The 101411-nt window shown below is 35.3% G+C and overlaps 4 protein-coding genes across 5 annotated transcripts; 2 read left to right on the top strand and 2 right to left on the bottom strand.

Moving 5' to 3' along the window:
- Positions 1–453: 453 nt before the first annotated feature.
- Positions 454–2804, top strand: LOC149903739 (integrator complex subunit 15). Its single transcript, XM_090107985.1, has 6 exons — positions 454–638; positions 734–1032; positions 1161–1415; positions 1514–1655; positions 1844–2124; positions 2340–2804. Exons 1-6 carry the CDS (start codon positions 560–562, stop codon positions 2490–2492), a joined length of 1209 nt encoding a protein of 402 aa, XP_089964111.1. The 5' UTR covers positions 454–559; the 3' UTR covers positions 2493–2804.
- Positions 2805–2813: 9 nt separating this feature from the next.
- LOC149903738 (ribosomal RNA-processing protein 7 homolog A) lies at positions 2814–3906 on the bottom strand. The gene is made up of 2 exons (XM_090107986.1): positions 3736–3906; positions 2814–3586 (listed from the first exon to the last, which is right to left on the bottom strand). Exons 1-2 carry the CDS (start codon positions 3764–3766, stop codon positions 2835–2837), a joined length of 783 nt encoding a protein of 260 aa, XP_089964112.1. The 5' UTR covers positions 3767–3906; the 3' UTR covers positions 2814–2834.
- A 1059-nt stretch (positions 3907–4965) lies between these two features.
- On the top strand, positions 4966–99850 carry nonC (serine/threonine-protein kinase Smg1). The gene is made up of 14 exons (XM_090108007.1): positions 4966–11805; positions 80972–81180; positions 83626–84952; positions 91952–92185; positions 92452–92800; positions 93069–93277; positions 94066–94193; positions 95744–95963; positions 96427–96525; positions 96921–97109; positions 97626–97789; positions 98105–98193; positions 98782–98936; positions 99629–99850. Exons 1-14 carry the CDS (start codon positions 5071–5073, stop codon positions 99704–99706), a joined length of 10185 nt encoding a protein of 3394 aa, XP_089964133.1. The 5' UTR covers positions 4966–5070; the 3' UTR covers positions 99707–99850.
- On the bottom strand, positions 12970–28563 carry mAChR-C (muscarinic Acetylcholine Receptor, C-type). Of its 2 annotated transcripts, none has more exons than XM_090108006.1 (5): positions 28385–28563; positions 15951–16482; positions 15446–15605; positions 14508–14678; positions 12970–13762 (listed from the first exon to the last, which is right to left on the bottom strand). In XM_090108006.1, the coding sequence occupies exons 2-5, from the start codon at positions 16319–16321 to the stop codon at positions 13256–13258; spliced, it is 1209 nt and encodes a 402-aa protein (XP_089964132.1). In that variant the 5' UTR covers positions 16322–16482; positions 28385–28563; the 3' UTR covers positions 12970–13255. The 2 variants fall into 2 exon arrangements, with proteins under 2 accessions (XP_089964132.1, XP_089964131.1); XM_090108005.1 differs by having other exon boundaries at positions 15951–16468.
- Positions 99851–101411: the final 1561 nt, after the last annotated feature.

Genomic DNA, 101411 nt, shown 5'->3' with positions numbered 1-101411 from the left:
TTAATGAAAAAATCACAATCCAAATTACTTAAAATAACCGTAAATATTTTTCAACAAATTATTATGTATACCACTTTATTTACACATTATTGAGGTTATTGCTAACTTTATGAATATTTTTTTTTTTCAACACTGAACCTATCGCATCCTGCTGGTGCGTTTCACGTTCCAATTAAGCATCAGCATAATTCGGCATTGTGCGGCACTGAGTCACATTATGCTCTATAATTGGAAAACGGGGACAATATTATGCCGATAGGCGTATCAACTTTAACCAAGAAGCTTTAACTTTAACCGTAGAGCGAGAATCGAATCTCTCTCTACGACTTTAACTAGCGTATGAAGATTTCATAATTTAATTTAGTTTACTCTGTGAAATAGTTTTTGACATTGTCACCCTCAGAGGAATAAACCTAGGTTTATTCCTCTGAGTTGTCACCTAAATTACTTGCTCTGTGATTGTCACAAGCAATCCGAGATATAGTTTTAAGTCTGGGATTTGTATTTTTTTATTTATAGCCATTTTCTGTATAAACTCCCTGTTTTATTATTTTCCATCATGTCCTTATCGGATCTAAAGCATACACTAAGAAAATATGAGTTTCCGGCTAGTGCTAAAGAAGCGCTGTTTAAAATAGGTACAGTGTTGGATCAAAACAATTCTGTAACCATGAAACAATATGATGTTTATCTTCCATTTTCTCTATATAATTCCATAAAATTATAATTTCAGAACAACTATTAATAGGTAGATCGGCTCCTACCAGTAAACAATTAGACATTGCCATGGATATAACGTCAGAATTTATATTTTGCGAGACCGATCGTCGTGGAACACGTCGAGGAAGCGGTCTTAACCCTTTACAAGAGCTTCAGTTGATTGATATTATAAGTGACTATCTTGCGGCTTGTACAAGCGAAACTACTAAAAACACAATATTTTTATCACTGTTTGGAAGTATGGAAAGTCAGAGAAAATTGAAAATTCTTAGTATTCTAGCGAGTATGGCTGTGTCAGCATCTTGTACACCGGTAAAATTAATTTCATGTGTAATGCAAAGTTATTTTCTTGCAGTAAAACTTTCATTTGTCAATTTGAACATTTCATCTCCTTCACTTATGTAGACGATGACGAAAAGATAATAGGTGTATTATTTCAGGTGCTATTAGCTGTTGGTGTCTGGCTGCAGCAGATGGGATGTTCATCTTCACATTCCCTTCAGCTAGTTGAAAATGTTATACAGGATCATTTCTTTTTAAACACATCTAATCAGAGTTCATTGAAATCACTAGCGACCACAGCCCCACAGTTTGTGTGCAGTTTTATCACAGCAGTAACAGAGTTATACATTCATGATGTTCAGGGAAATAAGAAAATGCCTCCAAAAAACTTATTGGAAGTTATTACATCTTGGGTAGATCTTATTTGTTTATTAATTTTTTGATTACATTAGTACAATATAAATGGGTATGTTTTCAGTTTTCAACTCATTTAAACTGTTTTAAATTACAGGTTTACACAAATCCAACACTATGCATGTCAGCTCAATTGAATCCCCCGGCTTTGCCTGTTGGTGCCATACCCATGGCAGCGGTGACACCCCTGGCTGGCTTGATACACTGGTGTGCACTAGCACCACTTTATGTTGATGAATGTTAGTATAGAAATCTATCAATAAAAATTAAAAAAATGAGATGCTCTGTGACAAAATAGTGACAATCATTGCATTAAAATTAAATAAACTACATCTATATTATCTTACATAACTTATTTAATGAATTAATAATCTTCCAATCTATATCCTTTATATTATAAATAATAATTTATATCCTTTCCTTACAGCTATAGATGTTGAAGAAGAACCGCCTCTAAAAAAAATTAAAGTCGAGGGTGAAAAACATGCAATAGTAAAATCACTTCCCACAAAGTCTATGAAGATATCGGAGTTATATATAAAGCTGCATTTAGCTGTGTTGCACAGTTTGAGGGCTGGTCGACGGACCCATGGTCCCCCCACTGCTGTGAATGGACAGCATTTAGCTGCCTTGACACCTCTTGTTCAGGCTTATGCACATCAACTCTTGAAGAGAGGGGTTAAATTACAAACTGATAGTAAACTACAGGTAAATATAAAGTTTGAGTCGTAATTTTGAAGCTATTAACATTGTGACAAGATTGCAGTTCATATTTTTGCCTTGTACCTTCTAAAAAAATTATATTTAAAAACATGATTTATTCATAATTTGATGGCAATGAAAGCATTATTGAATTTAAATTAAGTAGTAAATTTTCAGAACCCTTTTTTCAAGATTTTTAAAGAAACAATATATTCTTTCAGGATTGTCTTGACAGAATAGGACAGGCAGTTCAAGTGGCACTTGCGAATGGTTGTGTTTACGGTAACATTAGCAATCTTCTAGCTGCATTGGACACATTACCAGAGAACAGATTGCTAAGGATTATAATAAAGAAACACCAACAGAGTATATGAAAGACTGTGTGTAATGTGAATTATGGACATTGAAAAGTACACTGTGCTTCAAAAGTATTATTGTATAGACTTGATGTTATGAACAGAAGCAGGATTTAAAGACTGCCGTCTTTGCAAACATATTCATCTGTTAATATTATCTTACAATGTCAACCAACTTTGCAACAAAGAACATTTACTAAATCACCTTCTCAATTGGGTGTTTTATAATGCCTAGTCACTTATAAACAAGTCCTTACTCCTCCAATGTTATCGATACACTTCATGTGTAAATTTGTAAAAATTGTTTAGTTATTACATTCATAGAAACAATAAAATGTGTATACTGTAAATACTAGTTTATTAAAAAGGTTTAAATCTCCTGCTTTGTTTTATTTGCGCTATTTTCCTTTTATCCTCTTCAAACTTCTGCCTCAGAGACACAATGTGCTTCATTTTAGATTCTCTTATTTGGAAAGTGTAGAAGTTCTTTAATTCCTTTTTCTTTTTACTCTTTTCTTCTTTAGCCATTATTTTGTTTTCTACTTTTTCTGTACGAGCAAAACTTTGAACTTTTCCCCTCTTGGTTACAGTAACCCAACCGTCTTCATCTTCTTGTTCTAATTTCTTCTCCTCATCCAACTCTTTTTTAACTTTTTCATCATATTTCTGCATGAACTTTTCAATACTTTCTTTCAAATCTTTTGGTTTAACAACATTTTCATTGTACTCATTAAACCACTTATTAATTCCAAAGTTTATATGACCATCAGAGTTGAGGGGTTTCAATTCTGTTAACTTTAAAGCTTTATCTAACTCTGCTACTTTATTAAATACTAAATAACATAATCTAAAAGAAGGTTTACATTTTTCTTGTATAAAACTATCTGTTTTAGTTTCCGTTGCATTTGGTTTTAAACAAAACTGCACTGATTCTACAACACCTGCTTCACTAAATGCATTAATGAGTCCTTTTTCATCAGCATACGGAGGAACGTTAACAATAAACAAAGTGCGTCCGGAGGGCTTGTCCGCCGTGTGGTCCCTTACAGAATGTTCTTTGAAAAATATTGTATGAGGATGCTTAGAACTTTCTTCATATTTCAGTTTTAACGCTGAAAACAAAAAAAAAGTATTAAAAACGAAGTGTTCTAAAACTTTCCTGAATATATATAATAATTTCCTGAAACAAATTATATTATATATATATAATATAATTTGTTTCTTTGGTTTTGCGTAAAAAAATATTTTAAATTTTAGTTACCTTTGAAATCATTTCGTTTTATCGCCTTCATTGTTTTTAGAAATAAATCCTAAAGATTTAAATGTTTGTGCATTGCTTGTTGGCCTTTTAAGGATCTCAATTAATAAAACCAGACCAAATCGAAGCAAAAACAACAACCACACAGCTGACACACGTGATAAGTGAGGTTATGCTACACGTCAATTTTATAACAATAAACAGTAATTGAAGTTGCAAATATAGTTCAGAAAATTATGCATTAATACAACATTAATATAAAAGATAAATTATTTTTAGTTAAATTTCTTTCATCAATTGGAAATTTTATTCTTTTTTTTTGTAGTTGAATCAAAGGAAATTTAAAATAGGTTCTCATTAAAAATAATACCTAGATACACACGAAATACACATTGAGTATTCAGAAAGCCAACTGAAATACTGAAATCTTCGTAAAATTATAATAATTTTAACCCACAGTTTTAACCGTTATAGATCATAGAAATCTAAATAACAAGACACATAGAAGCTCACATAGAAGTGCTGTAATGTCATAATTCGTATGAAAACCGCTGTCGCCAAAATCAACACATTCAAACCGAAAGCTAAACAGTACACACAAGTAAACTATGCCTTTTATTGGACAGCTTGATTTTAGTGAAAACTAACTTATCTATTAAATTAAGCTTTTGAATATGTATCCTAACGCACGAATTTACGGTTTATTTTAGAATAACATCCCTAAGTATATGAGACTTTTTGCTCCAATACGAACAAACGTGATAATAAGAATGGTCGACTGTGTCATTCATTGTTATTTCGATTACTATGGTGACACTCGTAATACTTGTAAATATTCTATAATTTTAAGGAAAAACGGCATTATTTCTAAAAAAAAATATTTTCCGATGAAATATTATTCCTTTATAAGTATAATTACAACTTGTGGAAGAATATCCGCAATGGGAATTGCTGAAACACACCATGTATACACTCATACGTCTCCAGAGCAACTGAACAGTGACGAATGCACTGGTGATGTGCAAATCACCTGAGTGGCGACAAGGTCACGCACGCTTACGACTTCTAGTGTCTTGTTATTTAGATTTCTATGTTATAGATACATTAAACCAAATTAGTCGTTCAAAAACAAACACTTCTTATTTATACTATGATATAATACCTTTTTTAATCTGTTCTGTTTCCATATTGTGATTGTCTGTGGCTGTCTGTTGGCGATTGAAGTAGGTATGAACTTCGACGAAAACGTTTGAGTGTCTGCTAAAGTTTTTATCTCAATTTCTTTAAATTTTACGGCCATGTGTGGTAATATTAGCGAAGTTTCAAGAAATTCTAGTGATGATATCCACCACTGCAAGTAGTAGAGTGAGAAACCCTAAGGTTACGGAGAATTCCGATGCTCCAGATCGAGAAGAAATCGGACAAGAAAACACAACGGATGATAAGGTCAGAGGTTATGTTGGTTTATACGATGCCTCCTCATCCTTTGGTGGTCCGAGAGACATTCGCTTACGGTCTCGGGGTCGCGTATCGGAGTATCGCCACTCCAGGGGAATCGGAAGAGGAGGACCTAGGGGCCGTGGAGGTTTCCCGCCACGGGGTGACCGTGATGAAAATCCCTTTAAATATAACGAACCGTTAGTCAGTATGAACAATGACACTTGGTGTCAGGGAAATAATAATAAATTTTATGAAAGATCTGACCTAGTAGTCAATTTACCAGAAGATCCTCGCATATCTAAACTGTTACGCCGTTTGTGTGCTGAAGTCGATGTTGAGAAGTCACTGGTTATATGCAGTAAGTTGCAAGATGCTGTCATGCTGCCAGAAAATTCTCGGTACATCAGGCGATCTTATGATATCCTTGTGGAGTCTTTGTTAGATGTTTTATATGATGCGCCAGGGCCAGAAACAAAAGAAAGTGCTGCTGTAGTTCTTGGGAGAATTGGATATGTAATGGGCCCAGATTTTCGCAAACATTTAGACTGGATTGCATCTACATATACAGTTCACAACACTTCTATCAAACATTTGTTAACTTTGTCATTTTCTGAAACATTCCAATTAGATTTCCAAACTCCCAATTTGTCGGATTTTGCTGAGCTGGCCCTAGAAAGAATGCAAACAATAATTGAAGGCACAGATTCTTCTGATGTCTTTATGGCAGCAATAAATTGCATGATAGTAATGTCTAATTCGTACCCAGAGCACTTTGCCAATCACTTTGTTGATACTGTGGACATACTGGTAGGTTGGCATGTTGATAATGCTCAACCAAAGAAGATCAAAGAGTTTGCTTTACAAGCTTTATTTAAACTGAGCCGCCACTGGCAAGCAGATGTTGGATTTTCTGTGAATTTGCTCAACCAGTTCATAGAAGATATGATGGCATATTCAGGTTTGGATGATAAGGGAGAGAAAGAGGGTGAAACAAATTCACATGAGGATTGTATGCAAAAAATTGCATCATTTCTTAATGTATTCAATACTGTGGTAAAAAGTTTGGGTTCTTTGTTAAGTCCAACTGTGTCACAAACGGTGTCGTGGGTGTTCTTATCTGATGCCTTAACAAAAATACTCCAAGTACTGACAGAAGTGTTACAGGAAGATGCCGAAACTGAATTGATACTAGCTGGGAATGAATGTATTTCATTACTTTTGGGTTTTCTGCAAACAAAAGCATCATCATGCTCTGCTGCATTGTTTTCCCTTATAACTAAAGAGGTGGCAAACTATATAAAATCAGGTGAGAGTATTTGTCTTAGTATTGTAGATTTGATATCAACGACAATAAAGGAAATATCATCAAATTTGCCAATTGATTTCATAGCCCAGACTATTGGACCGGATTCACTGTTGAGACCTTTACGATATTCAGAAAGTGCACAAATTCTACAGAGTGTAATGATGATTTACAGCAACTTACTTAATTTAAAAAACATACCACTTCTTCAAGAAGCCTATAAGTTTGTTTTATCAGATGTTCATAATTCATTGAGCACAATAATACCAGAAATACAGATTATAAATGTTGAATACTCTGAGGAAATGAGCAAAGATGACGCAGAAAGAAATATTGTATTTTACCTGCAGTGTTTATCAGATTTAGCAAATGCAAGTAACTCAATAATTGGTATGTGGGCACTGCAACCAAGTATTTTGGAATTGTTGGCTATCAAAATGTGTCCGCATAATGAAATATTGACTAAAGAGAGACCAGCTCTGCAGTACTCTATTCTGTACCTGTTATATTCACATTGTAAGAAGAATAATCATTTTATTGCGTCAAGTGATCTGGTCACCAATTCGCAACAGAGAACTAATGACTTATTTGGTCTGTCAAATTTGAGTCTCGGTGATGTGTCTGGAACAAGTCCTACTTGTGGTCATTTAGCAGTTATCTTGCAAACTCTGAGCATTGTTTTAGATGAACATGTAAACAAAGAAACTTTACTGTTAGTATTGAATTGGATATCAGACATATTTTGTCAGCTGGACAAATATTTACCGATTGTGAGTTTATCAAAAGGATTTCTAGTTTTAACAACCAATATGCTTGCTCTTGCATATAATTTTGATAGTGACATTGTTCATAAAGTTATTAAAAATTGTCACTACCTATTAAAAAATAAGAGCTTGACCTGTAATGTGATGCTGCTGAAGACAATGACCTTAATATGTCTGCTACATATTGATAATAAAAATAGGATGGTATCTGAATTGTGTAAGGATGTACTGTTTCAACTTCCATGGGATATAGTTCAACAGGAATTGGATAAACAGACTGTCAAGATATTTGCATGCAGAAAAGTAAATTTGACAATGATTAATTGCAACACAAAACTAAATTCCCTGAAAGAGTTTCTTGTGAAAGGATCCTTTTCACCATTACCCAACCATCACTTCAAATTAATTATCAACTGCCTAATGGGAGTTACCAATGAAGATAAAGCATTCATATATGATATTTTTAATATGTCATGGCCTTTACAATGCCTAGAAGGGGATGAGCAAAATCTCCTCTTTTTCCGTTTATGTGCCACAAACTTTTCCTCTATTTGTATAAGTTGGGCTTTATCTGAACTTGCTCAAACATGTATTTCCCTCAAGTTACGAACTGCATTAGGAAAGCCACAGGAAACATTTACTAAGATTGAGGGTGCTTTAAAAGGGATAGCACGAGACATATCATTGCCAGATAACAAGTACATTGCAACCAATGAGAAATCGCTATTGGAAATAATTCTTGCCGAACAAACAAGAGCTCGTTGGGTCATAGAATTTATGATGTTTTTGGAAAAGTATACTTACAATGCTGCAGAAGGAACAGCTTCAGTACTTCCAGCTGTAGCAAAAGCTGTAAAAACATTTTTCCACACAAATTGGCCAACATGCCGTGAATGGCAAAACAGAGTGAGACCAGCTGCTTTAGCAGTTAGCTTGTATTCTGGACATTTTGGGGCCACAGTTTACCATGCGTCATTGATATTGGAAAATGGAGCAAACTCTAAAAGTAATATGGACATTGCAGCAATTGTTATAAGTATAGCAAAGGCATTGATAAAAATGCAAGAGCCTGAAGTTTTATATGGGCTTTATGTGTGGATTAAAAAGAAATTTGACTTAAAGTTACCGTGGCTTAAAGGTGCTGCTGAACAAGCAAATTCAAAATATGAATTAGCTGTTGAACAATACAGAAAAATAACTGACGCTAAGGCTACACAAGAAGAACAACCTACAACTTCAATTTCAAATGATTCAAGGCTACACAAATTTATAACAGAAAATATATCTGAAAGTTACCGAAACTTACAGAGCTGGGAGGAAATGATAGAATGGATAGAATCTGAAAATGAAAATTATGAGGCATTGAATTATGAAAAGTACAATGTACTGAGAATGTTTGAAGATAATATTGAGTTATCTAATCTCGGTGACTGGGGTGATTTTGACATGGATACTAAAGAAATACCAAAACAAGCGTGTTCATATCAAGGGTTAATTAATAAAATTGAGTCAGTGTTGACAACTACAGCTGTTAACATATTTTATAATGACTATGATGAGAAATATGATATGCTTTTGAAAGATTGTGCAAAAGTACTAAATGCTAGTGCAGAAGAGTTTGCTCGAAACAATTCTGTAGGATTCATGAAAGAAATAGCAGTGCTTCAATTGGCAAATAATGGATTACAAAATTTGAAGAATGGAAAAATCATTACCAATCCATTTAAACCCTCTGTTATCAAAGAACACAAATATGGAACTGAAATGAACAACCTTAATCGTATTTTGTGGTGGAATCAATATTTTATGAAATTAAATATGAGTGAAGAGAACGTATTTTACAATGAATGCTTACGACTAGACGTCATCAAGAGCGCTAGAAAGAACGTAAATTTGCAAATGGCGAAACGAGAATTGTTAAAGCACTTCAAAAATAATCCATCATTCCAGCTCTGTTTAAATATTAACAGCTTAGATGATCTTAGTGATATACTAATGCTATCTACAAATACTTATGATTTAGATATTTGGACGTTAAATAATGCTACCGCATTAACAGAGCTATGCAAAGTCACATACGCTAAGGAAGAGACAAAAATACATGCTATAAATTTGTGCGCCAGCATATCCCTTGGATTTTCACAAAGATTGGCAATGGGTGATCATAGTTATGAGTTGCGAGAGAAGGGGACAAGAATGTTATTGACATTATCGAAATGGGTGCAGAATGAAAATGAAAACGTTTTAGACACAGACTCTCCATTAACAAAATTAGTGTCAGCTCTGCCAGAAATTGGTTTAGTTGACAACAACATATCGGAAAACGTTATACCAATATCAGACTCGGCAGTTGGTAAGCTTTTGCAGTTTGGAGTAAACCAATGTCCTGGTTTAGCAAAAGCTTGGGCAAGTTTTGCAGCGTGGTGCTTTAGATGGGGACGTAAAATGGTGGAATTTAGTTCGAAAACTGGCGAACAGTTGACGGATAATGATAAATTGCAAATAGAAAGTGTTATGATTGGTTGTTCACCGCAAGATTTTGAGGCTGTTTGTGAAATATTGTCGAAAACTAAAGCCACATGCGACGAGGAGGACATAGATTGGAACGAAATCAATACATCCGAAATGATAGAGAATCAGTTGCGCACTGTACCATCCTTAAACAATGCTTTCCCAGAACATCTAGCGCTACTTTTAGATATCTGGCGTCAAGCTCAAAAGAGAGTATTTTCATACTTTGAATTATCTGCTGACGCTTATTTCAAATTTTTACAATTGATCTGTGCATCAGATTTTATCAATCACAGTGGTGAAAATGCAGTTGTTAATGCTACACTTCGTTTACTTCGATTAATAGTGAAACATGCAATGGAGTTACAAACAGTACTCGAGTCAGGTTTAGCAAATACACCTACTCAGCCCTGGAAAGTCATTATACCTCAATTGTTCTCTAGGCTCAATCATCCAGAAACCTATGTGCGCAAATGTGTTTCCGACTTGTTGTGTCGACTGGCAGAAGATACTCCTCATCTCATTACTTTCCCTGCTGTAGTTGGCGCTGTTGAAAATGAACAAAATAGTTTGACTGAATTGCACGTACCAAGATCTTACTTATCAAATGATGATGCTGAAAGCGATGACGATTTAGAATTGGAAGATAATGCAAGTGATAAAGTTAGTAATAACGAATTAAATTCCTGTTTCTTAGACATGGTTGAAACCCTAGCTAAGCAAGCTCCGAAAACAATACTACAAGTAAAATTATTGGTCAAAGAATTACAACGCATTAATTTACTTTGGGATGAATTATGTTTGGGGACATTAGTCCAGCATCACTCTGAGTTCAATAAACGACTTTCTCAATTAGAAAACGAAATCGCGAAAGTGAAAAATAATCAAAACTTGTCTGGAGAAGAAAAAGAAAAACTTATAAAAGAAAAACATCGCATAATATTCGAACCTATTGTGTTTGTGCTAGAACAGCTTCATCAAATTACTTCTGTGAAACCTGAGACACCACATGAAGTGTCATTCCAAAGCAAATTTCAAGCTATTATAGTCGATGTCATCGATAAAATGAAGAATCCTGTAAATCCTGATAAGCCACAAGAGTCATGGGCGCCATTGAAACAGTTTCAAATAAGATTACAACAAAAAGTGAATAAAAGGACATCATACATTTTGAAAATGTCGGATATAAGTCCTGTATTGGCAGAATTAAGAAACACCGTTATAACAATGCCCGGATTACATACAAATCAAAGAACTGTACGAATTACTATCAAATCAATCGAAAACAACGTTGCTATTTTACCGACAAAAACTAGGCCAAAGAAATTAATCTTCTACGGGTCTGATGGAAAGGCTTACACCTACTTATTCAAAGGTCTGGAAGATCTTCACTTAGACGAAAGGATTATGCAGTTGTTGTCTATAACGAATACAATGTTGGCTCGAGATTCTGAAAACAACGATAACCAAACATACAGAGCTCGACACTATTCCGTCATCCCGTTGGGTCCTCGGTCAGGATTGATCAGTTGGGTCGACAATGTAACTCCCTTATTCGCATTATATAAACGTTGGCAGAACAGAGAAGCCGCTATTCTATCAGCTAAAACAAATAAGACCGTTAATGTGTTAAGACCGTCTGAGCTCTTCTACAAAAAGCTGAATCCGCTTTTAAAAGAGGCGGGCGTAGCGACTGAGAATAGAAAGGAATGGCCGGTGTCAATATTGAAGCGGGTTTTGGAGGAGCTATCGACGGAGACGCCACGCGATCTCTTGTCGAGGGAATTGTGGTGCAGCAGCGTGACTCCAGAGCAGTGGTGGCAAATGACGCGTCGCTACAGTTACTCGGTGGCCGTAATGAGTACGATCGGTTATATAATCGGTTTGGGTGATAGACATTTGGATAACGTGCTCGTGGACTTGACGACGGGCGAGGTGGTGCACATCGACTATAACGTGTGCTTCGAGAAGGGCAAGACGCTGCGGGTGCCAGAGAAGGTGCCGTTCCGCATGACGCCCAACTTGGTGGCGGCGCTCGGCGTCACGGGGGTTGAGGTGAGTTTTCTTTATGCATTTATTTCAATTTACGAACGAGTAAATAGTATCTACGAACTTCAGAATATAGAACCTAAGTAAGTTCGTAGCTTATGGCTTTTAGGGCTGTAAAGCAAAGATTTTGAAAAACCATATGAATACTAAAGTATGGTATTAAACCAACTTTTAAACATACTAACTCCTGGAGTTAGAATCATAAGCATTGAGCCAGCCATTTTTGACTTACAAGTGGTCTAATTTACACGACTTTCTTTTATATAAATATATTTAATCTTGAAAGCAGATTTTTTCTACATAAATATAACATTGCCATAATATGAACTGTACAATTAATATTAATATTCCAAGTCACGTGTAAGTTATTTCGTTAATTGTATTGACATACTTTTTGTAGAAAAACTATTATCTTTAAACCTTGGCATAACATATGTTTTTACCGGTAATCAAATGTGTGGTATTACATGAATTGTTGTTTCATGTAATACTGTGGTTTTGTTTTAATATATAACTGCATTTGCATATAATATGTAATTACAAAAAAAAATCTTTCAAATGCAGCTTATAATATATTCTCTATACATACGAATAAAATTAACCCATTGAGCCCCGAACGGCCCGATCGGTCCACGACACAATAGATTTTCTATTGTGTCTGTGATTCCGGGGCCTGAGTTATCAATTAACTGGGTACGTGCATCTTTATATTTTTATTATTACGTTAATTTTAGTACCAGCGCCATCTTTAGAATTCATGTGAAATCTCTCAGTACGTAACTCGCGGCAATTTTTAGTTTCTCAGTTTTCGATGTATTCAACTAGATGGCATTAACGGTACGAATAGTGTTTAGTATGCAGAGGCAAATAACTGAAATACATTATTCAAGACGGTACTTGCATTGCAAATTGTCTTTATTGATTTTATTGTAAATGTGCCTTTAACACTCCTTTTTCAAACGTTTCCTTTGTTCAAGAGAAGTGGAGAAAAGTACGTTCGTAACGGCCAAATAATTTTCAGTGATATCAGTATTCAGTATATTTGGAAACAAGCATTTTACTTAGGTTTTATTTCTCTTAAAATCTAAAATAAAACAAATCAATATTTTTAACGTTTTACGTTCTTTCACTTACGAGTCTAAGGGTTTTCTTAGTTAATTAAAACTATGAAATGAAAGACCGATATCATAAGTTACATAATATTATAATTACACATCAAATTTTATTTAAACCTATTTTAAACATTTCAAAGATAAACAGAGTTCATCCGTATATTTGATCCATCGGCAGGAAACATATTAGAATTTGAATAAAATTTCAACAATAAAGCCTTAGAATCTTGAGCTTAGATTTGAACAAGTCGGTACCGAAAGCAATAGGGTACCTAAAACTATTTTAAAACTAGAAGCGTTTCACATTTCCCACAGAATGTCTATTGTTCATGCTTAAATTAACACTACACTACATCTGGGGTTCGAGTAGGCCTGTGGATAGGGGTGGGTCCGTCCGGAGCGTAAGACGGATTCGTATCTCCGCGCTCACTGTCAATGTATCCGGCATTTTCTATAATTCTACACCGCGATGTGTCCGGCTCATGCTCGACGTAGACCAGACGCGCTGGCCTTCCGCCGAAGCTCGATATGCCAGCCGGTGGCGTAGACCTTGTGATAGAGCCTTCGCGAAGAGCGACAGATCCCCTTTTCCTTTCTGGGGCCGGTGACCCCCTGTACTCGGATGTGTCTGGTCTTTTGCACCGCAGTAGCTTAGCGAATGCCGCTCTGAAGCCAGCGTTTTTCCACGCGTATATGAGAGGGTTGATGCCAGAATTGGACATCGCTAGGGATGAAGTCAGCCTGTAGGCGATGGGGTTCTGGAGGCGGACGATCGGTAGCGTTTGCGCACACGCCACCACCACGAATGGCATCCAACATATTGAGAAAGAACCCAGGACTAGAAGTACCACCTGAAACAGATTAAAATAATAGTTTAATATATGTATTAACGCAACGGATTATGTTTTAAGTTTTGAACTTAATAAAGCTTCGAAAGCTTTACAAAGCATTTGACATGTGCGAGTTATTTTTATACTTTTTCTTTAATATTCTTATACAGGGTTACTTGTAAAACACCGGCAACCTCGCAGGACAAGATAGCTAACATCATAAGTAACAACATTTGTTCTACGACTTTTGATAATTTGTTAGATTTTATTTTCATACAAAAATAAATATTCATTTAATTTTCCGTCTGAATATTATAAACTCTACGCCTCCCAAAAATTACGTAAACAAAAAGCGAACGAGAGGGGGAAGGGGGCGTCGCGTCGTCCATCCGATAATTAATAGAACATAGACTTACAAATGTAAGGAGAGTACAATAAAAGTTTAAAAAATCATTTAAAAATAATTTATTGCGTTATGCCAAAAGTCGTAGAACAAATGTTGTTACTTATGATGTTAGCTATCTTGTCCTGCGAGGTTGCTGGTGTTTTACAAGTAACCCTGTATATAGCGCTTTGGGGAGGCCTTTGCCCAGCATTGGGACACAACAGGCTAATACAATATAATATAACAATTTATTGTGTCAAACAAAAAAGGATTAAATCAATCGTGCTAATAAAATCTTAGAATTTCCATTTTAAATATTGCAAAATAATCAGCAGTGTTTTAAAACGGCTTTATTTTATAATGATATAAAACACGAGGTACCTGAATACTTTTCCAATCGTTAGCGCCCGCGGGGCAGCAGGTGTTGGCCCGCATGCGGCGCGCGTGGCACGTCGCCTCGCGCCATATCCGCCAGTACAGGATGAACATCACCATCCAGATGAGCGAGAACATCGGCGCTAGGATGCTCGTTGTGTACGTTTTTGGGACCACCTGCGAATTGGAATACTCAAACTCAAACATTTATTTATTCAATTATACTTCATTGAGATTTGAGAAGCACTTTCGAATCGTCATTACATATTTTTAAAATTTACCACCGATTCGGAAAGCAGTATCTATGGAGAAGAAGAATATAGGGTGTTAATTACCTTACCATATTAGGGTTCATGTTATCAATTAATTGACTTGTGAAGTTGTGAGGCTTGTGAAAATAAATCTAGCAATTACGGTATACAGAGTCGGGTAAACTTTACATTATCTACGAAGTTATTACATACTGTTCATATAACTTATTAAGATTTTAATTATCACGTGAGACTTTAATTTGTTAAAAAATGAAAAGTTCTTCATTTATAACATAATGAAACATAGTTCTCGAACACAGCAGTTGTTTGGAGCTATGCTTAACTCAATAAACAATTATCTGTTCATTATAGAAAACTCGTGGGTAATATATATCAGATATGCTATCGGTGTTTATCGCTGAAATATTCATTATCATGTTTACTGAATGATGGGACGATGGGTTTTGGATAACCCTAGGGTTCTTACTTCTTAGGAATATTTTTTTGGCATAGAATCCATTACGATATACATAATGTATAGGATTGCACGATCCCTTCGGGCGTAGGTCATAAGGTACGATCATAAATATAATATTAAGAACGACGAGCATTGCTCACTTTTACTTTTTTACTTTGTATTTATTCTATCGTAAAGTTACCTTAAATTTTGGTCCAAAATGACATTATACATACCACATTCATCTCGCACGACACGCCGTCCTGCCAGTCGTTCCAGAAGATGGGTATGCAGCTAATGCACACGGCTACCGACCAGGTGGCGCTCATCAGCAGCCGCGTGATCAGCTTCGTCATGTACCGGCTGTAGTGCAGCGGGTGGACTATTGCTATGTACCTGCAGTTTAATGAAATGGGGAATATGGTGTTAGGAAATTTTCTAAAGTTATAGCCAATATTTTAAATGATATTTCACGGATGTGAGCTTTGACAATAATCAATATTTATTTATATTCATTAATGAAATACTAATTAATAAAAGGTAGCAACGGTTTAAAAAAGTTGATACTTGATTGTATTGTATTGATGAAATGACGCTGTGGATTATTTTGCAAAAACGTTTAAGACTCATTCATTTCTAAATCTGAGACTAGATAATGCATGTAAAGTTCGTGACTCGAGATTGCAATAGATTTTTGTAAGTTTCCATGAGAGCAAAATCGTGATCGCACGCCATCCTCACCTGTCTACAGCGATCGCAATGATGTTGTAAATGGACGCGAGGCACGCGAGTATTATCAGAATGAATCTCATGAGGCACGACCACTTGATCTTGCCGAAGTCGTCGTTGAGGTAGAAGACGAGGTGGTAGGGCAGCGTGAGGCCCACCATCAGGTCGGAGATGGCCAGGTTGAGCACGAACTGGTTGGAGACGAGCGACGAGAGGCGGCGGCTCATGGTGACGGCGAGGATGGTGAGCGTGTTGCCGCTGATGATGAGCAGCATGAGCGCGCCGTCGACGATGCTCCACGCCCAGTAGTTGTACAGGTCGGGAGCCGTCGCCTCGGTGCCGTTCCACCCGCCATCGCTCTCGTTGCCCAGTACAAAGTCCATACCATCGCTGGTCGCTTGCGCCAGCGATAGCTCCGACAGATTCGACGTCGTGTCGAACTTTTACACGCACATATTTAACGTCACACACATTTTTGCACTACACTAACACGGTTCGAACATCGCGCCTATTTTGAACACCACCGGTATCTGAAACAAAGTGACTGTTGATTAGTGTTACAGCAAATAGTTTCGTTTGTAAACAATCCATTAAATAAGAATTGACCATTTATTATTTAAGGCTGCCTGGACTGAATGAGAATTGAGTTTGCTGAATAAATTTAAATATCTTTGAAGCGAAAAAGCAGCAGTAGAGTGGTACTAATAAAATCACAGTCCATATTAATGTCGAAACATTAAATATTACTCCTCAACAGGCTTTACGGCTGCATTATTAATAGGATTTTTGCTAGCAATTTGTTCGTTAGCGGCGCTCTGGTCCACTGAAATATTTATGACCAACGAGGAACGACCTTTGACTTTATCGATTCTACTGCATATTTAAGCAACCGTAAGATGTTATACATGTATTGTTATTTCTTGGAAATCTCATGTTTGTTTCAGAAACTTGTGTGATTTCATGAATAGAATGAGACGATTTGAAATTCATAAAGTTAATCTTGTATGAGTCGGATTACACGTTTCAGTTACATTTTTCAGCGTAAGAATAAGTTTTTTTTTTACGAAAAGTCATTGCTATGATATGAATGTAAAGTGAAAGCTATATTTAAGAATCAGTACAAACCGAGAAAGTATGATTAAACGTTAAAATATAGTTTCACAAATATTTGCAAATAATGTTTGTAAATGCTTTCTAGATAAAAACTACTTCCATATTATGTAAACGATCTTGGAAGTGGACGTAACATAAGTCGGTTTAATTAATTAATGTAAAAACATTTTATATTTATAACACACTAAAAATATAGCGTATAAAATTACAATTTCAAAAAACCTAAAAAAATTACTCTCATAAAATATGTGCTTCCAAGTAATTAGCTTATGAAATACCTCGTTAAATGTGTATGATATTCATGTGTAATTTATATAAAGATGTGTGTTTTCGCCGCGTGTTCACGTATTCACGCAGCGTGGAGTTTTCGTGGTCACATTTATATTTAATGTGCCCATTACATAACTTTCCCGGCCTTGCTAGTTACAATATCGATTGACTGTAAATGGGAAGATGTTTAATTATAATATATAAGTCTATATACGAGTGTAACAAATAAATCTTTTACTAGGATACGTTTAATGCACATTATATCCAAAATACATGTTTATGTAGTCTTATTCACCTCGGCAAATTTCTATCGGGAAATTCTATTCATATTTAAATTTAAAAATAGTTATTTTTAATTTATATTCTTATTGAGAAGTTGAGTTTAAAGTTAGATTATGATTTGATTTCGTTCTTTAATATGATATTTACATTTAAAGTACACATTTGACGAATTTCACAAATGTTTTACAAATCCGATTTATCTGATTGCAACTGGCTGTATGTTCGCACATAATTTATTTTCACGTAAGCCACAATAATTATCCGACAAGCTGATGTGTGGGATCATTATTGAGTTCAAACAGAATTTTGATGTTACATATATTGAATTCATAATACATAGGAATTACTAAACACAATATTATGCTTAAATTAATCCCTAAATACACTTGGTTAGGTCTTTTAATAGTACTGAAATAGATTAATGAAATAAGTTTCTCAGTGAACATCTTTAGAAGTTATTGTCTGACACAAAACACCTAGAGGCAAAAATAATTCTGAACTTAAATTGGGCTCTACGTATTTTGTAAAGTAATTTAAATATTTATGAATAATAATTTTGGTTAAAAAATTCAGATAGGAAGTGATTACATGAAGAGAAAAAGATTGTCCTTTACTTACTACGAGGAATTAAACCTTGCTTGTAAAACATCATTTTTCTCAGTTTTTTACACTTATATTCTTGAATTAAATTTCTTTTAAACTATTCATAATCTAATAACCCCACTTAGGATATTTTATCCAACTTAATTTAAATAGTTATTTTCAATATTGGTACATAAGTTTAATTATAGTGTATCTATGTTCATATAATCTCTCTAATGTGCTAAACGTAGTTGATTGTTTAACTGTTAAATAATGTATGAGCTTGATTATCCATTACCGTAAATTATCGTTTTCGGAAATATCAGTAATCCACACTCAGCATTGATCGAAGTGGGATTAATGTTGTGTTGTTATGCTATCAATCCTAACTGGCTAGTTAATAATGCATTGTCATCTAGTCTGATTATTTTACTGTATTATTTTTATTAGTTATACCTACAGAAACTTGTTGTGACGTTATGATATAAGTGAGGAAAAGCTAATCAGTTCGTACTTATCAAACGATCTTTTAAATAGTATATGACCGTTTTTAATAGTAACCGAAACTTTCGTATGTGAGTGACATATCTAATATATATAAATCTCGTGTCACAATGTTTGTCCTCAATGGACTCCTAAACCACTGTTAAGTGGTTCGAATTTTATTATAATCGGTTACGATTATAATAAAATTCGCACACCATGTGCAGTTCGATCCAACTTGAGAGATAGAATAGTTTAAACATGTAGGTACCTACCACGGGCGAAGCCGGGGCGGACCGCTAGTTATGTTATAAATTAATGAAATATTTTTACTTAGATTATAATAATAGCTCCTTAAAAATGAAATATTTTTACTTAGATTAAAATAATAGCTGTGACGTGGCAATTATTTCAATGGGCGTTATTATATTAACGCAATTAAATTCTATAATAATCTATCGTTACCGCACGAACACACTACACAACTATTTCAATATATCTTCACACTGTTATTTTCTGTTTGTACAAGCTGTACTGGTCAACGCACCCTACAAACATCCACATAAAGTTTTCCCTCGCCCTTTTGGACACTTAAAGTCTCCCCCAGTACAAGTACATGAAAACAAAATTATTGGGTCTGACGTCGGGCCTAAGCCAGTGAGATATGAACAGCGGGTTTACTGTATTGTGACGTAAGCATCCACTAAGTAGGGGATCAATCCACAGAATTGTGGGTGATGAAGATTTTTATATGCTCGTAAACATTGCTAGTGTTGATAGACTAGATACATTTTACTATGGATCAAATATTAGGCATTGTAATACATAAATTTAACAGAAATCTATTCCTAATGTGTATCATGACGAATTTTATATACTACGGTACTTGTAAAGTTTATTAATTAGTTGATATGCTTAGACTTGAAACATCTTACTTATAGTTCAATTATTTACAACTATAGTGGGCACTGTTATACAGAAATCTATTCCTAAACTCCCTTATTCAGAATGTAAATAAAGCCCGATGCGAGGTGAAACGGAATAATCCGGTAAATGCAGCCCTCACGGCTGTTTACCCTGGTAAACGTTATCATTGCAAGTCAATCGAGACCCAATATTCTGCGCACGGCGGCGATTGCTCAAGCTGCCTCTAATGCCCTTTGTGTCCACTCACTGATATCGGTTAAGGTTCTATTGTTACTGATCGAATAAACGTTTGCGAGATGTTAAATATGCTGCTGCCACCAATGCTGCCACCAATTTAAACATGCTGAATAGGAATTCAGCATGTTTAAATTGGTGCTATGTAGAGGTATTTATTAATTATATTGGTTGTATGCAAGTGTTAAATCTTAAAGTACGATCAATACCTGTACATATGATGAATGCTGCGTGTCGCGAAAGATTAATTTTAATTGTATCTAGACAGATTTAACATTCAGATTGGAATAAAAATCGTCAGTACATACCTACTGACTATTTCAAACTAAAGGTAAAGCTTCTTTGAATGAATGTTTCGGTGTGATGTGTAGATAGTATTCGTTATTTTAAAAGTATTAGGACTGAATTAAAGATTCCACGATCGTAGCTATGAACGAAATTCCCACGCACTCGTTTCAATTTGCGAGGATGTAAGTAACTAAACCTGCACTTAATGGAATATTGAAGATAATGTGAAATATTACACGTCGTAGTAAGCGACGCACCTAACTCATTGATATGCAGCCCGACTAACCAATCGCGCGAGTAATCCGACATCTGCCAGCCCAGAGCATTGGAAAATGGAGACATGGAGACACAGTTAATAAACAACGATATTACAGCTTAGGATTTCTGAGGAAATATACAAAGAACTTGAAACATTAATTTAGAACACAATATGGCAGACATGGCATAAAACATTAAGAATGATCATATGCAATGATTGATATTTAGTATAATTACCAATTTCAATATAATACAGATAATAATCAAATGGATGATACATTAGATATATGGATGTCGTAATTTATAAAATTGCTACGGTTTTCGGGTTGATTTGGAGCGATTATTACATCGGATCGATGGAAGCGAAGGACACGTTTCGCTTATAGACGTTTTATATCTGGTCTTACTTGCATGCTCATTGAAATTGTGGGAAGGTGCCATGTGTGAAGAAATATGCACTTTGAAAAGTTATCGTTGAACGCTGTAGGAATAACTTTAATTTCATACATGCAGTTGAAAACGACACAAGGTTTTTCAAAGATTATAGTTTGTTGTGTTAAAAGATGGGACTCTAAATGACATTATAAATGAAATGCCTGCGCTATGGCATTAAAAAGGTTCAGGAAAGTCAAAGTCCTCATTAGCGACTTTCATAAAGCGTCGCTATTCGACCTTAAAACTCTGCAAACATTTCTGTTTTAATATTGAAAATAATTAAGATTCGTATAGAACGGCGATCGTTATAATTGATGTGGTATTTTTAATTGAACGTTTGTAGAAATGTTGCGGCAAATTAGTTTCGTACGATTGGGATTATTAAAGGGGCAAGGAGACAACGCGGCGTGTGTAACCCCTAATGTATGAGATCACTTGATGTCGTAAAGTATTCCATTAGGAATGGTAAACGTTGCAGAAATAAATAAACGTTTTATGAAGCACGCGCGGGACTAAGTGACATCCGGAATTTAGGTTAACATTAAAGTTAACGTAAATATGTGATTCACTAGTGCCTTCCGGGGTTTCAAGGCAATGCTGGTTGCTAGGGGAAACCGTTTGGTATAGAATTGGTTCGTGCAAAAAAAACGCAGGAAATCGTACCTATTTATAGAAATTGCTAATGAATTTAAATATTTAGTACGGTTGAAGCTATTGAAACCGTGCTTTAAAATTGAAGTATCAAACAATTTTCCGTACCGTGCACGAATTAAAAATGCAAACCGACGAATTGATTTTGATATTTCATGTTTCGGATTCGGGTGCTTTTGCAACTCTAATAATATTGGAATAGTCAATGAGTTTGAAATAATAAAGGCCTCTCCCGTAAACTGGCTCTTGAGTACGGCATTACGGATTCATCCAGTGAGGCAATGTTGCCCACTCATTTATTAAGAAGATTTTGGGTATTCAGCAGACGTTTGGGCCTGTGAATTGGAGCGCGGCTAAGTGCTCCCAAATTTTGTATTGTATAATCTAATTGTCGGGAATGTAGTTGAACATTGGAATTGGGATTTAATAAGATTAATTAGGTGTTTACTGATTTCACTTCATGAATGCTTGGATTGAATACGTGATGAGATTTCAGTGTCAATATGCTTCGATAGATACTTAGTGTATTATTTTAACGCACACACATAAAGTGAAGAAATACATAGTTGCTTTGTAGCTACTTTCTTGTGTGAAATAATTTCATTACTTTGTGAAATAATATGCTCTAATTGTTTTAAGTCCACGCGTTTGAAGTAGGTAATAAAAGTAATTACTGCGGAACATAATAAAGGTATACAATGAAATAGGTGTAACAAAGTATTGCCTAATATGAATTTGAAATCGTATAGAATAATCGCTGGAGTAGGTGTTATCGATGAAAATTGTTTTTTGTTTCCCTGTAGGAATTGCAAATTACATTTTAATGGCTAAAGTAGCCGATTTTATTTGATGCGAAACGTAGAATTTAATTTAGTATTACAATTTCAAATGAGATATGTTAAATATTTCTATAAAATTAAAACCGAACAGCGTTCGGCAACATCTTACGAGTTTTGAGCTATATTTAGGAAATTGAATGATACATTTTTTGTGGGATCAGTAAACGTGAGTCAGCTGAGTGAGCCCATTAATACGTCCATTTATGGCTGTTTAATGGTTATCTAAAATGGTGGCACGACTCACGAGGAAGTCGTGTGGACAATTAGACAATATCACGCTATTAAGACAAGTTCGCTATTTTATGATTTAAGACATCGTTTCCGGAATGTCCTATGACTGTGTTTTAGGATTGTATTTGGATTTTTGATACAGTTACACGTCAATGAACGGTGAAAAGCTTGTCTCTCTTGTTTTTGGGAGTTGGAGTGGGTAGTTTGTGTGTTGTTATAGTGCGTTGTGTTCTTATATGAATGTGGATCTTAAATATAAATAGTCGTACATATTTTTCTCCTCAAATGGGACATTTATCGTAGATAGAGTGGAAAGCAAACTTGATATATTGTTGTGATTATTTATCAAACTATCAGACTTCTTACAAAGTTTATCTTTCCCTCTCAAGTTTAGTAAGCAGTGAGTCTAGTTTATATCTTTAAATATATATTAAGTATTTGTATGTACAAATGATTATTTAACACTACCTAACAGAGATTTAATCATCAAATCGTTAGTTGAATGTAAATAAATAAATAATAAAAATAAATAAATATTATAGGATATTATTACACAAATCAACCTAGTCCCACAGTAAGCTCAATTAAGGCTTGTGTTGTGGGTACTATGCGACAATAAATATAATATTTAATAAATACATATATAGATAATAACACCCAGACCCAAGAACAAATAATTGAGTTCATCACACAAATATTTGCCCTGACCGGGGATCGCACCCGGGACCGTCGGCTCAGTAGGCAGTTACTTTACCACTGCGCCAACCTCGTCGTCATATAATGTAATCCAATTACCCAGCGCGCACGAGCAACTTTGTCTCCGCAACTATTTTGTTTTTTTTTTTTTTTTTTGTGTGGTGTCTCTCAATGTTAGCCAGAAGGGCTTCTACATTTTAACGGCTCTCCCATCAATTTTTATGGGGAGTTGCGTCGCTACGTGCGCGCACTTTCATACTAGCCCATGGGTGGAGAGACAAAATAGTTGCGGAGACAAAATAGTTGCGGAGACAAAGTTGCTCGTGCGCGCTAGCTCATGCATTTCCGAATGCAAAATGAAAATAAAAATAAATTGCCAATATCAATTCGCGATACATTCACTCAAATTGAAATCTGAGGTTGTCATTATTATTGAATTAGCATTGGCTTTCTGTCGACGCGTCTCCGCGGTGATGATTTTGCTCCTTTTCACAAAGATTTCAATATAATATGTGTGATATTATGATGTCGGTAGTTTTTGGTTTAATATACATCAAGTATGCAGAATGTTTTCCAGAAATGTAAATTTGTAATTAACTATGTAAGGGTTTAATAAAGCAAATGAATAGTTGGACTGACCTGATTATTATAAAATGTATTGTACGAAATTTTCTGCACATTAACGAAAATGTGAATAACAATGCGAGCTTTATATCATTTTCCAAGCACATAACACATATGTTTCACAACCATGTGTGATTTATCTACTATAGTGGTAAATACCCGAACCGCTAAATTAAGATAGGTATATATTTGTTCTTCGTGCCGTTTGCAGAGCCTATTCAAATAATGTTTATGAAGTGTTGTGTAAGACGCGATTATCGGCTTTCTAGCTTGTGTCATAGTTGTTAGTGGGAAGTATATATGTGCGTAACATACGGACAAGTTATATGTTGTCTGTAATCATTATGAACAAGCTTAAGGTCAATGATTGAAAATTGTACCTCTAACGCGGAATTGCGAGAAACAGACAATGCGTGAATTTATATAAAAAGCTACCTGTGCCTCGCGGTTTTACTCGCATTGCTCCGCTCTAGCTATAGCCTTCCTCGATAAATGGGCTATCTAACACCGAAATAATTTTTCAACTGGGATCAGTAGTTCCTGAGATTAGCGCGTTCAAACAAACAAACTCTTCAGCTTTATAATATCAGTATAGATAAAAGTATAAAATGTGTTATAATTAATGTTCTGTAACAAAGGTAAGATTTTCCCTGCCGCTCCGTTTCATTAAGTTGAACCTATAAAATTAAATTATCTATTGTACTTCATTACGTATACTGTGGAATAAACGTGTCGATAAGGATCATTTTGTATAATGAGATGGGAGTTGCGTCGCGTTGTATTGCCAATACCTACAAGGTATTAGTTTTTCTTCATTATACACACAGTTTTTTTAAATAACATGTAGCGCCAGTCTATCAGAAATCGTTAAAAAAATATAAGGCGGGTAATAAACTCAATTAATTTCCCTATTAATTTAAGAGCACTGATTATCATTATTATTAGTACTAATACACTTTTTCAGCTTAAGAAATTGTACCTATAGTTCATCACTTTTATTACTTTAAACCTTTAAACATTTTGTCATTTGAAACTTTGCCATTTGAGAGGTTTTTCAATAAAATATTTTCATCGGAACACTTTCTGAAACTTTTTCTTTTAATAGACTTGGCTTATTGGTAACTCGGTTAAACGAGTTTTTGATTTATTCGGAAATCCTTTCTCAAACCCAAACTAAGTTACAGTTATACAACGTTATACATTCATTGATTGATTACATTTGCACATACCTAAAACTCTTCATTGAACTTCGAATCTAATACAAAGATTCAGACGATAACATAATCTTCTTTATATATAAAAATGAATCGCAAAATGTGTTGGTAAGCGCATAACTCGAGAACGGGTTGACCGATTTCGATAATTCTTTTTTTATTATATTCCTTCAAGTACCAGGATGGTTCTTATGTAGAGAAAACATAAATATGTACCACGGGCGAAGCCGGGGCGGACCGCTAGTCTAAAATAAAACATGAATCATGACTTATAAAGATTCCCCACATAATATAAAAACGTCTTCTTTTCAATTCATCGATTAACCTTTATCTCGTATATTTGGATTAATACATCTAATAATAAAGTCAATAAGGAAATTCCAAAATAAAGCCAATCATAAGCCACGAGTAGTTGAGATGAGTTATCCGGGGGCAGACACCGTGAAATGAGTTGCTCCAACCGATGGCTATTGTCCATTTTGTTACATATTTTATACAATATATTATATAGTCACTGGGTAGGTAGGTTCATAGAGATTAGGTAAGGTTTAAGAGTAACTAGATATAGGTATTATTGTTTTGATCTGATGCTAGACGGAATATCGTTAGGGACTAGGGTCAAGGATGTGAGCTTTTATTTTTATTACCTAAATATTCGTAAAAATGATTACTTTCGACCTCATATTAATGAATAAAAGTAATTTAAAACTCATTTGATAAACTTCTTTCAGTCGATAAATAGAGACAATAAAAAGCTCATTAGCTAATTAAATTATTCCTTTACTCCTATCAAAAATAATAAAAAAAAAACATAAAACCATTCCCTTATTTCATCGTTCTATTTCACACAATTCAACGTAGCATATGGCAATCTATTTTCATTCATACTACCGTGTAAACATAACTGAAGATAATATAATATCAAACCGAGATCAATCATTAGAATCCGGTATAATCTTCCGGTATTCCTGTAATACAGTGTTGTGTTGATGCCAAACTTGCGGAATGAAGCTGTACGAGAAAGTCAATTTGGGGAATATTCCTGGCAGGTTGGCGCAACGTTGATGAATTCTGGACTCTTGGAGGTAAAACTAGAACTTGTGTTATAAATGGTGTGGAAATATAGTCTTCGCGTATTGAGATAGATTTGTTTATCAGGGAATTAACCCTATAAGTAAGATAAGTAAGAACAAAGGGTATTATTGGTATTTATACCTTTATATTTTCTGTCCAAATAATACTTAATTCAACTCATCAATTTTATTTGACAATTTGTCTCTGTAAAATTTTTCATGAAGAAAGATGCATATGAAAGGAAAATTGCGTTATATTATCAAGTATTTATATTATGTTTAATGCAGTAACATTGTATCGTGATATAAACAGGATTCAAAATCAAAACGATTCGTCTCGATTTCTGCGTGTCTAAAAATATATCATATGCGTACGAAACTTCTATCTGCGGATATATTTATATTTATGTAGGGAACGTGCAACTGCTAGTGCATTCTATTATATATTTTTGGATAAATCTGAACAAAGGTATTAAAAAACAGTGAATCACATTTAATGTTCTGTGACAGAAATCGCGATGTCAGTGTAAAAAAATGTATCTAATAATAATTATGTAGATTAAGTGATATTTGTTTTGAGTAGTTTAGTTTTCAACAATCCACTTACTGCTCCTACCTTTCACTGTTTCGATAGTTATTCAATAGAATCTGGCTCGTATAAAAGTTATGAATCGCATCCAATATCTTTTCGATGGCCGACGCCGATGGCTTTCCAAACTATCGCTTGCAGATATTGGCCATTCGCTACACAATACACCAGTAACATTAGTTACAAGTGGGAGTTATTTAGAAGCAGTATAAATTGGCCGTAATGGAGCTTATCGACTGTAAATGCCTTTGGATTGTCCTTGGGTGTGTTGACCTTGCGACCGGTCCCAATAATGGGGAACGACGATTTATTGCGGGCCTAAAAGATTTACTATTGCTCATTTGCGTCACTGTATTGAATTGGCGATTTCTTCTTGTTTTCATACGAGCAGCTCGTTTGTCTTTGATATTACGAATGCGACTGAAATTATGCGGTGAAAAAGATTTGTGTCCTGTACAAAGTGAGTAAAAATTGTGTAGTTGAGCGCGCATTGTTTGTGAAACCGTTTGACTGCAGTCTCCCCAAGGAAAAATTACCCGGAATGCTTTCATTACCAGTTGAATGAATTCGGGCGGAATGAGGTGTCTTCGATTCCGAGTCTTTTTGTCCCAATCGAAATAGGTCATATTATTCAAAAAGATCTTCTAATTTATTGAAACAAGTACTTTTTCGTGAATACTATTTTTTTAAAGTTGAACAAAACAGATGAAGGTTTTCAGTCTAGCATGGCCCGTTATCGAGCAGCCTTTGCATTATATTTAGTTACAAAGGCCGATCGACCCGATGTTATCGCCTTCTAAATGTAGCGTATGCCTATTTTGGAAACTGAAATGCTGAGCTGTACGAATTACGAATCTATCGAGCTTCGTGCGGTGGAAACGTATAAAATATTCGGTTGGCACGTAATGCATGCGCAGTACATCATATGCATGCGGCCACATGGCATACAATCACGTGCGGCATCCTCAAGGTCGGGCCAACCTAGTTACAGCCTACTCGCATATTAACTATGTTTCACTGTACGTAATTGACGGAATTCCAATTTTTGTAAGTGGAAATTGTGTATTTAAAAATTATTTCAGAAGCTTTTCCAAGCTACTTTGAATGTTTCAGTCGCAATACTCGCGCTATTCATAAAAGAAAAGCAACAATTAAATTTTGCATATTTATGCGCTGTATGTATGATGTCCGTCGAGTGGTAAACATTGCCTCTGTTTCAGTGAGTGGAATTGAATACTCAAATAAAATTGATTCGAAATCGGATGGTTACATAAATGGGGGCGGGGTTTAGCTGGATGCTTACGTAAGGAGGTCTGAGGGAGCTTCACTATAAATTGCAAAAGACTTTTAATTCTTTCTCCCTGTGGTTCAACGTACGCGAAACGCTTGCTTATTACAGAGTTATAAGGTAGCGCGTTTAACTTGCGATAAAGTGTAAAATCTGTAAAATTTAAGTTATAAAAAGTTTTTGCATGATGTGAAATGTGTTCAAAAGTAGTGATCGTGTGTGTACACTGTCCTATAGTTTTCAGTAATAAATTTCCGCGTCCGACACAGTAATCGCACCGGACACGATTCGACAGCACTGCAAATACTTGTCAAACGGATATCAGTCGTCGCTCGGAATCCGCAGAACCCGTCTATTGTCAATATTTACCTCAACGGTGTTTCCATTAGTACAAACGAGCGAGAGTACTTTCCGCGACAATCACTACGCATCACAGAATACATAAACCACTTTTGTTTTGTCAACACTGCGGGCGATCACTGAAACTTGGATTTTTATTTCGATACGATAATAATTTCGGGTGGAGTGACGTGCGGTCGCGTCGGCGCTCGGCATCGGACTGCTTCATGTTCTTCGGGATTGGAGTTTCGCGGCCTTTGTGGCCACCGGCGTGCGTTAACAAAGGTCGACGTTTTTCGCGATGGTAATGAAGGGGAAAGTTTGTTTTTAATCCGCGGTGTTGCTGTTTCATTAGCTGTTACGTTTGTCTCTGTAACCCCGCGCTTGTCACCGTACGCCGGTACGGCGAGCGCATAAGCTGTGAAAATATTCATGTTGCACTGTCGCGGTTGTGATGATGGATAAAAATTTGAGTATGTATGTGCTTCGCACGGAAGAGCACATGAAGCTTATTAGTTCTGAATTATATGTATGTTGCAGTGTGTAAATTAAATCTAAAGGCCTACTATATAGGAATATAACTCCTTAATGGTTTCTTTAATATTTGCTTTTAATTATTTCGCGTTCGTTTCGAAACGATGTTTGCTTAACGGTTAATTTACAAAGGAAATTCATAATGGAAACCGTTTTCTTTGAAAGAAAAGCGGAAGTGAAAAGCCTCACATTAACACATTGTTTTCAAAAAATACATTTCTGTAGGGGTTCTTCTTGTTTTGAACGACAATACTTCTACTATTGGATTCAATTTAATTAATCTTTTAATATTTAATATAAATAAGTTAAAAAGTTTATCTAGTTAATTTGTAGATTTTCTTAATGTACCAAGTATCCATATTGACTCAAACATTTTCCCAAATAGTTTGAAATGTTTGGTTGCGGTTGTTTTCGGTAGACAGGCTTGGGATAGGCAAACTTTATCTGGGCTTAACAGTTACGAAGCTATCGTATTTTGTTGAATAGTACGATGATGTAAGGTATCTACATAAAATTTATTAGATAGATAGAATGTTCTAAATTTTCTATCCGTATCGTAACCTTGCGTGGATTCCAACTCGTAAAGTCGATGCAGTAGGGGAGACCGAGGGGTTTTGAAACAAAGGTGAGTTGAAACAGTCCCGATTTCTCGGAACCTAAAACTGTTAGCGATCTGGTAACGTCTTTTTTAACCAACTCCCTCCACCAGCTATCGCGTCAGTTCACGCCGGTGGCGTCATTTGTGCAGTTGTGTAGTTCTGAATGACATGTGCCGAAAATCGCAAAAAGTAAGTATTTCATGATTTTTTACGATGCTCGTACTTTAATATTGGTTTTGTTTTTTGGGTTGAGCTATATATGTTTTAAAAACTTATTATCTATAGATTCTTGAAATATACTTGGTAAATTTGATTTCTGTGTATTTACTGCTTGATCGTGATTTGAATAAAAATTGGGAGGTTTTTTCTCACCGAGGTGATTTGAAACAGACTGTTTCAACTCTCCTTGTTTTCAATTTAATATCTGATTATAACAAAAAAGTACGAAGATAATAGGATTTTATTGTTGATTTAATCTGTTTATTTGTTTAAGCGTGCCTACTGGAGGAACTAAAGCAAAAAAAAGATCAAAACCAGGCTGTAAAACAAAAAAGGTTAAGGTTGTCAAGAAACGAAGATAGTGATGAAGAAGAAGAGTAACCCTGCTGCATTTGCTGTATGGAATCATATTCAAATAATAGATCCAAATAAAAGTGGGTTCAATGTCTGAAATGCCAATTGTGGGTTCATAAAGCTTGTGCTGGTAGAGAACTTTGTCTTTGACATTTTTTAGATTATTGTTCCTTAAATAGTTTATAGTAGGTACTGATTGTAATACTTTAAAAATGACTGATTATTAACTATTTTATGTCAAAGATTTAGTTTTATAAAAATGTAAAACAATTTGTTGATTCGACTGATTATAATTGATGTTACGCATGTTATTTTTTTTTAATTTAGGTGTTTATTATTTGTATTAGACTTACTTGACTGATATGTCATTAAAATATTACTTATAAAGGTCCTTGATTACTTGAAAATATAAGTTTTAATTAATACCTTTGAATTAAATCATCATGTTTATTTTGCAGCTCCTATTACTCCCCAGAATCATAATGTTTCAACTCTCCTCGACCTCTGTTTCATCTTACCTCGGTATGAGGGGAATTGAAACAAGGTGACTTGTTACGATTAAGTCAATTTTTCACCACCATTTATAACGCTAACCGTTTATTTATGCTAACCCTTCGCAAGTGTATAGAATACCCTATCGATTGATACCAGTACCATAAGATTTCTGATAATAGCATGAGTTATATCAAACAAAACGTGAAAATTGTTTCAACTCCCCTCGGTCTCCCCTATCTCTGAATAGATCTTCTCATTCGTTATGAATACATATTGTGGTATATTATAGGTTTTAGCTTTTAGGTCATATGGCGGAATGTTTAGCGACACGGCCGCGGAAATCCGCCGTCTCCTTATAACAGTTAAGTTTCTCGCATTGTCGTTTTGCTTTGAGCACACAGAGTAATGAGAGTTTAAAATTACTTTCCGTTTTGAGCGGCTTAATGAGATTTTTCAAGCGGCGCTCGAAAAGCGGACCTATTTAATAACGGCCCTGGATGGGCTTAAGTTTTGTGCTCGTAAAAATATTTATATAAAATAAACATTCATTTTATTAGTTTGCATTCGTAATTTTTTTTTAATTATAAAATGACTGCGATTAATTGCATAAATGTAAAGCTGTAGAGCTTTATGAGCTTTCAGCTCGTCTGGTTTATTTTTGTATTTGATTTTTATTTTCATTACGTTTAAGAAATGTTCGTATTATTGAAGTTTCTTTACGGCTTGAGTAGACGGTTGGCTTCGATGAAATATTATCACTGAATAACAATACTGTAAGCAATATATTATAACAATATAAGGTTATGTACCGGATATAAATATCATATTATATAATCATCATATTATACTATCTCGCGATGTCACTTATATTTTGTTAAACATGTTGCATTTAATTCAGTCAAGCTTCCACTAATAGATATACGATTGGCTTATCAGCATGATTCACCAATTATTCTCAATCATTTGAACCACATTGACTCCTAAACACCTACATTTTTAGTGCCATATAACACTATACATTTCAGAACGGTTGTTATTAATCTCGCAAGTTCACGGTTTTCTGCAGCGCACGTGCAAGGCGCTTTGGAATAAATGTTACGTGTTAAATTTAAAGTTTGTGCAATTTGATAAATTTGCGTTAAATAAGGGGATTAGCTGTAGGTAATAGTGTATAGAGGAATGTTATGAAACCGTATATTTACTCAAATATAGGTATTTACTAAGTTTATAGGCTTATAATAGATATATTTAATTCTGTCTATAACCAAAGATCTTTAATTTGAAATTTCAATCTACACAGCGTTATTAAATTGTATTTTTTTCTTAAGTTCATTTTTTAAGTTTACAAAGATTATAATACATCTTAATTTATTTTATTATTTTAATCGCATTATCAGCAGGTAAAATATTTAACTACTGTACTTACCCATAAAGTGTTACCACAAACTTTGGTTTAGTAATATTATGTAGAATTTCCCTTGAGAGCGTAGCAGTTGCAATTAACACAATCAGCCGGTGCGAATCATGCCAAAGTTTTTTGCCACCGATAAAACACAGAAAGCAGTTGATACTTGGGGTACTTCAGCACTTGCAAGTAACAACTTTAACTGAATCTTGATAGCCTTAAGTATTTGTGGCACATCATTTGTTATAGGTGCTTGTTGTGATCAAGGAATTAGGCTTCGTGAAGGAAGAATAATTAATTTGTAAAGTATATAGTAAGAGAACCATAAAATGAAAGGGAAGAATGAATATATGAAGCATTTACAAATATTCGCTATGAATGTGTTTAAAGAAGTATACATATTGAATTTTCAAAGTTCAGTAAAAATAATAATCGAAAGAAAATAATTGCGTAGATATGAATATGTTCGCTCTTCCACACTTCTTAATTTATTTATTTTACCAAAATCTATAATATAAAAATGAATCGCAAAATGTGTTGGTAAGCGCATAACTCGAGAACGGGTGGACCGATTTCGATAATTCTTTTTTTATTATATTCCTTGAAGTACCAGGATGGTTCTTATGTAGAGAAAACATAAATATGTACCACGGGCGAAGCCGGGGCGGACCGCTAGTTGGTAATATTTTTATATAGATATGATAAACAGCCTTAAAGCCACGGGTTGATCTTAGTTTTATATTTCTGCAAAGCAAGAATACTTTCATAAAAACTGCGCCAATCCATTACTCAGGTCCCCTAATTGCTACTAATATAAAACAAACAGAAGAAATTAAATGTGTAATGGAATTCTTAAGAGATAATTTCAAATTAATTTTTGCGTTCTCTTAAGCAAGAGGCTCTGCGTATTTGAACGAGCGTTTTGTGTTTATAAACTTCTGTGCATTAATTAAAGTGGACTAATTAAGGTAATTAATGAATCTTGTTTAAATGCGAAGTTAAATAATTAGCGCTTGTAATGTGGCTCTTCATAAGCTAATATACTGCCTACTGGATGCAGATGCATGGAGTATGCAGCTATAGTGCCTCAATTGTTTGTAGGCGTGACGTCATCAACATTGAATTCAATAATCAATTCCATCTTAATTAACCGCGTAGATAGTAGTTATAGTTGCTTAGATTTAATGACTGTAGGGTTATAGGTTCAAATCTTAGTGGTAAAATTGTTTTTACTCGGTAGATAGATTTTTAGTGCTTTTAAAATACTGTTGTTTTATTTTATAAATAATTTGTTACGAAAACTCAGGCCGATTTCGCAAGAGATAAATATGAGCATCCTTAGCAGTCGTAACTCATCTCAGATCGTATCACCCCTTATCTGTTTCGCTGAGCGAAGGCGGCGAAGTGGTTCAAAAAATCTATCTTCATTCCGGCCAAAACACTTTAAGTGAAAGTTCAAAAGTGAATCTTGGCAACCCTACCTAGTGTTATAGCAGTGGAAGCTGAACGCTGCTGAGCGTAAATAGGGTTGCCAAAACGCCCCAAATAGAACAAGTGAAAATACAACTAAAATAACTTGCATGTGAAAGTGTGATAGTGACATTGATCGTCTGGCGCCCCGCCAGGCCCCCATGTTGCCGGAACGCCGGTATTTATGTGTCCCAACAAATTGCGAAACTTTTCGACCTTGGATCGGGAATTAACTCGCTACTAATACTAATATATATGTTTGTTTGCGGATCGGGGGATGTAGGCATCGGTGAGCAGATTCTGTGGGACGGTCGCGAATCGCGATAGATTCGTGTTTTATAGCTTCTTAGTATGGCTGGATTTCAAAAATATTCGTTGGAATAATCTACCTATAATTTGTATTCACAATTCTGTGAATATTTTTGTATATTTTATAAAAGTTTTTCATCAATTATTTTGTTTATATGTGTAGCAACTAGCAACTAGCAATGTTTATTTATTGGAAGTAAAAATTCGATGAATATAGAAAATATTGTAACAACTACAATACCGTTATAAAAGTATTTTTAGTAAGTACTAAAAGAAAAAAACCGAGCCCAAAGTCTTACCATAGGTACCTGTAGCAAATATGCGATCCGCAAGTGGCATAGCGAAAATATTTTCCAAATCTTATGGCCGTGTAAAATATTTTGATTATGTGTGGAGTACGAAAGGGTCGCTCAGGTCAGATGACGTCACCGTACAATGGGTGCAATCATAAGGGTCGACGGTCGGAGTACGTTTTACCGACTATCAACTGTAGTTGTAAAAGTTCTTTATATAAACGTTTGTTCGTAAAAACTAATTGTAGATATATAAGTCAGGTGCTTCAAGTTATTTAAATGATCTAATTCATCGGTGTGATTTAATTTTCAGATAAATTTTTGATGTAGGAATTTGCTTACATTTTTAAGAGATTTGTTTTTGTCGAGAGGAATTTATTATTTTAAACTTCTTAAATTTATTTGTTTTTATCGATTTTGTGCTAAAAGTTATTCGGATTAACTTGACTTTTTGACTCTTTCGCTGAACGACCGACAAATGGCCAATTTAGTTTCTAGCAAGGGTCATTGACATGACTCCGCACATTTTTATAGTCTATTGAGCGTATCGAAAGACTTTCCTGTAGTGGATTGACGACCATCTGTTGTGTGTTGCTATTGATTTTATGTAGGTATCGTATGTTATTCTAAGAAATCGTGGTATAACCCTATCTCTTCTTAATCTTAATATATACAGTGAAATAAACTTCTTATTTATTGAGCAATTTGAAAAAATATAGCACGATTTATTAGTTTGAATAGTTTTGTATAGGCATATCTGTATGCTTGTTTCTTTATTTTTCATGAAATTGGATGAAATATTGTACACGATAACTGATATAACTTTATCCCGAAAATTCGTATTACTCCCAATGGGTACAAACTTTCACAGCGGGCTATACATGTCGTTATAATAAATTTTGGCTCACATAACGTGTGTTTAAATCACCGTCTTAATTATCTAGAACCTTTCAGCAATATACAAAGTTAACTTTTACGTGTAATTCACTTTTGCATATAAAAGAAAAGTAGGCGAATTAGTGGCGCGGAAAGAATCATGGAGTACGCGAGAGGAGTGCCGAGAGCGGCTATAAAGAGCCGGCGTAATCTGCGCATAACTTACATAATGAGATGTAATTGGCGGGATGCTGCGTTATTGCCCCTCACAGGGTTATGAGACTCCTAGTTTTTCTACTGCAAATCTCGTGTGATTCAAAGATGTCGATAATAATTTAAGTTTCCAATACGTAATGGGTGATATAGTTCTAAACTACTACTTACTACATTTACTGATTCAAAAAAGATAAATCTATACTATTGAAAAACACATGTATCGCACATAAATAATCTACTAATGTTTTGTATCTTTAAATGTGCAACACATTTTCTTGCAAAGTTAAAAATGTTATCTCGAATGGATACGATGTAAGTACATTTGCGAAAGTTGTAAGGATGTGAAGGGTTAAAAGCGAAGGGTGAAGGCGATAGAACGACCTTTTTAGGGTTTCTTCATGTGCAATATAAGGATGCTTATGTATATTTTCTATATATGTTACGGGGTATGGATTTAAAAGTTTCCTATATGTTTTGGCTGAATGGTATTGACTATAAAAGAGAGATTTAAATTTCTTGACTATTATTTCTAAGTGCTTAAATTTGTGGCTACATAGTAATATATTATATTTCTCTGTGCAAGTATATTCTAAAAATAGCAAACAGAGTCGCCATAATGAAATGTACACAGCAGAAAGGCGTCTTATCCTTTATTTTAGCCCTTTTTGCGTTATCTAATTGCGTATCTGGCTAAATGTAAAAGGGACATATTCGTGGGGTTAAGATCTGCCACTCGTTGCCACTCAGAGGTCGCGCCCTCTAAGGCTTCCCAAACTTGAGTAATCTCATGTTTCGATGTCTTTTTCGTAAAAATATATCCTTAATTCAAGAATACTTCATTCTTATTACTCGAACAAAATTGACCACTAAAGTATTTTTTAGGAATATTGATTATTAGTAAGATTCACATTGAAGTAAACTTATTAGAAGATAGTAATTTGCCTGTTACTTGTAATTTTTATCCTTCAAGTCTATTTTTAGCGGTTTCTCATGCATAATGTTTGTATTTTTCAGGTAAGTCGCTGATTTGCATCTTAAGTGCTGTAAGTAAATTGCTCATACATATTCTTGAGATATATGACGTCTCTTGCGCTCGGGTGCTTTTTTAAAAGAGTTTCTGTACGTTACATTCTCTACGTCTACTTAATTCAAATAATATTATAATATCTCGGTTTTCCAAAAAGTTTTGGTAAGCTCCTAGCTCTAGGAGTGATTTATTTAGTGTAATTTTAAGTGAGTAGTTCTGTAAGTGTAATAATATTTTAAATTGACTGCACTCCCATTTCCATTCTTTATAACGACTCAAATGTTTATCGCTCCATCTAATTCAGCAGAATCTGAGTTACTTTAATAACAGTAATAACGAGTCATTCGGATAACTATAAAGTGGCGAATAAAACTGAATTAAGTGTGTCTGTTCATTGTGATCTTTTCATTGCACTATTTTACTTAAATGACACGTTATAAACTCAATTACAGATCGTTAAATACTCGTATATTTATCTTTATAAGAACATAATAAAATAATAAAAAAGAGCGTGTGTACCGAGCAAAAGTGTCCCTGAAACTTCTTTGGCAATATTTAAATATATGTACCTACCAAAATTGTCGCCTTACTCCATGACGTATAATATCGTCGTATTGCGATGACGACGTGATCTTGAAATTTTATTCTAAAAAAAATAATGTTATATTGAAAAGTAGCAATATTCTATGGTGGCTTGAACTAAGAATATAAACTATTGTTTCGCCCGTACCCCGTGACCTCAGTAAATCAAATGAACTCGCTCGCTGCTCCTGCTTCGTTTCTTACCTTTACGTTTTTGTTTGTGAAATTATATGAAAATGTAATTTAGTGGACGCAAATTTGGAATATTCTGCAGGCTACCTTTATATATTCTTTTCGCAATTTATATCGGGGAAATAGCTTCAAATTAAATAGCGAAACAATTTACTATTTTACCTCACCGTAACAGTAATAAAACTTTTATGGGATCATTTGTAAAGAACTCAGCTGTAATACGGCCTAATGAGAAATTTTTATGTTTTCATGCGGTTTATTTTTTACCGGCGAGACACTGTATTCTACGGATTTTCAATAGGCGTAGCTGAAACTTTTATTTGTTAATTAAAATATAAAAGAGGGAAGCGACGCACGGAAATTTAGCCTTTCTTTCAAATTGTATAAGGATCCTATTCGGTTAAGGGTATTTTGGATGATCTTTAAAGATTTACCAAGACACAACGTAGGAGAGGTCGTAAAGTTGAATGCCACGGTTGCCATGGTTACTGGCGTGACGCCAAGCCGCGGGCAAGTCAATGGCACGTGCGGCAGGCGCATTACGATGATTGTTGATAATACCCGTGAATTATCGCTTCCTATGAGTTATTGTAGTTTTTGCTGAATGTACTAGATGGTCTTAGAGGTTTTTACTTAGAAGTATTGATCTTTTCGTAACATCTTTGGTAGACGGGCAGTTATTGAACTCGGATATAGATGTATCTAATTGGTTCTCAAATCAACAATGTTGTTAAATGGTTATAATAAAATGTCGAGTGGTCTCCTACTTATTATTATTTGACTCATTAGTCGATGAATAGAATTTTTTGGTAAAGGTGTTGAAATACATAGAATTTTAAGATTATTAGAAACGCAAGTTCCTATTGAACTTCGGTAATGTTGTGTTGCTTTTTATTTACATACAATTTACAAGGAAATTGCGAGCGCAAAACGAAATTTATCCAAAATAATAAAAAGATAAGACCACGAGTACCCGCGTATCTAGTTACTGGTTGACATACAAATTTTATGATGACCGATATCTTTACTGCCTCGAAAGCCCCCATAAAAGACGTGCTAACTGTCGCACATATATGGCTCGCTATTTTGTGAAGAGAAATTGAACTCTTATTGAATTCGATAAGCGTTCGGAGCATGTTTATTGGTTTTTGTGGAGGGTAGGAGTAAAACCGCATTCGAACAAGATGTATGATGTGTAGGTAATTGTTGGTTATTGTAATTTGTAAAAATGAGTTGTATTACATTGTTGTATAATTTCTGTTTAGTTACTCCCTAAAAATCAGAAGCAGCTTGTAAAAAATCCTTTCGTCAAGACATCGCAATTAACTTTCGTCATGCTAATTCCAAATACCTTTCTTAATCTTAACGATCATAGGTACTTTAAGATTAATGAATCTGCACAGAGTATATTAAGTGAATAGATAGCAGATATAAAGTTTATCCCCATAAAACCGTAAATGGGCCAATTCGTTGAAATCCGGAAGTCTGTAACGTGACGGTTTACGATTCAGTTTTACCGGTTTAAGGTTTGCGGATTCTTTCATTATACAGAGGTAATCTATTTGGCGGGACTCGTTGTGAGTAGATGCTGGCTTTGTTATATTGAAGGCAGTTACTCACTAGGAGTAGTGTAGTAAACATAGTTTGTATTGGAAACTGCAATTAATTAAAAACAGATGTTAAGTGTGTCAATTTATTAAACGTTCACGTGTATTACCGAAAAGCAAATAATAAAGATCAAAATTCAATATTAATTTAATCAACTAAGCAGACAGAGTTTAAAGTAAAGAAGTGCTTTTAAATCGTCACATCATAACAATTAGGTTGTACCAATTCGGGAAAACCGCTGTTAAAGTTAGTAATATATCGCTATTTTAATCTTTAAACATTAGTGTAAGCTTTTTTGTGAATTATTCGTAAACAGTCTCATTCCAAAGCGGATATGACACTCCTTTGTGGTCTAAAATAGCTCATTAAGTGAAACATCGTTTGGCTTAGCGGCTAAGTAATTTATAATAACAATTTTCTTTAAGAGATAAACGGTTTAAAACATGCTTGCCCTATTTTATATTTATAAAATTATTTAAAACCTGTGTAAAATTCGGTTTAGATCTGGCGTATTTTCTACCTAAAAGTAGTATTTTCTGTACAAAGCTATCTAATAATCTGGTGCTTCTATCTATGCATTATCATATCATAATGTCTCTAAGCAGTAGTTATTCCAGTAGAAAAGTGATGACGATGATTGATTTAAGACGTCACGGTAACCCCGCATATCCATATAATACAAATAAAAGAGTTTTAAGAAATGCCTGCAAAGCTTATTAATTATCTGTTTCGGGCAGATGTTTAAAAAACGGCTTAAAACGTTTATTTTAAAAGGTAACGTGGCGAACCTTTGTTTTTACGCGGGAAGCTCGTTACGGTGCTCTGCTGAATTTAATCTCGTTTTTACATTTTATATAAAAAATTGTTCATAGAATGTTGATAGATGACTAGCAGATTGACTTTGCAACATAAAATTCATGACAAAAAGATCACAGAAATAGATGCGTCGCTTTATATGAATTTAAATGATATATGTATTATATTATCCCATCTCTATAGTTTAATCATACAACTTTAATAGGTATACATCAATCGAATAAGCTCATTTTTTTATGACAGAGCAAGCAAAGGGGCAGGTCATTTAAAAACTATCGCATACTAAACAGATATCTATAAATAAACTTGTTTACCAAACAATATACGCAGGTAGAGATTTATTTAAAATTATATTTAATATTGGGATAAAAATGCCTCATGCGTAATCACGTCGTGTCGGATTACTCGTACGAAAATAAAACCTCAATTTGCATCCAATCGAATGTGGAATCCATTCAATTTCAACTGTATAAGGCACTCATTAAAATGACACGCACGGATTCGTATGCGAGCTCACGGGCCTCTAAGGCGCGGGTCAAACACAAGCGGCGCGGGCGCGGGCGTGCCATAAGCGCACCTCTTGAATCTGTTTTGCACCACGTCCTTCTTATACATTTTGTATGAAAGAATTTTGGACAGGCGTCGAGACGGCACGCCACGGTTGTGCCAAGGTTGCGCCAAGGTTGCGCCTTTCCAAAATTATTTCATACAAAATGCCAATAGCGCACCCGATGCACGCCGCGCCGCTTGTATATGTCCCGCGCCTAATAAGTGACGATTATAACCAGACGGTTGGAAACGGCAGTGCACCTAAAGCATAATGTTGGTGCAGTTTTTCTACTCGTGATCATGAAGAAAAAAAAAAACGAATTTTTCCAAAAAGTACGTAAGTATTTGGTTAAATTTATTGGTCAAATCTTGTACAATACCTACTTACATTTTATGAAACAAAATATATAGAAACTCGGCACATTTAGAGCATTTAAAGCCTAGCTGAATTTGAGAGCGTGTATCAAATCGTATTATGTAATTGTATCCAAAAAAGATTTTACATTTTCAACCTCCGATCCGTCGATATGCAAATCGATGTTTGCTATTTCAATAAGTTTTCTATTATTTTTATTTAACATTGTAAATTCTTTCACTTTTATCACAATGAAAACAAGATGGTGTGGCATTGTTTACGATAAGAATTTAGTGATAAGAGACATTTTTGCGATGTCCACACTTTGTTATACAAACAATACTGTTTTGTTACGTTTTACAAATAACACGGGCTATTTGTGTTGTGTTTCAATGAAATTTCGCCTTGTTTTTGCGGAGTATTTATTTAATTTATGTTTTCTATGCTCTGTGTTGAGATAAGTTTGCTTTTTCAAATGGAAACAGCAATAGAACTTTAACTCATTTCGATTAATACTAAAAGCTTGTTGTCTATTTTGATTTTGTGGTTATAATTGATTAGGTATACTTGCGCACTCATTTTCTATACATTAAGCAAGTATTAACATTGATATTGATATATTATGGCATACATATGCTTTATAAATATAAATTCGCTCTGGCGGGATCATGGGTGGCCGCGTTTGTCAGGCATCCGCCCCGGATTGGCGTGAAAGGATCCGGGTTCGAGTCCCGCCTCGTGATCGTATTTTTTCTATTCTTTATATTTTTTTAAGTAACATTGTTAACATTACTGTAGTAGTTTAGTAGATATTTAACGTTTACATTGTCTCATAACATGTAATGTATGCAACCATTCAATAAACGGCCTAATCACATATGTATTTCTCTCGAGTCGCACGCCACAATCAAATATTAAAGTCGAATAAATGTACAAGCGAGTCGCGCGTAAGTTCAGCAGTGAAGTGGGGAGTTTGAAGGTTTATTTGTTGGTTGTAAATAATATATCGTCGCCATTGATTCCCCGCGAGGTTCTCGCATGTTTGCCGTGGGTAAACCTGAGGTAATTGGATGAATAAATTGTTGATAATACTTTTCATACTGATAAAGGTTAAATTTGAAAGTACTTGTTGATCTATGTAGTGACTAAATTAATGAGATAAATGTTTGCATGTGTTGTGTAAAGGTAATTGTAAAGCTGAAATAAATGTGCTTGAATCTATATCGTGATGAAACTTGATCAAAATCTTTAAATCCGCATTTACAAACGTATCTTAAACTGATTAATATTTAATTGAATATTAATAATTCAATTAGGATTGATAACATCAAGACAAGGTACTTGTGGTCCCATTTACGATATAACGAAATATTTACGAAAATATATTTCGTTTTATCTATCATAAAACGAAATATATTTTCCCCACAACCTTGTCAACATTATAAACATTTTTAAAAGGAACGAATAGAAAAACATTTCGCAATGCGACAACATTGCATCTAAATGCTACAATAAAACAAACTAAATAAGCTTTTCCGTCCATTGTTATAACTTGACAGTTTACTATTGAAAACTGACCATCCATAACTTCACGATAATAGTATTAAAAGACTACGACAGGCGGTGTATAAATAGACTCGTAGGCGGTTATTGACGCATGTGGGCCGATGGGACATACGAGATACCTTTATATATCTTACCTTGTGTTTTTGCATAGTAATGGTTATGAGAAATAATGACAACAAGGTAAAGTTTAAAACTGAAACCCGTGAATTAATTTTGATTTAAGTTTTAGAATATGTATGGAAGTATAATGTTGTAAATCGATAGTTTCCAGTCCTCTTGATTATTTTTTAGAAGTTAGAAGTTACATTTACTTCATATAGTTTAAAATAAATCTTGGTAATATTATAATTTGCAAATCATAATAAAGTGTATGAAACAAACCGCTTCCAGCTCGCCTCAGCTAAACTTAACTCGAAAATTCAGAGTTTATCGTAATTTATAAATCCAATACATGTTGGCTCAGTAATAATTAATTTCAATCGCATCGAGTTCGTCGTAGACTCTACGAAGTTCGTAGCGGGTCTACGACGTAGCTCCATTCTTGTGAAACACCGTAGCTAGTTTATACCGCCGTGGCTTTGTTTACATTGTATGTATAATGTTGTTTATTGTAAATAATGAATAATTAATTGTTAATCCTTGCTGTGCTTCCTTTAACAACCAAGCGTAAGCCGAATTAGCGAATAATAAAGCAGAAAGCAGTATTAAAATTGCACATATTAAATAAAGATTGATGTGTTATATTCTTATTACGACAACATGGGCTAAAATTCGACAATTAGTAAGATATAATCTAAATTAAATGATACTAAACATGTACTAATACAACATTTATTGTTTCAAACTGTACAGTGTGAAGAATTGTTGTTGTTTTTATAAACAAATTACAAAGTGCAATTATTCAGTTTTGATTTTAATTCGTTACGTGCACCACGGCCGCAAATATACCTTCCCCTCCCTACTTTCCTCGTGTATTTCACCACAGCCATAAAAACAAGAATGCCAACAATCCCGCAACTTTTTTAATAATCTCCATTGATATTCATAAAACGGAAAGTTATTTTATTATCGAATTAATACTCGGCGAAGTTCAGCGTATCGCGCGTCAAAGATAAACAGTGTCAATGACTCGCTTTGTGCATTTTTATGATTTATCTGAATAATGATACTATGACGTATGTGTCTATGAGAGATAGGGATAAATGTGACTTTACGGGAGCAAAAATAGTTATCCATCATCAATACCGTAGTAGAGGAAAGGTAAATTTGAATTCTCCCTACAGTAAATGATTGAATAACTACAATAAAATTGTTAGAGAATTGATAAAATAAAAATTTTCAAGTCACGTAAATTTAATTTTACCTTTGTTTTCATGATAAAAACACCTCGTACGAATGCAATTTGCTTATCAGTTTGTTTATTTGCGTGTATGGTTAGTAAAAAAAATTAAAGCTTGTATCGCTTTTTGGGTAAAAACTAAAAACAGGAATACGGAGTTTAGATGTTCAGTTTTACGTCATTTCATATTACTTGCCATCTCATTGCTTTCTTATTATAATTCACAAAAAATTACAAAAAGCATCAATTTCGCGTCGCAACTTGGACACAAAGTTTCGTAACTGAATTATACAAAAGTTTGCGAAGCTGTAAGCTGTTACTTAACGATTGGAAAATTTTCAACAGTTTTAATATTGGCACTTGTGTGAGATTTTACGAACGGAAAACGTGGCGGCAAATCTATATTAATATTATAAAGGTGAAGAGTTTGTTTGTTTTTTTAACGCGCTAATCTCAGGAAGTACTGGTCCGATTGGAAAAATTATTTTAGATAGTCCATTTATTGAGGAAGGCTATATATCATCACGCTAAGACCATCAGGAGCAGAGCACTGTGGGTGAAACCGCGGAGCACAGCTAGTCAATTATACACCGAGTAAAGTAAGCTATCCCATTAAATGATTTCAGTGGAATTACTTTCCCATTTCCGTGTTTTATCTTTGGAAACGATCACTTGGCTCGCTTACAAAACGTAAGTGCTCGATTTCAAAGAATTTCGAGGCGTATTTATTTAATGATTCCTATTATTGAAGACACTATCTCTATCTAGGGCTTTTGTGTTAAGGAGTAGCCAAATTAGTTTTCATTTTTATTGTATTGCTATAGAATTAATGAGATAAAGTCGCTTTTTAAATTGAGATTGTTGCTGTAACAGTTCATGGCATCAAACATGAATTTTTATTAAGTAAAATCTTCATATAATTTTCGTGGAAATGAAATAAAAATTAGAATCTACCGATTAGACGCTATTTACACAGATTTTAATGAATAATAGAGTTTATGTTCAAATTAATATCGTACCATCATACATGTAATATCTTAAATGTGGTGAAATACAATATTATGATGTGATTCATGAAAACAGAAATACTTTTATCAGTTTAATGAATATTGTGATTATTTCTGCACCACAAGGGTGTGTTTAATATTGTGGGCATTATATACTTACTAGCGGTCCGCCCCGGCTTCGCCCGTGGTACATATTTCGCAATAAAAAGTAGCCTATGTCCTTTCTCGGGTATCAAAATATCTCCATACCAAATTTCATGCAAATTGGTTCAGTAGTTTAGGCGTGATTTAGTAACAGACAGACAGACACAGTTACTTTCGCATTTATAATATTAAGTATGGATTGCAACTGCATGTAATTTATAACATGTTTATGTTTAATAAGTTTATCTGACGAACCAAATGAACTTATTTCGTTGAGTTTTTCTTTGTTATTTATTTTAAGATCAATAAAGCAGTACAAACAAAAAAATGAGCGAATGATTTCGAGATTTTGTTACACGCTCTATAATTATAACGAAAGATACTTTTATTTTTAACATTATTAATTTAAAGTTCGTTATTTTCTCACGGCTTAGTATCACGAGCACAAAAGGTTGGTTGTTGTTTCGGCGCGGGCGGCGTTATCACTTATCTTATCGAGTATCAGCGCTAATAGATACTCGTTTGTTTCGCATAACATATCACTTATCGTAAATATGTCACGTGAAATGTTAATATTCGTGCTTTTGTTATATTGAACCCGTTTATTGCTGGTTTATTGATACTTATTAAATGCGATGTTGGACCTGTTTTTCGGAATACGATTTTTAGTGATGATTAATTAATTTTAATACTCTATTTTTATCTACTCTATAATGTTAGATGTATATTTTTATCTATATTAATATCCAACTAATTTTGAATTTTATCTCACATTCAAGATGCGTTTCCACTAAACTCAAAATAATTTACCACCTCCATAACGAAACTCGAGGACCTTAGCAAGTTTTAAACATGGCTTTAAAAAACAACTTCTTACCGAGTTTCGTAACCAGCCTTAGTCGCATAGGATATTACAGGGTACAATTGTGTTCATTGTTTATTGTGCTATATTTCATATTTATATTATATGTAAAAAATTATGTTATTGTGTTTTGTTTATATCACTATTATTATTAATTTGTACTTGTGTTTTGTATTCTATTAATTATTATATATTTATATATTTAAGTATACATAAGAAATTATAATATGTATATTTTATAACTTGAGTCTATTGACTGGCACTCCAACAAGGGGCTACTGAAAATCAGCGCTTCACAACAAGTGCAGCACATGCTGAGTAGCGACCCTTTTTAGCACCACACTGATTAGGAATAAGTCACTATTTTTACTTTATTTGTTGCTTTTGTTTAGTTTGTATATTTTTTTTTCTTTTATTATGTGTGTGGTGTTAAATAAACTTTTCTTTCTTTCTTTCTTTCTTAACATGCTCTCTGACCATTTGCTGTTTGTCCATTGGATTAAACACAAGAAAAATTACAGTGCTTAGTTTTGTTTAAATTAATATAGTGGATAATATTAGAAGTAACCGATAAATCTTTACTATATTCCAGAAGGACTGTTTCAAATACTAATTTGTGTGTCATAATTAACGTACAAACTTATACACGCCAAAATATGTTTTAAATAAACGCATGCAATTGTTCCCGTTAACAATTCAGACGATATCTTTCATATATTATCTCACACAAACAATGGATTAACAAAGAGATGACATAAAAGTGCTGTGTGTGACAGTTGCTGCTAACGTATTATTTGTACCAATTATTTTCGCACCTGAATTTAACTATTTTTTATTGTTTCCCCTCGTGGAGCTGTAATAAAAGTAATTAATGTGGCGAGCTTTGTTTGTTTTCTACTGAATAGGTGCTCGTGAATGTATCTCAACTTGGTTTAGATCTAAGTTGAAAACATACAACGATAATGCCACAAAATGCTCTTTTGTTTATGAGGGTTATAGTTGCTAAAATAAAATTTACATAAGAAGCAAAATGCGCTAGGTGAGTTGTTTTTAATGAGATTTTTTCAAGACTTTATAATTTTATTATCGCGCAAAAACAAGAAAATACTAATGTTGTTCATTAAAAACATCTCGCGAATGAAAAAATACCCTACTTGTAACATGTACTTGTGATATTGAAAAAGAAGCTAACGTCTGGGATCGATAGTTTACAATAAGATTGCACGAAGGACACGCACCAAAACAGAGTCCTCATGTTTATTGATTACACATACAGATAGCGCTTACAATAACAAAACATTTCGTTTACAAAGCTCCAAGGTTACTTTATTTACGAGTCGGTGCAAATAATTCAGACGCTTTGAAAGGCTTTCGCTACGGAATAAGTGAGCAGCCTCCGTCTACTGATATATTGTGATTACGATTCGTTGCTGTATTTATTTGATGCCATAATTTTCCTTTTATTTCTATTTTGGGACAAGAATGTGATTATATTGACGCTTTTTAATTTGAATTGATATCGGGTAAGGGTATCGGGTGGTGTTTAGTGAATAATTTTCGTAACTTAATATTTGTGGGATATCGCGTGTGGAATTAATCGTCAATGCTTTTAGGGAATAGATGAAAATAAATAAGTGGTTATTAATATTACTCCTAGAAAAGCAAAGCAAGTGTCTTCTTCTTATACATATTACACGCCGTATAATCCATTGAATTTCACGACGTGCTGTATCTCATACCTACATGATAAGGTATAAGCAAAGATTTAATTGCTATAGATACTTATTTCTACTTATAAAAATTATAATTTGGATGCTTTATATTCACCATAGCTCCCAGTTCTTATATGTATGTGTCTATTGCTGGGTTGAATTTAAAAAAAATCGTTATAAATATGTATTCACCTTATAAATAATTCGTTTGATATGTTAAAGTTGTTTCATTAGGTTTTTTGAAAGCGAGAATCATCATACATATTAAATGTATTCTAATCTAATAGAATTCATGTGAATTATGAATTCAACGTAATATTCAAATAAAAAGAGCAGAAGTTAATCGTATACATCTGTATTCAGTGGCGAGTTCAGAACACAAGGAACGAACGTAGATGCAATTTGAATCGAGCTTGAGACTCGAGTCGTGTTAGCTTATAAAAGCCATTGCACTGCTGGGCTTTTTAAATACCATTTAGAAGTTTGAATGCAACCCAAAATGACTCGTGCGATGTGAAATCGAGACGTGTATGTACATTGGCACTTGGCGAACATTAGGCTAGTCAGAGCTCGTATAATACACGCTAAAATACGGGAAAACACCATTGGATTCTTCATTATACTGCTCTCAGGTCTTAATTGCGTAGGTAACACGAGGCAATCTCAAAACTTTCGTGTTCATAGGTGGTGGTGAGTTTTTCTTATAACATTTATTACTCCGTAAAGCTACCAATGACTCCGTAAAATTAAGTACAAAATATAAACAAACGAAGTCGAAACATATCGATAGAAAAACAACGCGAGGAAAATGTTATTTATTAATAACGAAAATGTTAAAAAAAATTACATCATTCTCGTGAGAAAATGCTAAAATACAAACATAATATACTTTTTCAGAAAAATAAAAAACTATATAAAAATATTTCACACCTATAGGTGGTTGTTAGAAGTTTGAATGTAAGACATGCATTAATATCCCAGTTAAATGCAGTTACAAGTTATAATGATGACGTGTACAGAACTGTCACTGCAGCGGGTATACCCGGTGCGGTGGAGGTTATTAAATTCAGCCCGGACGTCTCCCAGGGACGGCACTGGGATGCTCATACTCGATAAAGTGATGTAATTCGATGTGATGGTCATTTGAAATTTATGTGTATGTAATTTGTTGTGTAATGTTGTTAGATAAAGTTGTGTCTTAGAATTTGATGGAAATCGTAGGCATATTGTGCTGCTCGTATGGATATTCTCTAAATTTACTATATTACTAGCGGTCCGCCCCGGCTTCGCCCGTGGTACATATTTACGTTTTCTCTACATAAAAACCATCCTCGTACTTCAAGGAATATAATAAAAAAAGAATTATCGAAATCGGTTCAGCCGTTCTCGAGTTATGCACTTACCAACACATTTTGCGATTCATTTTTATATATAAGACTAGCGGTCCGCCCCGGCTTCGCCCGTGGTACATAATATTTACGTTTTCTCTACATAAGAACCATCCTCGTACTTCAAGGAATATAATAAAAAAAGAATTATCGAAATCGGTTCAGCCGTTCTCGAGTTATGCGCTTACCAACACATTTTGCGATTCATTTTTATATATAAGAAGATTATTTTTAAAGGTCAATTGTGCGGCAGGTTAATTGTAACGTAATACATCCTAACAACAAACATACTTTAAGAGTAACACAAATTATCGTACTTTAAATGAAAATGAATATGCATTAAATAGTTTAAATGCGCTACTAGCGCCACTATTAACTGTATAAAATGTAAAAAATAAGGCAATTTTATAAGCTGCGGTAACGGGTCGGTAATTAAAAACAAATAATTCGTCCGCGTCAGCCGCTGCCGGCGGACTGCGGTTTTTGTGTCGATGCCGCTAATTGTTCTCATTGCAATTCCCTTTGTTGAACGGTTAACGATTATCTAACTTGTATGAAATATAATACAATTAATTATTCTACATATTTATATATGTATCCCTACTAATGTTATAAATGTAAAAGTAACTATGTCTCCTCTGGCCACTGAACCGATTTGGATAAAATTTGCTGAAAATATAGGTTAAGACTTGACAAAGCATACAGCATAGGCCTGCGGGCGTATCCGTGGGCCATAATAGGTAATGCTGCAAGTGGGTCCCAGTTTTTCGTCAAGTTACTTATTTTAATTACAAACAACGTACAGAAAAATCACACTTAGATTTTCTTGAATTTTCCAAATTTCCGAGCATACGCCATTAAGAGCGCTGCGCTAACTCATTAAAAGTTTAATTAAAGTTTTATACAGTTAAAACTCTTCATCATTATACTATTTCTGTAACCAAGAACGTTGGTCCTTCGAGCTTTTATAAATAAGAAGTCTTACTTATACCAGCATCCTTGATTTAAACTACTCATGATTATGAGTTATGAACCAATTTTCATTGTCCATTAGTAGTTTATAAGCAGATGATTTTAGTAAGCTTTCTACTTTAAACTATACGTTTAATCTGTTTTAAATTGTTATTGGAATTCGGAATGCTTGCAGGCTGCAGCACGTGTAACGAGAAAATTGGAAAATGTACCAGTTGATTAAAGACTTGCTACATCCGCAATTTCGACTGAATAGTTCTGAAAGACCTCAATAACTGTCAAAGAAACTGCTAACCGCTAGTGCCTTTCATTAATAAATAAATGTAGTGATTGGAATGTTTTCATAAAAGTTACGTTTAAATTTGATCATGTGGCCTAGATATTTCTGTTCGAATTGGAATGTTTCAAGCCTCTGCATCTACCAATTGGCGTACTAATAAATTACCATTATTTAAAGTACCAGATTTCTGTTAATAAAGTATTATATTATATGCATGCGTGACCCAATTCGAATTGATTCCCTAACTACCTACTTTCCAACAGAGTTTCCATTTCGTGTCCATTTCAAATTTCAATTTTAAACGTAAGAATTGTAAATAGAGGTTCTCAGAGGCGACACGTATCGCCCGCTTGTCACTACTCCGGGATAAGATACTCGCATCACGTAAATGCTTGGACGTGACCTGTTCAGTTTGTGTGTGCGTTGTGTACATTTCCGGGGACGTTTTTTATACATATTACTTTTTGTGGATCTGACAAATTGGCGAGTGGGTCATCAAGAGATCTGTCTTTTTATACATTACTTTTTGTAGAACTGACAAATTGGCTGGGTCATCAAGAGACATATATCCATAGAGACATATATCCATATTAGCAGTATAGAACGTGTGGCAGATATTAATGTGTATTTAAATTGGGTTCTTTCTATCCTATCTTTGTTAAATTTTTTAAATTGGAAACGAGGAAGGCATTTGCTATAATCAAGCTTTATAAAGAATAATTGTCTACTGAAGATTTAAAGTTCTCCCAAATTTTGGATTTGGTCGCATATCTTGATAGATCACTGATGGACCGTAACAATTAGAGTGAAACGAGCAACGTCCCTAGGGCCTTAACCTCTGTGTATATTTCATTTTTACTGTGTATATACTGTGTATATTTCATTTTTACTAATAACACATCTTCTAAGGAATGTTATTCCTAAAGTTCTAGTTCAATTTGCTCAACAACGAACATGTTTTGTTGCTTGAACTTGTAAATTCGTAGAGAGTAGACTATCTTCTAAATGTGTCACCATAATAAAAGTGTTCAGTAAATTTTCTATGTTACGACACACGGTTTTAATCCTGCATGCGTCTTTTGAATATTTTTGACGAAAATTACGAAGACAGAAAGATATATCTGCAAAAGGCGTTAGGTATTATAAGCATTACACTGTCCGAACATTAAGTTTAATATTTAGTTTTAATTGATAGTATAAAAACGGCACTGGAAGGATTAACGTCAACCGATACTAATAGCTCTCCCGGGGACGTCTCAAGTTTAAGTCTAGCTTAGCACGAAGTTCGAGTCCTCGGGGAGCTCTTATCCCCTGATTTATAAAACTTGCCTCTTTCAGATATGCATGGAATTTAATATAGCGCCATGATGCTGTTAACTTTGTGAAACGTGTTAAAATAAATCTGGCAAAAGTTTAAAAGACCAGAAAGGGTTGCATAGACGATCATTTATCGCAACTAAAGCAAACACACAAAACTTTTAGTCACATGTATTTGTGCAGTATACACCGTTACGTATAAAACACAGCGTGAAATGTACGACAATCGTTTAAAATTCCTGTTGCGGTGCGGCACGGCGGCTAAATGCAATAAAAGCGTTTAAAAATTCATTCCATCGGTCGCGTAGAAACAAAGAGTTAATAGTACAATGTTGGGCAACGGGGCGGACACGAAAAAAGCGCATGAAAATAGTTGGTTTCAGTTCAGGGGATGAATAAGTAAACGGGACCTTGACCAGGGAGCGGCTGGCGCGATGCCAAGCGGACGGGTCCTTCGCTTCCGATCGATTGCCCGTCTGTCAGCCGCGCTGCCGGCTGTCATATTTGTGCTGTTAATGAAAATAACACAAGCTGTAGGGAAGAGGGAGTAGGGGGGAGGTTATGAACATTGGACGTGCTTTTGGAATGAGCAACTATTTTTAATTTTAAAAAATTGCACCGTTGAGTGAAGTTAATTTTATGATTTTTGTTTACAAGTAGTTGTAACATATTTTGTGTCTGTTATATTTGCGTATAATTTTCTATGAAACAATACGCGATCGCTGTGATAATTGGAAATAATATATTAGGAACCTCGCATTAAGTGTATTATGGACATAAAGAAAATTCGATTTGAGGTCGATACAATGGAAATTGTCAAAAATTAACAGATTCATATATGTTTAAATTGTTTCATTATTCAAGTTATTGTTAGAAATAATTTCAACCTTTTCATAAGCGGAGTTTCATTTGGGATTATGTTCTGAAAAGGTAGTAAGGTCGTCGTAGATACGTCTACTAAAGTAAATAACATTCCTTTTGAAACAGTTTAAACGTGAAGGGCTTAAAGTGAAGTGAGCATTAATTTGTTTACGTTGTTACGCAAAATTGTTTATAAATTTATATTTAGATATACAGACTTCAACATTAAGATTGGTCAGTATGGGAAAATTATAAGACATACGAAGAACTGTTCTTAGGCACCATGTTATCGTTTTTGTCTGGGTATCGATTGTGTAGGATCAAAACAGTCTAATAATTTTACAAAAAATATATTTAAAATACCTTTTTCGTATCCTTAGTTATACTAATCAAAACTTATTTGCTTTACCAGAACACAATATACAACCGTAATCTCATAACAACTTCGTATTTACTCTCTTGCCTAGTTAAAACTTGGTTAATGTGATTGTGCGCAGCGTCTGTGAACACAGGACGTTATTATTAGGCTGGCGCGAAATTAAACGTTTATTTGATGTGATGTTTATCAAAGAGAGCGGGTGCAGTGAGCGGTGTGACACACAATTAAAATGCTAATAGCCACTAGCCTTCACCGGCCGGTTTACGCGACGACCGTACGACAGCAGTTGGGAGTTGGTTAATAGGTATGCTTTGTTTATCCTTTCAAATATATTATAATATGTATATTATTTCAACATAAAAAATGAAATAAGTATGGATAAATTGTATAAAAGCGGCTTAAAGAAATCTCCAATATGCAAGGATGTTGTTACTTCAAACTCGATCGTTTATATATATTCAATTAGAGTAGGTAGATAGAAAATGTTCTTGAATGTCGATTTATTATATCCTGCATAAAGTCGGCTGGGCATTGGGCAAGGGAATAGTTAAATATTATGACGAGTAAAGCGTAAATTTAACATACAAATGTTTTGATAGTGTTGCAAAATAAATTTATATAATAATTTATTTAACAAAACAATGAATAAATTATTAATATTCGATAAATTACTTTGTATTATTCTAAAAGTGTTTATAAATATCGTATAAATGCCGTACGTGCTGTAAATCTAGTATGATTAGATGCAAATTGGTGTATATTTTATTATTTGTATTAGCTGCTGTATAAAATTTGAATGGAGACTAACGATGTTGAAACATTGTTGTTATTATTTTATGCTTTACGGGTTATAATTAAATGCCACTATAAATGATGCTATTGTCCGATGCATGATGTGGAGGAATGAACTTTACTTGGAAAATCTTTTATGAAGTTGTTTTATTAAATCTTCATGTTTTATTGAGTCATTCCACTCTCAAACAGCCGGTTCAATTTCTATTTCACTTTATGAAAAAGCATTCTCATTTTAAAGGTAACCACACCTATAGGATTGGTGTTTTATATATGTAATACCATTCATGCTTTCGATCACAACGTTATTGAATCAATAGATTGTTAAAAGGCCAAAACTTAAATATATCTTAAAATTTTCAGCAAAACAAAATTGTATGCCTCTCTAATCTCTATGTATCAACATATAACATTTTGAAACTAACGAATACAGTTCCGACGTCGTTAATTAAACATCGTGTATAATGTAAGCGACATTATGTCGTTCCGATACAGTGGCAACCGGCCATACATCAAGCACTGATCCCGTCCTCGTGGAGCGTCTAATTGGACGATATTTATCAAACGAAACCACGTGCCTGTTAAAGAGCTGAACATTTTGATACTACAGTGGCTAATAGGGAAATATTTATATTGGAAACTTATGACATAGGGACTTATTAATAAAAAAATCGAAATATATACTCTATAGATGCATAAAGACGACAAAGACGCACACACATTAAAGAAAATGTGGCAAAAATACACAAAACAAATTAATTGCAACAGATATGGTGGATGTGAAAAATTTGGAATGCAAAAGGACCTTTTCTGTGCAATAAAATACCCACGTTGTGAACAATATCACAAATGCTATTTAATTCCTAAATTATGCAAGGATAGCAAATAAAGTAACTGTAGAAATAAAAAGGGCACCTTTTCAACCCTCCAATATATTTTTTATCCTCTTGCTTTACGCAGCAAAATTATCATTTATCGCCAAAAGCAAGCTCAGCATCTGCTAGCCAAAGCGAAGACCTTTGATGCAAGTCTGAGTGAGAATTAAATTACAATGTAATTACTAAAACTTTAGGTAGGTAGTTGGTTCCACTCAGCCCTTTCGCGTTTAAAATTCTCGTCTGACACAAAGCCCGGATTGCTCTCAATTTTATATCGTGTTTCATAACTTTGCGAACTTGAATCGTTACTACACTTATTTTTGATGAAGGAAACTTTGAGTTTGACGAATTGTTCGCTGCTGGAAACTGGGAATCATTCTGTTTATCGCTTTATTTACAATCATTTTGGAACAAGTTTGGCGCACGCCTTTATTATATTGGCAAACTTTTTACAACGGGTTAATTAATTGGTGTTTGTTTTGAGCAGAAATTATGATTAATATTTTTGAACGTTTCATACAATGTTGTGTGTTAATTTATCGACGACTTAATTATTTAATTAAATAAAAAGGAATCACCTACTCTTCTTATTGTGGTATTAAATTGGTGTTTGTCGTGTTAAATAACATCCCCTTGATAGAATAAAAATATACAAGTTATTTAAAAATATTGAATTACTTGTCCTATCTAAATAGAAACATCCATAACTTGCAAAATATTTTAGATAAAGTAAAAAATAAATTCTATTCGACCGCAAAAAGTCACCTCAATTTGTAGTTATAAGAAGTAACTCGTCCATATTTTAATTTGACGTGATATTTTAATGTTGATAACGATAACTGCAGCGCTATTGAAAAGACGATGGCGTGTACAGGGTATATCTAGTTTTATTATATCTCTTGAATAATAAACATGGTTTTATTGGAGAGTTGAATTTTATGGCGCTGAGGTTACAATTTTTAATATTACATTTGAGAAATTCGTTTTGGATTGTTACTGGGGTAGTTTTCTTATAATTGTTTTAAAAGGGGACATTAAAGTGTAGTGCGATTTAATGTTCAATACAAATCAGTTGTTTGAAAGATACGAATATTTTATAAATTTTAATATTCGTTGTACAAAATAAGGAAAGTTCATACTTTATCGTCCAGATAAGATTCGGATACGGATCCAGTATGAGATACGTGAATAGCTGCTTTCAATTGAATTTGTGACATTTTCTGATGGAATTTACTTCAAATAGATATTCCTGCTGATAAACTTTTGTTGGAAACAAATTTTACACGAGTTTGGATCGACGTACAACCAGATTTACAGAGACTATGAGTTGATCCTTTGTTTGTGTTGATCCCTTCTCTTTATTATTCGTTTACTTTAATAAACAACGTGCGGTCTATATTTGTTGCGATAACAGTTAAATTATTATGAAAATAATACTCGTGAATTGAGGTTCATTGGGTTTGTTGATGTTAACAGTTTTATCGTGAGAAAATGGCTTTTAATATGCTATGTAAGAATCTAGATTTACATAAGTTACTTATAATTTTTAGAAAATAGTTTTGATAAAAATAATGGCATGATTTTCTAGGAATTTTACCAGACTTCAATTAAAATCAGACACCTCAATTAACACATCAATCTTACAAAGCACACAATTAGTTAGAATTGGAATTTATTATTAATAATTAAAAGAACACTCAGAAAACGAGTTCGCCCACGACACTTCTCTTTCATAATCTTATATATATATATAAAAATGAATCGCAAAATGTGTTGGTAAGCGCATAACTCGTGAACGGCTGAACCGATTTCGATAATTCTTTTTTTATTATATTCCTTGAAGTATGAGGATGGTTTTTATGTAGAGAAAACGTAGATATGTACCACGGGCGAAGCCGGGGCGGACCGCTAGTTATAAATAAATATTAATATAGCCATAAAACAATTTTCAAAGCTAAATGGGCTAGTGAATATGCCACTTTAATATAACGTAGGGTCGAATATACGTTACGCGCCCCGGGGGATGTCTTACCCCGAAAGTCGGGAGTGAATTAAAGTTACAAGAAAATTGTTTGCACATTTGGCCCCCTGTAAAGTTTTATAAATTACTACATCGTACTTGACGCTGCGCTACACTGTTTTATGGAGATGTAATTGAGTGTAGCAATTTTTTAACGTAAGTCTATCCAACAAGTATTTCATGAATGTTATAGGACAAATAGAATCATCCGCGCTATTCAGTTCTTTTAACCTATTTGTTTATCCTAATTCCGGAAGGCGTAATTAAGACAAATATGGAATACCTACTTGGTGTCCGCAGTGGCTTGAAAAAAATAACGTTAGGTACCTAATTAATAATTACACATTTTCATGAAATGCTGCGTCTATCAATTGAATATTCGCATTACTTATAGATAATGAAATATTTTTATATACCCTAGCCGTAGAAAATTGCGTCAATGATAAAAAGCTCCCCCAGTACAAAAGAGTTGATTGCATAGAACGCATTAATGAGTCGTCTCGTTCGCATGAATGCGGCGGCTTATTAAAATTACTTCAGCTGCAGATAAACGAGTGAGTTATATCGGAATCGAATGATACGACCCGTTCATTTATCATTCGATGCTCGTCCATCAATTATTTAGTATTCCGATGTATTTGCGCAATCAACGAGCGGATGTTGCATTTTTTATTAAATAACTCTAGGCTTTACAGTTTGTCGGTATGTTTTTGAACGGAAAATTTGGTAGAATGTTATTGAACGATTGTTTAGTTTTTGTATTGTGTTTGTTTTAGATGATTCGAAATTTGGGTCAACTGTTTTTAGCTATACGGTAGGTACGTGGACTTTTGTAGGTTTTATTATAAGTTAGTAGTTATTTCAAAGGGTCTTATGCGTGATGGAGTTTTCTCGATGGAGAATTCAATATTTAATGCAATTTAAGATGTAATATTCATTTATTTATCATCACAAATAAAATAGTTACAACGAAGCAACTGCATGGCGCGTTCGAATTGCGCACACTGAATGCTCAATTAATTTGCTATCAAAAAAAGACTATTGTATTTTTTCGATAAAACGTTTAACTGGTTTTTGTAGCGCCCAAAAAGCTCTCTTGTTAAGTTTATAAATTGTTTGGTGTAGAAAAAGTAGATTTATATCAAATTCATACATTTTATGGTCAATGTTTCTAAAAAGGTACTACATATACAGTTTTCAAAAACAAAGCTACCTTCGTAACAGGTGACAAATAATTAATCATTTTTCAATAAAATATACAAGGTGAAAGGTAAGACATTTGAAAAATTTAGACAGGAGCTTCTACTCATGACACTGAACAACTTTTGTTCTACAACTTTGCTGAATTCGTAGAAAAAAAATTGGACTTTGTATGGAAATCTGTCAGCTGATTAGCGAAGTTTCCTTACAAAGTCCAATTTTTTTTTACGAATTCAGCAAAGTTGTAGAACAAAAGTTGTTCAGTTTCATGAGTAGAAGCTCCTGTCTAAATTTTTCAAACGTCTTACCTTTCACCTTGTATGCATAAAAAAAAGAAATATACTTAATAAAACTTCAATTCATTATTTTTTTTAGGAAATAAAGGTTTTAAGTTTGATTTTCTCTTCTATTTCTAAAAGATTAACCCTGATATTTTCCGAGTTTGTATGGTGGGTGGCTCACAATCAAGTTAAATAATAATTAAGTTCCACTTGCAGTTTCCGAGCTAATAAACTTAACTGACACACGGACAGACAACTCATACGGGTTCACTAAGCTTAACGCGATGTTCAAGTTCAATTTAAGTATTGTTAACTTAATTTGTTTGCATGACTGCGGCTTACCGGGCATGTCTTGATAGTTTAGCTAACGTATATTCTACGCTTAATTCTACGTAACAAATAAAATCATTAATTAAGGAATCTATATTAATATTATAAAGATGAAAAGTTTGTTTGAATGCGCTAATATCAGGAACCGCGACTCGCGAGTCGGATTTGAAAATATTATTTCACTGTTAGATAGTCCATTTATTCAGGAAGGCCATGGACGTATAAAAAAAGACGGACGCCATATTACGAACAAACAACGTGAAGCCACCATAGTAAGCTAGCGATCGTGTAAAGACAATAAACACGCACACACTCTCACCATAGTAAGCTAGTCGGCCGCCATTACGTCGTGAACTACCGACTGATTAACTGCGTCACTGTTTCACAAAAAATATTTAAAATGCCGTCTTGCGTGGTTAAATGGTGTCGCAACAGTACAATTTTAAATAACAAAACACAAGGGATTACATTCCACAGGGAAGCAAGTTATTTCTTTTATGTTTTAATGACAAAATTATTACGGCAAAATTTATAGAAAAAAATACAGCCGCCATTGTCAACAGGACAGCTGTTGCCATGGCAACATGGCACACACACATGGATGTTTCGCCGCCATTACTAGGCTTCACTCAATGTTTAGGCGATATACCGTCCGCCTTTTTTTATACGTCCATGAGGAAGGCTATATCATCACGCTAAGACCGATAGAAGCGGAGCAATGCGAGGCACAGTTAGTACTAAATACAATAATATTTACTATTTAGTTATATGTGTTATCTAGTAGTAGTAGTATTCTCATCACACAAAATACATCTGTAGCCGTAAAATCGAATTAAATATATATGAAACCAATATCAATAATCTAAACAAAGAACAATAAAGATTAAAATAAATATAACTCAAGAAATCGTTATAATAAAAAGTTGATAGTAAAATCAGTCAGTATATCAGGCGATTGTCCGTTCTTATTTAGGTTAAGCCGGCAGGACAAGCGGGCCCTCGAGGGTCGATATATTACTCGCGGGATCAAGGTTCGGATGTTTGTCCGTTTATTGTCGCCATCTTGTCTCCGAGAGGACACGTGACACTGACTATCGTGGAAAATTTGCAAGGAAATATCGTGGAAATATATGGTCAGAATTTTCAGTACCGATTTTTTATTGCACTTAGGGTTTGCAATTTCTACATGTCTGAATAGCTTATGCTACATAAATGTTACACAAGTGGTGATCGTGTAATGTTACTATCAATTCAAGTATTTTTTTATAATTTACTTTAACAGTTATTTGCGAAGTGACTGGAAATGTGTGAAATAAGCGTGTATTTGATTAAAAACTACATTTAATTTACAAATCAAATGAAATATTTTAATCTACTGAAAAGGGAAAATTCCCAAGATTCTCGAAAATATACGGACTTTTCACGGTCTTGTCAAATGCAAACTATTTGCTCCTTGAAAGCCTGTCTGTACGATACAATAGGACGTACTTTAAAATATGTACCAACTTAACTATCCTATCGAAATGCTATCTCAAGCTAATATATGTATAGCAATTGAACAAATAGGGTGTTAAATTATGAAGGAATTCTACGCATGAAATTCGACAAATCTTCCAGAAATTGTTCTAGCATACTACATAACTGTTATGATTGTCTCTTCCTATGAAATATTACGTCTTTAGTTCTCATATATTTAGTTGCGGTGGTTCGTATGTATGTATGTATAATGAGTAATTCACTCGTTTCGCGTTGCGCAGGTGTTTGCTCTAATAACATCGTCGCGAATGTGTATGTTACAGCCGTTTCATTTGTGCCGGGGACCGTTTTGGCCAAACAAATGGTTATTGTTTACAGGATGCGACGATGATATGTGAGTCGTTATAAGTTATGTGTAAAGGAGTTTCGATCTGTGTTCATTTAGGTTGAAGTTAATTGTGTGTATGTATCCTTTCGTGTATGTTTTATATACATGTCATATAGGTAATAGGGATATACAGGGTGGAATTTTCTAATAGCAATTGTAAAAGTACTCTTAATACTGTAGATAGAAAGTTTTTAGTCAGCTCCATTCCCGGGTGTGGCTAGAAAATTTTCGAAAATGTTTGAATGCAGTTTTTTAATTTAAATAAAAATATGGAATTTTTACTGACTAATATTTCCTATTACAAAATTCCACCCTGAATACTATTCTTTCAATAATATTTTCAAATGAAAAATTAAAGACGTCGCATGTTGAATTCATCCTGCAAAAATATTGGTATGAAATATGCTTGATATGAAATAGTTTTATCAACAAAAACACATACATTCTACGAGAATGTATTTTTTTGTTCGTCAGCACTTTTCGTCCGAAATGAATATTCCACTTTTTGTGGGGCGAGCCTGATGTTGGTCAGGTTTCAGAGAATTTATTCACCTACGTTTTTGTTACTAGCGGCATTCCTGGCTTTTGATAAAACATCCTTTTTAGCGACCATTTTTGTGAAAACGTCGACATTTTTGTATATTTGAAACCTTACACGATAGCTTTTGTGTCATGTTCAGAAACTAAGATAAATTATACGTGCGACACTTGTGTGCTTTGTATTGTTTACATTTATTTTTAATCTTACATCGTTTTGTATAAGATAGATCAAGTATATTAATAAAAAATAACCTCTTAAATAAGTTCTTTATAAGCTTTTTCTAACTGAAAAGAATCTATCAGCGCTATCTGAAAAGTTAACATGCTATAAAACTACGTATTCGTTTAGAATAGACGTGTATTAAACTAAATGTACTCAATATATTTGCGCTAAATGTATTTGAACGTATTGCAGAGTGAGTTATGTACGGTCATAAGCGATAAATTACAACAAACGGTCATCAAATGCGGCGCGCGCTGTGAAACGCATCATTAAAAACTCGTTTGATAGAATATAGGCGGGTAAAGCTTTGGTCATAGAGAGAGCGATTAGCGGACAGCCGGTTGGCAAGGAAAAGTAGTGCATTGAAATATAATTGCTGGCATTTTTACATGTTAAAGGTAAAGACTAAAGACACGTCAAGTTATATTACTCCTTTAATAATAAATAGACTTAAAAAACGCGCACACGCTTATGTTAGTGAACTTAGCAGATCATTTTTAGCAGATCAAAAAAAATTGTGAATTCTTATAGCGTGCAGTTGAGTTCTACAGTTCCTGATACTTTTTAGAAATACTCGCGTAAAATGAAACACTAGAAAATTTATTTATGTCATATTTCATTACGCTGTAGCACCATGCCGTAGCAGCATGCCGTAGCATCATGCCGTAGCATCATGCCGTAGCATCATGCCGTAGCATCATGCCGTAGCATCATGCCGTAGCATCATGCCGTAGCATCATGCCGTAGCATCATGCCGTAGCATCATACCGAAGCATCACGCCGTAGCATCACGCCGTAGCATCACGCCGTAGCATCACGCCGTAGCATCATGCCGTAGCATTACGCCGTAGCATCATGCCGTAGCATCACGCCGTAGCATCATGCCGTAGCATCACATCGTAGCATCACACCGTAGCATCACGCCGTAGCATCACAGCGTAGCATCACGCCGTAACACATACCGTAGCATTACGCCGTAGCATCACGCCGTAGCATCACGCCGTAGCATCACAGCGTAGCATCACGCCGTAGCATCACGTCGTAGCATCACGTCGTAGCATTACGTCTTAGCATCACGTTAAGCCGGGTCCAGGTCGGGTTTATTCAAATGTCGTTTGTTAAGGTAAAAACGCCAGAACTATTTCTAAAAAGTATCAGGAACTGTAGAACTCAACTGCACGCGATAAGAACTCGCATTTTTTTTTGATCTGCTAAAAATGATCTGCTAAGTTCACTAACATCACACGCTTCATCTCATGAAATTATTGTATTGTTACGGATCCTTGATAAGTGTATAAATTTTGATTTAGTCTTTCTATTATTTTAAAGTCCATCAAAGTCGAGTAGGAGTCGTTTACATACAAGCATGCCAGTTACATACTTACATACAGGAGAAGCTCACGAAAGCGTATTAAAAACATGTATTGGTAGAATAAAACTTCTGATAGCTCCAATCGCTTCTCGCTAACGCCGTCAATGTGATGATCTATCTATAAAGTTATTGTTAAGAGTTTGTCAATAATGCGTTTCTAAGAAGGATCCCGCGGGGTGCGAACTTATAATGCGATAGACTCTATACTCTATTGTGCAGTGTTGGTAGTGTTGATACATTTTTCATCACTGCAGCTTCACGTTCAGTGGAATTCGTTTAAACTTTGCTATAGTTGAATAGTTGTAGTGAAGGCAACTGTATAGAGTTTATGACCCATATATTATTTGTTGTGGAATGGTCAATATTGAAATAATTGTACGTTAATCTTTTTTGATTTTTTTAATTTATTACTTTAACAATGTGTGTGTATAAAATATTATATTATGGTATTTTTCATTATTTTCATTTCTAAATTTTTGTTTCTTGTTTCAGGTAAGAATAATTACTAATCAAATAGGCATGTGATACGTTTTAATAGAGAGGTAAATAATGGGTAAGTATAGGTATAAAAAAATGAAAATTTCAGTCCAACATGTTTTTTATAAGATATAATACGAAATAATAGACCTAAGACCTAATTAGATGGAATATCTGAAGATTTATTTGGATGGATAAATGATTTTTTTACTTTATAAAATCTAATAGACTTTCTTGGAAGTGACATTAAAGTGCAACACGTGGTAGACCACAAAAAAGACTGTGATTAATGATATCTAATATTGTCTTTATTAAACTTTTTACAAAGTTAATTTATTTTTCAATCTGCTTATGCCAATGGCCGTTTGGCGAAAATGAGGAATTTTGACCGCTAAATGGAATATGCAAGCTCTAAGTTTTTATTAGATTTTGAAGCGTAAAATCTTCAGCTCGGTTTAAGATTATTTGATTAAAATATTATAAAAGGAAATTTAAGGACACAAAAAATAATTTGTATGTTTTGCTTTTTTCGTGGCGGCGTTGATTCTATCACTTTGAGCCTAAGATTTTATAACGAAGCTTTCAGCAGCTTTTGGAGAATGACTTTATAAAATCTATTTATTAGGACATAGTTTCAATCAACGATATAAGTATGTAATGATACAGTATTTACCGATACATCATTAAAAATGCAAACAGTCTCGCACCCTCGCGATCCGCCTACAATACGCGACAATACAAACAGGCAGTTGTTGACAAAGCCGCTGATCATTCAGGCGTGGTGATGTGTTCGTTACGCGAACCTATTGACGCGTGCAACGGCTCGGAAACTGTCACGCCGTGTTAGCCGTGTTTCGGAAGCGTGTATGGCGCCTCTCTTTGGGATGTTTTTGATTCTTGGTACTACGCCCACGTTGTGATTGCTTGAGGTAATCGAGTGATAGTTGATAGGTGTTGTCTTAAGGTATGGTGAAGATGCGGAAGTTTCTGTCACTTTATAGGATTTGTTTGTGCCTTGTGTAAGGATTCAGAGGAAGTGTAATTTGCGTGCGTTACGTATACTCTTTAAAAGTTTGTTTAAACTTTTTATGACACCTTTGTTTCGCTTGTTCATAAGGCAAATACCTAATTATACGTATAATCACTATAGGCTACGTTACGCTACATTATACGATTTCGTTGAAACTTAGTCAATCATTGTTGCAATAAAATTGGGAGCTAATAAGGAGAATAAGAGATGTCTTCGTAAAAATATGATGACGTTCTGTATGTTTGTTACTATAAGATCACACTTTACGAAGATCACGGCAGGAACTCGGCTAAAGCAATCGAGTTTACCTTTCGTAATGGAAACGGTAAATATAAATTGTCCCATGAAATGGATTAGATAGTGAACGCCGGAGCCGCCAGTCTCGAGGGACCAAGACTTACACGTGTGCTATACTCGTATATTAATCTTATGTAGAGCGGTTTGTTTCTATGTGGTCAGTACTTTGAAAATTAGTCTTGAGCTCAGTAACAGGAGGTTTTATAAGTGAGTTTGTGATCGTATATAAAGTGTTCGAAGTTAAATAGTAATAGCGTTAGCTACGTGCTGCGCTGGGAAGAATAGCAGCGAACTGTATGTAGGAGTCATTGTGTATGTACAATGTACATGTTGTGTATGTGAAATACGACGTGAAAATAAATGAATAGGCTATTGGCGGCAAGAAAAACTTGTAGCATGATACCACATTTATTTCCAGTTCTTTTTAATCAAATTACAAATAAATAATAATTTATATAAATAAAGCCAGCTAACATTATTCTTCAGCTCTGCTAATTTCTCGTCGCAATAAAGCAAGCCACAGCACAATGAAAGGACACACGTCAAAGTGACGGCGCGTCCCGCGGGAGCAAACGCTGCACGTGCCGGCGCCATTGTGGCCCGCGTCACGGGAACCACGCGGTGACGTCACGTGATGGGGCACGCGTAACGGGACGCGACGTGATGGGCGATGTTTCTCGGAAACAATCGTGGAGTGTTGGGATCAAATGATTGTTATTGTTGGTGATTGATTCTGATTTTGGTACAGTCTGTGGTGATATGCGTATGTTTAGAGTTAATTTGAGTTAATTCCAAATGAATTATACATGGAATCTTGATAATAAAACAACTACGCTCATATAATTATATATTTGCTAGATGTACTTTGTACGAGCGATAAAAAATTTACGCCCCAATTACTTCGTATACGGGCGCTTAACGTCAAAAATAAAACACAAATTCGTAGTAAATATGGGCGCTGCAAATTGATTGGTTGCTAAAAGCGGAATTCGGTCAAACGGCTAACTTGAGTCCTATGTAGTTCGCGCTCTAGAAAAGTTGTTAATTGACATTAAAATGGTTCTTAATGTATCTGGGACGTAGTTGGGGGAAGAAATTAGCCAGCGCCTTAATCTGTTTAGCCGTGGCAGTCGTGCGACCTGCGGTCTTACTCTTGACACTATCGAGTTTTAATGCAATCGAGTTCAAACATAAAAAAAAAACATTTATTGCAAATAAATACCTTTTTATACACAAATTAGCAACCTTGCGTGCAACTCTAACTCAAATTTGAATTAGAGTTCGACTCGATTGAAGACTAAATTGGTAGGTACTATTGAAAATTATGACTATCGTGCTGTGGTTCAAAATGAATTATAACTCGATCGAAAATTTCGATAATAGCTACCAATCAATAAGGATTTTAAAGTCGAGAAGTGATCAACCATGGCTGGTAAAAAGTAAAACTATTATATTATAACGATTCAAAAGTGCTTCTAGAAGAAGTCTAATTAAATAAATAAATGTGTGTGTTTTGAGTTTGAATTGGTTACAAGATCGAATTCGAATCGAAATCGTCATCGAAATTAAACAAAAACAAGATCTAGTTTCAGTGGTAAGGCTCCTGACTGCTAGCTAATGAGTCATTTCTTCCAGAGCCGCTCGTTAATTTTTATTAACCGCTGCAACTTTGCGGGATCTCATCTATCAATGTTACAGAATGATACTAGTTGGAGACCAGCTTTGGGATTATCGTGTTATGTTTTGAGCTGGATTTAGCGTGACAGTTTGTCGTAAGACGATTTTATACAAATTATATCGTAGCATTTGTAGAATGGTTAGTAAAAAGAAAAGCTAAATAAAAAATATTTCAACGGAAATTCATACCATTTGCGTAATAAGTATAATCTGATTTTATACAATAAGGTACACTACTAATATGTTTATAAGCCTATTAAATAATATACGGACGTTGTTTATAAACACAAAATATTCTAATAATATATTAGAGGCGAAAACTAGTTTGTATAATGTAAGTTAGACCTCAACCTAAAATAGCTTTAGTGATGTTGAGCTCGGTAACAGAAACAAAGGAGATGTTTAAGGAATGCATACAGCCTTACCGCCCAGTACGTACAGGTATGCCTTCATCATGTACCATGTGGCTTAAATATTCATACTACGGTTTCAACTTCTCTGTATTGTTCCTTTAAATATGTACAAGTAAACTAGGGATCATAATTGGCAAGGCAAATTCCGAGAATTAAATCAACAGCGCGTATTCCTCTATTTAAAAACAACCCAGTATTAACCCAACAGTGAGCTACATTATCTCACATAATAGAAAACTAGAAGAAATATAAACCGCGTTATTCCAGCGCTCATTATAAGAAGCATAGCGCAGGCGGGAACTTCGCAGAAACACAAGTCGCAAATTGCAGGCGAACGTAAGGGTGGGTCCTGTTGCCGGTCACTTGGCCCCGTTCAAGCCCTACGGACAATTGGTGCCAGATAACGAGCGTAGGGTGCTTGTTTGTTGCTATCAAGTGCATGCAGCGAGCAGGTAGTTAGTATAATTCGTACCTAATTTGGCGGTGCTTGTTTTGATGGTATTCATGGTTAAAGTGATATTCAGAACAGTTAATGGTTTTATTCTTAGGAAGAGTATTTATCGAAAATGGTAATGCGTTTAATGAGATTATAGCTCGGTTTAAAATGAATTTTTAAATATGAACCATCATCGTTTTTTTTTCATACTAGTAGTTCATGGCTTAAAAAAAGGGATAAAAGTATGAAGTTTATTGTCAATATTCGGCGTTATATTAAAGTTAGGTTAATTAATTATATGAACCCGATGCAATCAATACATTTCATTGCCACCCACACTATTCAGCTAAGTCAGATTAATTGATTATCTAACGTCGATGCAATCACAGTATACATTTCAATGCCACCGTTGTTGTTCAAAATTCACGTGACAAACGTGACACAGATGTCACGTTATCATTAGTATAGAGGGTTTGATCCTTCTAAATTTAGCAACATCGGCCATAATATTACGTAAGCCAAATGGAGTATTTATATCCATACCCTTCCGACGATAGCACCAGGCACAGAATTAGATGACCTCGCTCCAACTACTGTGACGTCTCCAAATATTGAGACCGTGAAATGTTATAGCCAAATTACGATCGATCGAGTTTATGAGAATGAGACATGGCATATGCCGTGGCTGGTCTGTTTGATTTTGTTAATTCTTATCTGACAATACTGAAAATATTTAAAAAGTTGTATGTTATGAAAATATTTATTCACGTACGGTTCGGTTTTCTTTCCAAGGACTAAATTATTTATGTTTTCATATTTGCAATACAAAACTGCAGAGTTTAATATAAAGAGCAAAATGACTTGAATCGATCAGTGTAGGTATAATATCTTAATCTTAATAAGCAATAGTAATGAATAAGTTACACTTCCGTCTACGAGTTTCGCTTGACAAGGCACGTCGCTCATCTTTAACATAACGATTATTATTAGTGGAATTGAATAAATTATAACCTCATGTCTTTGTTAATGTCAGAATAGAAGTAGACAGAACGTCCGTCTCCAAATTTCCAGTATGAAAATAATATGATATTTAACACAACGAACAACAGCAAAGTTTATTTTCAATAGAATAGTTACAGTATAGAATGCTCATGAATGCTAAACGAACATTGAATTCAAACCAATAGAGATCCATTAGTTCGTACATCACGTACCTATAGATATCAGATTGAAAAATATAAGTTCGACAGCTGATTAGAGCGGAGCGCGTGTAATCAGATTACAGATCCTGTAAACAACAACAACCCACGTTACGGTATTACATTACAAGTAGAATGGAATTACGTTTCCTCCGATTCGGGGGATTTCTGTCGCTTCTTTAATATCGGCTTCGTTTAAATTCCGCATGAAGTGCCTTATATGTATGGTTTTGTGTGTTATGATACGAGTGTTATATGTTTATAGGAACGTGGTATACGTTACTTTAAGAGAATGGGAAATAAGGCTTTTTCTATTATATGTAGAAGAAACTGAGTATTGTTAAAATTATATAATCGTTTTCGACTTGAATTGAAAAGGTATTCATGTTGAACAATATGTAAACGATTCAGGCGTTAAATCAAGACGGAAATTAAAAGAATAATTACGATTACAATAATTGTGTCAACGTTATCGACATAAATCCTGCTTATATAACAATATACCATAGCATATTATTTAATTTATTTCAAACAATTACTGTACAAACGTTATATTCGTAACTACTAACTTATATTTAACATTTATTCATTCAATTTCAAAAAGTATAAGTAAAATTATAAGTGCAAAGTGTGTGTGTTAAGGGAATACTTATTAATGTATAGAGCGGCTAAGCTAATGACAACTTTCCTCTTACGAACTTTGATTTCCACGTAAAAGGTCACGGGCGTATGCCAAGGTGAAACAAAAGCCACTCGCTTGGTTAAACAAACGGGCGTGTGAACGCGGCGTTTGTTCACTGCATTAGAGTCGAAAATCACAGACTTTCACCCAAAGAAAAAAGAGACAATTATTATTTATAATGAAAAGCAAATGTTTCATTTTTAATTTGTGACCGACTATAACTGTATTTGAATTATCCACTCTTTATATTGGATAAGTTTTTTAAAAACATTTTCATTGAAAGCAAGAAGGTGTCTCTTGTATCCTGCTAGATTAAATTGGTGGGCTTGTATTAGTTTTCACGTTTTTCACACTCATTTATTACAGTTTTTTTAACTATGAAAAATCTGTTCTCAGATTTAAATGTACGTACATTTTGTTCCAGAATGGTCTTTTAGCCGGATTTAGATGGATAGGTAGGGTTACACGAAATCCTCGCTAGCCTGTCCGTTCATTAGTGCGACCTCTGAAGTAACAAATAATTACGACGAGACTTTTAGCCTTTATCATGTACTTGAATTTCTAAAGTAATCTAGCTTAGTCCTCGGATTCGTTCGCGTCCGAATTATTGAAGATATGTAAGATCTGAAAGTACCTTATTATACCTAATTAACGTACACAGTCACTATATTACTTTATTAATAGATAAAGAACATTCGGTTAAAATACTGAAGACTAATGATAAAGCCTTAACCATAAGTTAATATACATATAAAATGAAATGAAAGACACATGCTAAGCTAGATCATATAATAACCAATTAAGGCGATCAAGAGCATCGTCGTCGAAATGCACATTGTATCAACTTTCAATGGATGCTGGGACGAGCGTAATTCACTCTCAGAGGCTAGGGTACGTTGCAGAGAGATTTCATTTAAAGTTCGCATGCAATGGGGTAGTTTTTACAAAGGAAATTCTGTTAATTTTAAAGTATATTTTTTGTGTTACGAAAAAGCTATGAGAAAAGAAGATTTTAAATTCTTTCTTTCGAAATTAGTGATAGTTTTCATGTCCCTATTTGCGTATACTAAAAATCTTTGCCATTTTAGAAATCGAATGAAAAATGTTGCAAAGAATAGAATATCCTTATAACTTTTTTTTACTATTGATTGTGAGTATATTCATTGTGTTGATAAAAAATAACATTTCTTAGGAATTTACTATACTTCTACTCTAATAAAATGAAATGTAAGTATTCAGTATTTACGGATATATATCTACGGATATCCCAGTGTGTGCAACGCCTAACAACGCCGCGGGGCGCTACCGGTAATTGCCCTTGCTCGAGTCACCTGGCGTCACCTGCCATCATCGGCGTCTGCGTAGCGCCGTATGATTACTGGCTAATTGAATTTCACTTATTTACCACTATCTCACGGCTATGGAATGTTTGACGTGATTTGGAGAAAAAAGAAATTCACGATAGTTCGTTTGTCGTGTCGTGTGCTGTAATTTTGCTATTAGATTTAGATTAGATTTATGTAGTAAGTACCTAGCTTTATATTCTGATATTGTGTTGTTAGCCTTTAAATATAATCTGAATATCAAAAACATAAACGAAATTATTAACTTTTAGTACCATCACTATATTATTAAAGTAGAAATAAAAAGTTATCTAGACCTATTAAAAATAAAAATATAACTACCTGCTTGTCATCTTTATACGCCGACATCTTCATCCCAAATATAAGTTAATGCTTATCTCAGACCTCAGTTTCTTACAGTAAATTAAAATAATTCTCGAATAAAGCACAACATAAATCGTGCCACAATCTGAGATACGGATACCTAAAGTGCCATAAAATTTTTCAAAACGCAAATCCGTGTATACTAAAAACCTGTTCATGAATTTAAAGTGGTATTTACCGGTGAAAAAGCGCGCTTTAGATAAATAAATTACAAAAATGGCGTCAAAGGGTGTCGAGATATAAGCCTCGGTGGACGAAACAGTAAAGAGAATATTTATGGAAGTTAATTACGTTATACTTAGTAAAGAATATATAGTATCGAGATTGTATAAAGAAAAAAGTATTCATAGAACTATGTTTATGATGAGGTATATTGTCTATGTTTTATGAATGTGGAATAGTTAATAGTCTTATACGTCTGTATCAACGGTTCAATGCGTTCCAAACATCATCATTCAAGGGGAATTATTGTTGCGTTTGTAAAATCGAAAATGATGAACAGCTGAACAAATTTTTACAACCTTTTGGCAACAGATACTTTATATAAGATTTCCTCAATCTAACTTCGATTTCCTTCCCAAAAGTAGAAGCCGGCGACTAGTTTAATCATAAAAGTATAGGTACGTGTTCCTCAAACCCCGTGTAAGTGATATTACGTCGGATTTGAATGGAAACTGGGTTAGGCACACGCTGCATCGCTCAGACGAAACTAATGGACGGATCTCTTACATCCGCGATAAGCCGCTTGCGCACGAGCGACTGGGCGACCGGACGGCGCATTAGGATAAACAAGTATATAAATAGTCGATTCTGGAGCTATCTAGATTTCGCTATTTATATGTATGCAATGCTTTGTGTGAATTGACCTATGTAAAGTAGTATGTATAGCATGTTGCTTTAAATGCTGCAACTAAAATAATTTTTATTACATAGCACATTATATTATATTGTGATTGTCATAAATCATCTATTGGCAAAAGGCCGTTAGTAATGTAAAAAAAAGTTTATTTTCCAAGTAAATATTAGCTACATATGTTTTACAATTGACTGTTAATTGTTATTACTTAATTTAGTTAAAAGTTTAGGTTAATTATAAAGAAATAAAATAAAATGTTGATACCAAACAAAAAACTATCAAGACAAAAAGTCGCATGTTATTTTCCCTCCCAGCGTCATTCGCAGAATAAACACTGCTGGTTAAATTCACTGTAACTATAAGATGGAAGGTCTGCGCTGTTCCGTCTGGAACATTATTAGCCTTGACAATGGAGCCTTATTCCGAAATGATTCGTTTAAGAAATAAAACTTTAAACTGTATTTAATTTCATTTGTAGGTACTTTGTATTGTTAGTTTTTGGTGATGTTTCGAAACCGATTGTAAATTTATTTTGTTAAAAAAAACAAGTTCAACTTTTTATCTAATAGCATTTAATTTCATTATAAAGTGACTCTAGTGCAAAGTGGTGGGATTCAATACATTCATAATTATTGTATAGAAAAACGCTCTTTTTAAATCTGTTCATTGATTAACTTATTGACTACTTCCCAACTAACATATATATATATATATATATATATATATATATATATATATATATATATATATATTAGTTACTATGTAGGTGCACGAGGTTTGATGTGCTGCTCGAGCTATGCGTTATGCGTTATATCGATTGTTGTATAGATGGATGCTGATAAAAATGTGTAGCACAGCATGAGGGTCTTATAGAGAGATATGTAAATAAACTTCACAATATTTAATATGATATTATGAAAAACTCTAGATCCTTTAAATAGATAAATTTATATTGATTTCATGAAATTAAGAAAAAAAATTGGTTTGCATGGTTGCGAACTGCGTGCTGTTCAATAAGAGAGAGACCTGAGACTACAATTCCTTTGATTACTACAAAATATAATCGAAAAATCCTACATACATTAAATTACCTATAACAAAATACAGTAGAGTGTCAGCTTGTCAATTTAGCACGTACATAAGGATGTAATTCTCAGTGAATCGTACGTGCACACAATAACAATGTGGAGGGATGCTTGCTGACGGCTGTCGGGCAATAATAGTAACCCTTTCCGTTCAGTGTTGCCGTAAAGAGCTTGTTAATAAGGGTTGGTATAGACGAGCGTGTGGTTTCGTTTTTAATTGGCATTACGATTATGATATGTCTCTATACTGTGCAGTAGTGAATTTTTTGACAATATTTAAGACAATAGTATACATTTATAAATAAAAATGTGTTATATTCAAATGAAGAAATAATTCAGAAGGCAGACGTAAAATGTATTGGTGTGTTACTAAGCTGTTATTCATTAATGAAGAAATGGTATACCTACACCATGTATTGATATAGTCAAGTTGAGAAGCGATACCAACGACCAGTTGCAAGTAACCTTAACTCCACAATATCTATTTAGTAAATAAACGCGACATCACATGTCGTTTTGTGCACGCGTTCCTGAGGTTGTAAAAATTTATTAACGTCTGAACGTCTGAAGAGACGCTCCTCGGATGGATGTTTCTAGATCTTTCTAGCACAATTGTTTGTATGAAACAAATATGTAGAGATCAGTCGAGGTATTTGTGCTAAAGGTACCTACTTGAGTATTTAAAGTGGTTTAGTTGCAAATTAATTATAAGGTAAAAAAAACAATCTAATATTGTAGGAGAGGAACTATGTTAATCCGAACGATTGGAACGAATGGACCGAACGATTATGAAGAATTTATATTTATAGTGATGAAGGTTGATCAAGGACAAACAAACTTGAATTATGTGAAATAGAAGACAACGTAAATCGTAGGAACATATATTGCTTGATAACTAAATACAACAACAAATGTTCTCGATTCCCTTTATAAGTTTATTCGCTATCGCGTTTAACACAGCGAGTGTCAATTCCTGCGATCGCATACAGATCCACAATTTCCTCTCCCGCCGGGAACGTTTATATGTCTGTATATGGTGTGTATGTATGTTGGTGTGTATGTACGGCGGTGTGAATGCTAGCAGACAGCTCCCGTCGCAAAGCATCCGGCGATGTAAGCTGGTCGTAGCGATTGGCACAAAAGGTATGTCCATGAGAATGCTTGGATAGGGAGATGTTACACCGCTATTTATGGACATTATTCGCTATGTTTAGGGGTTTTGCCTGTTTCACGTGAAATTTATTAGGTGTGAGAGGTGATTAGTTTAAACGTAGATTAACAGTTATTTTAAGACTTACACGTTCACTCATTTAACAATATGTGTATTAAGTTTAATATAATAAGAATTTTACGCTATGAAAATCGTGTACCGTCTGTGAAATCGAGAAGAATTAATAAGAAAAGCAAACACTGGAATAAAAGAACACAATGTCACGGGCAACATCTAATAAAGAGGTGGATTATAAAAACATTCTTGCGCAGCGTTATAATTAACTCGGTACATGGCGGGCGAGCCGGGACGCAATAAATAAATGTGCAGCGAAAGTAAATATCAAGACGTGTGTACAGTGACGAAGCTAGGTAACCGAGGGCCCTGGGGTACGAAATAGGACCTTTCAAGGATCAACGGAAACAAAATAACGCTATGTCTAGCTAAGTCTTGTCATATTTATTTTGAAAATGGAAGAAATGTTGGAAAGTTCAGTTCGATCGAGAATTGCTGCTAGGACCCGAGGGCTCCAGGTTTTAGGGCCCCGCTCCCCATTACCCCTGGGTAGCTACGCCACTGTGTATGTGTTATTTGCTCCGTGGAAAGTTCAAGTGAAAGTTGAAGTCGCACCGCCACGTGCGCGGCACACGGCGCCGGGGTGACCTCCGAAACATTCGCTGGAAATTGTCTTATATTTTCCACTTTACGGAATACAAAGCGAGCAGTTATGTAAGCGTTCCTTGTGAGCTGTTTTTGCGAACGTTAAATACATACGTGTAATGAAATGTATTTAGTTGATGGATTGTTTGCCTGCTGTAGTATGTGTCAAATATGATTTATTATTATTTTGTTTGAAGTTTGGAAGGTTTGGGAAAATTGTGATTACTAAATAGTTAGCACAATAATTGTGCTAATATCATAATATATACTAGTTACAGATTATGTATTTTAGTCCTTGCGTATGAAAAAAATATCGGAATGGTAATTAATTCTAAGATGTATCTTCCTTTAACATCAATCGAAATCGCGAACAGCTAATATACGTTATTTAATTACAAGCCGCAAAATTTCGAAGGAAAATTCACGGAGCCCATATCAATAATTCATCCTTACAATCCCATTATAAGAGATCTCAATAGCCAATCACGATCGCGAACATTATTATTTGGTCACGTTCCTGGACTGAATGCTTTTCGTAAACATTCTCAAAGAAAACGTGCGGAAATGTGATTAGTATCCGCGGCTGTATACACTGATTTTGAATTTCATAGCTAAGAGATGAGACTGTACAGATTCTTATGTATGTTGAGAGGATATTTTTTTGTTCTTAAAGCAGTAGATATTGTAAAGGATTATAATTTATAATTGTAAATAAAAGAGAATTAAAATATATTTCAAAAACATTTAAGCTACTTCGCTCGTCAAGAAAATTGCAGAATTCAATGCATCTTACTATGTACACTTCAAGACGTGACTCTTCACTAATGAAATACATTAACGAAGTATTTAAATAACTCTAAGATAAGAAACGATCAGATAAATATATATTCAGTAATTATACATATAGTAAGAGTCTGAAGAAATTCACATCGAGCTATTATTTTTTTACGAGTAACAAAGTATCTAGTTATAGACCTTACCATTACGCTCTTCATTTACGTAATTTCACACAAACGCATGAAGAAATTCAAACTCAAACTCAAACTCAAACATTCATTCAGACTACTATTTAGTAGCACTTTCGAATCGTCATTACATAGTATTTTTAACATTTACCACCGATTTGGAAAGCAGTATCTATGGAGAAGAATCGGCAAGAAACTCCATAGTTGCTCTTTTAATTAGAATTAAAAAAATTTCACAAAAATATAAAGAAGTCAATACAATTATACATACAGTCGTAAAATGGGCGTGTTCGGATTCAGAGTTAATTAAAACAAAAGCCTCCCTTAAATCATAAAAGAGGAAATGGAATCGAGAGGGTTTCCGTTATTGGCCGTATTGACGCATGGAACCTTCTGGTGTATGGATTGGATTATACCTAATATGCTGTTTAATTTTCAAAAGCTTTTTGAATTCATGTCGTAGACAAAATATAGGTAGTTCTACCTATATTTCATATTACACTCAATTCAATAAAAAAACTGTATTGTTTGTACAGACGATGGTATTCTTTGTTGGAAGTTCAAAGAGCATCTATAGAGGTTCTTGCTAGCTTTCCTAGAAACTGTTTTCCGAATCAATCGCTGTGTAATATTCTAAAAGGAGCCAATGTGAATAAATAAATGTGCAACATAATTGAACAGTGCTTTTAATATTATTTTAGATTATTATCTATACCAAACTTTATACATTGGCCTGGAATATCTCTTTAGTTTCATAATAGATATAACTTTCAACCCAAAAATTTTAACCGTCCCCGAAATGGACAATGGGAGAAACAAAAAGCGAGCAAAAACGTTCACAATGGTTTGTCCATGATGCTTTATAATGATGCGACGTTAAATATAGATTTAAACGAGACCTAAACACTTAATCTCTTTGTGAGAACTTTTAATTACCGCGACCTTCCCGGCTCGCACAGCTTCTAATAACACTACCTCAACAACACACGGAATTTTAGATCTTACTATTAACGAAATACAGTCCTTTCTGCTGAGCCTTTTTTTATTAGAATAATTAGCGCTTCGAGTTGATTTAAGTTCAGATATCGTCGAGAGGATCGCTCAATTTCTCAAACAGAATCCTGTTAAAAATTGCGGGAGCCTTTGTGATGTTGGATCGTCAACGGTAATAAAATTCGCGGGATTTTTACATTAGCTACCTTTTATGGGCTTCCCGGTGGGTATTATGTAATCATGCTTAAGTGTGCTTTGAAATTAGTATGAGCTTTATATAAAAATGTTAATGTAGAACTAAAATACTATATTTTTTTATATAAAAAATATGTAAAAGTTTTACTGTTTAGGACGTTCCGTGGTGAACATTACGAATATCCCAAGGGAATAATTCATACCGGCTCAAAAAGTCTATTGTTTTAATCCAACAAATAATATCTAACAGACCGAACTTTCCGCTTACATGTAAGTTCATTGAGTGTGATGTTGACGCGTATTCTAAATAAAGCTATTTCAGTCATATTTACACGTTTTTGTTCTCGCAGGTAATTAATTTCGTCCAAGCTCTGTGTGGCAATGTACCTCTTTCTAAATTTCAGCCGAAAAGTTGCGCAATTCGCTCGGGATTAAACGAATTCCACGGCTTCTTTTAGCCGCCACCTCTGCGTTGTTTCATGTTATGAAATAACTTGAATATAATTGGATAGAGTTGTAAGAGAACTCTCTGAAAGAATACCCGTTTGAGAAACGTGATTTGTTACGACTAGTAACTAAAAGTTACAAGACATCAAAGGATAATATTAAACTTTTCATATTGTAAGGTTTTTTCGCATTGCGTAACAAATTCAAATGCAGCGTTTTTCATTGTGTTTTTTTTTACATTAAATGAAGTAATGCAGTGGTTTTGTTTCAACATGGTATGAGATGACGTGGAATGAATCAAATGATATTTGTGTTAAATTCCTCTCCATTAAATAAGGCAAGATTAACGCAACTTGACATCTTCAAGGTCACGTGAGAAACTTTCAAAAGCATAATATATGTAAATAAATTTCTTCCTTCGTATAATAATAGAAATCCTGACATTACATAGAGAATTTCATTTATTCGAATAAATTCACTTGGAGATTGAGGAAGGCGATTATATTACGAATTACAATTTTCACGCACATCTGATCCTTCTTTGTGCAGTGGGTTTCGTTTCGCGATGAATTTATCTTATCAAAAAGCCTTTATACGTGCCATATCATGTCCCACACGGGATCGTTTAATAGAATATGTATGAATAGCACTTAAATGTAAAAAAAATAATTATTAATAAAGAAGAAATTTTCGAAATTCGTCAAATGTATTTTTAATTTGATTGGAATGCTACGAGAGCTACGAATACGAGTTGTGTGTATATTTTAATATGGAAAGTGCTACTCTTGATCTGAAACGACTTATTTAAATCGTTACATGAAAATATTTTGTTATGTTGTTTATTTCATTTATTATTTTTCAACATGCTTTAATCTAGGGCGCCCTCGAAAATGTTGTTGTTGCTTTGGCTAACATGGTTTTTGTATGTTCGTATTATTCAATGGAAGGTATTTATAAAGGCTTAAGTAACACGTATTCATGCTCGTTTTGAATTGAAATGTGCTCCAGGAGTTGAGATTTTACAAAGACGCAGGTGATATACCTTAATAAGGTACCAGAAGCATTACACTGTTAAAGGATGCGAAAAATGTGTCTTTTCAAAAGATATAACAAGTAAAAATCTGGTGTGTATTTCGTAGAATACTTTCTTATTCACAATGATACAATGTGAAATCATAAGGATATATTATCGTTTTCAGAAAAGTAGATACTCATATTTATTTAAATGTAAAAAAAACATAAAACATATAAACATATTTATTTTAATATTCCGTGAAAATTAGGAATTTGTTATTTTCATTAAAGTATTCAGAGCATTCGTAGAAATAGTTTTGGCAATAAACTCCACAAATGGAGATGTTATTAAAAGATTCCCAGCATTACCTAAATGTACATTGGTATTTAAAATATTGCTGAGGGATTCTAGACGATTTATAAATTACTAGCTGTTGCCCGCAGCTTCGCTTGCGTGGAAAAGATAAATTTTCATAGTATAAGTTTTCATCCCCTATTTTACCCCTTTAGGGGATGAATTTTCTAAAATCCTTTCTTAGGGGACGCCTACGTTATGACATCTACCTGCATGTCAAATTGCAGCCCGATACGTCCAGTGGTTTGGGCTGTGCGTTGATAGATCACTATATCAGTCACCTTTGAGTTTTATATATATAGATATCCAGTATATAATATATTAAGACTAATTGAATGTTAGTACTACGCAGTAATTGCAGTGTTAACAGCTATATAATACTGTTAATTAAGATGAATTGAAAGGTATGCAGGGCGCTATACATAACTGTGTATGTATACTTAGATAAAGTAATAATAAATAACAGAAAACTATTTCAAGTTAAAATTGTATGTAGTGTATATTAAAAGTGACCATTTGTAGATAATAGTGAGACATCTTTATGAGCATATAAAACAAATTTATCGTAAAATTGAATATTCAACGTTGGTAGATAACAATTTTATATTCTTGAAGCGGTTGATGCGAAACGTAGCATGTCTACGGAGCTTGTAGACGTGCTACGTCGGCTACGTCGTAGCCTTTTAGACCGTAGCTGTAGCACAAATAACACTAATGATATATATTGAAGTTATATGGAAAGGAAATACATAAAAGATTTTATGATATATTATATGTATATTGTATTACTTGCCTGTTCTTTACGGATTGATTTAGAAATTGAAAATGAAACGTATATCCACAGATTTTACGATGATATAACTATTTTCATTGTTGATGTTTTATGATTTTGCTTTTGCATTTTGATAATATCAAAAATAGGTTGCAAAAAAAATCATTGTTCTATTTTATAATATTGCATAAATCCTTCAAGCTGAAATTAATAGGACCCAATCAAAAAACATAAAAAAGCAAAAGTTAAGTAAGTAAAATTAAAGTTAAAAGTAAATTCCATCCCGTTACAAGTATAGCGGTGTGACACGGTCGCTTTTATGCAATGATCGTAAAATGGCCAAGTCCTAGTTCGCAAGTCACGACGTAAAGTTAGGTAAGAGTGTGTCGGCGCGGGCCGCGTTCGACACTTCATTAGAACTTGCGACTTACCGTCACTACGTGTTTTGCTTTATTTTTAATGTAAGATGTGACATTATTTGCGGTGCCTTAGTGTCGACATAAAGCGACTTGAAAGTTGAATGGTTGACTATCGGGTTATGTAGTGTTTTTAATAACGAGCTGTTCCTTAATATAATTATAAATATTATTATTTACATGCAATATTGGAAGCCCGCATAGATCAAATTTTTGTGCATTAGGTCCGTTCTGTTCACATACAATTGTTAACATAATATTTTATGGTTGGTGACTGAGTATGTGCTGATAAAACAAATTGCAAATCATAAAATAATATGCTAACGAATAATTACAACTATATATATCATGATAAATATTCAAATTATTGTAGTAAAGCATCTATTTTACCCTCCATTAATTAAACAAACACGTACTAAGTGTTAAATAATGTTTCTTCATAACATAAACTAGAGCTGCGGTTTGAGCCCTGGATAAATAAATTTACTAACAATTACGCGAAACGAATTCGTAATTCAGGCACTTGGCTGTGCGATAATTATTCCTCATAATTGTGTTAACATTATGACTCAAAAGCTTCTAGTCTATACTTTGAATAAAGGCTATTGAAGTAAAATATACATCAGAGAATATAGTTTATAATTCTCGTAACCTATACATAATAGAGTTTTGAAATTGAATTTCTGTCAATTAAATCAATTAGGTTTTCTGATCAATGATAGTATTCAATTTTTATGATGTACTTGCTTTCCAACAATTTTCATTTGTAACGTAATGTTCTAGTAATCTTGGTAAATTTCGTAAAATCCTAAATAATTAAATTCAAAGCAATGGCAAAGTGCCTAGCTGGTTTAAATTCAAAGTCATTAAAAGAAAATTACTCAAGAGTTGCGATGAGAGGTGTCCCCGTGGTGCTGTCACGGTTTTAACATTAATCCATTCATCTTGGTGCCACTTGTTGGTGTAGCAGGTGCTATTTTATATCACTTTACATTGTTTATGAACCACAACTTTAATTAAAGATAAATGGATTTTAAATATTTCTCTTACCCGACTCAGGACTAAAAATAAAGGCATTGGTTCCCTCATCGAAATAACAATATACAGTTTTTGCACATGCAACATACTTCGGGTAAATGCGTTAACTAATTACTAATTCATAATCGTACCTAGCTGCTAGTTAGTATACAATATATAACTAATTAAAAAAAAACGAAACAAAAAAAATATATAAAAATCTAGTTATAAAATAATCATAGCATAAATCGAAGCACGTGCAAGCGCAAAGATGTGAACTCGGCAGTAATTAAGACCGTTTAGACGTTCAAGTGACGCGGCTGCCGGCTCGCCCGCCGCGGCCTCGCGACCGAGTGCACCGCAAATATGCTACTCGCGACCGAGTAGCTAGGAAACGAGCGTTTGAAGACTTGATACAGCTCCATCTAGTGTTAATGGTTAGGGATATAGAATGCAGAAAGGACACATAATATACAGTAGAGAACTTGGTATGTATTGTTCGTTGCACGGCATATAATATGTACATATTTACGTGATTTAATTGCATCGTTGGTCTCCCGTAATAATAGAAGTGAATCTTTCTGCGTTATTTGATGTCAATTTTATAGATTTATCATAATTAACAACTTATAAGTCGCTTGTTTCATGGCCCCCCATGATGCCAACTGGATTGCGCTAAGCGTCTCGTTAACTAGGCCAACACTTAACGGAGGGATGCAGAACATACCAAACCTAGCCTATAGCTTTTTATTCCAATATAAAAAGTAGGGCTATATAAATATATATAGGCTTTATAATACATATAGTAAATTATTACTTCAATGCAAATGGAATATTTTGTGTACCATTTCAATTTTCCGACAGCTCCTTACGACTGATGAGATGTTAGAGCATTATGCTTTAGCAAAATCGTATTAAGCTTTTCTACTACATATAATAAATTTATACAAATTTGGGCGGTTGAATTACGGCTATAAAATTTTAAGATACAAACCTTCGATCTATGTAACTTCAATAAATAGAAATCCTATTTTTATACTTGCACCTCGCAGTAAGATTCGATTAATTCCAAGCCAGTACGGTTGTCCATTGTAAGTTTAATTGTACAATATAAACATTGCCCCGTTCGGTTCACGGATAGCCGCACTCGATATCTGCTGTTTCCACACGAGCGGCGGCGATATGTACGCGACGTGTTTCTTTCGATGTAACGTTACGTAGGATTCTAAATGTTTAGACTGCTGTTATTGTGGTAAAGTCTTTATATAAATAAATAAAAAGTAAAACTATACCCTTCGTAGAATAGGGCTAACCATGTTAATTAACATAATTATTATAAAGACGATAGATTTGAATAAGTGTGTAACAGATTAACTGCTACATCTGTTTTGAAAATTATGCCTAAATGTGATAAGCTTTTTATTGTTTGAAGTAGTTTTCCAGTAGCTTAATTGATCTTTTTTTCCAGGGTATATTCCGTTTGGCCTGCGAGCACGTGATCCGCACGATGCGGCGCGGCCGCGAAACGTTGCTGACGCTGCTGGAAGCGTTCGTGTACGATCCGCTAGTGGAGTGGGGCGGCGGCAGGCGGCGCCGCGGCGCGAGGCACGTGCGCGCCGCGCGTGCCATGCTGGCCGTGCGCGTGCAGGAGCTGCGTCACGGCGTCACCGAAGTCACGTATGTTGAACTGAGCTTTAAGTCTACCTTAGTAGTTTTGACACACAATTTTTTTGATATATTTGCTGTAGCAATTTTAAAGCAATAATTGTTTGGAGTAAATTATTATTTACTTATTTAATAGCTGTGCTCCGCGGTTTTACCCGCAGTGCTCCGCTCCTGTTGGTCTTAACGAGATAATATATATAGCCTATCTAACACCGAATAGGACCAGTAGTTCCCGAGGTTCGCGCGTTCAAACAAACAAACAAACTCTTCAGCTTTATAATATTAGTACAGATTTGTATATCGTATTAATTTATGGGCTACATAACATTGGAAAAAAAGTGATGATTTGAGATAAACATCGCTGTATAAACGTCAAACCATTGAGAAAATATTTTCCTTATCTTTGAGCTATTCATTTCCGAAGATGAGACGAAACGGAAATAATATAACATGTGAATAAAACAATCCGCCTCGGATTCGGAATATTTCCCCTTGTGTCGATTACAAGTAATAACACTGAGAGAATGATGGAATTCCAGCCATAGTACTTAAAACCTGTGCACCTGAACTTGCTCCTGTTTTGACGCGCCTCTTTCGCCTCTCGATAGCGACTGGAATAGTACCGAAATCTTGGAAACTTGCCAACGTGCAGCCCGTGCCCAAAAAAGGCAGTCGTGCCGACCCCTCCAACTACAGGCCAATTTCAGTCACGTCCATACTCTGTAAGACTATGGAGCGTGTACTGAACAGCCGGCTCCTGGCACACCTAGAAGCGAACGACCTCCTCAGTGACCGACAATACGGGTTCCGCCGAAACCGGTCCACTGGGGATCTTCTAGCGTACGCCACCTACATCTGGAGCGAGGCCATCGAGAATCATGGTGAAGCACTTGCTGTCTCCCTTGATATCTCGAAGGCCTTCGATAGGGTCTGGCATGATAGTCTTATTGGCAAGCTTCCATCCTATGGTCTGCCTGCTGGTCTCTGCGCCTGGATCTCAGATTTCCTGAGAGACCGGTCGATTCGAGTAGTCGTCGACGGTTGCTCGTCCGACCAATTGGCTATTAATGCCGGAGTCCCTCAGGGATCAGTTCTCTCCGCAACACTCTTCCTGCCACACATTAACGATCTGCTTAGACCCGGTATCTATGGGTACGCAGACGATAGCACTGTTGTGGAGAGATATGCATCCAGCGCGCGAGCCAGTGCGGCACAAATCCAGTCGCTTCGGGAGGCGATGGTCGAACGTATGAACTTGTCCTTACAGGCTGTCTCCGAGTGGGGCGAGGCCAATCTGGTCAAGTTCAATGCGACCAAGACCCAGGCGTGTCTATTCTCCGCAAAACGGAGTCCATTCAACCTGACTCCGTCCTTCCAAGGTGTATCCGTGCCGATAACTGACCGCCTCGAGCTTCTTGGAATCACCCTAACGCCTACTCTTAATTTTGGTTCATACATTGAATCCATAGCCCAAGTAGCCTCGAAAAAGCTTGGTATACTGGCAAAGGTGAGGCAGTATTTCAGCCCGGGAAAGTTGCTCAATCTCTACCAAGCACAAGTCCGTTCGTGCATGGAATACTGCTCTCATCTCTGGGATGGATCTGCCAAGTACCAGCTGGAGTCGCTTGAGGCGATAGAGAGGCGTGCCAAGAGGCTCATAAACGACGATGTGCTAGTAGGCAAAAAACTCCAGAGCCTCGCTCATCGTCGCAGAGTGGCAAGTCTATCGGTTTTTTACCGGATACACTTTGGAGAGTGCGCTGCGGAATTGCACGACCTTATTCCGCCATCCCCGTTTTTCCTTCGTTCATCGAGGCGCACAGATTCTAGGCATCGCCACATGGTTGACGTTCCATGTACCCGGACTAAGCGGTTCGGATCGACATTCTTTATTCGAACCGCTAGGGACTGGAACATGCTTCCTGAATCTGTGTTCCCCGATGAGTACAATATGGGGGTCTTCAAGAGGAGAGTGAACAGGTACATTCTAGGGAAGCACGCTCCATCTTAGGCCACATCTCAGCTTACCATCAGGCGAGATCGTGGCCAAGTGCTCCCCTATCGCAGCATAAAAAAAAAAAAAAAAAAGATAGGGAAAATATCGTATATTCGCTCTTCAAAGCTGTAGCGAAACATGAGATGCGGCTTTACGTAGTGCTCAATCGCTTGTGAAAGCGCAAATTTTATCAGACACTAGCGGTCCGCCCCGGCTTCGCCCGTGGTACATATTTACGTTTTCTCTACATAAAAACCATCCTCGTACTTCAAGGAATATAATAAAAAAAGAATTATCGAAATCGGTTCAGCCGTTCTCGAGTTATGCGCTTACCAACACATTTTGCGATTCATTTTTATATATAAGAATGAGTCTGCTGTTTTAAACCAATATAACTTTCTGCCTTTATGTTTTACAAATCCTTTTACAAAATGTTTTAAGATAAAACTTATTATTTACAGGGAACAACTTGTGGGACTATTACCTGAAGTTAAGAAATGTGCAGAAAAGTGGCTCGAGGAAAATGAAGAATTGAACAGAGTCGAGACCAAGTTACAAGAATGTCACATACAAATGGTCCTAATCAAAGAGATAGAGTCGTATGGCAGTAACCTCGCGAACCATCCTCTTTATACAATTTCCCAAAAATATACGTCGTACAAACAAGCTAAGAATGCGGTTGAAGATTCCATGAAGGCACTCGTGAAAATACTTAACGACTTTGACACTCAAATAGAGAATTATGCGACCACAAACGAAGTCTTGAATGGGCCACAGTTGATGGCGTGGGTACAAGAGTTTTCAGGAACTAACGAAGACGATAAACCGATATTTGAACACGTTAAAGATTTTTTGACAAACGCCGGACAAGGTACAATGTTGACTCAATGTGAGCAAGCAGAAGCTGAACTAAATCAATGTATGCAGCAGACTAGCGTCCTCATTCGCTCTTGTCTCGAACTGCTATCTCAATACGTCGCAGTCTCACAATATTACCCGCAAAGTCAAACGGAATACCATCGCATTGTAATGTTCCGTAAATACCTAGCTGCGGCATTAGAAAGCAAATCTCCAGAGGTATGTCGGGAAGTAGCCAATCAGGTGACCGCATTAGTCAATGCAGACACTACCAGCGGTGATGCACAACAAATCATTGCATACAACTATCGCTTGCAGCAACTAACTGCTGAATCTAATGTTCATCTTAATAAATGCCTCGAAAGATTGCAGTTAGAGGGTGGAACTGAAGCGATTGTTATAGCCCAAGAGGCGTACAAAGAAGCCAAAGCTAACATCAGCAACTGGGTAAGAACCGAGGAAGGTGCAGCGTGCACTTTGGAAAGTGTAGTCATTGGAATGCTATGTAACTTAAATAGACGATACTTGATGCTCGAGAATGGGGCTCAAAGCGCGGGCGATTGTCTCGTAGACTTAACATCGAGAGAAGGTGAATGGTTCTTGGATGATATGAGTGCATTATCCGTGCAAGCGGTAGAACTACTATCACTATTGCCTCTGCAATCAGCATCTGTAGAAGACGCATCAATGGCCGTGGCAGTCGATTGCGTTAGAAATGCCAATTTATTATTAGCTGATTTGGTGCAGCTGAATTACAATTTCAGCACCATAATTCTTCCTGAAGCTCTAAAGAAGATACATTCTGAAGACCCGTCGGCATTGCACATGATAAACGAACTGAATGCCGTGATAATGAATTCGCCAGTTCCTTTGAACGAGATATTGGCTCAACTGGAAGTACACTTTAGATACCTGCTTATGGATATGGAGGTAAGTTGAAATAAATTATTGTAAAAGCGTTTAATGAAGAATGTTACTAGGTATGCCAAATCCCTTGAAATTGTGTCTCAGTAAAGCCTGTATGTATACAAATACACTAGTTTTTGTTATAGTCAAAAATACCAAGTAGTTTTGATTTTATACGCATTCAAAGTTTCGAAAAATATCGAGTCCCGCTAATAGTCACGTGACCGCTTGTGACGTCACGTCACAACGCACCGCGCGGCCGCGTCCCCGCGCGGTGTGTATAAAGCAAAATTACCAATCTTCTATTGGATGATACGTGTAATATTCAAGACCAAATCTAAAAAATAAAATATATATCAAACTAGATGATATGTTCAACGATTCTGTTTAATCAAAAACATAAAATATTAAAATTTACTCGATAAAAAAAAATCACCAAGTTAGCTCTAATTTTCACACTTTTACGTTTTCTACTTGACATGGTAATACTTATTATGATTTTTTTTTTTCATAAACAATTATATTAAAACATTTGCAAGATATTAGTCAGAGCATTTTGTGTAATTACTTTTAGTTTTGGTTTTATCTGCGATAATAATAAGTAATATGTATATATATGTGGGATGATGAGGTGAGATGTATGATTAATTGATGTTTCTGAACGTGTAAGATTACTTTCTGAACGATGATTAGAATGGAAGAACTATGAGCGAATCAATGAGTGAATGTGAATGTGAAGTAGAGAGCGAATGAGGAATGATCTTTCTCTTTTCATTGGGATCGTGGGTGAAGACGGCTGTTTCTCTGTAAGATGTTTTCTAAAAATTAAGATTGTGGTCCGAAAATAAATCTCAAGAAGTTCAAAGTGTTTTTCATTTGGCCCCGATCCTACAATCTTGGGGGCTCGTCCAATTGAAAGAGGAAAATCAAAGATTACGACGGAAAGACGATCAGCGGGAAAGTTAGGTTATCTCACCGGGCGAGGCGGCGCGGCGTGGTACAACTTTTCATGCTAACAAGACGACGACGACTAATAAGACGTATTCCAATAAGACGACAACTATAAGAAAGACGCAAAGATGGGAAAAAAGGACAAGAGAAACAGCAGCAGTTTTAATATTGAAGACGAAGGAAGGAAAGAATTTAAACAAAATGGCGGCGACACACAGCAGCAACAGAACACACTATTCATGACGGCGGACCTTATACCGAAATTTACCGGACAAGACTCTAATTACCCTGTACACAAGTGGATTCAAGATATCGAAGATAATGGATTAATATTTCAATGGACACCATTACAGCAACTTCTTGTTGCCAGGCGATCACTAAGCGGGACGGCGCTTCTTTGGCTTAAATCGGAACGACCATTCAAGACATGGCAGGAGCTGGCGGAAGAAATAGTAAAGGAATTTCCATCTACGTGGGATACGAAAACGGTACATGAATTAATGAGTGCGAGAACGAAAAAGCCGAACGAAAGTTGCATTGATTATCTACTTATCATGAAGGAGATGGGTAAGCGCGGCAAATTAGCTGATTACGTGACTATAAAGTACATAGTTGACGGTATTATTGATGATGAATCCAGTAAGATTATGCTATATGGAATTAAGACGTATGCGGAATTAAAAGAAAAGCTGAAAATTTATGAGTTAGTAAAGTCAAAAACGAATAAAATTAGTCCCAGTCAAGACCGTCAAGATAAGCCTACAAGTGTATATTCGAATTCATCTCATGTAAGAAACACATTACGTTGTTATAATTGTGGCGATCGCGGGCATGCCTCATCAAGCTGCCCTAACAAAGAAAAAGGAGCTAAATGTTTTCGTTGTAACTCATACGGACATATAGCATCAGCATGTGATTTGAAAAAATCAGGCGCATCAAGATTTGAAAACAAAAGCATTCATAAACAAGATGGCGTCAGCGCAAGCGGCGGCGTTATGAACGAAATTCAATCACAGCAAATTGGAAGTATGAAAAGGACGATGTTCGGATCTGTCGGCGAATCAAGTTTCGATCTGAAGTTTGTCGGTCAAGATGGCGGCATAAGAAATAATGAACGAATGATTGACTATGATTGCAATGAAGTTTCTATTAATCAGTTGACAGATGACAAGTCTCAACAGGTTATGAAGATTGTAAACAATGACGAATTAATAAAGAAAAGTTTAAGTGAAGAAAGTCGTTTGAAAAAAATAATTTTGAATAATACTGAAACCACAGCGCTCATGGACAGTGGTAGCGACGTGAATTTGGTCAACGAGGACGTTTATTTATCGATGTGTACCCCAAAATACGACGACAACGTTGTACTCACCGGTCTCGGCAGTGCAAAAGTTAAAACACTTGGACATTGTGTTGTGAAGTTACGAATAGACGGGCGTGATTTCGAACAAGAGACATTTTATATTGTACCTAATAACTGTATGCCTTACTGTGCTATTGTAGGTCGTGCGTTCTTGAGCAATGTTTTTATGGTAATGGATGAAGGAACAGTGTTTGTATTTCCGAAAGATGAAAGTTGGATGACGAAAATTAATTGTTTTTTCTCTACTGTTGATCTTGTAGGTACAGTAAGTAATGAAAGTGTGAAAGATGAAGTAGTGAGGTTAGTTGACAGCTACATGCCACAGCAAACAAAGGAAGCTCCAGTGGAACTGAAAATTACTTTGATGGATGAGACACCTGTTGCACAGCGGCCACGCAGACTGTCACCTAAGGAGCAGCACGAGGTTGACAAGCAGATTCAAGAATGGTTAAAAGACGGCATTATAAGGGTAAGTTATTCAGATTTTGCTAGTCCTCTGGTATTGGTAAAAAAGAAAGACGGTTCAATTAGGATTTGTATTGATTACAGACTGTTAAACAAAAAGATTTTAAAAGATGAATATCCTCTTCCAATAGTAGACGATCTTATAGATAAATTAGCAAGCGCTAAAGTGTATTCAGCCTTAGATTTAAAGAATGGATATTTTCATTTGAAAATAAATGAAGAGTCATGCAAATATACAGCTTTTGTCACCCCGACAGGACAATATGAATTTTTGAGAGCACCTTTTGGGTTAGCTACTTGTCCTAAAGTGTTTATGAGATTAATAACAACAATTTTCAGAGATATGATTGCATCGGGAATTATCATAATATTCATCGATGATTTGTTGATTCCAGCTCGAGATGAACAGCAAGCTGTTATGAGACTGAAACAAGTTTTACAAAGAGCATCAGAATATGGATTGAATATCAACTGGAAGAAGTCACAGCTGTTAGTAAAGAGAGTTGAGTATCTCGGACATGTGATTGAAAATGGAACGGTCATGCCTTCCCCTGACAAGACTGAAGCTGTACTCAAATTTCCAGAACCACAGAATATCAAGCAGTTACACAGTTTCTTAGGACTGTGCTCATATTTTAGAAAGTTTATTGAAAATTATGCTCAGATTGCTCAACCACTTACAGATTTATTGAAGAAAGATGCAGATTTTAAGTTTTATGATGAACACAGATTAGTTTTTAACATGCTTAAACAGAGTTTAACGAGTGCACCTGTACTCAAGATTTATAATTTCAATGATGAAACAGAATTACACACTGATGCGTCGAATATAGCATATTCAGCAATTTTAATGCAAAGAAGTAGCGAAGACGGAGAACTGCATCCTGTTCATTTCATGAGTCGTAGAACATCAGACGCAGAAAGCAAGTACACAAGCTATGAATTGGAAGCTTTAGCTATCATAGAAGGCGTTAAAAAGTTCAGACATTACTTACATGGTAAACCTTTTAAGATTGTAACAGACTGCAAAGCTTTTGAGATGACTTTAAAGAAGAAAGACCTGGTGCAGTGTACTAGAGTAGCAAGATGGATTTTACTTCTACAAGATTATGAATTTATTGTTGAACATCGCAGCGGTAGTAAGATGCGACATACCGATGCATTGAGTCGAAATCCATATGTGTCTGCGATTACTATGGACCTGCATAAAGAATTGCAATGTGCACAGGAGAGCGACGATGGTTTGAAAGCTATTATTGATGTCCTGCAAGACGGAAAGACATACAATGACTATTGTATTTATCAAGGCTTACTACGCAAAGGGCCAGAGCAGTCCCTAGTTGTTCCCAGAAAAATGGAGGATTTTATTATAAGAAAAGCACATGAAAATGGACATTTTGGAAAGAAGAAGACTATAGAACTGATTAGTAAAGATTATTATATTGAAAACTTAGAGAAGAAGGTAACTGATCTATTGGCGTCATGTGTTCCTTGTATATTGGGCAGCAGAAAAGAAGGTAAACAAGAAGGCTATTTACATCCTATTTCTAAAGAAGAAGGACCCCTGCACACTTTACACTGCGATCACATAGGGCCTCTAGCGGAGACGAAGAAAAAGTATAATTACATACTCACTATTGTTGATGGTTTCACAAAATTTGTGTGGATATTCCCAGTGAAGACGGTATCAGCTAAAGAAACTATAGATAAAATGGAGATTTTACAACAGACATTTGGTAACCCAGCCAGAATTGTAAGCGACCGAGGAGCAGCATTCACGAGTAAAGATTTTGAAGAGTATTGTGAGCGAGAAGGAATCCAGCACGTTAAAATCACAACAGGAGTGCCAAGAGGGAATGGTCAAGTTGAACGTATTCACCGTACAATGATATCAGTACTTACCAAGATGAGTATAGAGGAGCCTACACACTGGTATAAGCATACAAGTAAGTTGCAAAGAGCACTAAATAGTACTTACCAGAGAAGTATCAAAACAACACCTTTTGAACTGCTTACTGGAGTGAAGATGCGACAAAAAGAAGATATTGAACTTGTACATATGCTAGAAGAAGAATATGTATCTAGTTTTATAGCTCGGAGAGAAGAAACAAGAATTAAAGCAAAAGAACAGATATTAAAAATACAAGAAGAAAATAAGAAAAATTATAATAAGAAAAGGAAACCTAGTATACAATACAACATAGGAGATTTAGTTGCTATCAAAAAGACTCAATTTGGAACATCTATGAAGTTAAAAGCAAAATTTATTGGTCCATATAAGATTACAGGAATAAAGGGCAAGGATAGGTATGATGTTGAAAAAGTTTGTGATACTGGAGAGGGATCCAAGAAAACATCATCTTGTGCTGAATTTATGAAGAAATGGTCTGATCGAGTTTGAGGTAAGAATACTGTTTTATTTTGCCTTAACATTTTTATCTGTTTCAGGTTATTCTGAAGACTTATATATTTTTCTATAATAATGTGTATGAAAGACTATGCTTGAAAGAAAGGTGGAAGATTTGTTTATTTTATAAGATTTATTGCTCAAATTATTATCTTGTGATACATGTTAAAGTTGTATGTGTTAACTACACTACTAAGAAGGAAAGGTCATGGGTTAAATAAAACAATAAGGTTTATTGTTTAAAGTCTTTATTTATATTTTGTGTAACAAGATGTAAGAAAAAGTTTTTCTTTAAGTTTATTTAAACTTAGTAATTAACTATAGAAAGGTTTTGTAAGTTTTGATTTTATTTGAAAATGTAATGTTTTCTTAAAGGTTTATTTTGTTATGAGTATTTAAAGTAGAACGGTACTATTGTTTTTGTTTAAGTTGAAAGTTTTAAAGTGTAAAGAAACTTGTAAGATTTTGTTTTTGTTTAATAAGTATGAACTCTAAACATTTAAAGATATTTGTAAGTTTTTGTTTATGCGGAAAGTTTAAAAAATTTAAAGATACTTGTAAGATTGTTTGTATAACTCTATAATTGTTTGTGTTAATACGGTGTTATGATGACTGATGATGGAAGATGATGATGATGATGAATGACTGATGACTGTGTGTGCATGTCTGAGGGCAGACATGGTGCAGGAATGGCCGAGTGTGGGATGATGAGGTGAGATGTATGATTAATTGATGTTTCTGAACGTGTAAGATTACTTTCTGAACGATGATTAGAATGGAAGAACTATGAGCGAATCAATGAGTGAATGTGAATGTGAAGTAGAGAGCGAATGAGGAATGATCTTTCTCTTTTCATTGGGATCGTGGGTGAAGACGGCTGTTTCTCTGTAAGATGTTTTCTAAAAATTAAGATTGTGGTCCGAAAATAAATCTCAAGAAGTTCAAAGTGTTTTTCATTTGGCCCCGATCCTACATATAAATATATATAGTATATACCCTGTTTTTGTTTAATTCTTCCCCCGACCAACTTATATTTTAGTATAGTTCTCCATATCATTCTCAACTTCAAACAAGAAAAAATCTTACTAGCCATCTACCTATACTTAGCCCATACGAGCAGAGCAGAAGCACAGTCTAGTATACAAGTAAATAAAAACAAAACAATATATACAAGTAAATATAAACTGTATATTAAAACTTGTATAGAAAACAAAGGATAACGCAAAACAGCTGCAATGTTCTCAAAATATTATAATATGTATGTACCTTACGTCCTTTGCAACTATAAAAAACAACTTATCCGGCGAATTGGTAGTTGTATTTTTACATTTAGGAACAACACATGATTTTCTGGTATTTGGATTGGACATTTTTAAAAGTATTTAATTATAATTTCGACGGCACGGGCGCGCGATCGCTAGCGGACTGAGTGAGCCAGATTGAGCGTGTTGTAGTGTGACGTCACACCATCACCGGGCGTTTACAACTTCTTTTACTTCTAAATCGGAAACTAATTGACGTATCGAAGTAATTTTTTCACTAGTATTATTTATTTTTGACAGAGAATATGGAGTGCTAATAATCAAAATTAGTGAACATTCTCCATTTCCACTTCATTAGTTCAAAGTTTGAATGCTCCAATCAAAAGTAAATTTTCTAAGTTAGGAAACCTTGATTATTATCAAATTATATATTGGTATCTCTCAAATGACAGTTTAGATACATTATTATTATATAGAGTCACATAGATAGATATGTGTGATTCAAATGGTTAATTCTTTATAGAAGTAATAAATAAATGATTACACGTCATTTCTAAAACGAACAACATCCCCAGTCCCCTGCCGCAGGCGCACAGCTACTAGCAGCGGAACTCCGCTTGCGCTACGAAGCGCTCCTCTCAGCTACCTCCGAGGAGGGCCAGTCCGGGGGGCGCATGCTACTCATGGGCTTTAACGGGCTCTTCGCGGCCGTGGAGCTGCGCAGCCGCGAGCTGGCCGACCATCTGAGTGCGCCTGTACCGCAGGCCTGGAGGAAGATCGATCATATAAATGATGCGTTGCATATGTCGGTAAGTGACGGTTATAATTTTAGGTTTTATTGTTTTGTTTATTCTCTAAATTTGATATGGGTAACTATTTTTTTCTTTTTCTTTAATTTTGATCCTTTGATTGAGAACCTTTTAAAGTATGTAGAAGTGACAGACGAATAGAGAGGCAAACAAATGATCAAAGCGAAAATATATTATTATGAATTACAACACGTTAGTTATAATAATAGCCAATCTTCAAGTGATATCATTATTGCAATGTTTATATTAATTTTTCGGACGCGCAGGCGGCGATGCAACGCAGCGCGCTACGCAGCGTTCTCGAAGACATGTTCCTAGTGCGGCGCGTGCAGACGGCCGCTGAAGTGTTCGCCCTGTGCGCGCAGCTCGCGGCCGCACACCGCGGCACCGCAGCCGGTGCGGTGGGCGCCGCAGCGGGTGCGGTGGGCGCCGCAGCGGGTGCGGTGGGCGCCGCAGACGTGACGGCGCTGAGCAAGGGCGTGCGGCGCTTCACGGCGGAGTACGTGTCGCGCTGCGTGCTGGGCGTGCCGTCGCGCGCGCTGGCCTGCGTGCTGTGCCTGCTGCTGCGCCGCAACCGTCTCGACCTGCACGACGAGGTCGAGCAGAAGGAGATCGGTATGGTTTAACTGTAGTTTTTTTATCGTTTATTAAATACTAGTGTGTTTTACTTGTTTTCTCTTGAAGTTATTAATTCATTGGTTCAATTATCCGTACAAATGTGTGATGATACCATTTTCTAAATGCCAACACGTTCCTTTATATTCTACGTTGAATCAATTTTTACTACACCCTAATAGTAAAAATGTTTTTTTACCAACATCCAAAACGCAAATAACGTTTTTTACCCCAAAATCTCAAACCATTAACAACAAAAACATTCCAGGAGCATCCTGGAGCGTGTCCCTCGAGTCCCTGTGCGACAAAGTGTGCCGCAGCGGCGGGGAGCGTGGCGCGGAGCTAGCGGCTCGGCTCGTGTCTGCACGGGCACGTGTTCACCGCGCGGCCAACGCGCTGCGTGCGGTGGAGTGCGCGCGGGCTGCGGCACGGGCGAATAGATTGAGGGCGGCGGCGCATACGCATTTACATGCTGAGGTACGTGCTTGTCGTTGTGATTTACAGTACTCCAAAATTATATAATAATGCGCATGCAAATCATCGCTAATTGTCGTATTTCCAAAATGTATTTCATTTGACTAAACAAATTTTACTAAATTATCCATGAAGAAAATGCATTTAACCACTATATATATCGTCTTCGGACGCTCCGGTAATATGACAGTTACCGAACTGTGAATAAGATTTCTATGCGCATTATCACTTGGAGTACTGTATATTAATGTTACTATTCTAAATCCATTGATAAAAATTAAATAAATACATGGTATTGTCAATAATATTAAGCGTTGTCATTTTTTTTAATGTTACTTCTATAAGTAATTAACTATTAAGATTGATATTTTGAAATAATGAAGTAAAATGTGGTTATTTTCCGAGTACTTTCTGACTGCATAAGCATTATTCTATTAAATTTTTTAATTATTTAATAATATTGTGCAAAATTGGTTGTCTGTAAAGTCGGTTTACTGACGATAGTTGAACGTGACAACGTCCGATTGTGCTTCTTTGTCGCTCGTTCCGCGCTCTCGCTTGCACTTCAAGCCTTACATAGAATGCCTCAGAGCGAGGTAACGCCGCATGAGTCATGTTTTTTCGTGCGTGCAGCCGGCTCTCTCGAATTATAAGACGTTGTCACGTCAAAAATTCGATCACGAGGCGGAACTCGAACCCGCATCTGATTGCATGAGCATTCTTCTATTAATTTTTTTAATTATTTAATAATATTGTGAAAAATTAATAAAATGAATATACATCGTTTACAGGTATTGAAGAGTGGCGTGGAAGCCCACGCGGCGGTATCGCGGCGCGGGGCCGAGCTAGCGGCCGCCGGGGAACGACTCGCCGCTGCACTTGCGCGTGCGCATGCCGCGCTGCAGAATGCGCACCAGAGGTACATTCTAATTTCAAATTTTCTTTATTTGTAGAATGTAGAATTACAAAGATATTATGCAGATACAGATATAGATTCTGCTTGTAGTTGAGCGTGCAAATATGTTATAAATTACAATGAACAATACTATATCACGCAATACTAGATCCATTAAGTATGTAATCACTAAATTATAGTAGAAAATAATTATAAATATAATATGTCCAAATATCATCATACATTCAATTCGTTTTAACCGACTTCAAAAAAAGGAGGAGGTTATCAATTCGGCCGGTATTTTTTTTTGTTTTTATAATCAAATCTCATAGAATTGCCTTGTAGTTAACCAGTTTATTAACCTCGTTCGGAATTTGTTTACAGGTAGTTTTTAAAATCATTGGGTGTTTTATTTAATATTGTATTATTTCTAAAAATGATACTACTATTTTTCGCAGTATTAATGTACCCATTTAAGACTATTTAGTGTGTGATGAATTAGATATATTTCTTCTGTCTTTATCTACAGGGATTGATAGATCGTTAAAAATTATGAATATAATTGGTGTGTATATTGAACGAAAATTATATTATTCATTTGGTTACAGTAAAAGATTTACATTTGTTTTATGGGACAATGAAAAAGTTTTTTTTGTGGAATATAATATTTATAGAAGGAAAAGCATAGGAAAATGTGTGTCGTGGACGTCATATTATGTAATAAGAGTATTATTCAGTTACATAGTGGACAGAATTTTACATCATTTAGTTGAACCCATTGATGTATAAAAAATGTATAAAAAAATAATTTAGGTAGTTAGTTTTAAGTTTATAAGCACAGAATACATAATAGTAGCTAAACGCTGCAGAACGGACACTCTCCGCCTCCCGCCAAAATTAAACACCTCACCCCGCACGATCGTGATTAAAATGGGCCACATTTTTCTGTAAGGACGATACGCAACGAAGATTGACAACATTAATCAAATTGACTTGAAGTAATTTTATTATTTTGGATTTGTGATTATCGTTTTTCGTAGAAAATGGTTAGATATTGTGCTGTTTACGGATGTATTTCATCAGAAAAATGCGAATTTTTTTATGCTAGTCACAAATGTGTCAACCATAAAGCGTTAATACATATATTTGCAGTCTTTACAGTGTGACTGTCAAAACGATAATTTTGTATGGAGTGTCCGGGGTGTGGTATAAGTATATTAGGCGAGGAGCGAAGCGACGAGCGAGTGGGTGAAGCGAGCGTTCAAATAGTAGATGTCTAATACATATATAGGTTTGTCTTTTAATATAAATTTAAAATTGTTTCCAATTTGAATGCTTAATCTATACTAATATTATAAAGTTGAAGAGTTTGTTTGATTGTTTGTTTGTTTGTTTGAACGCGCTAATCTCGGGAACTACTGGTTCGATTTAAAAAATTCTTTCGGTGTTAGGAAGCTCATTTATCGAGGAAGGTTATAGGCTATATATCATCACGCTACGACCAACAGGAGCGGAGTCACGGGGGTGAAACCGCGGGGAGCAGCTAGTATTAAATGTAATTGTGTGTGTTGCAGGGTGAAGTGGGGCGCGGGCGCGAACCCGATGCTGCGCGGCGTGGTGTGCGCGCTGGAGGGCGCGTGGGGCGCGGCGCGGGGCCGCGCGGGGCGGCTGCGGGGCGCGGCCGCACAGCTCGCGGCGCACGCGCGCACCGTGGCCGCGCTGGCCGCGCCCGCCGCGCCGCGCGCCAACCGCGCCGCGCGCACCGTGCGCACCGCGCTCGCGCACTGGGAGAAGGTACGCTCTGCTTTTACGCACATTATATATGTATACAACTAGCCCGCTTTTTGTGCAAATTATGCTTTTGTAATACCACTTCTTTTTGCATACTATTGTTTTCTCATATTTTGTACAATCAAGAATTATAAATAAACTAACTGGCTCCGCCCGCGATTTCAAAGAAAAACTCGCATAGTTCCCGTTCCCGTGGAAAGTTTATTTTTCACAACGTTTCTCAAAATTAGAAAAAGTACACTTTCGCCACTTCACCCACCAAAACAAAACCTAATTAAGACAAACTGATGTTGTATATGGCTAATTCAAAATATTCTACAAAAAAATTAACAATTCATGTTTATTTTCAACATTTTCCGTAAAATATTAAAAAACTCTTTATCAAATAAAAAATTTACAAGAAACAAATTTCATTTTCAATTTTTTTTTATCCTACTTTAACTTCTTCAATATAATAATGTTTCAGGCGTGCACACTAGCACAGAAGTATTCTCTGCAAGTATCACCAGTAGAGGAGTCTTTACTTGAAATGTTACATCCAGACAGCGGCATCGATACACATTGGGTTAGTATTATATTGTTTTATTTTTAATTTGTTGTTTTTCTAGATTAATAGTCAGTTTTTTTAACTTCTGAATATTAACTATTTAGTTCATTTGCAACATATAAATTATAATAATATATGTAAGGACATTTCAAGTAATATTTAATAGGCCATTAATATTGGTCCTTCGAGTCGGATTCGAAGAGTCGAAGATGTGTTTTGTAAACTGAGCGATAGGAAAAATGTTTGTAGTTCTGTATTTAGTATGCAATAGAAAATTTTTCATAAATTCATTTTTTTATAATTAAAGGCTGATGAATCGATATCAACAAATTATAAATAAAAATTTAATGAATTGCTATTGATGAAAGCTTAAATGTATGTCGTATGAATAAATCACGATTTGCACTTCCCAGGTGGAGAGCGTATCAGCGCTAGTGAGCGAGATGTCATCAAGCGCCCGCAGCGCTGCCACCGCAGCGGGCGAGCGGCGCTCAACAGCAGCTGCAGCGTTGCGCTCAGCGGCTGCAGCGCTGCGCAGCACTGCCAGCGCCAGGCCCGCGCTGCTGCACGAGCTGCGCGCGCCGCTCGACAACAGCGCTGAGGTGGGCTGGAAACACTAATGTACCATTTATAGGCAACACATGAGTAGATTAATACAATAAAAGGATGTTAAAAAAGATTTTAACGTTGGTCAAACTGTTTATATTTATTTTTTATAAATAGGTACAATAACAGATTGCAGAATGCAAATATCGCTCATTCGAAAACTCTGCTTATACACGCCCTCGCAGAGTTTAATTGCAGATATTATTTGAGCGTGGATGTACTTATTTCGTAAACGTGGAATTCTATACGAAACAGAGACGATACTGTATCATACACGCTTCTAAATGTATTATCTCTACAATCTGACGCATTATTTTAACCCTATCAAAAGATATGTTCAAACTTTTTATGCGTAATTTCACGTAAAAAATTTATCCATTAATCACGGGAAGACCACATGATATAAGAAGCAGCTTTAAATGTTTCACCAATATGAGGAGATAAAAATACCATAAAACCACCACATTATTAATGGACGCCCCCTAACTGAAATATTTATTCCACTATTCCAGGGTGACAACGCAGCGAGCGAGTTCCTCGAACGTTGGCAAGCGGCCACCGATGCACTAGACACGATCAGCACCGAACCCGCGACCCACGCGGACGTGTTGGCGGTCGCGCGTTGTGCACAGGCACTAACCACTGAGCTGCCGGACCTCATGAATTTGTTGTTCGAGTGAGTATGCGAAAATTTATTTACAGATTATTAGCTTTTCGCCTTTTTGGAAAAAAACTGGCAAGAAACTCCATAGTTGCTCTTTTAAAATCATGTCAATATTACAATTCAGTCAGAATAAGATCCGCATAGTTCGCGTTCCTGTGGGATATCCGGGATAAAAATTAGCCTATGTCTTATTTTGGGCTTCAGCTATCCACATATCAAATTTCATTGTCATCGGTTCAGTAGTATTGCGTGAAAGAATCCCTTCCATCGTCACAAACTTTCGCATTTATAATATTAGTAGGATTAAATAACATGTATTTTTTCTAGACTTCCCAACAATTTATCGGAGGGCGGAAACAAGAAGCTGACCCGTCAGACCGCGCTTGGCGCTGCAGTGAGACCTTCAAACAGACACGGTAATAATATTATATATAATTTATTACAATTGGAGTCATCGGTCCTTTGTTCTGAAATGTTCATTTTTAACAATAAAGTTGATTGCAATATGTTCTAAATATATTATATAGTAACTTATGCTTGATACATTGCAGTCATAGAAAAAGTTAAGACAAAAATAATGTGGTTCATGATTTAATCGTGAATAAATAAATTGGTTGTTTGTAAAGTAGGTTTACGATCGAGATGTTTACGTGATAACATAATGCAGTGGCAGCGCTCGAGATGAGACGGGAGATCGGTCCGTCTCTCTCTCGTTATACCTGCGATCGCGCTCGTGAGGTTTTGGTGTGACACAAGTTTCTGAACATGTCACCCGACTAAAACGATTTTAAAAACGTTATCACGTTAAAAAAATAGTTTCACCACTTTCAGATATGTATTATCTTTCAGATAGTATATAAATTGGTTATTAAACAAAAGTTTTGTCAAAATTAATTTAATGTATTAATTATGGAATTTTCGTATTCAACCGAACAAAATTATATTACATATAGACTCGTGTATCTATATTGTTTTTCCCATTTCTCATGTAACTGTGTGTACAGGCGAGCGTCGCAGCTCAGTCGGCGCGGGAGTGTGGCGGCGCGTGCGCTTGCGGCTGGAGGGACGCGACCTGCCCGCTGCAGCTGCGACTGCCAGCCAGCCGGCCCCTGCGCACAGTGCGCACGGGAACACACGCCGGGCTGCACCGCACGAACAGGTACCGACTGATAGACGAATATATAAGAAAAACTCCTATTAGTTATACTGTATGAAAGTATGCCGACAAAGTATGCCAGCCAGCCGGCACACAGCACGCGCCGGGCTGCACCGCACGAACAGGTAGTTAAACTTGAAGTAAATGTATGTTTGATATTATGGATTCTTCCTTTTATTTTAAATGAAACGAGAATACTGACTTGCAGTAAAAAAATATAATTTTTAGTTAAAACGTTCACATTGTTCGTGCCGTTACAAGATTACAAGATGATTGACGTTAGGTTACATAAATAAGCAAATTTTTCTACATTGACGTGAAGTTAGGTTTCCCACCGGTGTTGCCGCCACACCGCTGAATGACGTACGCTGCTCACTTCATAGTTGTTGAACAACGTATATATTGCAGATAATTAATAATATGCATAGACTTTTCTTGTGTTCGATTATTTGCGAGTATTCAATATTATTGAGAAATTAAATAAGTGGAGGTAGTTCTCAAATAATAATATCTGTAAAACGTCGAGATATGTGTTTAACATCTTAGTTTCGACGACGCTCGCTGCAAAGTCTTCAAAACGCTGCGTTAAAGATAGAGTTGTAGTTGTAGATGTAGAAATATTACAAATAAGACTTGCATATTTTTAATATGTATAATTTAATTGTTCTATTTAATAACACGTGTTGACGTTGCAGGTGGAATACATAATATCGGAAGCGACGAGCGTCGAAAACCTGTGCATGATGTACGAAGGTTGGATGGCCTGGGTGTGAACGCGTCAGGCGCGACCCGATGCGACAACACGCGACAACACGCGGCACCACGCGACACGACGCGGCACGACGCGCCCGAGCTGCGCCTGCGCCCCCCGGCCCGCGCGCTCTCGGGCCCCACGACGGGGACCCGCCGGACCCCACGGACCCCACAGACCCCGCGGACCCCACGGACCCCGCGGGGCTCCCAGCGCCCCCATAGGGGCCGCGACACGACTCGGTTGTACGGCTTAGTGTACTCTGTAGGGCTCATTGAGCTCATTTTCTGTGGCCCGATATTTCATTGTTCATTCTACGCCCCGGCTCGATAGTGGTTCACAACGATCAAATTCGGCAAACATAGTCGCATTTATTTTATCCATTAGACTAAAAGTAGTTTTCCAGTTAAGAGGGCGGTGAATGTCGACGTTAAAATTTCATTCTTTTACTTTTATTTAGGCTTAGATCTTTAGGAATATCGAACGTTCATCGACTATTCAGTGGCTTGTAACGAATCACATCTTTCGAAAATTATTATCCGGAATTCCATCTCTCTACAAATCTTTACATCAAATAAATACTTTTATTCCATCTTGAAATCAACAGATTTTATTTTACAATCATTTTAACTCAGAAAGTGAGCTCCCATATGCGATATATTTGCGCTCTTGTTGAATGTTACTTCATATCTTCTTAGTGTATAGTGTGGTTGTGACGGGAACCCGCATTTTGTCGTAAAAAATACCCTATACAATATATGCTTATTTTTTTTATATATCAATTCTCATAGGTACATAAATTTGGAAATTTAAATTATAACATTTGCTTTATAATCTTTTTGTATGTATCTTCTATCAAAATATATTTAATGTTCATCTAAATTATTCGAAATTGCAAATAGTATTCTTAACGGGTATTTGTTGCGATAACCGAGTTCCCAATGTATGTTTGTATCGCTTCATTACTATATTATATAATAAATGGTGTATGTCTAAATTGTGTTTTATTTATCTACCTCCTTGGTAATCCTTGACTTATCACGAATAAATTAAAGGTCCGTGGTCTAATAAGACTGTTGTAGACCAATACAAAATATTAAACTATATTTTGTACACGTAACACAGTAAACCAAGGCATGGTCACATATTCCTAATAGTCAATACAAAAATAAAATAAATAAATTGTTCAGGACAATTTTCACACACGACACGATTTGTTCTCATACTAAGCTCTCGCTTGTGTTATGGAAACCAGATGGCTGATTAATATACATAAATTTAAATAAATACTTATATAGATAACACCCAGACACAGAGCAAACATCTATGTTCATCACACAAATATTTGCCCCGGGTGGGAATCGAACCTACGAAAATTCGAAAAGCTGAACATAATATTTGTCGAATCAGTAAAATACTTTAAAATGTGTATGAATTTCGCCATATCATAAGATAATTGACTGCTCAATAATTACGACGTGACGTTAGCCAGTTATAAGGAATGAGCATCATTTCATTTTGTAAACCAGAAATCATATATGTATTTTGTATAAACTCGATAATTAAATTTTTACATTGCTGTAACTGCATTATTTAAACATTTTTCTAAACTTGTTGGCCTCTAGTCAATATGATAATAATTAATAACTGTATCATCCTTATTTCAATGTTTACAGTTCCGTAACAGTTACAACGTCACAAAAAGAGCGCTCTTTAAATTTAGTAAA

The sequence above is a fragment of the Colias eurytheme genome, chromosome 12, assembly GCF_061535395.1.
Source record: "Colias eurytheme isolate Ceu_HAF_F1 chromosome 12, ilColEury1 Martin Lab GWU primary, whole genome shotgun sequence".
Lineage (NCBI taxonomy): Eukaryota > Metazoa > Arthropoda > Insecta > Lepidoptera > Pieridae > Colias > Colias eurytheme.
The sequence above is the reverse complement of the archived record's forward strand: the minus strand, read 5'-3'. Positions and strand labels throughout refer to the sequence as shown.

What these genes read in the sequence shown, in the direction of transcription:
- LOC149903739 (XM_090107985.1), top strand. Translation starts at nt 560, where the DNA reads ATGTCCTTATCGGATCTAAAGCATACACTAAGAAAATATGAGTTTCCG. An exon ending in TGTCAGCATCTTGTACACCG is followed by an intron (nt 1,033 to 1,160) that starts GTAAAATTAATT and finishes GTATTATTTCAG; the next exon opens with GTGCTATTAGCTGTTGGTGT. An exon ending in ACCACTTTATGTTGATGAAT is followed by an intron (nt 1,656 to 1,843) that starts GTTAGTATAGAA and finishes CTTTCCTTACAG; the next exon opens with CTATAGATGTTGAAGAAGAA.
- LOC149903738 (XM_090107986.1), bottom strand. Translation starts at nt 3,766, where the DNA reads ATGAAGGCGATAAAACGAAATGATTTCAAAG. An exon ending in AAAACGAAATGATTTCAAAG is followed by an intron (nt 3,587 to 3,735) that starts GTAACTAAAATT and finishes TTTTGTTTTCAG; the next exon opens with CGTTAAAACTGAAATATGAA.
- nonC (XM_090108007.1), top strand. Translation starts at nt 5,071, where the DNA reads ATGATATCCACCACTGCAAGTAGTAGAGTGAGAAACCCTAAGGTTACG. An exon ending in ACCTGCTTATGGATATGGAG is followed by an intron (nt 84,953 to 91,951) that starts GTAAGTTGAAAT and finishes CAACATCCCCAG; the next exon opens with TCCCCTGCCGCAGGCGCACA. An exon ending in ATGATGCGTTGCATATGTCG is followed by an intron (nt 92,186 to 92,451) that starts GTAAGTGACGGT and finishes TCGGACGCGCAG; the next exon opens with GCGGCGATGCAACGCAGCGC.
- mAChR-C (XM_090108006.1), bottom strand. Translation starts at nt 16,321, where the DNA reads ATGGACTTTGTACTGGGCAACGAGAGCGATGGCGGGTGGAACGGCACC. An exon ending in ATTGCGATCGCTGTAGACAG is followed by an intron (nt 15,606 to 15,950) that starts GTGAGGATGGCG and finishes ATTAAACTGCAG; the next exon opens with GTACATAGCAATAGTCCACC. An exon ending in TGTCGTGCGAGATGAATGTG is followed by an intron (nt 14,679 to 15,445) that starts GTATGTATAATG and finishes TCCAATTCGCAG; the next exon opens with GTGGTCCCAAAAACGTACAC.